This window comes from Amblyraja radiata, chromosome 19, assembly GCF_010909765.2.
Source record: "Amblyraja radiata isolate CabotCenter1 chromosome 19, sAmbRad1.1.pri, whole genome shotgun sequence".
In the NCBI taxonomy this organism is placed as follows: domain Eukaryota; kingdom Metazoa; phylum Chordata; class Chondrichthyes; order Rajiformes; family Rajidae; genus Amblyraja; species Amblyraja radiata.
This window is the reverse complement of record NC_045974.1, coordinates 42,330,610-42,474,788: the sequence shown is the minus strand read 5'-3', so window position 1 is coordinate 42,474,788 and position 144,179 is coordinate 42,330,610. Positions and strand designations below refer to the sequence as shown.

General features: G+C 43.9%; 1 protein-coding gene across 1 annotated transcript; it reads left to right on the top strand.

Annotated features, from left to right (window-relative positions):
• Positions 1-75,975: 75,975 nt before the first annotated feature.
• Positions 75,976-137,969, top strand: tes (testin LIM domain protein). Its single transcript, XM_033038327.1, has 7 exons — positions 75,976-76,158; positions 86,535-86,620; positions 113,067-113,319; positions 113,910-114,233; positions 122,582-122,797; positions 134,061-134,219; positions 137,415-137,969. The coding sequence occupies exons 1-7, from the start codon at positions 76,132-76,134 to the stop codon at positions 137,604-137,606; spliced, it is 1,257 nt and encodes a 418-aa protein (XP_032894218.1). The 5' UTR covers positions 75,976-76,131; the 3' UTR covers positions 137,607-137,969.
• Positions 137,970-144,179: the final 6,210 nt, after the last annotated feature.

The window sequence follows — 144,179 nt, the reverse complement described above, 5'->3', positions numbered from 1 at the left end:
AGAACCAATAGACATTGTTTTGCAAGCTTTAGAACCAATAGACATTTTTTTGCAAGCTTTAGAACCAATAGACATTTTTTTGCAAGCTTTAGAACCAAGACACTTTTTGCAAGCTTTAGAACCAATAGAGATATTTTTGCCAGATTTAGAACCAATAGACATATTTTTGCCAGCTTTAGAACTAATAGACATATTTTTGCCAGCTTTAGAACCAATAGAGACATTTTTTGCCAGCTTTAGAACTAATAGACATATTTTTGCCAGCTTTAGAACCAATAGAGACATTTTTTGCCAGCTTTAGAACCAATAGACATTTTTTTGCAAGCTTTAGAACCAATAGGCATGTTTTTGCAAGCTTTAGAACCAATAGGCATGTTTTTGCAAGCTTTAGAACCAATAGACATTTTTTTGCAAGCTTTAGAACCAATAGACATTTTTTTGCAAACTTTAGAACCAATAGACATATTTTTGCAAGATTTAGAACAAATAGACATTTTTTTTTGCAATCTTTAGAACCGATAGACACTTTTTTTGCAAGCTATAAAACCAATAGACATATTTTTTGCAAGCTTTAGAACCAATAGACATTTTTTACAAGCTTTAGAACCAATAGACACTTTTTTGCAAGCTTTAGAACCAATAGATACATTCTGCAAGCATTTTAGAACCACTAAGGGCACTTACATTTGAGTGGACATGTGTTCAGTGTTATTCACAGCTCAGAGAAACGTGGCCCTCTGCTTTCCTCCAGCTTGCAGACACTGATTGAGGCACACCACTTCCTGGTTTTATAGTCCCTCCCCCCCTGCCGCCAGCGGGGGCAGCAGAGAGAATGGGGAATTTTGTAAAAACATTAATATCTCTGTCATTTTTAATCGATGGGAAAATCCTCGGCACACATGCGACGGAGGGGGGCTCTGAGCAAGGTGGCCAAAAATGACGTAGGTGGCGGCGTTCTCTCGGAAATCGCAGCACAGATGGCCAAAACCGGTCAAGAACAGACTTTTAGTAATATAGAAGATAGATAGATTGGAAAATGATCACCAATTCCAAGACCCAGAATAAAGCATGCAGCATAAAGTCTCCCTGCACTCTCATAGTCTTCATTTTAAAGATGATTTTCAATATTCACTTGCACTTTCTAGTTACAATAATTTGAAACTGTCACACTGTGTTTTTGATTTTCTGTTTTTGGATTGAATTCTGTTTTTAATTTGTGTCATTGTGATGTCTTTAATTACTTGTTTTACTCCGATTATATGTTTTTATTCCGATTACTATGTAAGGTGTCCTTGAGATTTTGTATGAAAGGCGCCCATTAAATATAAAATTTATTATTATTATTATAGTGTACACCACTCTTTAAAACTGACAGTAGCTCCTCTTGTTTTCACGGACAGAGATTGAGAGATTCCTATCAATAATACTCCATTACTCCACTGGTTACAATGTTGCATTTTGGACATCCAACACAGTGATTTTGGATTTGGATTTGGATTTGGATTCAATTTATTTTAATCTTCAATTAAGAGACAACGAAATACTATTTTCCTTGCAGTCATACAAATAAAAAAACACAAACACAGAACACAATATTCCACAACACAAACATCCTCACAGCGGCACCAAAGCTCCCCACTGTGTGGAAGGAACCAAAGTCCAGTCAACCTCCTCACTGATGTTCTCCAATGTTCACCCGTGGTCGTGGCCTCCCGAGCCCCCCGCAGTCGCCGCTACGGGTGGCCCGATGTTCAGGCCCTCTCGCCGGGAACGATGGAACCCCGAGGTCGAGCAGAAGAACATCCTCAGCTGCCTGGACCTCTGAATCGGCCACCTCCCACCGGAGTCCACGGCTCCCGAAGTCCACAGGCCGAGCTGGGTGGAGATTCAACACTGGCGACCCCTGACAAAGGGTCCCAGGACTCCACGATATTAGTCAGTGCAGCCCGTGTTGGGAGCTCCACGAACCACAGCTCCGCGATGTTGATGCAGCAGGTCCAACACTCCGGAGCTCCAAACGGCGATCCCAGGTGAGGCATCGCCCGCTCTATCCAGTGCTGCGCCACTGCTGCTGAAGCTGTGGTCAGTCCCGGTAGGAAAGGCCACGCCAATCCAGTTGGTAGGCTGCGAGGAGGGGTCGAGGGCGCGACTCGGATAATAGTCGCATCCTCGCCAGGAAGTGACTGAAGGACAGTTTCCCCCTTACCATACCCTCTTCCCCCCACATAAAACATACAAAAAAACTAAAGAACATACTTTAAACATAATAAAAAGATACCAGACTGAAGGCTGAGGCAGCCAGTAACAGCACCACCGGATTTGAAATGCTTCAGCTTTTTATGTATTTTTCTAACCACTGAAAATGTGGTTTAATGGTGAAACTAATTTTTAACTGTGTAGTAAGGGGTAGTTAATTGTGAACGATCTTTCTGGCACAGAAATCTGGTTGTACAACGATTCCTTCCTGAGAAGCTGCATGGAGCAACTACCGGGAGTATTCATTCACAGACATCTTTAATCTTACCCTACTCCAATCTGAGCTGCCCACCTGCTTAAAGAAGACCACTATCATCCCAGTGCCGGAGAAAAGCAAGATCGCATGCCTCAACGACTACCGTCAAGTGACCTTGCCATCCACCATCATGAAGTGCTTTGAGAAGCTCATAAGGGAAAGCATTAAATCTACCGAGTTCACCTACCGACACAACAGGTCCACAAGCTGAAGCCATCTCCCTGGCCCTACACTCATCCCTGGCACACCTGGATAAGAGAGACACCTACGGCAGACTAAATGTGTAGGAAGGAACTGCAGATGCTGGTTTACACCGAAGATAGACACAACATGCTGGAGTAGCTCAGCGGGTCAGGCAGCATCTCTGGATAGAAGGAATGGGTGACGTATCGGGCAAGAAGTGTCTTAACTGAGCGTCAGGGGAGAGGGAGTTACAGAGATAAGGAAATGTAAGAGATCAAAAGAGATGAATATCAAGGAAAATGTAGAAGAGACCATTATCTATTCGGGAGATCAAGAATGTTTTGATTGCGAGACCAAGCGCAGGCTCAGCGATTGGTAGTTTACACCCCAGCGGTATGAGCATTGACTTCTCTAATTTCAAGTAACCGTTGCTTTTCCTCTCTCTCCATCCCTCCCCCTTCCCAGTTCTCCAACCAGTCTGACTGTTCCCCCAATTACATTTAATATGTTTGTTTTGTTGTCATCTTCTCCCAGCTAACAATGGTCTATTCTCCATTTTCCTTGAACTTTGTCTCTTTTGATCTCTTACACTTCCTTTTCACTGTAATTCCCTCTCCCCTGACACTCAGTCTGCAGAAGAGTCTCAACCCGAAACGTCTCCCATTCCTTCTATCCAATGATGCTGCCTGACCCACTGGGTTACTCCAGCATTTTGTGTCTACCTACAGCAGACTTCTATTCATACACGACTGCTCTGCTTTTAAAATCATTATCCCATCCAAGCTCATCACCAAACCTGTGGAACTTGGTGTCAGCACTCACCTATGCAATGCGGTCCACAACATCATGACCAATAGACCCGAATCATTGAGGGTAGGGGACGAACCATCCTCTACAATAATGCTCAACACTGCTGCCCCACAAGGATGCGTTCTCAGCCCCTTTCTTTACTTCTTGTGCACTCACGATTATGCAACCATGTACAAAATCCAACTTAATTTACAAATTCACAGACAATGCCACCATTATGGGCTGGATATCAAATAATGATGAGACGGAGTACAGGAAGGAGATTGAGAACCATTGTGACCTGGTGTCAAGACAGCAATCTTTCTCGCAAGACAAAGGAGATAGTGATCGCGTTCAGGAAGTGAGGCAGTACATGTATTGTGTTGATGGTGCCGAAGTAGAGATGGTTGGAAGGTTCAAGTTCCTTGGAGTAAATGTCACCAATAACATGTCCTGGACCACCCAAATCAAAGCAAAGGTCAAGAAAGCACACCAACGCCTCTACTTCCCTAGAAGATTTAGAACGTTTGGCATGTGGACACAGCCCAGACAATCACACAAACCAACCTCGCTTCCATTGACTCCACGTACCTCATGCTGCCTCGGCAAGACCAGCAGCATAATCAAGGATGAGTCTCACCCTGGCCATTCCCTCTTCTCCCCTCGCCCATCAGGCAAGAAGTACAGAAGTGTGAAAACGCACACCTCCAGATTCAGGGACAGTTTCTTCCCAGGTGTTAACAGGCAACTGAACCATCCTACAAACAACTAGAGAGCAGTCCTGAGCTACTATCTACCGCATTGGAGGTCCTCAGACTATCTTTAATCAGGCTTTACTGGACTTTATATTGCACTTAACATTATTTTCTTTAACATGTATCTGTACACTGTGGATGACTCAATTGTAATCATGTATAATTTTTCCACTGACTGGTTAGCACACAATAAATGCTTTTCACTGTACCTCAGTACATGTGACAATAAACTAAACTAAACTAAAATTATGCCTTAAAAAAATTCAATTTGCCTTTAACACAAAAATATATATTTCAGGATGGTTTGGTTAAGATAAACAATAGACAATAGGTGCAGGAGTAGGCCATTCAGCCCTTCGAGACAGCACCTTTCAGCTTCATCCCATGTTTATATTTCAAACTTTAGTTTGCTTCCTAGAAATTTTTAAAAGTTGAATGAAATTATCATTTTATATTTTCTGATATGCTGTGTAAGAATTCTTTCGTGTAGGAATGAACTGCAGATGCTGGGTTCAAACAGAAGATAGACACAAACTGCTTGAGTAACTCAGCGGGTCAGACAGCATCCCTGGAGAAAAGGAGTAGGTGACGTTTCGGAACAATACCCTTCTTCAGACTGAGAGTCAGGGGAAACCTGTAAGAATTCTTTTGATTGGGACCATCTAACTGAAGGCCTATCTGCCTTTCAATGCCACAATAACCTGTAGGTGGTGCTGGATTGCAACTGCATAAAATAAATTGAACCTTTTTGAGTAAAGCATGAATGAATCGGCTGATGAGAAAATAAAACCTTAAATATAACTGCTCATTGACCTGAATCATTAATTTTGTTTCTCTCTACACAGACACTACCAATGATTGTGTATCTCCAGCATGTTCTGCTTTTTATCCCCACATTCGCAGCATATGCAGTTTGTAGCTTTTCAATCGGTGCATAATCCTGAGTTTGAGAGAGATGACAGAATTTAAGGAATTGTGAATCTATTGAAAGAAATAGCTGCACTTGATGAATTTTGCAACAAATGTTCTCAATGCAAATATTTTCTCTCAAGCCAGATCTGCAACTCTCCCACCAAGAGCAAAAAGATAAATCAGCCCTGCTCACAGTGGTCTGAGGAGGGGCCCCGAAACAAAACATCATCTATCATGAGATGCTGCCTGACCCGCTGAGTTACTCCAGCATCTTGTGCTACTTTTCTGCTCACAGTGGTGGTGCACTCCAACGTGGGGAAACCATGAGGCAAAATTAGTCTCTGATCAAGTACAATCTCCATTAAACCAGAGGCACACATCGGTCTGGTTTACATTGTTAAGTATAGGCTGTGATTATGACATAGTCAGCAATCTACTGAAGTATCAGTGGGCAGAGAGTACAGTATTACTAGGCATAATAATCATTTGAATGAAAAGTTAAAATGTATTTCTGGCTAGTTTTAAGGATACCAGGGAATTAAAAAATCTCTTATGTCTTGGCCACTATTACTTCTTTAAGAAACGGTACCGATTATTATGATCCCTTATGTAGGAAGGAACAGCAGATGCTGGTTTAAACTGAAGATAGACACAAAATGGTGGAGTATCTCAGCGGGACAGGCAGCATCTCTGGACAGAAGGAATGGGTGAAGTTTCAGTCTGAAGAAGGGTCTCGACCAGAAACGTCACCCATTCCTTCTCTCCAGAGATGCTGCCTGTCCCTCTGTGTTCATCATCATCGTTGAAAACATCAACGGGCACAGTGCCTTACAATGCCATGTACGACAGTGATCGCAACTTCTACTGAAGTGTGGATGGCCGTTGGCTCGCTAGAAGCTCATCCGCTCTTTGACAGGTCTTGTTTTTGGTCCTGCTGGGGGTCCACAGCCCCCTCCTCACCTGGCAAACCAGGAGGGGGAGACGGTTTAATCACCGACTACGGAGCAGGTAGCTCGGAATTACATGGTACCCGTGGTGGGGGGATCTACCCCCGACCTGACATTTTTGTGTCTATTATGATTCCTTAATCAACTTTTGCAAAAGTCCCACAGGAATCCTAGTAAATGAACACAAAGAAAATCAATGGAAATTTAAAAAAATCAGTGTTTGTAAAATGTACTACTGATTTGCTTCCTCCATTTTAAAATAGCCTATTAGAGTCATAGGCATAGAGTGATACAGTGTGGAAACAGGCCCTTCGGCCCAACTTGCCCACACTGGCCAACATGTCCCAGCTACACGTCCCACCTGCCTGTGCTTGGTCCATATCCCTCCAAACCTGTCCTATCCATGTACCTGTCAATTGAATCAAAAATTACCTCCCTCAGTATGAATAATCATATTCCCGTCAAGAGACAGCTCCTTTTAACTTTATCAATGTTGCTTTTATTTTGTTTGGCCACTGCATAATTATGTGGTGTCTAATCACTATTAATTACATTCCCAAGGTTTAATTTCCTAATTAAGTTAAACTAAGCTTCCAGAGCTACAGGGTTGTGTGAAGTCATTAATATAACAGTAGCTATGAATTACAGCTCTGCATGCTGCATTTGTTTCATAGGATGGAAGGAAGATATTTATGTCAATTTGGGACCTGACCCTGCCTGATTACAGCATGATAGAATTTAATCAGAGTATTTAAATTTAAACTGTGAATGCAATAAAACAAATTACAATTAAGTCATTACACAGATAAAACGCACAAGAGACTGCAGATGCTGGGAAAAAGAGAGCAGCTTGTGGAACAGGTAACAACACCTGTGGAGGCAAATGCATCATCAACATCTTGGTTCAGGACTTTCACCGGGACGGAATTGGTAGAGGGGAAGTAGCCAGTATAAAGAGGTGTGGAGGGGGTAGCGGGAAAAGGACATGAACTGCAGGACAAGAACCTCTGAAGAAGGGTCGTGAACTGAAACGTCACCCATTCCCTCTCTCCAGAGATGCTGCCTGTCCTGCTGCGTTACTCCAGCATTGTAGAGTCATAGAGTGCTACAGTGTGGAAACAGGCCATTCGACCCAACTCACCCACACCGGCCAACAATGTCCCAGCTACACTAGTTTCACTTGCCTGCGCTTGGTCCACATGCCTCCAAACCTGTCCTATCCACGTACCTGTCTAACTTTCAGTGGGAGACACAGATGGACTGAGCACAGTACCTCGGTCTTACTGTGTGTGGGAGGGGGAGAAAGAGACGTACACTCACAGAGGCAGAGTCTCTCAGCCTGTGTAAGAGGGAGGGAGAGAGAGAGAGAGGCACACACAAGGTGGATGTGAAATCTCACCTGCCTGTTTCAGTGACAGACACCCGCCGCCAGTAAATGAAGACACCCCCATCTGTCTCCCCCTCCTCTCCCTCGACTATAATCTTTAAAAGGGACTTTAAAAGGGACTTTACTGAAAGGTTACGCATTTATCGACCACAGGCAGCATATCAGAAGGGTCTCGATATCTCTGGAGAAAAAGAATAGGTGGCGATTCGAATCGGAACCCTTCTTCAGACATCCTAATCGGAATTGAGTCTGAAGATGTGTCTCGTCCCGAAACATCAGCTATTTTTCTCCAGAGATGCTGCTTGACTCGCTGAGTTACTCCAGCGTTTTGTGTCTGTCTTCGGTTTAAACCAGCATGTGCAGTTCACTCCTTACACGGGTCTCTGGAGAACATTGATTGGTAGCGTTCCGGACCCTGCTTCGGAAAGGCATCGATCGCTAGTCGGCGAGGACTCCGAGCTGTATCTCTCAAAGAAGTACATGTGAAAAATTTCTCACGGACCATAAAAATGCGTAACCTTTCAGTAAAGTCCCTTTTAAAGTCCCTTTTAAAGATTAGTTATTTTCTTGAATCTCATTAACATAACTCATGAATAAGTTGATGTCCATATTTTAAATTCAATCCCACTGAAGACAATTTTTACTCACCTTCTGTCCCCTCTGTCCAGCTTCCGGGTTCACCGTTCGCAGGAGTTCTCACGGTACCCGCAAGAGTTATTACGGATATCGCACTGGCCACTATGTTCATACAATGTTGCAATGCTCAACCACAAGTGTACAAGTCACTCTTGGAGAAATTCAAACTTTCTTGAATTTTCTCCCGAGTGACCAAGATACACGATTACCTGCCGTTAGCGCTACGGTGGTCCACGGTGGTCCACGAATGCCGTACTGTTATCGCACGAGGTTCCCACGATGTTAAACTCTGGTTAACTCTTGCGTCAAGTCGCCCCGTGAAAAGGCCGCTTAATACTGACTGCTCTCAAGCCACTTCCATTGACTGCCGCAAGTTCCTCCATGCTACTGTCTTTCACCTCGGTAAATGCAGAGTAGAAATGCTCATTGAGAACCTTGCCCATCTCCTGTGGCTCCACACAGAGGTGACCGCTTTGATTCCTGAGAGGACCCACTCTCTCTCTAGTTACCTTTTCCCCCTTATGGATTAATAAAATCTTTTGGGAATGTCCTTAATGCTACCCGCCAGAGCTATCTCCTGGCCCCTTTTTGCGGGCAGATGGAGTAGGTGAGGGGAGGGGGAGAAACAATACTACATAATGTACTAAGGAGGGGGGCATGTTGTGGGACATTATTGCGTGGGAGGACCATGGTGGATAGGAAGAGAGTGGAAGGAACAAAGAGGGTGCAGGTTACATGAAATTGGAGAATTCAACTCTCCAATTAGGTGATAAATTATGCAATGGAATGTGAGGTGCTGTTCTGCTGTTCCGTTAGCTTGCGTTTGGCCAGGCAGTGGAGCAGAGTCCTAATGTAGAGTTTCAACCTGAAGCAGCAAATATTCCCTTTCCCCATAGATGCTTCTTGACCTGCTGAGTTCCTACTGCAGGTAGACACAAAATACTGGAGTAACTCAGCGGGATGGCAGCATCTCTGGACAGAAGGAATCCCATTTCTTCTCTCCATAGATGTGTTACTCCACCATTTTGTGTCTATCTTTGGTATAAACCAGCATCTGCAGTTCCTTCCGACACGAGTTCCTACTGCAGATTGTTTGTTATTAAATATACGTTATTTAAATGGATTGCATTATATACACGTTCTTGATCTGTCTTAGAATGTGTTTCATCCAAGTTGATAACTTATTTTCCTCTTTCAAGCAGACTAATTTGAATGTCTTAAGGGCCTGTCCCACTTTCACGACCTAATTCACGACCATTTTACTCGTGGACATTTTTCATCATGTTGAAAATACGCCCCGACCCACTTGATGCCACGAGTACCTACGACTAGCATCACAACCTACCTACAACCTACCTACGACCTCCTGACAACCATGCTGCGAGTATGTCAAGGGCAAACTCGGCAGAGGTCGTGAATTAGGTCGTGAAAGTGGGACAGGCCCTTACAAGATCACTACAGCTTTTTGACCAGCTGCATGAGATTGAAATTAAAGTGACACATTTAAGTACTCTATATTTAATATGTCAGCACAGTTGGCTATTTTGAATTGTATCTATTGTATCGTTGATCTATTGTACATCATATGCATGTTAAAGTTCCAGACCATGCATGGGGACTATTGTCCATGTACTGCAATAACTTGGGACAATACATCCGTGGAATCATACAGCATTAGAGCAATAGATTCCTTACGCTCATAGGCCAGAGATTCCACTGATCTTTCATAATATTACAATGAATATTTGGGAAAATCCCACAGAAGTTATGGCACCTTTGCTAAATGCAGACTAATACTTCAATAACATCTTCTAAAATCTATTGGCTATTGTCTAAAATGTAGATTTTCAAACTGTAGTTTTGGATTCTAGTGGTCTAAAGCAACCTCGATTCAAAAACAAATGTTTTTTCATCGTCTTCACTTCAGGTTATACACTTGTTGATATGTTGTTTATAAAATCATGAGAGGAATAGATCAGGTTGATGCACAGAACCTCCTGCTTTGGAGTGTTGGAGGAAACTGAAGATCTCGGAGAAAACCCACACAGGTCACGGGGAGAATGTACATGCTCCACACAGACAGCACCCGTAGTCAGGATTGAACCCGGGTCTTTGGCACTGTAACGCAACAACTCTACCGCTGTGCTGCCGTGCCATTAGCTCTATCCTACACACCAGGGGCAATTTACAGAAGCCAATTAACCTACAAACCTGTACCTCTTGGGAGTAGATTCGGCAGGTTTCAGACATCTACTGGTTGACAGGTATCGCTCCCATTACAGTTTTGAGCGGCAATGTGTGACGTTCAATGTTAGAAACATCCATTCTGTGCTGGGAAGTTTTGCTTGTTGTTTGTCTCATTCGTGTTCTTTGTGCTCGCATATTATATCAATGCGACAACATTGTTGGTTGGTGATAGGGTGGTGGAGAAGGAAGGTTTAAAAAAGCTTTTGTTGTGTGCTAAGCAGTCAGCAGAAAGACAATACATGATTACAATTGAGCCATTCACAGTGTACAGATACATGATAAGGGAATAACGTTTAGTGCAAGGTAAAGCCAGCAGAGTCTCTGGTTCACAATATACTGTATGAGTAAAATGTTTTGGGTTCTCCATAAACCTAAATGTCAAGAACATTTCACATCCTGGTTTAGCTCTCCTAACTCTTAATGTAAGTTCTTTCCCATGACCTTCATATTCCTTAGGGTCATAGAATGATACAGTATGAAACAGGCCCTTCAGTCCAACTTGCCCACACCGGCCAACATGTCCCAGCTACACTAGTTCCACCTGCCTGCATTTGGTCCATATCCCTCCAAACCTGTCCTATCCATATGGTAGGTGCTTGTAACATGCTGCTGGATAGAAGCAGATACAACAGCAACATTTAAGATGCATTATTATAGATACACAAACAAGCAGGGAGGGAATAAGGGGATAAAGACGGTACACAAGCAGGTGGGATTAGTTACATTTTCATCAAGACTGGTGCAGATATAGTCTTCTATGTTCTGTCTTTATCCTACACTAGAAAATTCAGCATTGAAACAGGTCCTTCGGCCCAACTTACACACATCGGTCAACATGTCCCAGCTACACTAGTCCCACCTGCCCACATTTGGCCCCTATCCCTCCAAAGCTGTCCTATCCATGTACCTGTCTAACAGTTTTTTATATGTTGGAATAGTCCCTGCCTCAACTACCTCCTCTGGCAGCTTGTTCCAGACAGAGCTGGAGCTGGAGCTGGACCTGGAGATGGAGTTCGAGATGGAGCTCTAGATGGAGCTGGAGATGGAGCGGAAGATGGAGATGGCGCTAGAGCAGGAGATGGAGCTGGGGATGTTCCAGACAAGCACCACCCTTTGTGTGAAAATGTTACCCCTCGGATTCCTATTAAATCTTTTCCTCTTCACATTACACCTTTGTCCTCTTGTCCTCGATTGACTTACATTGGGCAAGAGACTCTATAATCGATTATTCCTCTCATGATTTCATACACCTCTATAAGACCACTCTTCATCCTCCTGTGTTCCAAGGAATATAAAGTCCCAGCCTAAGCAACCTCTCCCAATAGCCTAGACCCTCCAGTCCTGGCAACATCCTTGTAAAGGGGCTGTCCCACTTTCATGACCTAATTCACGACCTTTTTTACTCGTGGACATTTTTCATCATGTTGAAAAAACGCCCCGACCTACTTGATGCCACGAGTACCTACGTCTAGCATCACGGCCTGCTACGACCAACCTACGACCCCCTATGACCTCCTATGACCTTGTGACGACCATGCTGAGAATATGAGTCAAGGGCAAACTCGGCAGAGGTCGTGAATTAGGTCGTGAAAGTGGGACAGGCCCTTTAATCTTCTCCGTAGCCTTTCCAGCTTGACAACATCTTTCATATGAAAGTAAACATATGAAACCATTGTACCTGAATATGTACTTTGTGCATCTTGTTTTAATGCCACTTACAAGGGCACAGCAACATGATATCACCATTGCCCCTTGTATCTCAGTAATTACCTGATAAGGTTTCGGCCCGAAACGTTGCCTATCTCCTTCGTTCCATAAATGCTGCTGCACCCCCTGAGTTTCTCCAGCATTTTTGTGTACCTTCGATTTTCCAGCATCTGCAGTTCCTTCTTAAACAATATATCTGCTCTGAGTGATTCAAGGCTTTTCAGTGTCTGTTGTTGATCTTTCAAAATAAACGGAAGTAGCACATGTGTAGTGACATAATAAATTCACATGCTATCATGGGAATGTGTTTTTTACCATTGACACCTGACCAAACTTTTTTGTTTTTAAGAAGCATGTGCAAAGTTACCTAAAAGGATTTCCCTTCATTGGTCTTGTGAATAATTTGTGGTTAGCACTGGAACGGGATTGTGCGTGCATTTCTTTCTGTTGCGGATCCAATAGCAATCAACTTAAATACTTTCTCGCTCCATGTGTCACACTGCCAAACCTAAAATAGAGTGAATATTGTACACATTAATCACTGTGATTAATGGCCAGATTATCAGGCAGCATTATTTGGGGGTTTTTGATAACCTTTTATGATAATATCTGTCCTTTATTCTCATGTTGGCACAAAGTAAACTTTGCAGAGCTACTTGGTATGGCGTGGCACTTTATTTGTCACATGTACTGAGGTACAGTGAAATGCATTTTTATATACAGTTCAGCACGTATCATTATACATAAGCACTTAGATACATCTTAGATAAGCATCTCAGATACAGCACAAGTGTGTAGCAGCAGTACACTGAGACACTATACAATCGCCAGTTTGGCACCATTTTCAAGTCCCAGTTGTTGTAATGCAGGGTTCTTGACCTGACCATGCAGGTCCGTTGTCCTGGCGGCGTTGCAGGGTCGACCTGGTCGAGCGTGAGCGTGGTGTCATCCGCCGCTGCTCCATCGCTGGAGGCCACGTCCGATCCACGTGCTGGACCTCTTGGAGCGGTACCCGGTCTAGCCGGGCAAAACAATAGCCTGTACGTAGAGGATCTTTCATATAGGTATAACTATACAAACATTGATGCAATACATGAACATGTAGAAGGTGGGTGGGATGGCTGGGGAGGGAAGGAATTTAAAAATTGGGAAGATAGGCAAAGTGATTCACGGACAGAATTCTGGAACAGAGATCTGGAGCAGAAAGACCTAGTGCCAGAAAAACAGAATGCCCAAGGCTCCCACGTAGGATCATGGAAGGATATGGATTACGTGTAGGCAAATGAGATTGGTTTATCTTAGCGACATGTTCTGCACAGACATTGTGGCCAAATAACCTGTTCCTGTGCTCTCCCATGTTATCTTTTATGTTCCACAAATGTTTTAGTTATAGTTTTCGTTTTAGAGATACAGCACGGAAACAGACCCTTCAGCCCACCGTGTTCACTCCGAACAGCGATCCCCACACATTAACACTACCCTATACACACTAGAGACTATTTTACATTTACACCAAGCCAATTAACCTGCAAACCTGTATGTCTTTGGAGTGTGGGAGGAGACAGAAGATCTCAGAGAAAACCCACGCAGGTCACGGGGAGAATGTACAAGCTCCGTACAGAGAAGCACCCATAGTCAGAATCCAACCCGGGTCTCTGGCGCTGTAAGGCAGTCGCTCAACCGCTGCGCCACCATGATGTGTCATGATCTGTTGAGCAGTTACCGAACGTTGCGTTTATTTCCGATTTCCTGTAACTGCAGTTTTTTAAATCTAAGTTTAAGTTCTAGTTGTCAAAATGAAATATCTCTGGAAGTGATCAGAGAAATTGAAAGGCATAAAATCAAGATGACAACAAAATACCAACGGTAAACTTTTAAGTCTGAGATATTTAAAAACTGAAAGTCAAATATCGAACAACAAAATAATTGAATGAAAATACCAACTATACATCATAGCATTGGTGAACAATGAAAGCTCATATCAACGCAATGTGCCATCAAATGATGGCAGATGGTATATGGTCATTATTCCTCAATAGTGAAATCAAACCTAACAACACTGTTCACAGAAGTTTCTAAGCAAAGGCAAGGACTTTTTTATTTATAATTCTAGTATAATCCTTGGTATAATTTCTGCAAAGACCATGTAACTTTATGCATGATACCCAAAACCACTTATTTAATTATGTTTCATTCCTAATATATCTAAGATGGACACAAAATGCAGGAGTAACTGCGGAGAAAAGAAATGGGTCATATTTCGGGCCGAAACCCTACTTCAGACATAGTTGAGCTTATAGGACTTGATATTACAAATCCCATTATAATTGGCACCTTCTTACTATCTTGAGTGGGGGTAGGGGTAAAGACTTCATTGGGGTCATCAGGTGGGCACCATCCTTCTTTGGTGTTTCGGTGATAGGCCCACGACACCTCCAGAGGGCTCAACAGCAACGCCTGGCGTCCCAGGTGCGCTCCCCTGTGTTTTACCCCTCTTGCTGGTCATTTTGCAGCCCAGTTGGAGTCCTTCTTCTTCAACCACAGCCAATCGCTGCTTCGCTCGGCAGCCTGGATCTAACTTGTTCCAACATTATTTCTCCAGAGGGTTTGGGTGAATCGGTGTTATTATTTGTACCTATAAATCTTGTATTATTAGCCAATATGGAAGGATAATGGAATATTTGAAAATGACTTCCATCTCATTTGATCTGACTTGCTCGTGTTGACATGACATTGCACATTTTTAAAGAGTTTTTTCCCAGGCTGGGATCAAACAAATAAACACAGCTGGATGGTTATGTAAGTGGATGTGTCTTTTCCTGTCATTTGGATGAAATGTGAGAATGAGTCACACACTCATGTGCTTTTGCCCTGCATTAGATTAATAAATGTCCCATATTGAAGATTTTTTATTTTTTGCCTGTGTAGTCCTAAATGTGAAAGCAACCTGTATTTCATGAGACAAGGAGACCATCTCAGCTTCCTGAAAACAAACCTTTTAAATACAAGTTAAACTCTGATATACTCTTCAGAAACAATTCTATTTGTAATTAAATCACACACAAAAAAAACCAACAAATTGAAATAATCTATTTTATATTCACATTGCATTGACACTTTAAAAGAGGAAGTGAAATTTCCATGGGAAACTCATGCCGTGCTATGTCTTCAATGGGTGCTCTATTCAATAAAGTGTTCTTTATTTTTAATAACCCTACTGAAACTGGCAAGTCACGCTCCAATTCTTTTAGGTAATGCCTGGTGTACTCATTAAGAATTATTTTCATTGTAAACAGTCGTTATACTTATACACTGAACAATGTTTTGTCTATTTATTCAGACAGATTGTACTTCAAACAAAGTAGCTATTTATGAAGAATACTCAACGGTATTAAATGCTGATTGCTGAATGAAGGCTGGTCTGCACAGATGCTGCCTTTTTAAACATTTGCCTTTTTAATGTTCTCTTTCTTCCCACCTGTGGTGTATCTTCCACTCTGGTAGACAAAAAAATATCCCCAAAACATCCAGAATAACCAAACTGTTATTTAGATACACATTGTACCTTGCTTAACAGAGACCATTACATTCTCAGTATTCCAGTCAAGTATTTATCACTGTTGGTTATTGTTTTTTTTATAGCCTAACAAAGCCTGATTCTGTCATGAATGCCTCTCACTGTTTTGCAGCTACATAATAAATCTTACAAGGATATTTCACAGACCCTATGCAGTTTCGTACATATCAACTCCTCTTTAAGCGATTGAAAAAACAATGTCTTTACAGAGAAAAAAAAATTGGCATGATGAAAATGTTATGAAAATGACCAGATTGCAAGTATGAATAAAGTTGAGTAAAAATAAGACTAGACCTTGGATCACATAGCATCTATTTCATCTGATGATAGACACAAATAACTGGAGTAACTCAGCGGGCCAGACAACATCTCCGGAGAAAAGGATTAGGTGACATTTCGGGTCGAGACCCTTCTTAAGACTGAAGAAACGCCACCTGTTCCTTTTCTTCCCAGAGATGCTGTCTGACCCGCTGAGTTCCTTCAGCTTTTTGTGTCTATCTTCAGTTTAAACCGGCATCTGCAGTTTCTTCCAATCCATTTCTTCTGCATTTACACACCCTGCTTCCACCAGATAGAGCACTGAAATGTGAAGGTGTTTGAGGCAGGTTTCTTGAGCACCCCTCGACATGACTGGTATTATTCATGGCAGGCAACACCACTTCATCTGGATTCAGGGATACCGGCTTCAGGGAAAGCCTCCAATTTAAAAACGTCATTTTTCTGAGGGTGGATCACAGAGGAGGCGTTCTAGTCTTCACCTGAATTTAAAGCCTTCTCCTAATCCATAAACATCTGATCTTCCTGGAATAAGTCATGAAGAATTCAAAGGCAATCATCACGCAAACAGCAATTCTAAAACATTACCCTTGCAATATTTTCCACTTTTAAACCACTAAGCTATTGCAAGTTGTTTCCTGATGCAAGACAATCGCAGAAATTGTGGACGCAGCCCAGACCATCACACGAACAACATCCCTTCCATTAACTCCATTTAATATTTCACGCTGCCTCTGCAAGGGCCAGCAGCATAATCAAGGGACGAGTTACACCCTGGCCCATCCCTATTTTCCCCTCTCCCATCAGGCAAAAGGTATATGTGTGAAAACGCACACCTCCAAATTCAGGGACAAGTTCTTCCCAACTGTTGTCAGGCAACTGAACCATCCTACCACAAAACCAGAGAACTGCTATCTACCTCATCGGGGACCCTAGGAATATCTTTGATCAGACTTTACTGACTTTACCTTGCACTAAACGTTATTCCTTTATCATGGGTACACAAAAATGCTGGAGAAACTCAGCTGGTGCAGCAGCAGCTATGGAGCAAAGGAAATAGGCAACGTTTCGGGCCGAAACCCTTCTTCAGACTGTATCCATTATCATGTATCTGTACACTGTGAATGGCTCGATTGAAATCATGTATTGTCTTACCACTGGTGGGTTAGCATGCAACAAATGCTTTTCACTGTACCTCGGTAATGATAATGAACTAAACTAAACTAACCAGTTGATTAAGAATTCACACTGATATGATGCTCACCACTAAATCCAGGATATTCTACGCCCTATGCAAACTTTCATGTATTCTCGAAACCTAAAGAGTAGTCACTGGCTCCTTATGCCTTGCCCACCATTAAATATTATCTATGTTGGCTTCACCGGTTCTTCTATGCCAGTTGCCCATAACCCTCACTTCCTCAAGGGCCTGTCCCACTTGGCGATTTTTTCGGCGACTGCCAGCGTCATTGACTGACTTATCAGGGTCGCCGAAAGATTTTGAACATTTAAAAATCCAGCGGTGACAAAAAAAATGTTGTGACACTTGAGGAAACAGCACACGTCAATACGTCATCACGCCGCGTCACGCCGCGACTTTTTCGGTGACCTGATACGTCAGTCAATGATGCCGGCAGTCGCCGAAAAAATTGCCAAGTGGGACAGTAAACCCATCCTTTGGTCTACCTCGTCCAAGCCCACCAACAGTAAACCCATTTGCCTGCCATAGGCCTGGAACCTCTATGCCTTTCCTATCCATGCACTATTCAATGCCTCTGAAACATTGCAGTCATGTCTGCTTCTTCCACCTCTCGTGGCAGAGTGTTCCATGCTTCTACATATCTTTAAACTTTCTCCCCATCACTTTAAACCCACGTCTTCTAATAGTTAACATTACCACCTTGGATAAAAAAGACTCTACCCATGTGGACGGCTTGATTGTAACCATATATAGACTGGATAGCATGCAATAAACATTGTACCTCAGTACATGTGACAGTAATAACTAAAATAAATCTCGATAAAGTCACCCTTCAGACGTGCACCAGTAAACAATAAACACAACCTTTACAATTAATATTTGGTGGTGGGGGGGGGGGGATAAGTTATAGCATTTGAAAATATTTTGAGTAACCTTGGAGATAGAAATAATTGCAAGTTTAAGCTTAAGTTCTAGGTGTCAACATGTGATTGGAAGTGATTGGAGAAATTGAAAGGCGTAAAATCAAGATGACAACAAAATACCAAGGTCAACTTTTAAGCTTGAGATATTTAAGAACCAAAAATCAAATGTAGAACAAAATAATTGAATGGAAATACCAAATATTCATCATAGCATTGTTGAACAATGAAAGCTCATATCAATGCAATGTGCCGTCAAATGATGGCAGCTGGTCTATGGCCATTATTCCTCAATACTTTCCCAACTCTAAGGACACTATTCACAGAATGTTCCGAGCAAAAGCAAAGGCATTTTTATTTATAATTTCAGATGCTGGAATCTCATGTAGAACGCAAAATGCTGGAGTAAGTCAAGGGGTCAGCATGCGGCATGGTGGCGCAGCGGTAGAGTTGCTGCCTTACAGCGAATGCAGCGCCGGAGACTCGGGTTCGATCCTGACTACGGGTGCTGTCTGTATGGAATTTGTACGTTCTCTCCGTCACCTGCGTGGGTTTTCTCCGAGATCTTCGGTTTCCTCCCACACTCTAAAGACGTACAGGTTTGTAGGTTAATTGGCTTGATGAGTGTAAAAATTGTCCCTAGTGGGTATAGGATAGTGTTAATGTGTGGGGATTACTGGTCGGCACGGACGCGGTGGGCCGAAATGGCCTGTTTCGGCGCTGTATCTCTAAACTAAAAAGGTAGCATCTCTGGAGGACAAGGGTAGATGATGTTTCGGACTGGGAAAGACTTCTTCAACTGACCAACCTTGAACACTCTATGATGTCGCTAAACTACACAGAGCATTGCATCCTCAGGAGTTAACTCTTGACATTGACTACCACAGCTACTTGATCCCATGTGCCATAGTCTTCTGGCTTCTTGTGGATTCAGGATACCTCTCCTATTTTTCATCTCTTCTGACAAGACTACCACAAAAACATGGAGCTCATTTCCTCCAAACTCAGAGTTCACTCTTGGCCACATTGTACACTTCTTCACCATTTTCCACTGCAGATACATTGTTATGCCCCTGTCCCACTTAGGAAACCTGAACGGAAACCTCTGGAGAATTTGTGCCCCACCCAAGGTTTCCGTGCGGTTCCTGGAGGTTGCAGGTGGTTGCCGGAGGTTGCAGGTAGTGGAAGCAGGTAGGGAGACTGACAAAAACCTCTGGGAACCGCACGGAAACCTTGGGTGGGGCGCAAAGTCTCCAGAGGTTTCCGTTCAGGTTTCCTAAGTGGGACAGGGGCATAAGAATGTGTGCCAACACCTCCGCTTTAAGAGTTGCAGGCTAGCTTTAAACAATTCACATTAGCCTTAACAAGTGCCAGCCAATGACAACATTGACTCCTCGATACTCTGTCCAAGTGGCTTCTCCACAGTGTGATTAGCATTGGCTAGAATCTAAAGTAACTGACAGGAACAGGTGGCAGGAACATGCCTGCATTAGCGTCAAGAGATTTAATTCAATCACTCATTATGATATTTCTGCAGTTTATTTTACAGGTGCTGTGAAATTCAAATTTAGCCCCGAATAATGTCACACGTGAAGTGTAATATTGGAATCAATCGTACCAGATAAAAAACATTCCTGTACCCTCATTCTTCCAATCTTCTATATCAATACATAAATAAAACTCTTATCTTGTTATCTTCCGGTTTGGCAGTCATTCTATTTGCGCAAAAACAGTTCATGATAGCGCTACGATTTTCGCCAGTTCACCCACCGTTCTCCTGTGCTGCGAGTCCACCAAGTTTCGTTCCGAACGGTTGAATGTCGTAAAAGTCAGTGAGGTTTAAAAATCTTATAAACCGCGAGTGCGTGGATTGATCTCTTCTCCTGCCAGTCGGCGCCGCGCGGATGAGTCTCTTCCCCTGTCACTCCCCGGGACGGTCCGCCATCTCGTCTTTACTGGAGCTGAGGAAAGCCGGCGGAGGTTTCCAACCGGACTTTCGGAAGGACCCAAGGCAACCCAGCCCAACGGAAAGTGGAGAGTCTGATCCCAGCGGAGGAGAGCGTCCGGCTCCCGCTGTGATTCCCAAATGCACCGCCATCACAACGACCCGCAGCACCAGCCCCTTCCCCTCTGGTCCCCCGAGCTGGCTCCTGCCCCCTCCCTCGTGATACCCCCCTCTCCCCCATGGCTCTTCCCCATCTTTTCTCCGAGCTCTCCCCCTCCCACACGCTGGCGCGGCTGTAGCTGCTGGTGCTTCCGGGCTGAGCCAAGCCGAGGATCTGTGCCGACAGCTGATGCTCCTCCGGGGCACCCAAGAAGGGAGAGGAGTGGCAACCTCAAGATCCTGGGGAGGGGGGGGGGGGTGGGGGGGGGATAGAGGAGAGAACGGAGAGGGTATGATGGATGGAAGGATGACGGAGGGTAGGGGGAGAGAGAGTTGAGGGCGGTGAGGGAGGGATTTGGGGAGTGGAAGAGGAGAGTGGGAAGAATGAGGGAGGGTGAAGAGAGGGGGAGAGAGGTGCTAGGGATGAGGGGAAATGAGCTGCGCCTGTGCAGTTGGGGCCCTTATGGGTAGTGTGGACATATTGCTTTGGGGACCAAGCCTCCTGGTGTGACAGGGACCCATGGGTCCCATTAGTCTCGTATTTAAAACAGACATGGATGATATCATCCCATGTTTCCTTCTCTCCCTTTTCCCTGTGCCCCACCTGGCCTACTCTCACCTTTTCCACCCTCTGTATACCTACAGTATATTCCTTCCACTGGTCTCATAATTCACATCCCTACTATCCTTGTCTCACTCCTCTGTCCTTTTCATCTCGGCTTTTGTCCAGTACATCTGCCTATCAAACATAACCCGTCTGACCATTTACTCTCCTATCACTTGCCAGGCTTTGTTTTGTACCTCCTCTCTTCCATCTTTCTTCTTTCCTTCCCACCCCTCCCCTCTCCCCACCCCTCCCTTCTCTCCCCCCCTCCCCTCTCTCCCCCTCCCCTCTCCCCACTCGCCTCTCCCCCCCCTCCCCTCCACCCCTCCCATCTCTCCCCCCATCCCTTCTCACCACCCCCCCTCCCCAGCACCACTATCAGTGTGAAGATGGATCCCAACCAGACATGTCACATATCCACGTGCCTAGAGATGCTGCCTGAACCGCCAAGTTGCTCTAGCACTTTATTTCTCAAGTCTAGTCAATTTTATTTCTATAGCACATTTAAAAACAACTCTCGTTGACAAAAGTGCTTTACATCAGTGCAGGTACTAACATGCTACATAGATCTAACAATACATATATTAAGACATACATACAGCGCTCCCTCAGAGGGCCTCAAGAAAGGCTTGTGAGTAGAAATAAGTCTTAAAGGAGTCAATGGAGGGGGCAGTTCTGATGAGAAGAGGGATGCTGTTCCACAGTCTAGGTGCCGCAACTGCAAAAACGCGGACGCCCCTGAGCTTAAACCTGGACCGCGGGATAGTCAGTAGCCCGAAGTCGGCCGACCTGAGGCACCTGGAGGTAGAATGGTGGGTTAACAGATTTTGGATGTAGGTGGGGGCAAGCCCGTTAAGGGCTTTGTATACATAAAGGAGGAGCTTGAAATTGATTTTGAACCACATTGGGAGTCAGTGGAGAGAGGCCAGGATCGGGGTGATGTGGTCCCTTGTTCGGGTGCCCATCAGAAGTCTCGCCACGGTGTTTTGGACCAATTGCAGGCGAGACAGGGATGATTGGCTGATGTCAGTGTAAAGGGAGTTGCAGTCATCAAGGCGGGAGGAGATAAATGCGTGGATGATCTTTTCAAGTCGTCGAATTGGAGGAATGGTTTGATTTTAGCTATTGTTCGAAGCTGGAAGAAGCTAGCTTTTAAAGCAGCATCTGCAGTTCCTTGTCATTGTTCCACGTGGAATCTGGCAACCACTAATTTCCCCCCAAATCTCCAGTGCAAACAAAACATTTCTCAATCAGCAGCTATATTATCAATTCAAATTAAAGAAAATTACAATTACAAGAAATCAGATCTGTTGTGAATATTTACTCAAGCAAAAATCCAAAAAGGCTATGTTATTGGCTCTAAATAACTCAAACCTTATGTTACCTTTTACTCCTATGTTACCTATGTTGCCTGACCCGCTGAGTTACTCCAGCACTTTGTGTCTAGTTTTAGTACAAACCAGCATCTACAGTTCCTTGTTTCTACATTTTACCTCAAGTTATGTTATATCTCATTGATTTACAATAATTTATATCATGTTACACAGGCATACCATTAATACAGAAATTGCATGTCACCTATTGTATTTTCAAGCCTCCACCACTTTTGCATATAACCCTATTAACATATACCTTTATCCCTCATGTATTTATTCTCAAAACTACTTGTCTCAAATTTGATTTTAAACCCCATTTCATATTTTTAATTTTAATTTAGTGACTAAGTATCCCCATAATATATTTCCTGTTAGATTTATTAATGATGATCTTTGCCATACGGCTTTGGAAAACCAAAGTTGAAATATTTTCATCAAACTTTTTTAATTATCATGTACTTTCATCAGATCACCCTCAGACTTCCCCTTTTCAAGATAATTATTCTCAGCAGTTCAGCATTCTATGGTCATTATAGTCTTCCTGTTCAAGTAATCTTTTAGCAAATGTTTCCTCAGCCCCCTGTACAGCTGTGAATATTACTCCATGTAGTCAACTAATGTTCCACAAGTTTCACATAACTTCCGCACTTCACAATTCCATCTTCTTAAAAATGAACCTCAATGCTTGATTTGCTTTAGTAATCAACATTAACTTTTAGTAAATTGTGTATCTGTGCCTCTCAATTCAATTGATACTCTACCCCATTTAATGGTTCCCAGTTAATCTTCCAAGCAACATGTAATCTCCATTTTTAAACATTTTTTTTAGTTTATAGAGGCCCTTCAGTTCACCCAGTCCACTCCGACCATTGATCACCCACCCACTGACGAGTTCTATGTTACCCCATTTTCACATCCTATACACCAGGGGCAATTTACAGAAGCCAATTAACCTACAGACATACGTGTCTTTGGAATGTGGGAAGCAAACAGAGCATCCGGAGAAAACCAATGTGGTCACGGGGAGAACATATAAACTCCACACAGACACCACCCGTAGTCAGGATCGAACCTGGGTCTCTGGTGCTGTGAGTCATCAGATCTCCTGCTCCACCACTCTGCCACCCAATGTTATTAGTCCTAGCAAATAGCTACATTTCAATGTTATTATATTTTCACATGCACGTGAGCATTATTTTCTTGCATTCAGTTGAATGACAATCCTGCTCTTCATTAGGCACAATCATACCATATACAAGAATGTAAGATGATAGAACACACTGAATAGATGGTAGACCACTGGTAGACTACACTTCATATAAACTAAGATTAATTTGAAAATTGGAACCCCATGCTCTCATTTGACTATGCCTTACTGTATTTTGCTATATTCTTCCTTTGTACAAATTATTTCTCCCAATTTGGCATTGCCTGCAAGTATTGAAATTATAATTCTGATTTACAAACCCAAATTGGTACTTAAAATTGTGAATAAAATATGCTTGCACTCATTCCCCATGGAATACCACTTCCCAACGTTTGCCTGTCTGGGACGTTATTCTTCAATGCCAAATGCCTGTTGTCTGAATGTTGGCCAGTGTATTATCCATTCAGTTGTTTATCCGTTCAAGTTTGGTAATGTCCCTTAGGTGTACAAACTATTGAGAGCCTTTAGAAAATTCCAGTGTATCACATAACTATTTTTGTAGCAAAGAACTGCAGATGTTGGTTTAAATCGAAGGTAGACACAAAATGCTGGAGTAACTCAGCGGGACAGGCAGCATCTCTGGAGAGAAGGAATGGGTAACTTTTCGGGTCGAGGTCTGAAGAAGGGTCTCGAACCGAAACGTCACTCATTCCATCATGAGTTACTCCTGAATTTTGTGTCTACATAACTATTTTTATTGAACATTACATTTATTAATTATAATTTTACAACAGTTATATTTTGTTTAAACAATTCACACGTATGCTCTAATAATGATGTCTGAGCAACATTCTATATGAATGAAGTACACTATTTAGGGAAAGGAAAATCATCCTACCTGAATATAATTTTCTGATGTGCTTCCACTCTGAGTGCTGTAATTGTGACCTTTACTGAGATATCCAGTCCCCTTTCCAGTAAACATTGTGGACTGCAAGTCAGGCTGTCACATAAGTATACTACTACAATTCTACTTCCTCTTTCTTAAATCTATGGAGTTTCCTATTTCCTACAGATTTGAAAAGCAAGATGTCAATATTTCCGTAACTATTGTATTTTATCAGATGTATCCAGAAAATCTAAATTTTACTCCATAATGGTTTTCCCAATGAAACCCATAATCACATTGTCATGGGAATTTTTTAAATGATATTCTTAGAAGTTTTCTTTTTGTTCCAACTTGGACAATTTCATACATAAAATATATTGTAAAATGACAATGAAAAATGTATCGGAACACTAAATAATACAGTAAAGCCCGATCACTTATTAAATAATGTTTGAAAATTGAGCAGTTATCTGGACTTCTTTTAACATGTGATTGCCATTGCACAATAATTTCAACGTGGACTTAAAGATATGGCTGTCTTGATCCAAAGGAAGGGGACTCCACGATAACTGGAGAGCAGGTTCTGTTGTGTGGAAATTAATAGTAAGAAGACATGCAGAGGAAAGTTCCACTTCATATGGACATTCCCAACAGTGACAGACTTAATCGTTGCTTCATAGCCTGAGAACTTAGATGCTTTGAAAATCAGCAGTTAAAATATTGTCAGAGAGATGTGGAACCAATTAGGGACCAATTTTATGATACTTTAAAAGAGACAGAGCACAAAACAAAGAATATTATATTATTCCTGGACTGATACCATGGCAGGCAAGGCCAACATTTACCATTGACTCCAAATTACCTCAAATTGAGTGACTAACTGCAGAGTTATTATTACTCATATTTCTGTGGGTCAGGATCTCATATGGGGCTGACCGGGTTAAAGGGCCTGTCCCACTTACCTGATTTTTTTTGGCGACTTGCCGACACCCGTCATTGTCGCAGCAGGTCTCCGAAAATGTTCAACATGTTGAAAATCCAGCAGCGACCAGTAAAAGGGATGACTCTTTAGGCGACTACTCACGACCATACAGACTTCACCCTGCTCCCTGGATTTTCAACATGTTTAAATTTTTTGGAGACCTGATGCGACTATGACGGGTGCTGGCAAGTCACCGAAAAAATCGCGTAAAGCCCCTGTCCCACTGCGGCGACCTAATTGGCGAGTTTAGAAGAGTTTGCCCTCGACTCATACTCGCAGCATGATCTAGGAGGTCTTCGTAACTCTCCTTCATGCTCGAGAGTAGTCCCCGCGTACTCGAGGCCTCAGCTAGGTCGCGGCATAATTTTCAACATGCTGAAAAATGCCCGCGAGTAAAAAAAGGTCGCCATGGATAAAAAACTATATTTTTTTTACTCGTAGGTTTAGTCGAAGTAGGTAATTGAGGGAAGTCAAAGGTAATCGAAGGTAGTCGTAGATAATTTTCAACATAGTCGAATGGAGGTCTATGGGAGGTCTTCAACATGACACTTTTTCAAACTCTCCTAAACTCTTCTAAACTCGCTAATTAGATCGCCGCAGTGGGACAGGCCCTTTAGATTTTCTTCCCCAAAGAGCAAAAAACATGTGCATTTTTACCATAATCCAGTAATTTCACGATCATAATTACTGTGTTTAGGTTTGTATTCTTTTTTTTTTGTCTAACTGTAGTCCTGTAGGTCTGTGTCCAAGATGGCTGCCGTGAAGAGAGAGTGGACGCTGACACGATTTGGTTGCCGCTGCTCTCTCTTCACACTGTGTTTTTGATTTTCTGTTTTTGGATTGAATTCTGTTTTTAATTTGTGTCATTGTGATGTCTTTAATTACTTGTTTTACTCCGATTATATGTTTTTATTCCGATTACTATGTAAGGTGTCCTTGAGATGTATGAAAGGCGCCCATTAAATAAAATTTATTATTATTATTATTATTCTAGATTCATGGACTGAATTTTTTAAATTCATTCTCATATGAATTTGTGCCACTGGCCCTCTTGACCTGTTACTTCAATTGTGCTGCTGTTTGCTGTTCCACCATCAGTAAACAAATGAAGTTTGCAAAATTATCGTAAGAAGAATGTTGGGAGACTTATAATGAGATTAAAAATTGATAAGGAAGAAGTATAAAGAAAACTGTTAATTTTTAAAAAGAATAAGTCACCTAATGTACTGAGGTCGTCGCTATCACAGAATCCAATTTGCAACCAATTCTATTCCCTTAACATGACATTAAGAAGTACAGTATATGAACATTTTGGATATTTTAAAGGTAATGAAACATGACAATTTTGGATATTATAAAGGCAATGCACTCTTACATGTTCCAGTTAAAGTAGTGGGGTCACCACCACGCACAAGACGCCATTGTATGCAGAAGTCGAGAAGTGTGTTCAGCTCTGGCTGAACAAATTCTAATCTTGTGATGCTGACTCAATAAGAAGTTAAAACAATGGAGGGCTGTAAATCAGAATTTGATATGTCGCTAACCAATTGTATTCTGTACAGTTAGAACAGTGGCATCCCAACCCTCCTGCTGATAAGGATCAGGACAAATCCTCTTTGATTATTTATTGCCATATAACCTTTTACAGTTGGCACCGGGTTTGATCCTGTCTGCGGGTGCTTGTTTGTACGTTCTCCCCGTGACCTTCCTGAGTTTTCTCCAGGATCACCAGTTTCCTCCCACACTCCAAAGACCTACAGGTTTGCAGGTTAATTGGCTTGCTGGTTGGTGCCGACTCGGTGGGCCGGATGGCCCGTTTCCGGGGCTGTATATCTTAACTAAACTCCGTTTCAATGCTGAGATTGTGTTCTGCCAAAACCCGTTAATGCCTTGATCCAAATATTTAAGAAAACTGATATCTGTCAGTGAAGTGAGAGTGACAGTTTTTATATTGTCGCAATTGGCCGAGTTAAGTCCCTGTAAAATATAAATGTTTCTGCCATTCCTCTTAGCTTATGGAAATAGTGTATGGAAAGGTTAAGACATTATTTAGTTATCCAGTTATTGGGAGATTTTGGTTTTCGTTTTAGAGATGCAGCACTGAAACAGGCCCTGCAGCCCACCAAGTCCCTGCCGACCAGCGATCCCCATGCACTAACACTATCCTACACACACCAGGGGAAATTTACTATTTTACCAAGCCAATTAACCTACAAACCTTTGGAGTGTGGGAGGAAACCGGAGCTCCCAGAATAAATGGGGAGAATGTGTAACTTCATTCGGACAGCACCCGTAGTCAGAATCGAACCCGGGTGTCTGGTGCTGTAAGGCAGCAACTCCACTACTGTGCTGTTCTGTTTTGTTCTTCAACTGCACCCAGTGGCTTGCACCATGGTTTTCACAGGCATATGATGTTTGTGAAAAACTACAGTTCAAAGATGTCAATCCTTCTACATTTCCAAAATTCCTTGCAGGAAAATCTCCAGGGAGGATTACCTTGGAAGCCCAAGGCACCCATTACAAGTGTGGTGTCTTCCAAGTACTCATGCAGCCAAATGTGAAGATAGCATTCACTGTGTGTGTTGTACTCCAAAAGCAGCGTGTTCTTGAAAGAACCCATCTCTTTTGTCTACTGCTCCAATGCCATCTTCAAATTCTCCAGTGATACCACATCCAGAACACCAATCATGCTCTCGTTGTTAGCACATTGAGCAAGCAGCTGGCTGTTGACCTGAAAGGGAAAGCCCAGGATCCATGTCTTCATTGATGGGACAACAGTGGCGAGAGTCAACAGCTTCAAGTTCCTGGACATGCCCAAGATCTGTCCTGGGCCCAGCACATCAATGCATTGATGCAGAGTGAATCTCGGCATTACGATCAGCACAGACATTGTGGGCCAAAGAGTCTGTTCTTGTGCTGTACGTGATCCATGTTCTAATCACAAAGAAAGCTCACGGTGGCGCAGATGTAGAGTTGCTGCCTTACAGCGAATGCAATGCCGGAGACCCGGGTTCGATCCCGATTAAGGGTGCTGTCTATCCGGAGTTTGTACGTTCTCCCCGCGACCTGCGTTGGTTTTCTCCGAGATCTTCGGTTTCCTCCCACACTCCAAAGTTGTACAGGTTTGTAGGTAAATGTCTGCAGAAAGTGGTAGACATTGTCCAGTCCATCAAAGGTACTGACCTCCCCACCATCAACAATATCATTAAAGTCCGACACCTTGCGGCCCGCGCTCTCATCATGCTAATACATCGGGAAGAAGGACTAGAAGTCTGAGCACTGAATTTATTTGTGCGTTATTGTGCTAAATGGTCCTGCAAAGCTGCAGCAAGGTCTCGACCCAAAACCCCACCCTTCCTTCTCCCTAGTGATGCTGCCTGTCCCGCTGAGTTACTCCAGCATTTTGTGTCTATCTTCAGTTTGAACCAACATCTACAGTTCCTTCCTACACATTGCAGCAATTTATTGTTCCGCTGCCATGTGCTCAGGACAAATAAACACTCTTGACTCGGTTTTAGGTCTCTAAGCTCTGAGAGATATGGTTATAACATCAAGTACTACTTCAGGGTATGACTGCATCATCCTGGCTAATGTTTCACTCCAGTTCTGACACAGGCTTTAACTGTCAAGAGGACTGGCTTTGGAATGAGATGTGAGGCTAAGGTCCATTGGCCTTTCAGGAGCGGCACGGTGGTGTAGCGGTAGAGTTTCTGCCTTGCAGCGCCAGAAACCTGGGTTCAATCCCCACTACGGTTACTGCCTGTACGGAGTTTGTACGTTCTCCCCGTGAGATTTCTCCGAGAATTTTGGTTCCCTCTCACACTCCAAAGACATACAGGTTTGTGGGTTAATTGGCTTGGTATAGATGTAAATTGCCCCTAGTCTGTGTAAGATAGTGTCAGTGTGCGGGGATTGCTCGTCGGTGCAGACTTGGTGCGCTGAAAGGCCTGTTTCTGCGCTGTAACTAAAACAACTTATTGCACTAGTTGCAAAGCAGGAGAGTTCTCTCACTGTCATGGATAATTTTTATTCACCAACCAATATAATTCAAACAATCTAATAAAAAGATAGAATGCTGGAAGTGAAATTAACTTAGAGAGTAGCAGAACAGTAAATGTGGATTTCAAGATTCAACATTCCATAATCATATAAATGTTGATATATTTTAATGACCTTTTGAGAACATACACTGGAAATATCATCATGAATCATTAGAAATGCTGTTTTAAACTAAAAATAACAAGTCAAGTCAAGAGTGTTTATTTCCAGCCTGAAATAATCCACTTGTAATGCCTGATGTCGACACTAGATGTCCTATTTAGTATTGCAAGCCAAAGGCCACTCAAGATTTTTTGCAAAATCAACCTAGCACTAAATGAAGTGAAGTGAAGTCACGTCAGATTTTTTGTCATGTGAAGTGCAGATACAATGAAGAATCTTCATGGCAGCAGCATCACAGACATCGACTCAGGCAAACATGCAAGTACAAATTATACAGAAATTATACACACAGTTTCTAAAAGAAATACAACTGTGCAAAAATCAAATCATTTGTGTAAAAACATAATGAGATAAATGAAACATTGTTAGACACACACAAGGTGGCAGAAGACAAGAAGGTGGCTCATATTATTTAAGAGGAAGGAAAAACCTAGGAATGTAGGCCATGTGTCACTGGGGAAGAGGCTGGGCTCAGTAGTGGCCACACCGACCCTCCCTGAGGGGTCAACCCACACCATATATTTTATTTACAGTGGTAAAAAAGTCCAGGACCACATGGGGGCGCTGCCCCTCACCGTCAGGACACATGAAAGATGCTCTTTGGTCTGCCCGAGCGTTGTTCACCACCCAGCAGAGCGAGATGTCTGTCGGGGAATGTTGCCGACTGGCCCGCTGCAGACTGCAGGAGTACGTGCTGAGGGACGCACTGAAGCTCGGTGCAGCCAACGCCAAGGCTCTGTGGGGGAGGACCACAGTCTAGGGTCCTTCTGCTGCTGGACATGGGGGGCACGGTATGGTGGAGACGCCCCTCAAAATAAGGGAAGGTACCCCACGCCAGGGGGCCACATGAGTGGCAAGGATGGGGGACAGATTCATGAAATTTAAGCAATGTATAGACTGTATTGAACAATTTGAATTTTTGTACTGTATTACATTTTTTGCACGGTTCACATATTGTATATATTTATTACCCGAATAAAGTCTATTTTGAATTTTTTTTTAAAATGTGGGGTGACGCTGGTGATCTCAGGCTTGTCCCGGCAGCTCAGTCGTGGCCTTTGAAGAAGTAGGCGTGGCGATCTGAGGCTTCTCGCTGACAGCTGACAGCTCAGCTTTGGGCTTGAAGAGTTGGCAGTGTCTGGATTATCCCAGCGGCTCAGTCTTTGCCTCAGTGTTTTGGTGTGGGCACAGTCCCTCGTTGTCTGAGGGCAGGAAGATGATCTGGCATCTCAGGCTTGTACCAGCCACACTCTTAGCCTCAGTAGAGGCACTGGGGGGTCTAGAGTTTCTTACAAGCAACCGAGACATCACCACACGGTAGCACTGATGGTCTTGGGTTTGTCCCAGTGACTCAGTCTTCCTCAAAGCGGCAACAGAGGAACACAATTAGCAGCAAGGTGTCCACTTTGTCCTTCCCTCCTTTCCCTCATTCCCCTCTGGCTAGAACGCCTGGGTTTTACAGGGAGTCGGCTGACAAAGTTTAAGTTGCCAACTACATTGGATCCGGAGGTTTTTGTCAGTCTCCCTAATGGTTGAAAGTGGTTTCCGTTTCTTCTATGTTCCGGCGATTATTTCAAAAAATTCAAAACCGGCCACGACTAAAAATAGGTTACTGTTTTAAAAATCGGTAATTTTTTATTCGAAGCCGGTTGCGATGTTAGTTGAAGGTGGTTGCCGGAGGTTGCAGGTAGTGGAAGGTAAGACCTTTTTTTCACCCAGTTTTATTCCACCAGGGAGGTCTTGCCTTCCACTACCTGCAACCTCTGGCAACCACCTTCAACTAGCATCGCAACCGGCTACGAATAAAAAATTACCGATTTTTAAAACGGCAACCTATTTTTAGCCGTGGCCGGTTTTGAATTTTTTGAAATAATTGCCGGAACATAGAAGAAACGGAAACCACTTTCAACCATTAGGGAGACTGACAAAAACCTCCGGAAACCGCACGGAAACCTTGGGTGGGGCGCAAAGTCTACAGAGGTTTACGTTCAGGTTTCCTAAGTGGGACAGGGGCATTACTGGAGAGAACTCTGAGGAGGAATATGTGTGTAAGATACACGGTGTATAAAAGGAATGTAGACACTAGTGGACCAGCCATTTGGGAGAGGCCATATTCGCTGTGATGGCATTTCAGTCTCAGTCACAGAGGCCGGTGTCAGGAAATCCTTCAGAGGGGTGAACCCCCGAAAAGCACCTGGACCTGATGGTATACCCGGCCGTGTTCTAAAAACCTGTGCGGACCAACTGGCGGGAGTTTTTACGGACATTTTCAACCTCTCACTTCTGAGGTCTGAGGTCCCCAACTGCTTTAAAAGGGCATCAATTATACCGGTGCCCAAGAAGAGTAAGGTGACGTGCCTCAATGACTATCGACCAGTGGCACTAACGCCGGTGGTGATGAAGTGCTTTGAGAGGTTGATCATGGAGCAAATCAACTCCTACATCGACAAAAACCTGGACCCACTGCAGTTCGCGTACCGCCACAACAGATCAACGGTGGATGCGATCTCGCTGGCCCTCCACTCCGCACTGGACCACTTGGACAACAAAAACTCATATGTCAGGCTGTTATTCATTGATTACAGCTCGGCATTTAACATAATCATCCCCTCCAAACTGGTTACCAAACTCGCAGAACTGGGTCTCTGCGCATCCCTCTGCAACTGGATCCTCGACTTCCTCGTCCACAGACCACAGTCTGTTCGTATTGGTGGAAATGTGTTAGCCTCAATAACAATCAGCACGGGAGCACCTCAAGGCTGCGTGCTCAGCCCCCTGCTGTACTCACTCTATACCCATGACTGCGTAGCGAACCACAGTGCGAACTCCATCATCAAGTTCGCTGACGACACCACTATTGTGGGGCGTATCACTGATGGGGATGAGTCAGAGTACAGAAGAGAGATCGAGCAACTGTCCATATGGTGCCAGCGCAATAACCTGGCCCTAAACACCAGCAAAACCAAGGAACTGATTGTGGACTTTGGAAGGAGTAGGAGGGGGACCCACAGCTCCATTTATATCAACGGGTCGATGGTTGAAAGGGTCAAGAACTTCAAATTCCTGGGCGTGCACATCTCTGAAGATCTTTCCTGGTCTGAGAACACTAACGCAATTATCAAAAAAGCTCATCAGCGCCTCTACTTCCTGAGAAGATTACGAAGAGTCGGATTGTCAAGGAAGACTCTTTCTAACTTCTACAGGTGCACAGTCGAGAGCATGCTGACCGGTTGCATCGTGGCTTGGTTCGGCAATTTGAGCGCCCTGGAGAGGAAAAGACTACAAAAAGTAGTAAACACTGCCCAGTCCATCATCGGCTCTGACCTTCCTTCCATCGAGGGGATTTATCGCAGTCGCTGCCTCAAAAAGGCTGGCAGTATCATCAAAGACCCACACCATCCTGGCCACACACTCATCTCCCTGCTACCTTCAGGTAGAAGGTACAGGAGCCTGAAGACTGCAACAACCAGGTTCAGGAATAGCTACTTCCCCTCAGCCATCAGGCTATTAAACCTGGCTCGGACAAAACTCTGATTATTAGCAACCACTTTCTGTTATTTGCACTACCAGTTTATTTATTCATGTGTGTATATATTTATATCATGGTATATGGACACATTTATCTGTTTTGTAGTAAATGCCTACTATTTTCTGTGTGCTTAAGCAAAGCAAGAATTTCATTGTCCTATACAGGGACACATGACAATAAACTCACTTGAACTTGAACTTGAGGAGAGGCTGGCTGTTGAGGTGAAGTGGATAGAAAGGAACTGCAGTGGTTTACACTGAAGATAGAAATAAAATGCTGGAGGCAACATCTCTGGAAAGAAGGATATGGGTGATGACCCAGAAGAAGGGTCTCGACCCGAAACGTCACCTATTCCTTCTCTCCAGACATGCTGCCTGTCCTGCTGAGTTACTAGAGCATTTTGTTTCTATCTTTGTTGAGGAGAAGTATTGTGTTTGTGGGTAAGTGTTGAGGCTTTGGCTCGAGAAGCTTCAGTGAGGTTGTGGAGTGGACGGTGAGGGCAGGTTAAGGTTAGGTCTCTTGTTTTCCGTAAGTCTTCTTTGGTCTTACTGCAGTCTGTGGGGCTGGCAGGTAGGGCACTGGTCCGCTCACACTGCAGGATGTGGGAAGTCAGGGAAACTACCAGTGTTCCTGCTCCTGAGGAAATGCATCTAACTCCTGACTCACCACGTGAGGGAAACAAGGGCTGCAGCTGCACGACCGCAGACTGAACACTTTAAAGTAAGTAAGTAAGTAAGTAAACTTTATTTATATAGCGCATTTTAAGACAATTTGCATTGACCCCAAAGCGTTTCACATAATTTAAATAATAATAAGTTCCATAGAAAAAGGTTTAAAAAAAAAAATGAATAAAAATGGACACAACATATTAAAGAGTTCAACACAAACATCCCCCCACAGCAGAATCAAAACATTTCCACTGCGGGGGAAAGGCACCAGAAAGTTAAGTCCTCTTCCTCTGTGAAACATCCCGAGGTCAGGGCCCATCTGTGGCCGTGCAGCCAGTCCGATGATTTTCAGGGCCCTCTTGCCGTAAAGATGAAACATCGGCGTCGGGTGAAACATTCCTCAGCGGCTTGGAAAAGTCTGGAGCGGCTGTCCCCTCCCCGGAGACCGGAGACCGCGGCACTCATAGTCCTCCGGCCGCGCCGGCTGGAGCTCCGACCCCGGCGAACTCGATCTCTGGCTCTGCGGCGCTCCAAATCCAAATCCAGCGCCACCCGCGGCCGAACGCCCGCAGCCACAGCACCGCGATGTTGAAAGTCGGCGACCAAAGCGCTCCGGAGCTTACCGCACGGCGACCCGGTAGGCATCGCCCGCTCCTTGTTGGTATCCCAGCGCTGCGCCACCGCCGCCGAAGCTGTAGTCCCAGCCGGTCCCGACAGGAAAACGCCGCTCCCCTTTCGGTGGTAGGCCGTGAGGACGGGGCGAAGAAACAGCACGGAGGGATGCTGCCTCTCCGACCAGGTAGGGGACTAAGAATAAAGTTTCCCCCTTCCCCACCCCCACCCCCCACATAGAAGACCTCCACTAACATAAAATAAAATAAAGAAAGGTGTAGAGGCGGACTGCGGGCAGGCTGCCATACACAGACGGCGCCCACTCCCGCACATCCGCCATCTTTAAACACAATAGTTACAGTGGAGTGGTCACTCTGAAGGTACAGGCGGAAAGTAGATGCGTGAATACCAGGAAGGGATGTGAGACTGGAAAAAACTATGTTATTTCCACCAGGAATGGGGCACAGAGTGCAGGAATCCCCTGTGGTTATTCCCCCTGAAAACAATACATCCCTTTAGATACAGATAGTCAGAGAGTCATAGACTGATGCAGTGTGGAAACAGACCCTTCGGCTCAACTTGCCCACATCGGCCAACATGTCCCAGCTACACTAGTCCCACCAGCCCGTGTTTGGTCCATATTTCACCAAACCTGTCCTATCCATGTACCTGTCTAACTGTTTCTTAAATGTTGGTATAGTCACAGCCTCAACTACCTCCTCCGGCAGCTTGTTCCATACACCCACCACCCTTTGTGTGAAAAAGTTACCCCTCAGATTTATATTAAATCTTTTCCCCTCCACCTTGAACCTTTGTCCCCTGGTCCTCGGTTCCCCTACTCTTGGCAAGAGACTCTGTGCATCTACCCGATCTATTCCTCTCGTAATTTTATACGTAGAAACATAGAAACATAGAAAATAGGTGCAGGAGGAGGCCATTCGGCCCTTCGAGCCAGCACCGCCATTCATTGTGATCATGGCTGATCGTCCCCAATCAATAACCCGTGCCTGCCTTCTCCCCATATCCCTTGATTCCACTAGCCCATAGAGCTCTATCTAACTCTCTCTTAAATCCAATCAGTGATTTGGCCTCCACTGCCCTCTGTGGCAGGGAATTCCACAAATTCACAACTCACTGGGTGAAAAAGTTTTTTCTCACTTCAGTCTTTAATGACCTCCCCTTTATTCTAAGACTGTGCCCCCCTGGTTCTGGACTCGCCCAACATTGGGAACATTTTTCCTGCATCTAGCTTGTCCAATCCTTTTATAATTTTATATGTTTCTATAAGATCCCCCTCATCCTTCTAAACTCCAGTGAATACAAGCCTAGTCTTTTCAATCTTTCCCATTATGACAGTCCCGCCATCCCAGGGATCAATCTCGTGAACATACGCTGCACTGCCTCAATCACAAGGATGTCCTTCCTCAAATTAGGGCAAATTACACCTCAATAAGATCGCACATCCTCCAGCACTCCAAGGAATAGACCCAGCCTACTCAACCTCTCCCTAGCAGCAGTAGTCAGGTCTGTGGCACCAGCCCTGGCTCTGAGGCACAGGGAGGGTGAAGTCAGACAGGCCTAAACTGATAGGAAACTCGTGAGGGAGACAGTCAGGAGACTCTGTGTGAAACAAGCGCAAGTCCAGGATGGGACAGTCACAAAACGCTGGAGTAACTCAGCGGGACAGGCAGCATCTCTGGAGAAAAGGAATGGGTGACGTGTCGGGTTGAGACCCTTCTTCAGACTGAGAGTCAGGGGAGAGGGAGACACAGAGATAAGGAAGTGTAACGAGACATGAACGGGTCATTGTTAGCTGGACTAAGGTTATACAACAAAGCATACTGAGATAACAGTTAATCAGGGGGACAATGCAAAACTCCTATACGACCCAAAGGAGCCACGCACTTTCTACTCTGCACGCTGGAACAGCACCACCAACCCGGACCTGGCCTTCGCAAAATGTCGCAACAAGAACCGCTCCCAGTAAGATGCATCCTGGACAGGTTTCCCCGGTCACACCATCGACCATCGCTCATAACCATTCCATCTCTGGTCCAGCCCGTGGAAGGGAAAGACGTCAAGAGGTGGAACTTCCTGAAAGCAAACTGGGTAGGCTTCACACAACAAGTGAATATAGGGCCTGTCCCACGAGCATGCAACTCCATGCGGCAAGCGCGAACTAACGTGGTCGCTTGAGCCGTACGGCCTCGCGGGGCCGGTCCCACTTCGATCGCCAGAGCCGTATGGAGTTGTGCGGAACTGGTCCCGACATCGCGCGGGGCTCCGAAAAACTGACCGTGTTCAAAAATTCTGCACGGCAACAGCCTACCGGCCCGCAGCCGCCTCGACACCGTGCACAGCGTCTCGACGCCGTCCGCCACGCGCGAACTTCCCGCGGACTTCGCTCGAACTTCACGTCACTCACTCGACATCCGCGCATCCCCCGCTTCCGGTTTGGTAGCGCTTGCCGCATGCAGGTCGCATGCTTGTTGGCCGTTAGCCTCCCACACCCACGCCCCTCCAACCTGAATAATGCCTACAACTCATACTGCAAGATGCTGCTGGCCGCCGCCAAGAAGAACATCCCCCGCCCGCGGTGTACGTAAAGCCTATGTTCCCTGCTGGGATGACAAATGCGAAGACCCACTTCGCGCCCACACAGAATCACAAACTAGTGAAGACAGGGACAAAGCAGCGAATGACCTAATCTGCAGACTAAATGAGAAACGCAGGCAAAGATGGATGGAGACAGTGGAATCAATTGATTTCACACACTCCAGCCATCAGGCGTGGCAGACCATGAATAAGCTGATGGGCAGGTGGACAACTCCAGCACAGTGTCCCATCACAGCAAATTCCATCGCGTCGCTACTGCTGAGCAACAGCCGCTTCCCCAACGCAGACAAGGACTTCACCAGAACAACATCGGCGAGAGTCCACGAGCTACACAGGGCCCCGAGCTGCGACTCCAACCTATCCCATGATTTCACAACACAGGAAATTGAGCAAACCATCCGACGGCTGAAAACCGGCAAGGCACCAGGCACTGACGGCATCCGCCCAGAATACATAAAACACCAAGGCAAGAAGGCAACTGACTGGCTGTGCTCCTTCCTCTCCATGTGTTTCCACTGCCTGAAGCAGCCAAATATCTGGCACCGTGCCAAGGTGATCGCTCTGCCGAAGCCAAACAAGCCTAGCGATGACCCCAAGGGATGCCGACCCCTCACTGCTGTGTGTTCCATACAAGCTCCTGGAACGTCTCCTCTACACACATCTCAATCCAGTGATCGACCACCAGCTGCCTAAAGAACAGGCTGGCTTCTGAAGCGGTAGGTCAACGGCGGACTTGGTGACCCTCCTGTGCCAAGACATAGAGGACAGCTTCCAGGCAGGGGAGAAGGCTGGCGCTGTCTTCTTGGACCTGACAGCTGCATATGATATTGTCTGGCTGCGAGGACTACACAAGCAGCTTCTGGAAACCATCCCAGACAAGCACATGGTGAGCTTCATCATGGAGGTGCTGAGCAACCACAGCTCCAGGCTACACACCAGCAACGCGCAATGCAGCAGGGTGAGGAAACTTAAGAACAGCGTCCCACAGGGCTCAGTACTGGCACCAATGCTGTTCAACATCTACATCCATGACCTACCTGCAACCCAGTCAAGGAAGTACGGCTATGCTGATGACCTGGCCATCCTACTCAGTAAGCCATCCTGGGAAGCAGCAGAACATCCTGTCTTCATACCTGAAGAACTGGCACCTTAAGCTCAGCATGGGTAAGACAACATCTTCAATGTTCCACCTCAACAACAGAGAAGTGACCCGCGAGATGAACGTCATGGTGGATAACGCCCGGTTACAGTCCCAGCCCGTCCCCACGTACCTCGGTGTGAAGCTCGACAGAACGTTGTCATTCAAACAACACCTGGAAGGTGCCAAGGCAAAGACAAGCGCCCGTGCCGCCCTGATACGCCGCCTAGCCGGCACCACATGGGGAGCCACGACGAAGACACTGCACATGTCCACAGTGGCCCTGGTGTTGTCAGCCGCCGAGTACTGCACCCCGGTCTGGTGCCGTAGCCCTCATGCCAAGAAGCTGGATGCTGCTCTCAACAGCGTCCTGCGGACTGTCTCCGGATGCCTACGAGCCACCCCAGTAAACCAACTGCCCGTCCTCACTGGCATCGCCCCAGCCAACATCAGACGGGAAGCAGCCACGCTGGCCCTCTCTTGAAAGGCACAGACCAGTGAATCCCACCTCCTCTATCAGATCGTCATAGAGACACCACGACGAGTGTGCCTCAAGACACAGCTTGAGCCACGCAAGCCCAAGAGCTGCTCTGCACAACACCGGCTGACGCTCCTAAGGCCGCCTGGGTCAAGACGAGATGGAGAGACCAGTGGAAGTCAGCGGAACCATCTAGGCTACACCATTACATCGACGACCCCATGGACGTCCCTGGCCAGGACTTGCCCCAAAAGCAGTGGACATCTCTCAACCGCTTGAGGACAGGCATTGGACGCTATGGAGTAGCGATGAAGAGGTGGGGCCTCGTGGACAGCGAGCGCCTCCTGCGAGTGTGGGGACCCAACACAGACAGTGGAGCACATAGTCACCAGTTGCCCCAAACACCCGCCACCGAATGGTGAATGAGGTCTGATTGACCTGGACGATGACACGTTGGGTCACAGTTTAAGGATAAGGGCAAAATCTTTTAGGACCGCGATGAGGAAAACATTTTTCACACAGAGAGTGGTGCATCTCTGGAATTCTCTGCCACAGAAGGTAGTTGAGGCCAGTTCATTGGCTATATTTAAGAGGGAGTTAGATGTGGCCCTTGTGGCTAAAGGGATCAGGGGGTATGGAGAGAAGGCAGGTACACGATACTGAGTTGGATGATCAGCCATGATCATATTGAATGGCGGTGCAGGCTCGAAGGGCCGAATGGCCTACTCCTGCACCTATTTTCTATGTTTCTATGTTGGCCTGGCTCGCCTCAACGGAGCTGCAGGTCTAAAAGACACAAGAAGAAGAAGAAGAAGAAGAAGAAGGAGAAGAAGGAGAAGAAGGAGGAGGAGGAGGAGGAGGAGGAGGAGGAGGAGGAGGAGGAGGAAGAAGGAGGAAGGAGAGGAGGAGGAGGAGGAGAGGAGGAGGAGGAAGGAGGAGAGGAGAGGAAGAGAAAAGAGAGAGAGAGAGGAGAAGAGAGTAAAAGAAGAAGAGAGAAGAAGAAGAGAAAGAAGAGAGCAGAAGAAGAAGAGGATGCGAGAGCACGAAGAAGAGAAGAGAGAAGAAGAGGACGGAGGAGGAGGAGGAGGAGGAGGAGGAGGAGGAGGAGGAGGAGGAGGAGGAGGAGGAGGAGAACTAGGGAGAGGGAAAGCAAGGGTTAACTTGAAGTTAGAGAAGTCAATGTTCATATCGATGGGGTGTCTCAACACAAAACGTCACCCATTCCTTCTCTCCAGAGATGCTGCCTGTCCCGCTGAGTTACTCCAGCATGTTGTGTCTATCTTCGGTGTAAACCAGCATTTGCAGTTCCTTCCTACACACCAGGATGGGGAGTTGCCTCCCTGGTGCCGGGGTCCAAGATGTCTCTCAGTGACTGCAGAACATTCTCAAGGGGGAGAGTGAGCAGCCAGAAATCATTGTGTACGTTGGCACAAACTAAATACGGAGGAAATAGGATGAAGTCCTGAGGAGTGAATTTAGGAAGTTGAACAAAAGGTTTAAAGGGTAGTAATCAGTCAGTTTTATTTGTCATTTGTAGGTTAACACAGGGTCAACGGCGCAATGAAATGTATTTGACAGGACAATGGGTCACCTCAGCAATGATATTACAAGGATAAAAAATAAGATAAAAATAGATAAGATAAAAGTGACATTGGTAGGTAAAAGACAATAATAAATAAAAGAATCAACATATATGTAGCAATGTTACAAAATTTTGAGATTTAAAAAATCAAGTCTGTAATTTATCCCATCAGATAAAGCATTAAAAGAAGTTTAATTTGTCACCTAATTCACTTTCATATCTCAAGTATTTAAAATGTTATGGCCATTTTCATACTCGGAAATTAGCATCTTGTTCCCTATTGATTTTCTATGGACATAACAAAAAAGCTGTGATCGTGTGCAGTCAAAAGCCCATAACCTTCTTAAAAATTAAGAGAACTGAATGAAATTTTCAGTTATCGTAGATTGAACCATTCTGAAACAAATATAAAATAATCTTACTTGGATGACCTGAAATTAAAGCATATAATTAGTTAGTTACCCAAGTGTAGCTAATTTCAAACTTCAATTACTAGATCTAAACATCTATCCATTTCTTAATAAATGATTAACATTTTTAAATAGCCTAAGTGTCCAAATAATATTCATAAATAATTCACAATAAAACATGATTTTTAAATCTCATTTACATTAATTTATAGGCCAAATGGAAGGAATTTAGTGTTCAATTGCTGTAAATTAAAGTCCATTTTAAATCAGCTTTCTAGTGGGATCCTGTGAACGCGCTGGTTTAGAACGTTCACATTGCGGTAGATTTGTGCCCTCAAATGCCCAGAAAAATACTGCGGGATATAATGGGCCCAAAATGAGCTGCTCGCAATATTAAACTTTGTATAAAGGGATCTTAAGAAGCCCTTTTTAATGTAAAAATAAGCAGCATACCTTCTAGTATTTGCTCTATGCGACCCTGACAGCTGCCGGTGGTCGCGGGTTTAGAGATTGATTTTTAAACTACTATAACTATTATACGAGGCCTTTAAAACTAATAATAGCTTTTGCGACGGGGTCTTCCAGCGATTTTTCGTTAATAATTAACTAGGCTGAACATCTTCGATTTGAACAGCCTAGAGAAAATCGCGTTTTAAACCCGCCCACCTCTAAACGGCGCCAAAATCGCGCACACCCGCAGCGACAGATTTTCAGTGACGCTTCAGGTAGGCTTTGCAACATACCTAATATATGATGTGTTTATGAGTTCCGAAGCCTGATGGCCTGATGGTACAAAACTGTTCTTAAGTCTGGTAGTACTGACCTACCGGACCTACCGGACCTACCGGACGTGAGCACACAGTTAGCTGCAGACTCCGCCCAGGACAGGAAGGCTCTGCAGGAACGGAAGGGACGTCACGACCGCGGTGCCACAGGTGCTGTCGCCGAGGGAGGACGGACGGAGCCGCGGCTCGAGAGACTCGAGAGACTAACAGAGACTAACAGAGGCAAAGAGGTTTGCCACGCACTGCAAGGGAGCAGTGGACCAGATAGGAAGAGCGGAAGGAATTACCACTAGACAGCCAAACCAGTAGGTAATTTACGGCTGGGGTGAGTACTTTCCCATTTATAGGAGGTAGGATTATATAAATAAGGGGTGTATCAATACAGTAGGGGATTCTTAAATAGGACCAGTTAATTACTTATATAAGATGGGCGGTCAGGAGATGTGCCAATACTGCGAGAAGTGGGAATTTGTCGACACCATTGATGTAGAAGATCCCTACAGCTGCAGTAAGTGTTTGAGGCTAGAGGAACTCCAGCTCCGCATTGATGAGCTGGAGACCCAACTTCATACGCTGCGGTACATCAGGGAGGGGGAGTATTACCTGGATGTTTTGTGCCAGGGGATGGTCACACCGACCAGTTTAACTAATTCAGTAGGCAGTGAGCAAGGAAAGGAAGGTGTGGCCATTAGCGAGGCAGGTAGGGGGAACCAGGAGGAGATGCGGCAGGAGCCACAGCCCTTGTCCCTGACGAGCATGACCGAGGCTCTTACTCAATGTAAGGACGGGATCAGGGGCTGTGGGAGGGATGAGCAACCTGGCTGCAGCACCGTGGATCAGGAGGCCATTCAAGAGGGGGGAGTTAGAAGAAATGCCGTAGTGATAGGGGATAGTATTATTCGGGGGGTAGATAAGGTTCTCTGCGGCCAGCAGAACATGTCCCGAAGGCTGTGTTGCCTACCCGGTGCTAGGGTTAAGGATATCTCTGCGATGCTGGAGAGAAATTTGCAGTGGGAGGGGGAGGATCCAGTGGTCGTGGTCCATGTGGGGACCAATGACATAGGAAGGACGAGGAAGGAGGATCTGCTGAAGGAGTTTGAGCAGTTAGGGAATAAATTAAAAAGCAGAACCTCGAGGGTACTGATCTCCGGATTGCTACCTGAGCCACGGGCCAAATCGGCGAGGGTACGTAAAATTAAAAAGCTGAATGCGTGGCTCAAAGACTGGTGTGGGAATAATGGGTTTGGTTTCTTGGGCCACTGGCACCAGTACTGGGACAGGGGGGATCTGTTCTGTAAGGACGGACTTCACCTGAACGGTGCTGGGACTGGGGTCCTGGCAAATCATATAACTAGGGCAGTAGAGAGGTCTTTAAACTAAGTAGGGGGGGGGAGGTATCAGGGGGGGTAATAACGGCAGGGGTAGAGGAAATAGAGCAGGGTATCGGTGGGGAAGCGGTAAGTCAAAATGAGACAGGAGACAGAATGTGTGAAGATAAAGCTCTAGATGTAAAAGGGGCAAAAACGGAAAGGAAGGGTAGTAAAAATCATCTGAAAGTGCTTTATCTAAATGCACGGAGTATTCGTAATAAGATAAATGAATTAACGGTGCAATTAAGTATATATAGTTATGATATCGTGGCCATTACGGAGACATGGCTGCAAGGGGATCAGGACTGGGAGTTAAATATAGAGGGGTACTCGACAATTAGGAAAGATAGACAGGAAAGAAAGGGAGGAGGGGTGGCCCTTTTAATAAGGGAGGGAATAACGGCAATAGAGAGGAAGGATATTGCGTTGAAGGATCAGGATAGTGAAACAGCTTGGGTACAGATAGAGAATAATAAGGGGAAAAAAAACACTAGTGGGTGTAATTTATAGACCTCCAAATAGCTGTGACGCTGTTAGTCAGAACATAAATCTGCAAATAGTTGACGCATGTAAAAAGGGAACTGCTGTAATCATGGGGGACTTCAATTTTCATATTAATTGGGCAAACCAAACTGGGCAGGGTAGACTAGAGGAAGAGTTTATAGAATGTATTAGAGACGGGTTCCTAGAACAGTATGTCACAGAACCGACAAGGGGGGAGGCAATCTTGGATCTGGTCCTGTGTAATGAAGCAGGATTAATTAAAAATGTCATAGTTAGGGACTCGTTGGGAACAAGTGACCACAATATGGTCGAATTCCATATTCAAATAGAAGGGGAGCAGGTTGAAACTCAGGCTAGGGTGCTTAGTCTAAATAAGGGGGATTATGAAGGTATGAGGACTGAGCTGATCAAAGTTGACTGGGATAGCAGACTCAAGAATAAGACGGTACATGAGCAGTGGTGTACGTTTAAGGGTATACTGTATAACCTTCAAGAAAAATTTATTCCTATGAAGAAAAAAAGGGGTAAGGGTAAGAACAGTCAGCCATGGCTCAGTAAAACTATAAAGGATAGTATTCGGCTGAAGGCAAGGGCATATAAGGTAGCCAGAGATAGTGGGAGGGTAGAGGATTGGGAAGTATTTAAAGGTCAGCAAAAAATAACTAAGAGATTAATTAAGACGGGGAAAATAGACTATGAAAGGAATTTAGCGAACAACATAAAAACTAATAGTAAGAGTTTTTATAGCTATATAAAAAGAAAAAGGGTGGCTAAGGTGAACGTTGGTCCATTGGAGGGTGAGACTGGAGAGTTGTTGGTGGGGAACATGGAAATGGCAAAGGCATTAAACGAGTATTTTGTATCAGTCTTCACCATAGAAGACACAAAAAATATTCCAACGCTGGATAAACAGGGGGCGGTAGGAATGGAGGAGCTAAATACTATTAAGATCACCAAGGAGGTGGTATTAGGGAAATTAATGAGACTGAAGGAGGATAAATCCCCTGGGCCTGATGGATTACATCCAAGGGTCTTGAGGGAGATAGCGGTGGGGATTGTGGATGCATTGGTGATAATTTTCCAAAACTCCCTGGAGGCAGGAACGGTCCCAGTGGATTGGAAAATGGCCAATGTAACACCTATATTTAAAAAAGGAAGTAAACAGAAGGCGGGTAACTATAGACCGGTTAGTCTAACATCGGTGGTGGGTAAAATGTTAGAGACAATTATTAAAGAAACACTAACGGGGCACTTGGATAAACATGACTTCATCGGACAGAACCAGCATGGTTTTGTGAAGGGGAAGTCCTGTTTAACGAATCTGCTCGAATTCTTTGAGGAAGTAACAACCCGGGTGGATAAAGGGGAACCGGTGGATGTGGTATACTTGGACTTCCAAAAGGCTTTTGACAAGGTGCCACATAAGAGACTATTGCTAAAAATAAAAATTATGGGATTGGGGGTAATATATTAGCATGGGTAGAGGATTGGCTAACAAATAGGAAGCAGAGAGTGGGGATAAATGGTTCATACTCAGGATGGCAACCGGTAACTAGCGGGGTTCCGCAAGGGTCGGTGCTGGGACCCCAGTTGTTCACAATTTATATAAATGATTTGGAGGAGGGAACCAAGTGTAATATATCAAAATTTGCGGACGATACAAAAATGGGAGGAAAAGTAGGGGATGAGGAGGATAGGAAGAGTCTGCAAAAGGATATAGATAAGCTAGGTGAGTGGGCAACAACTTGGCAGATGAAATTTAATACTAATAAATGTGAAGTCATTCACTTTGGGAAAAAAAATGATAGGGCAAGTTATTTTATAAATGAGGAGGAGCTGCGTTGTAATGCAACGCAAAGGGATCTAGGGGTATTAGTACATGAATCACTAAAAGTTAGTATGCAGGTGCAGCAAGCAATCAGGAAGGCCAATGGAGTTTTGGCCTTTATTGCTAGGGGGATTGAGTATAAAAACACGGAGGTCTTGCTGCAGCTGTACACAGTATTAGTGAGACCACATTTGGAATACTGTGTACAGTTCTGGGGTCCATACTTAAGAAAGGATGTACTAGCCCTGGAGGCAGTGCAGCGAAGGTTTACAAGATTAATTCCTGCAATGAGGGGATTGACATATGAGGAAAGGTTAAGTAGGCTGGAACTCTACTCTTTGGAGTTTAGAAGAATGAGAGGCGATCTCATTGAAACATATAAGATCGTGAGGGGCCTTGATCGGGTGGATGCACCGAGGATGTTCCCAATGATCGGGGAAACTAGAACTAGAGGACATAGTTGCAGAATAAGGGGGGGCTCTTTTAAAACTGAGACGAGGAAGAACTTCTTCACCCAGAGGGTGGTTAATTTATGGAATTCACTGCCCCAGGGAGCAGTGGAAGCAGAAACTTTAAATATATTTAAGACTAAAATAGATGTTTTTTTAGCTGCCAAGGGGATAAGGGGCTACGGGGAGAGGGCAGGGATATGGACCTAGGTATGGTTAGTATAGTAAGACCTGAGTGATCTCCTGGACAAGTGTCGATCGCCTGGATTGGGGTCGGAGAGGAATTTCCCGGATTTTTTTCCCGAATTGGACCTGGGTTTTTATCCGTTTTTTTGCCTCCCCCAGGAGATCACGAGGTTCTTGGGGTGGAGAGGGGTGATAGCGGTATAAAGGGGAGGGTAGTGTCTTGTGTTCTGTGTCTTGTGTCTACTGTTTGTGGGTAAGTGTGTCTGTTTAGTGTTCAGCCATGAGCGAATGGCGGTGCGGGCTCGACGGACCTGGTGGTCTACTCTCGCACCTACTTTCTATGTTTCTATGTTTCTATGTTTAGTACGTGCAGCCATGCTCCTGAATCGTCTGCCTGACGGCAACAAGGTGACCAGTCTGCGTGCTGGGTGGCTGTGGTCCTTGATGATGCTGTGTGCCTTCCGCAGGCACCGCCAGTGGAAAATGTCCTGAATGGCCGGGAGAGAGTTGCCAGTGATGTGCTGTGCCACCTTCACCACTCTCTGTAGTGATTTGCGGCTGTGGGCAGAACAGTTCCCGTACCAGACTGTGATGCAGCCCGTCAGCAGACTATCGATGGTGCATCTGTAGAGGTTTGTGAGGATGCTGGTGTTCATGCCAAACTTCCTCAGACTTCTCAGGAAAAAGAGCCGCTGGCGGGCTTTATAGTTACTGTGTCCGTGTGCAGTGTCCAAGAGAGGTCCTCAGTGATGTGCACACTGAGGAACTTGAAGCTGCTGACCCTTTCAACCTCAGCATCACTGATGTGGATGGGGAGGTGTCCACTCCCCTGCTGTCTTAGGATTACTCCTAGTGCCCTGTTTACTGTCAGGTCTGGGTTGGTTCCCCTCGCCACGGGTACCATGTAATCATCTCCCCTACCTGGTTTGCCAGGTGAGGAGGGGGCTGTGGACCCCCAGCAGGACCAAAAACAAGTCAAAAGGTGGATGAGCTTCTAGCGAGCCAACGGCCATTCACACTTCAGTAGAAATTGCGATCACTGTTGTACATCGCATTGTAAGGAATGATGATAAAACACACACACCAAAATCCTATACTTCCAGCGGCGCAGGAACTGGAGGACAGAGATGTGTGATGCGTCCGTCACCGTTCCCGATGGAAACCAGCACCACTGCGTCACTAATGTTTTCAACGATGATGTTGATGATGCCCCCCTGATCTAGTGAGGGCAGGAATAAGAAAGATTAATGTGTGGCTGAGGAGTTGGTGCAGGTGGTCCAGATTTTTGGACCACTGAGACCACAGAGATAACCTGCACTAGAGGACGATGAATATCCTGGTGGGAAGGTTTTCTATTCAGGAGGTTATGAACTAACCTGGCAGAGGGACGGGATCCATAGCGGGAGTGAGGCGGGTGGGAGGCCGGAAGTCAGTGACAGTAAAATAGACACAAAATGCTGGAGAGGCAGCATCTCTGGAGAGAAGGAATGGGTGACATTTCGGGTTGAGACCCTACTTCAGACTGAATCAGGGGAGAGGGAGATTCAGAGACAATAAGTGACAGTACATTTTGGTGTGATATTTTTTGATATATTCACAAAGCTATTAAAGATAAAATTGGAACCTAATACTGAAAAGATTCTATTTGGAGTAATGGGAGACGGGAACAAATTAAACACATCCCAAAACTCATTTTTTAATTATGGGTTAATAACAGCAAAAAATCTCATACTTAAATTTTGGAAAAATGCTACTATACCAACGCTTAAAATGTGGATTAGTAATATGTTGGACACAGCCCACCTGGAAGAAATGAGACTCCTCCTAATAGATAAACAAGACCAATTCTTAACGAGTTGGTCTCCATTTATTGATTTCTTGGATTCATGTGGTGCAACAGTATTGTAAAAATTAAATGCTTCAGGTATGGGTGAAAGATGATCGACAATATAAAAACGCATCTCCTTGCGTCTATTTGATAATCTCTCTCCCGCTCTCTTTTCTCGCTTATCTCTTTTCCTCCCTATCTCATATCCTTTTTTATCTACACACACTACACTTTTCCTAATTCTTTACTATATCCCCCTTTTTTTTTTCTTATTTCTCTCTTTAAAAAATAAAAAATGAAGTTGTACAGAGAATGTATTCTGTTAACATATATTAGGCACCTGTAAAAAGGTACCACTGTATTGTAATTACTTCTAATAAAATATTAAAAAAAAAAAAAGTGACAGTACAATGAGAGATACAATAGCAGTACATACAGTCCACAGTATAAGCAGGAGCGCACAAGGTGTATGGGAAGATGGTTGGATTAAATTACATTTCTTTCAATGCTAGAGGCCTGATGGGTTAGGCGGGTAAACCAACAGATGGACAGGTACATGAGATTAGGACGTCATAGCCATTATTGGAACCTTACCAAAGGAGGGATGGGACTGGCAGTTTAATGTTCCAGGGTATAGAGTCTACCGGTGATATGGAGGTGATATGGACATCTCTCTGAGCACCGGCTCCCCTCAGGGCTGTGTCCTGAATCCACTGCTGTTTACCCTGATGACCCACGACTGTTGTGCCAGGTTTAGTACAAACCACATCATGAAGTACGCAGATGACACAACAATGGTGGGCCTTATCCGGGACGACAATGAACTGGCTTACAGGGAGGAGGTGAAACAACTGGTGGACTGGTGCAACACGAACAATCTGATCCTGAATGTTCACAAAACAAAGGAGGTCATCGTTGACTTCAGGAGATACCGGCACAGTCACACACCACTTCACATTAATGACATCGATGTGGAGTTGGTCAGTAGCACTAAGTTCCTGGGGGTGCAGATCACGAACAGTCTGACCTGGTCACTAAACATCACATCACTAGTTAAGAGTGTGCAGCAGCGTTTGCACTTTCTGCGCCGGATGAGAAGAGCTCAACTCCCCCATCCTGCCCACATTCTACAGGGGCACCATAGAGAGTATTCTGACCAGCTGCATCTCTGTCTGGTTTGGGGACTGTAAAGCCTCCGACTGGAAGTTCGTGCAGAGAGTGGTGAGGACGGCTGAAAAAATCGTCGGGACTTCTCTCCCCTCAATCGGGGACATTGCGAGAAAACGTTGCTTGTCTAAAACCAGCAGGATTATAAAGGACCCCACACATCTCCATCATGGACTGTTTACTCTGCTGCCCTCAGGCAAAATATATCGTAGCATCCCACGTGCCATCAGACTCTTGAATGCCATGTAATGGGCCGCCACCATTATCTATTTTATCTTTTTATCCATTTTATCTTTTTATCCATTTTACCCATTTTATCCTGTTTATTTTTGTGTTGCACGGGGAGTCAAATGCAACAGGATTTCATTTAGAATTGCATATATCGATGTATTTCGAAATGACAATAAAGTTTGATTGATTGATTGATTGGGGGCAAAAGAGGAGGTAGAGCTGCTTGATTGATTACGGAGAACATCATGGCAGTTAGACACACAAATCTGGAGTAACTAAGGCAGCATCTCTGGAGAAGAGGAATAGGTGACATTTTGGATCAAGACCCCTCTTCAGACTTGAGAATTTTCTCAACCCGAAATGTCACCTATTCCTTTTTTCCAGACATGCTGCCTGACCTGCGGAGTTGCTCCAGCTTTTTGTGTCTATCTTCGACTCAGACCGGCATCTGCAGTTCCTTCCTACACATCAGGACAGTTGTCTGAGATCTGATTACTAAAGGAGTCTACACAGGTGGAGCTGAGAAATAAAAAGGGATGATCATCTTGTTTGAATTGTCCTAGCAGTGCCCAAATATTTAATGGGGATGAGAGGAATTAATATGTAAGGATATTGCACAAAGCTGCAATGTTTGCAGATAAGATTAAGGAGAATCCATAGGGATTTTTTAAAGTATGTTAAGGGGAAAAGAGTAACAGGAGAGAGAACAGGCCCTTTAGAATGAAAGTCGTCATCTCTGTGTGGATCAGCAGGAGATGGGCAAGGTCCTCTATGAATACTTTTCCTCTGTTTTACTGCAGAGAAAGACATGAAGATTAGGGAACTTTCTCAAGTTAATGGATACGTCCTGAGGACAGTTTATATTTTTGTCCAGTAGGTGCTGAATGTCCTAAGATGTTTGAAGATAGACAAATCTCCCGGGCCTGATAAGATATATCCAAGGACACTGTAGGAAGCCAGAGAAAATAAATTGAAGAAGTCTTATGGGTCTGTCACACAGGCGATTTTTTTAGGCGTCGCCTGTATGGTCGTGAGTAATCTCCTCAGTCGCCCAAAGAGTGGTAGCGTCTTTCTGGTCCCCGCTGTATTTTCAACATGTTGAAAAAAATTTGGCAACGGTCGACGACAATGGGTTTGACGCCAATGAGCGTAGCTTGAGTTCTCCTGACGTAGGTGCTGTCGTAGGTTGTTGCCAGGTTAACGTAGGTTTTCACCAGGTGATCGCCGGTGCTGACTTCGGTGAATTCCATTGGTGTTTTTGAAAAAGCCAAGTCCACAGCTCCACGTGGTCAGGCGAATATAGTGCGTGGATATTGGGCATTTTGTGTTGGGGACATTGGAGTGCAACATGGCTCCAAGGAGAAGGAAGGGGCAGTGCAAGGGCAAGGCCCAACCCCCATCAGCACCTACCAGGCAGGTGGAGACTGAGATGGCCCAGGAGGAGTAGGCCCAGGGGGAGGAGTTCCAGGAGGAGACCAGGCAGGTGGCCCATGTCCCCACCACCACCCCAGCCCGGACTGGCTGCCCTGCCACAACTACAGGTACCTGTACTGCTGCTGCTGCTGCTGCAGCTGATCCAGACTCACCATCAGATGATGCTCAGGACACTGATGCCTCAAGTGAGGTAAAGAAGGGCAGGAGACCCAAGGTAGTTCATTATGAGTTCAGCAGGGAACAAGTAGGAGAGCTGGTCGAGTGGTATTAGTCGAACCCAGGGTTGTATGACAAGAACTACCAAGATTATCGAAGGAAGGACAGGAAGAACTCACTACTTGACTCCAAGGCCAAGGAGTTCCCTGACTGCACCTGTAAGTACCTACTTTGTTTGTCTGTATTTCTGGTCCAGAAATTTGCAACTTCATGCTGTGTGTTTCCTGATCCAGAATCAATGTCATGAAAATACAAATCTGTTTCTCATCTTGTTTCCCATGACATGAGATTGTGGACAGATACTCGTGCCTCAAGCCACCAGCAAGTTTGCATGTACATTTTGCCTACCAGTTGCATTTTGTATTTTTGGGGTTATTTATTTTCTTGGTATTTTATTTTGCCATATGTGGTAACATGTACAGTCTGTTAAAACTTGCAAGTTTCAAGCAGTAGCTCTTCCATTCTTTTGCAGGCAGGCAATTCACACTGGCCTTTATTTAATTATTTTTTTACAGATGCCCAACTCTGTCAGTGGTTCAAAAGCCAAGGAACAAGATATGGCAAGCTGTCTCACAGTGTGAACAAGTCAGGGTCTGGTGGCAAAAACTTTACCCCGAGGCAGCAGTGGATCATCGACAAATGGGGCTTTATCAACTCACATGTAGTACGAGTGGACAGAGCACCGAGAAGGTAATTGTTATAAAATAGTAAATGTGAAATTGATCATTTGATTGTCATCTTGCCATGTCCTGATGGTCTTGAAAGTTTGTAAAACATATTTACTTTCTTCCAGTTTGACAAGAAGAAGCCACTGCCCTTTATGTCCAGTGGACAGGAGTTTTATCCACTTGAGGGAACCTCTGGATCCACCCCCTCCACCAGCCAGCAGCACAGCAAGAGGAGCAGAACCACTCACAGCTCCTTTGCAGGCTCCACCCCAAATGCAACTGAGGTAGAGGAGAGAGAGGCAAGTCAGCAGGAGCTGATCAAGGTAGTAAGTACTTTTGGGGACATTTTTGGCAGATATCCATCCATCTATCCATCCATCCCATCCATCCATCCGTCCGTCCGTCCGTCCGTCCGTCCGTCCATCCATCCATCCATCCATCCATCCATCCATCCATCCATGTATCCATCCATCCATCCACCCACCCATCCACCCATCCACCCACCCACCCACCCATCCATCCATCCATCCATCCATCCATCCATCCATCCATCCATCCATCCATCCATCCCTCCATCCATCCATCCATCCATCCACTCCTTTTTTTCCCTAACTTACCTGTATCATAGTCATTTACGTTACAGCTCATGCAACAGGCAACAGAGGCCAGGGAGGCAAGACAGGCCATGACCAGGCCCAAGACACCACATGAGAGGGCTGTTGACACCTTCCAGAGATTCTTAAAGACTGAGATGCTCAAGATACCAGAGAACATATGAGTCAACCACACCCTGGCTGCCATCACGATGACCCATAACTTCTCCCGGCCGGTAAATATTTAAAGCAATTTTTGTGGAATTTTGGGAACATTTTACTTTAATATTTGACCTTAAAATGTATGTTTTTGTGTGAAATATTCACAATGAATTCATGTGTGTTGCAGACTCAGCAGCAGATGGGGCACATGGGACAGCCACAGATGAGACTGATGGGACCACCACAACAGATGCCATTGATGGGACCACCACATCAGCAGGCTCACCAGGTATCTCCTTCTATAATACTTTTTGTGACTTGGACTTGAAATACGTACTCTGAAACGATATCATGTTTAAATTTAGAAACAATTAGGAGTGACATTGTTGAACCCTTGGTTAAATTTGATAGGACTTGGGGAAAATTTATGCAACATTTTCACACGACATAAATTGTCCCCTCTCCAACTGTTATAATATTTTTTTTACCGTTATACGGTGGAACGGACTTGATGACAAACAGGGACTTAAATTGTTCAATCTTTGCAGCCCAGATTCTGTTTTGCTTTTTTTTCTTTAGTTTAGGGGGTTTTGTTTTTTTGTTTTTTCTCTTTTTTTCTCTTTTTTTCAACTTTTTATCTTTTTGTTTTTATACATACATACAAGTTCTCTTTAAAACACTTAATTATATTTACATAGAGACCAGTAGGTCCATATTCAATGTGTATTTTGACACTAGACTCATATTTAGGTTATACCTGTTATTAATGTAATCCTGATCTCTATGTATCAATATCAATTATGTTTATCATTACTTTTTTGTTTTGTTTTTGCTTTCGAAAAAAACCTAACAAAAAGATTTTAAAATAAATTTTTTTTTTTGTCACACACAGATTGTGAAAAGTTTTAATTTATTTGCCTTCCACTTAATATTGATATGTCTCTGTGTTGCAGCCACAGTCACTGATGCTGCCACCAGTGATGTCATGCTCACCGATGGCCACCTCACCCATGGGCAGACAAAAATGCTGGAGAAACTCAGCGGGTGAGGCAGCATCTATGGAGCGAAGGAAATAGGCGACGTTTCATGTCAAGACCCTTCTTCAGACTGATGTGGGGGTGGGGGGGAGGGGGCGGGAAGAAGAAAGGAAGTGGTGGAGATGGTGGGCTGTGGGAGAGCTGGGAAGGGGAGGGGAAAGAGGGAGGCCATGGGCAGGTCACCCAGTTCCACAGGACAGCAGCAGCCCTACTCACAGCAGCAGTCTACATCAACACAATCACAGTAGTTAGCCACTACTTCCACAGACACTGCCGTGCAGCCTGCAAGATCTAGTAGTTTCTCTGCACTCTCAGCTGCATATACATACTACCCCAGATATGACACTCCCAGACCTGCACCAGTTACACCAGGGGGTACCCCAAGAACAGACACCCAGGGCACAAGTGGGGACTTGAGTTTGGGTTTGTCAGGATTAATGGACACAGATCACCCATCAGTGATATGTGTCCATAAATGATGTTAAGTCATGTATGTTTTTGTACTTGTATTAAGTTTGAAGTTTGAAGTTTATTGAAACTGAACAACCCTCCTTGGGGTTATGTGAGCGCACTGTAGTATGTTATTTCTAATCTAATAATAAATCAAACTTTTTGTGTTGTCGTAGGTGGATGTCTTAAGTCGCGACGATTGTGTCGCCGGTTGTCGGGAGCTTGCCATAGCTTGACGTCGACTAGGTGGTAGGTTGTCGTAGACATTGTCGTGGGGGGGGGTTCAGTTGCCGGTTTTTCGCCGACCTGCTACGGCTCTGACAGTCGTCGTCAGTCGTCGAAAAAGTCGCATGAGTGGGACAGGCCCTTTACTGTAAAAACGTAAATCATCACTGGTCACCGATGAGATGCTAAAAGACTGGAGAGTGGTTACAATTGTGTATTTCATTTTCTTTGTGGGGCGGGAGATTGCAATCTTCACGTGGTCCACCCTGTTTCAACAAATGCAATCAACCTGGCGTGCACAATCAAATAAGATCAAATAGAACAAGTTGTCCTACAACTTTAGGCCATACGCAAGAAGAAGAAGCTTTCCTTTGTGCTCTTATTTCACTCCTAGCTTCAGGAAGAAGGTACAGGAACCTGAAAACCCGTGACTACCAAGTTCAAGAACAGCTTCTTGCCAGCAACCATCTAGCCCTTAAACACTACATAATATGAATCTCATCCACTATGAACTTCTATGAACTGTCTTTGGACTTGGGTTTTTACACCTTTATGCCTGCGTAGCGTTACGGTTATTCGTTTATTTAATTTATTATATATTTTTATCGTTGTCGATTGCATTTATGGGCCATAAATAATAATTTAATTGTTCCATAGTCGGTACATGTGACAATTCCTTGACCGTACACTAAAATTTTGACAGCAGTTGGGAAACCTCGTGAAATCCACCCAAAATTCCTGTAGTTCATGCTCTTAAATGCAAGAATCTATTAGTGAAATGAAGACAAAAGGCATTAAATTTCCTTATTTGACTGTAACTTTAACTCTGAAAAAAGTCTGCAATTATTCAGTTCTATGGGAGTTTTCAGGATTATCTTTCCTTCTCGTAACTAAAATCCACAAACAGAAATGATTTCTATTACGAGGAGTTTGTAAAAGGAAGCAAAAAAAATCCACAAATTTAGAAATGTATAGCTTTATAAATACAGGATAATCAGTGGATTATAAATATTACAAAATTGAACAGGGAAAAACTGAGACAAAGAGATGGTAAGCTGTGGACTCGCTTAAAAATGAACACATGCGGTTGTTTTTTTACATGCAGTGAAGTAGAAGCCAGAGAAGTGTTGGGCCAAGTTAGATCGATTAACTTTAATTGCCAAATGCAAAATGCATGTTCATCAAACCTGAGCACCAGTCAGCACCATAAGCACAAGATCGACCATGAAACATGCTGCACCCACTGAGTTTCTCCAGCATTTTTGTGTACCTTCGATCTTCCAGCATCTGCAGTTCCATCTTAAGCACCATAATGCTGCCAGTTTGAATTAATTTGAAGGCACTTCAATGATTCTAGGATAGGAAAGAAAGTTCTAGATGTTATTTTTGAAGACATTGTGCCTGTCTTTACATTGGAATATATTTTTCAAACTTTGAATACGTTTGTTGTAATGAAAGTAAATGTAATTGTTTTCTGAAGAACTGATTATTTATTTTTGCCTAAAATGCTATTGCTAGTGAGCAACTGGGCATATTGCATTCTCAAATGTTTGGTTGACGTAACCATTAAGTATTAATTTAAGATGAAGATAGATCCAAAAAGCTGGAGTAACTCAGCGGGACAGGCAGCATCTCTGGAGAGAAGGAATGGGTGACGTTTCGGATCGAGACCCTTCTTCAGGCTGTTGATGTTTCGGGTGAAGACCCTTCTTTAACTTCCTTGCTTTAGCAGTGAGTAAGCAACTTGCTCTGGTAAATAGGAAAAATATGGAGAAAATGGTTCAGATTACCCTTGTGCTGATTATTGCATATATTTTGCAAAGTAAAATTCCAATTTCATTAAATAACAAGTATATATTTATTATAATGAATTTTGCAATCTCAGAAATTAACTTTATTCTATGAAAAATCCTCTCCAGAGGGGACATTAAACCACTGAACCATTGATTTTTTAGAGTCCAGATAATATGTTTCAAATAAATTTCATAAAGCATGGAGTAACTTATTTCTATTATCTTATTTCAATGGGCAGCACGGTGGCGTAGATGTAGAGTTGCAGCCTTACAGCGCTTGCAGCGCCAGAGACCCAGGTTCAATCACGACTATGGGTGCTGTCTGTACAGAGTTTATACGTTCACCCCGTGACCACGTGGGATTTCTCCAAGATCTTCACTTTCCTCACAAACTCCAAAGACGTACAGGTTTGCAGGTTAATTGTCTTGGGTTTGTATACATGGTATAAGTGTAAATTGTCCCTAGTGTGTATAGGCTTGTGTTAGTGTGCAGAGATCGCTGGTCAGTGCGGACTCGGTGGGCCGAAGGGCCTGTTTCCGTACTGTATCTCGGAACTAAAAAAACAAAACTTAGAGACAGTGCACAAAGGTTGGTTTTATTCCAATGCTTTTGGTATCTGGCCCTTACAGACAGAGAGGAAGGAAGGATAATACGTTGATTGGGGTTGCCAAGTGGAAGGAGTGGTTGATGAAATCCCTGGAACCTATTTGTGCTGCTATCAAAATAAAAGTTGGCACCACCATCAGAAAAGTTGTCATGATATGATGATCGACCATGAAGATAAGATTTAAAAGTATCTCTCTACTCAGAAGTATTCTTGATCACATTGTGGGAAGCTGGGGAAGAAGGGGCTGGAGTCCTGGCAGAGACTTGCATCAAGTTTATCCTCAGGTAAGGTAATAAAAGACTCGAGGGTGGTTCATTTCTTTTTTAATTTAGAGTTACAGGGCAAAAACAGGCCCTTCAGCCCACCAAGTCCACACCGAGCAGTGATCCCCGCACATTAACACTATCCTACATGCACTCGGGACACTTTACATTTATACCAAGCCAATTAACCTACAAACCTGTACGTCTTTGGAGTGTGAGAGGTAACCAAAGATCTCGGAGAAATCTCACGGGGAAAATGTACAAACTACGTACAGTCAGTGCCAGTAGTCGGGATCGAACCCGGGTCTCTGACGCTGCAAGCACTGTAAGGCAGCAACTCGACCATCATGCCGCCTAATGTTGTACCTTTATTTAAGAAGGGAAAGACAGGGAACTGAGTCTAACATCAATGGTGGAAAGGTTACTGGAGGTGGTCCTGAGGGCAGGACCTAGCAGTATTTAGAAAGGTATTGAATGAAAAGGGTTAGTCACCATGGTTTTGTGTGTGGGAAATAGTGTATCATCAATCTGATTGGATTTTTTGAAGAAGGGATCCACAGTGGCACAGCGGTAGAGTTGCTGCCTGACAGCACTTGCAGCGCCAGTGACCTGGGTTCAATCTGGCTACGGGTGCTGTCTGTACAGAGTTTGTACTTTCCCCGCATGATCTGCGTGAGGTTTCTCTGAGAACTTTGGTTTCCTCCCACACTCCAAAGACTTGCAGGTTTGGCTTGGTATTAATTAAAAAATCCTCTCTAATGTAGGAAAGTGTAATGCGTGCAGTTGGCTGGTCAGTGCAGACTCAGTGGGCCGAAGGGCCTATTTTCATGCTGTATCCCTAAACTAAACTAAAGCCCCTGTCCCACTTAGGAAACCTGAACGGAAACCTCTGGAGACTTTGCGCCCCACCCAAGGTTTCCGTGCGGTTCCCGGAGGTTGCAGGTGGTTGCCGGAGGTTGCAGGTAGTGGAAGCAGGTAGGGAGACTGACAAAAACCTCCGGGAACCGCACGGAAACCTTGGGTGGGGTGCAAAGTCTCCAGAGGTTTCCGTTCAGGTTTCCTAAGTGGGACAGGGGCATTAGCTAAAAGTGCAAAGAGGATTGATGAGGGCAGAGGGGCAAGGTTTCACCTGGTAGGCATGTCTAGAATAGTAGATCAAGGGAAAGCTAGCCAATTAGATAGAAAATTGGCTTGGTGAAGGGAGTCAGGTGGTAGTGGTGGGTTGTTATTCTCATTGGAAGCCTGCGACCAGTGGTGTACCAGAGCCTGATCTTTTGTTGTTTAGCACATGGTTAGTAAGTTTGCGGATGACAAGAAATTGTTGGGACAATGGACAGTGAAGAAAATTATTTAAGATTGTAACAGGATCTGGATGAATTGGGGAAGTGGACAAAGGAATGGCAGGTGGAATTTAACTGAAAAAGTGCAAGGTACTACATTTTGGTAAATGGATCCAGGGCAGGATTTCCACAGTAAATGCTGGGACCCTGGGAGTATTATAGAACTGAGCGGCCCAAGGGTACAGATATATGAAACCAGCTAGCAGGAAGCGCTGTGGAGGTATGTAAAATTACAACATTTAAAAGAGAATTTATCACCATCATCATCATTATCATCAACCTTTATTGTCATCTTGCAAAGCAACAATTGTACAGTGCAAAATGAGAAGACGTTTCCCAGGGAATACCGGAGCATCGCACATAAAACTTAAACATTTGACACATAATAACAGTAAAAACAATCCAGTCCCTGATGAAACAGTATAAATAGTGATAAATATTATAAATAGTGATAAATAGTATAAATAATGAGTCACAGTACAGAAGGGGGGTGGATAATCTGGATTAGTGCTAGAACAACAATCTTGCAATTCACATGGGCAAGAGTAAGGAGCTAATTGTTGACAAGAGGAAGGAAAAGCTGATGGTTCATGAACCTGTCTTTCATCAGTGGGAGGGAACACAAAATGATGGAGTAACTCAGCAGCTCCGGCAGCATCCCTGGAGAACATGGAGACCAAAGATCCTATAGCGGAGCAAGATAGACCACTCCTGCTAAATGTAATAGGCTGACGTGTAGTACGCAACGGAGCGGAACGTGGGCCTTTTTTTCATCCATTTCAGTAACCCGATCCGACCCGACCCGACTCGCAGTGTAATCAACGTTGCGGGGGAACAGTTTGTTTAACAAATTATAATTCTGAAAATGAGGAGAAGATTTTTATCAAAGAACTTTTATTTTTACGAGGATGATTCCGTAACCGTCTTCCGTCTCCGCACTAGTATCTTTGCTCCACTATGGGATCTTTGGTGCAGAGATGGAAGCCGGCTACGGAAATGTGGCAGAAAATTACCCATGAATCTGCCCATGACCGTACCACATCTTTTTTGTCAAGTGATCTATCTTGCTTGCTATAGGATCTTTGATGGATACGTGACATTTTGGGTTGGGATCTTTCTTCAGAGTGATTGAAAGGTGGGGTGGGGGAGAAAGCTGGAAAAGGGAAGATGCAGGGCAGAGTGTGGCAGGTACACAAAAATGCTGGAGAAACTCAGCGGGTGCAGCAGCATCTATGGAGTGAAGGAAATAGGTAACGTTTCGGGCCGAAACCCTTCTTCAGACTGATAGGGGGTGGCGGGGAGAAGGAAGGAAAAAGGAGGAGGAAGAGCCCGAGGGCTGGGGGGTGGGAGGAGACAGCTCGAGGGCTAAGGAAGGGGAGGAGACAGCAAGGGCTAACAAAATTGGGAGAATTCACATTGAATTCTCCCAATTTTGTTAGCCCTTGCTGTCTGAACATTGAATTCTCCCAGTTTTGTTCTAAGCATCTGCCTATCAACCCCCCCTCCCCCTTGCCATGTCAACCTATCACCTGCCGCACTCTGTGTGGCAGGTGATAGGGGTGGGGGGGGGGGATGAAAGGAGGGGAGAAATAGGTGGGAGTTCAGGTGGGGCACAGGGGAGGGGAAATCGGGATGGGGTAGGGGGAGAAAGGGGGGGGGGGGGTTGTTGTGAGAGGTCATCAAAAAATTGAGAACTCAATGATCATACCAGTGTTGTAATATGATGTGCTGTTCGTCCAGTTTGTGTGTGGCCTCATGGTGGCAATGATGGAGGCCCAGGACAGAGAGGTCAGTGTGGAAATGGGCAGGGGATTTAAAATGATGAACAACTAGGAGATCCAGTAGGTGTTGGCAGACCAGGTCAATAGCTCAAGTTCCTGGGAGTGCGCATCTCTGAAGATCAGTCCTAGGCTCACAATTAGGATACAATTACAAAGAAAGCTCATCAATGTGTGTACTTCCTTAGACGTTTATCATGTCACCGGTTACTCTACCTGACATCTCACAGGCATGATAGAGACCATACTAACTGACTGCATCATGTTTTGTTTGGTAACTTGAACCTCCAAGAACAGAAGAGGTTGCAGAAAGTGTATTGTCCTCCCCACCATCACAGGTAGTGTTGCCTCAAGGAGGCAGCTCAAACCATCAAAGACCCACAACACTCTAACCATGTTCTCAATTCTCCCTCGCCAGAAAGAAGGTGGAGGAGCCTGAGAACCATTACTTCCAGGTTCTAAAGTCTACAATCAATTCCACTGTCTTAAGAGCATTGAGCTCCAGGTTGTTGCGAAGGCATCAGGACGCCAGCTGTGTCACTTCCTGTCTGTAGGCAGATTCCTCCCCATTCTGGATCAGTCCAATCAGGGTTGTGTCGTCCGCAAACTTGAGAAGCTTGACAGAGGAGCATGTGGAGGTGCAGTCGTTGGTATAGAGAGAGTATAGGAGTGGGGTGAGTGCGCAGCCTTGCGGTGCTCCTATGCTGAGGGTCAGTGAGTCCGAGATGTACTTTCCCAGCCTCACATGCAGCTCCCTGTCTGTCAGGAAGTTGGTGATCCACAGACAGAGGGGTTCAGGCACAGTCAACTGGGAGAGTTTGGAGTGTAGTAGCTCGGGCACAATGGTGTTGAATGCAGAGCTAAAATCCACAAACAAAATCCTTGCATAGGTCACCTGATGGTCTCAGTGATGGAGGATGAAGTGCAGGCCTAGGTTGACTGCGTCATCCACTGATCTATTTGCCCGGTATGCAAACTGCAGGCAGTCCAGCAGGGTACAGGGACAATAGTGGAGACTTTGAAGCAGGCAGGGACAGTACAGGTTTGCAGGGACTGGTTAAAAATGTCTGTGTAGACTGGTGCCAGTTGTTCGGCACAGAGCTTGAGGGTAGAGGGGGAAACATTGTCCAGTCCTGGAGATTTCCGGCTTTTCTGTCTCCTGAATAGCTTCTCCACCTACTCAATTTCTATTGTTAGTGATGGAGAAGTGGCCAGACTGATGTTGGGCAGCAAGGAGGGGGTGGGTAGTGGACGAGGGCCCAGTCTTTGCAGACTGGAGTCAAGCTGTAAGTGGGTGTGAAGTGGTGATTGGGGAGGAGTGTGTGAGGGAGGGGGTACTGTCTATCGAACCTGCAGTAGAACCGGTCGTTGGTCAGCTGACGATTGTCCAAGGAGCGGGGATTTTCCTTGTAGCTGGTGATTTCTTGCAAGCCCTTCCACACTGAAGAAGAGTCATTGGCTGAGAACTTGCTCCTCAACTTCTCAGAGTACCTTTCCTTGGCAGCTCAGATTCCTTTTCTCAGCTTGTACTTGGCCTGCCTGTAGAGGTCTGCATCCCCGCTCCTGTAGGCTTCATCTTTAGACTGGCGGAGCTGTCTGAGCTTGTTGTTGTTGAACCTGATCCGGGTCCAAGTGGGAATGCAACTGTCCTCACAAAAGCTGACATATGATATCACAGTGTCTATACACTCATCGAGGCCTGTGGTTGCTTCCCTGAACACATTCCAATCAGTGCAGTCAAAGCAGGACTGTAGGTTTTCAATGCCTTCGCTTGTTGTCTTTTTCATTGTTCTGACCACAGGTTTAGCAGATTTTAGTTTCTGCCTGTAACTCAAGTCCCAGTATCTTTCACAGTAATTCAAGAGAGACTGAAATCTGAGCTGGAGGATCAATATTCCAAAAATGTAGCAAGCTTGTAGCAGTGGGATCACAAGAGTAATTACTTCTCCCCAGAGATGCTGCCTGTCCCACTGAGTTACTCCAGCATTTTGTGTCTACCTTCGATTTAAACCAACATCTGCAGTTCTTTCCTACACAAGCTTGTAGCATAAGTAAGTATGAGGCCATCAGAATAAAACATACCTCCACAAAATTGAATAGTTTTAGCTTTTGCTCGAGGCATGGATAAATGTATGTCTGCTTTTATTATTGTTTAACTGAACAGTTGCATTGTGAGTGGGGCTACCAGAGGAATGGCTTGAAATACGTCTGTGCAAAAAATTAATCAGTGAAAGATCATTCACAAGCTCTGACTGTGGGAGATATTCATTTGTTTATCCATGCAGTGAAAGGTCAGAAAGTCCACATTCGATAGATACCATTCCACATATTTACCAAGTTAATCTTTTGCTCAGATGACAGAATGTAATAAACACAATGTCAGGTCTCAGCTATTTATAATTTTAGTGGCTTTGGTAAAGGAACTATCTTTGATCAGACTTTACTGACTTTACCTTGCACTGAATGTTATTCCCTTGTTGTGTATCTCTCTATACACTGTAGATCAAAGATCCAATAGATCACTCCTGCTAAATGCAATGGGCTGACGTGTAGTAAGCAATGGAGCGAAACGTGGGCCTTTTTTTCATCCATTTCAGTAACCGGACCCGACCCGACCCGACCCGACTCGCAGTGTAATCAACATAGCGGGGGAACAGTTTGTGTTAATAAATTAAGATTCTGAAAATGAGGAGAAGGTTTTTACCAAATAACTTTTATTTTTACGAGGATGTTTCCGTAACCGGCTTCCGTCTCCGCACTAGTTATCTTTGCTCCGCTGTGGGATCTTTGGTGAGGGGACTGGAAGCCGGTTACGGAAATGGGGCCTAAAATTACCCATGAATCTGCCCATGCCTGTACTACGTCTTTTTCGTTGAGTGATCTATCTTGTTCACTATAGGATCTTTGATGTAGATGGCTCGATTGTAATCATGTATTGTCTTTCCTCTGGCTGGTTAGCACGCAACAAAAGCTTTTCACTGTATCACGGTACACGTGACAATAAACTGAACTGAAACTGGAACTGAACTGAAATGAACAGAATATACTCTGGTTTAAGGTGATTCAGCGTTGATCAAAAGAATCAGATGCAAGAAGGAGGCAGACTACAAAGGCACAGTGTTAAGTGACTGGTGACAGATATAAATCGCAGAATATAGATTAAAATTACAAAGCAAAATGATGGGGCAGATCATCTGCCCTGTGGTTCCAGGACTTACCCTGACATCTTTGTTGACAAGTGCAGGAAGGAACTGCAGATGCTGGTTTAATGCAAAAATAGACAGAAAATGCTCGAGTAACTCAACGGGACAGGCAGCATCTCTGGAGAGAAGGAATGGGTGGCGTTTCAGGTCGAGGCCCTTCTTCAGTCTGATCTTTGGTTTTCTTCCACACTCCAAAGACGTCCAGGTTTGTAGGTTAATTGGCTTGGTATAAATGAAAATTGTCCCTAGTGTGTGTAGGATAGCGTTAATGTGTGGGGATCGCTGGTCGGTGTGGACTCGTTGGGCCAAAGTGTCTGTTTCTGCGCTGTATCTCTAAAAAACATTTTTTTTAAAGCTAATTACTGACATGCTGTTTCTTCTCAAGCTTGTCCCAAATTAGGTCAATAATTTAGGACTGAATAGAAGAAGAAAGTTTTATTGTTTACATTAGTTTTAGAGTTACAGTATGGAAACAGGCCTTTCGCCCACTGGTCATTGGTCAGCCATTCACGCTAGTTCTATGTCACCCACTTTGTCATTCTCTCCCTGCACAGTAGGGGATTATATGGAAACATAGAAACATAGAAAATAGGTGCAGGAGTAGGCCATTCGGCCCTTCGAGCCTGCACCGCCATTCAATATGATCATGGCTGATCATCCAACTCAGTATCCTGTACCTGCCTTCTCTCCATACCCCCTGATCCCTTTAGCCACAAGGGCCACATCTAACTCCCTCTTAAATATAGCCAATGAACTGGCCTCAACTACCTTCTGTGGCAGAGAATTCCAGAGATGCACCACTCTCTGTGTGAAAAATGTTTTCCTCATCTCGGTCCTAAAGGATTTCCCCTTTATCCTTAAACTGTGACCCCTTGTTCGGGACTTCCCCAACATGGAGGCCAATTAACCTACAAATCCACAAATCTTTAGGATGTGGGAGCAATTCGGAGCTACTGTAGTTACATTTTACTGTAGTTAGTTATATTCTACAGGAGTTACATTTACGGAGAGTCGGTTTGTCAAGGATGACTTTCTCTAATTTCTACAGGTGCACAGTAGAGAACATGCTGACCGGTTGCATCGTGGTTTGGTTCGGCAACTTGAGCGCCCAGGGGCGAAAAAAACTACAAAAAGTAATAAACACGGCCCAGTCCATCATCGGCTCTGACCTCCCTACCATCGAGGGGATCTATCGCAGTCGCTGCCTCAAAAAGGCTGGCCGCATCATCAAGGACCCACATCATCCTGGCCACACCCTCATCTCCCCGCTACCTTCAGGTAGAAGGTACAGGAGCCTGAAGACTGCAACGACCAGGTTCAGAAATAGCTACTTCCCCACAGCCATCAGGCTATTGAACTCAACTCAAACAAAACTCTGAACATTAATAGCCCATTATCAGTTTATTTGCACTTTATCTGTATTATTTATTCATTTGTGTATATATTTATAAAATGGTATATGGACACACTGATCTGTTCTGTATTCATGCCTTCTATATTCTGTTGTGCTGAAGCAAAGCAAGAATTTCATTGTCCTATCTGGGACACATGACAATAAACTCTCTTGAATCTTGAATCTTGGGTGAAACCCACTTGATCATAGGGAGAACGTGCAAACTCCACACAGTCAAGATCGAATTTTTTGTATTTTTTAAGGAGGCTGAGGTCATTTAACATCTGCCAACCCCTACTGTGCAGTGTCTACCATTCAGTGGTGGCCAGTGCTCTGTTTTTTGCTGTGGCCTGTTGGGGAGATGGCGCCCGCATAGCGGACAAAAACAGACTGGACAAGCTAATCAGGAAGGCCGGCTCAGTGGTCGGGGCTGAGCAACGAACGGTCCAGCAGGTGGCAGAGGCCAGAACTCTGAACAAACTGGGTTCAATAATGACCAACCCCACTCACCCACTCCATGCCCTGAAGGTGATAAAGAGCAGCATCTTCAGTCAGAGGCTGATTGCACCAATGTGCAAAACTGAGAGACATAGGAAGTCCTGTTTACCAGCTGCTATAAGGTTATATAATGCGCATAAATAACTGCACTTTTTTTAAATTAATTGTATTTTAACTTGTATTTTAACTTGTATTTTAACTTGTTAAGTATGGAAGCCATTTGAGGAAATGTGTGGTGTTATGTCTGTCTTGAAGCTGTCGTGGCACTGTAATTTCCTGTAAAGGATTATTAAAGGTATAATCAAAAAAAAAAATCGAACCCGGGTCTCTGGCGCTGTGAGGCAGAGGCTCCACAACCTGTGCTACTGTGCTGCCCCACTTCATTGGGAATGTTACAAATCTTTGGAATTCTCTATACAAGAGGGCTGTGGATCAGTTATTCGAGGTTAAGAGCAAAGGATTTTGGCCAATTTGGAAGCAAAGGATACGATGGGAGAGTGAATTGGTGTTTTGGATCTGTATACTTTCTCCAGCTTTGTTATCTTCCATCTTCATAGTATGATATGGACAAAATGCATCAACATCTCGCAACGTAGCAACTTTATCCGTTTCACCTTTTGTTAGGTCACTATTACTGGCCACCCTGCAGCATCTTCACAGATCCTCATTATTAATGAGTATCATTGAATCAAAGTCCTGGGATTCTTCTGATCCAATCATTTAACCATTGAAGTCAGTAAAAGGGTTTATTTTAGGTTTGAGACAGGAACATCGTAAAGCGGCCTTTTCACGGGGCGACTTGACGCAAGAGTTAACCGGAGTTTAACATCGTGGGAACCTCGTGCGATAACAGTACGGCATTCATGGACCACCGTGGACCACCGTAGCGCTATCGGCAGGTAGTCGTGTAACTTGGTCACTCGGGAGAAAATTCAAGAAAGTTTGAATTTCTCCAAGATTGACTTGTACACTTGTGGTTGAGTATTGCAACATTATATGAACGTAGTGGCCAGTGCGATATCCGTAATAACTCTTGCGGGTACCGTGGGAACTCCTGCGAACGGTGAACCCGGAAGCTGGACTGAGGGGACAGAAGGTGAGTAAAAATTATCTTCTGTGGGATTGAATTTAAAAAATAAATAAAAATAAAGATTTGCATCCGCATATGGACATCAACTTATTCATGAGTTATGTTAATGAGATTCAAGAAAATAACTATAATCTTTAAAAGGGACTTTAAAAGGGACTTTACTGAAAGGTTACGCATTTTTATGGTCCGTGAGAAATTTTTCACATGTACTTCTTTGAGAGATACAGGTCGGAGTCCTCGGGTCCAGGGGTCCGGAACGCTACCAATCAATGTTGTACAGAGACCCGTGTAAGGAGTGAACTGCACATGCTGGTTTAAACCGAAGACAGACACAAAAAGCTGGAGTAACTCAGCGAGTCAAGCAGCATCTCTGGAGAAAAAAAAGCTGATGTTTCGGGACGAGACACATCTTCAGACTCAATTCCGATTAGGCTGTCTGAAGAAGGGCTCCGATTCGAATCGTCACCTATTCTTTTTCTCCAGAGATGCTGCCTGACCCGCTGACTTACTCCAGCTTTTTATGTTTTTCTTCCCAGATCTGACTTACCTGCTGAGTTACATCAACATTTTGTGTCCTTCTGTGCGTATTAACCAGCATTAACCAGCGTCTGCAGTTCCTTTAGACATAACCTAACTTCAGATTTTAGAGATATAGCGCGTGGGAACTCCTGCGAACGGTAAACCCGGAAGCTGGACAGAGGGGACAGAAGGTGAGTAAAAATATCGACAAGGGAACATGTGTCCTTCGAGGACGTCCCACCTAATTGTCATTGTTGGATAATCGTTTTAACAGGAACACTTGCAGAGATGGCTCCCAGAAAATCTCAAAGAAAGGGGGTAAAGCGTGTCAGAGATGTTTTTGCCATGTTGCGCTATTCAGTTTCTATATTGTTTCAGTTTCTATATCTATATTGTTGCTCTATTCAGTTTCCCAGGGGGTCGGGACGGGACTGGAGTTGGGAGGGAAAGGTGGGGGAGTCGAGGGAGAGGAGGGGGAGACAGATGGGGGTGTCTTCATTTACTGGCGGCGGGTGTCTGTCACTGAAACAGGCAGGTGAGATTTCACATCCACCTTGTGTGTGCCTCTCTCTCTCTCTCCCTCCCTCTTACACAGGCTGAGAGACTCTGCCTCTGTGAGTGTACGTCTCTTTCTCCCCCTCTCCCACACACAGTAAGACCGAGGTACTGTGCTCAGTCCATCTGTGTCTCCCACATACACAGTAAAACATGTCTCCAAATGAGCAAATTCAACCAAGGGAGGATATATATAGTGTGTGAAAAAAAAAGTTACATCATTTGTGTCACGTGTAGTTCACGATGTTCATTCAAGATTTAACGCGAAAGCTCGGGAAACGGACAAGACAGTCGCACAAATAACAGAAATGCCGAGTACCGTGGGAACTCTTTATCTACCCCCGTTATATCGTGCGAGACTCGTGCTGGACCACGACCTTTTCACTCTGGTGACATCTTGCGTCAACTCGCCCCGTGAAAAGGCCCCATAACAATGTCTCAGCAACAATTGGCATTTCCTAAAAATTCTCACTGCACATGAGGCCTCAGCCACACAGAATATATCCAAGAGTCACACTTACACTTACACTTTCCACATCCACACATCATCCTTTGTCATTTCCGCCAGCTGCAACAGAATCCCACGCCCCATCTCCCCATCCCCACATCTCCTGTACATAACTTCTTGGTTTGCTCATCCCCCCCCAACCCACACCTTCCTGATTCACTAGCACTTACCCCTGCAACCACAAGAGGTGCAACACTTATGCCTACATCTCCTTCCCCACCACCATCCAGAGACCTAAAGAGACCCTTGTCTCGACCCGAAATGTCACCCATTCCTTCTCTCCAGAGATGGTTCAATGGTTCTTTATGTCCCGGGTACCATTTAAGGTACAGTGAAATGTGATTTACCAGTCCTACCAGAAAAAAGCAACAAGACACTCAACTACATAAAAGTTAACATAAACATCCACCACAGCGTCTCCCCCACATTCCTCACTGTGATGGAAGGCAATAAAGTCTTATCTTCATTCCTCCTCATTCACCCGTGGACGGGGCAGTCGAACCATCCGCAGTTGGGGTGATCGAAGCTCCCGCGTCGGGGCGATCGAAGCTCCCGCAACCGGGGCAGTGGAGTCTCCAGCGGCTTGGAGCTCACATAGTCGATCCCCAGCAAGAGGCTGCCAGCTCCTCGATATTAAGCCGCAGTGCGGCCGGAGATACGATATATGGAAAGAAAATCGCATCTCCGTCAAGAAAAAAATATATTAAAAAAAGTTTCCCCCTCCCCCACCACTCCCCACATAATACAAAGTGAAAGATACACCAAAACATACATTAAAACATACTAAAAACAACAAATAAAGAAAAGGATGACAGACTGTTGGTGAGGCTGCCATTGTACAGCGCCACCCGGTGCTTCTATGCTGCTTGTCCCGCTGAGTTACTCCAGAATTTTGTTTCTATCTTCGGTTAAAACTGCAGTTCCTCCGTTCACCTAAAGAGACTTCCAGGTAAAGCAAAGAATCACGTGCACCACCTCCAACATTGTCTACATCATTTAGTCCTCCCTTGTTTGCAATGTCTGTCCTGAGCTCACATGTCATTTCAATCCCATTCCACGTCCATGCTTGTCCATCTCCACTGCCAGGATAAGGACAAATCCAACAACACCTCATATTCCACTTGAGTTGTCCACAAACCAATGGAACGAAAATTGAAAATGTTTCCAATTTCAGGTAACCCTCCTCTCCAGTGTTCCCCTCTCTCTTGCCTTCTAATCCATCTCTGAGTTTCCTATCTTTGTTCCCCTTCTCTTTCTGGGCCTCCAGCCCCCAGTCGCCTATTTTCTTTACCCTTCCATCTACCTACTACCCATACACTTTACCCACTCGATCGGCTCCCCATCTTGTTCCATCTGCTCTTCATCTGCTCTTTATTGCCCCCTAATGGTTCCCTTTAGCACCTTCCTCACTTATCAGTTACCAGTACATAGCCGTTGTGGCCCATTTATCGCCCTCTACCCTGTCTCCACCTTCACCATCCCATCCCTTCCCTTCCCCTCGATGGGTTCCTTCTGCATTACATCTGCTTCCACCCAGTACTTGCCTGGAGGTGGAGTCTTCCAACTCCACTTCTCACCCTCTGGCCCATTTCTCATCCCTCCCCAATTCCTCGTTATACCAGCTACTGTAAGTCGAAGAGCAGAACTTCAGCTGTGTGAGGCAGACATCACTTGTGGCAGACAGCAGAAAGACCCCTCGGTAGTTACCACATTGAATTCCTTTCTTGAAGGTGGTCTCAATTGCGGCATCTCTTTTATTTGCGGGCCTGATGGTCTGCATCCCAGGGTCCTCAGGAAGGTGGCTCTAGAAATAGAGGACGCATTGGTGATCATTTTCCAATGTTCTATACATTCAGGATCAGTTCCTGTGGATTGGAGGATAGCTAATGTTATCCCACTTTTCAAGAAAGGAACGAGAGAGAAAACGGGGAATTACAGACCAGTCAGCCTGACTTCGGTGGTGGGAAATATGCTGGAGTCAATTATTAAAGAGGTAATAATGGGCCAATTGCATAGCAGTAAAAGGATTAGTCCAAGTCAACATGGATTTATGAAAGGGAAATCATGCTTGACTAATCTTCTGGAATTTTTTGAGGATGTAACAAGTAAAATGGATGAAGGGGTGCCAGTGGATGTAGTGTATCTAGACTTTCAGAATGCTTTTGATAAGGTCCTGCACGGGAGACTGGTGACTAAAATTAGAGCACATGGTATTGGGGGTAGGGTGTTGACATGGATAGAAAATTGGTTGACAGACAGGAAGCAAAGAGTAGGAGTGAACGGGTCCTTTTCAGAATGGCAGGCAGTGGCGAGTGGAGTGCCGCAAGGCTCGGTGTTGGGGCCGCAACTGTTTGCCATATGCATTAATGATTTGGAAGAGGGAATTAGGAGCAACACTAGCAAGTTTGCGGATGACACAAAGCTGGGTGGCAGTGTGAACTGTGAAGAGGATGTTAGGAGGTTGCAGTGTGACTTGGACAGGTTGAGTGAGTGGGCAGATGCGTGGCAGATGCAGTATAATATAGATAAATGTGAGGTTATCCACTTTGGCGGCAAAAACAAGGGGGCAGATTATTTTCTCAACGGGGTTAGGTTAGGTAAGGGGGAGGTGCAGCGAGACCTGGGCATCCTTGTACACCGGTCACTGAAAGTTGGCTTACAGGTACAGCAGGCAGTGAAGAAAGCTAATGGAATGTTGGCCTTCATAACAAGAGGATTTCAGTATAGGAGTAAAGAGGTTCTTCTGCAGTTGTATAGGGCTCTGGTGAGACCACATCTGGAGTATTGTGTATAGTTTTGGTCTCCTAATTTGAGGAAGGACATCCATGTGATTGAGGCAGTGCAGCGTAGGTTCACGAGATTGATCCCTGGGATGGCGGGTCTGTCATATGAGGAAAGATTGAAAAGACTAGGCTTGTATTCACTGGAGTTCAGAAGGATGAGGGGGTATCTTATAGAAACATATAAAATTATAAAAGGACTGGACAAGCTAGATGCAGGAAAAATGTTCCCAATGTTGAGCGAGTCCAGAGCCAGGGGCCACAGTCTTAGAATAAAGGTGAGGTCATTTAAGACTGAGGTGGGAAAAAACCTTTTCATCCAGAGTTGTGAATTTATGGAATTCCCTGCCACAGAGGGCAGTGGAGGCCAAATCACTGGATGGATTTAAGAGAGAGTTAGAGTGGAGTCAAGGGATATGGGGAGAAGGCAGGCACGGGTTATTGATAGGGGAATATCAGCCATGATCACAATGAATGGCGGTGCTGGCTTGAAGGGCCGAATGGCCTCCTCCTGCACCTATTTTCTATGTTTCTATGTTTCTATCTCCAACGTTCTTCCTCTTCTCAGATGTGGATGTTGAGATTGTGGGTTTATGACGACAGGTCTTCACCACTTAAGAGCACCAACTGGAATATCATCCACCCCAAGACATTTCTCTAATTGGGATATGACCTTTCTAATTCCTTGTTGACCATGATTGGTACCAAGGCTGGGCTGGGCAGAATGGAGGGATGGAGTCAAAGGTACATGTCACAGTTGAGTATTCTTTCAAAATAGTTTCTCCAATGGATATTGACCGCCTCTCTGCCCTTGACAAGTTGACCTCCATTCTTTGGCTTAGGCCAGTAAAGTGGGTTATTGCATATATCAATTGCAAATCTCCTCAACAATGCTGCAGAATGCTGAACGCCACTGCTGAGAGTGAATTGCTTAGCTTACAGTACTCTCTACATCCATCATCTCTTCCTTAGGGCAGGAATTTCATGATAGACATCTGTCTCGGGAATTCTTTATTTTCCCTTGAGGAATGCTGGAGTTTCCAACGAACACCTTCCTTAGCTCCTCAATTACTCAGACATTCTTGTGAAACCAGCCCTGGTTCTTTTTGGTGACTTATCCAAGAGTGTGTTCATCTGTGGTGATTTTGGAGGGCTTCATCCATAAGCTGTAGACACTCTGCATCTTCTGCTGGTTGGGATCTGCAGGTTATTGGAGAAGAGGCACTTTTGCATGTGAGGGTTTCCACATTTATTTACAGGCGACAATGCTTCTGATGTTTTGGTTGATGGAAATGACAGAATGGATTAAATAATAAACAGTCCATCAGTCATCAGACCTTTCTTGGCGCTTATGATATTTGTGATTCCTTGCTTGGGTGATGACAGGTGCCCATTCCTGACCCAAAGCACACCTTCAGCACTCCCACTCCTGTTCTCGAGGGAGTTGCAGAGTAACCTCTAAAGATAAAGGAGGATCACTTTTTTAGTGGGGAGGGCAGAGAGGTGCATTACATGGGGACATTTGGGCTGGCACAGTGGTGCAACGGTAGAGTTGCTGCCTTACAGCGTCAGAGACCCAGGTTCAATCTTGACTATGGTTGCTGTCTGTATGGTGTTTGTACATTCTTCCTGTGACCACGTGGGTTTTCTCCGGGTGCTCCGGTTTCCTCCCACACTCCAAAGATGTACAGGTTTGTTGGTTAATTAGTTTGGTATAAGTGTAAATTGTCCCTGGTGTGTAGGATGCTGCTTGTGTGTGGGGTGATTGCTGGTCACCATAGGTTCGATGGGCCTAAGGTCCTGTTTCCACGCTGTCTAAAGTCTAAATCTGCTTCAACCAAGAATCGAGTTCAGAAAAGATCTATGAGGATTGTTATATTCTGGATGGCAGAATGAATAACAACTTACAGGCAGGTTGCCTGGATCATGTAAAAGAGATTTATTACACAACATTTTTCCCTACTTATATACAACACCAACTCATTAACATATACATGAATATGCATGAATACATTACACTGCTCTCCTTTTTTTAAGTATTAAATCTAAGTACACAGTTACAATTTTGTTGTTGTGATACCTGATTTAAACCAGTATTTATGAAATATTAAATGATAAACATAATATATTTATTTTACATATCTACACATTTTTGTTTTACTTATACAGTGAGTTACTTAACTTACAAACCTAACCTGCAAACCTAACTTAACTTACAAACCTAACTAACTTGCAAACCAAACCTAACCTAAAAGGTTTACGGACCTGCCTGATCATCTAACAGTAACAGGTGTAACAGGTTTAGGTGTTGACTCAACTGTAGGCTTGTTTGGCTCTGTTTTAGTACCCTGACTTTGACCAGAGCAATCTGTTTCTTTGTCTGTACTAACTGAACGTTGTGTTTTAACCACTGTGGTCTCTTCCAGCTCACTTTCAGATAAAGACTCAGGGATTAGAACTTCATGCTCAGTTTTTGGTTCATCTTTGGCTGGGGATCATTTGATCAACATGAACACTTTTGATCCTATCTCCAACTTCAACTAAGAATCTTTTTGTTCCACACACTTCCACTATTTTCCCAATATCCCATTTATCTCAACTAGACTTGTTGGGAGGACTGAGAACACGAATCTGCTCATCTGGCTTGAAGTACCTCTCCTTTTTGTGGGAATCAAAATGGCGTTTTTGACTTAACTGTTTTTGCTCAACTCTCAAGGCCAAATTGGGTTGAACAAGACTTAGGCGTAATCTTAGCCTTCTCTTCAACAACAGTTCTGCAGGTGAGTAACCTGTTGTTGTGTGTTGTGTGGTTCTGTACTTCAGCAAGAAACTAGCCAAACGATGTTTCATGCTGAGCTTTGAACTACCCTGCAAAACCTGTTTCTTGAGAGCATTTTTGACAACTCTAACAGACCTTTCTGCCGCCCCGTTGGAGGCTGGATGGTATGGGGGAACAAGTGTGTGTTTTACACCATTCCGCTGCATGAACTCTTTGAACCGTTCTGAACGAAACTGAGGCCCGTTATCAGAAACAAGTTCTTCCGGTAAACCATGGCATGCAAAAATGGATCTCAACTCATCTATGGTACGTTCAGTAGTAGTGCTTGACCCCATATGCTTAACCTCATTTGGAATGATTATCTATTAGTACCTGAAAGTGATCATTAGCCTTTTCACAAAAATCTACTTGAACTCTCTGAAAAGGTCTACTGGGCCATGACCAGGGTTGCAGTGGTGTTTTTGGTGGTTTACTCCGGCAATTTTGGCTGACACTACATTTGCTCACCAGTGACTCATTGTCACTGTCAATACCAGGCCAATACACAAAACTTCTGCCATGCTTACTATGCCAGGATGTTCGGCATGAAGTTCATTCATAATTTTGTTTCTCAAAGACTCTGGTACCACCATTCTGTAACCCCACTTAATGCATCCCTGCTCACATGATAATTCATGGCGTCGATTATGGAAAGGCTTCAGCTCTGAGTTCAGAACTGAGTTCAATCCACTATCAATTTCAGTCCATCTGGTCAATGTCTGTTCATAGACCTACTTCAGCACAGTGTCTTTCTCTGTTTCTGCTGCAATTTCTGTTGCAGTCACTGGAAAGTCTTCATCTACAACTTGCAGTGTGTAGATTGAGTTCTCACTTCCCACGTGAGAGTTCTCATGCGGCAACCGGGACAACGCCTCTGCAACTGCGTTGCACTTGGAGCTTCTGTACTACACCTTGTAGTCATACTGGGACAGCAAAATTGCAGGGTACTCTGCACACATTCGACTTAAGCAAGATGTGAGACCTGTGTATTGTCGACCAAGACCTGTACCATATGCTCTAAAGCAACAAGTGGAGGAAGTACTCAACAGGTTAGAGCGGAATGGAGTACTCATGAAGACAGACCAGAGTAACTGGCCAACGCCCAAGGTACGGACCCAAGGCCGACAAAACTGTTCGACTATGTGGTGATTACAAAGTCACAATCAACCAAGCCATTGATCCGTTACAATATCCGTTACTATATCCGTTACCAACCTCGTAAGATCTGTACGCAGAACGTAGCGAAGTGTCCAGCTCACAAACAACTGCGACACAACTCCATTTTTACTGTTTAAAATGTTAAACGATACTGTATGTTGCAAAACAGTCCTGCACTGTATTTAAAGGATGAGTTCACAAACTCTATCCCATCCTCGTCGCCAATTTTGTTATATTCCAACGGCAGAATGAATAACAACTTACACGCAGGTTGCCTAGAAAAAGAGATTTATTACCCAACATTCCCTACTTATATACAACACCAACTCATTAACATATACATGAATATGCATGAATCCATTACGAAGAATGTCAGAAACGTTGCCAGAACCCGATGGGCAGAGCTGTAGGGAGAGGTTAGGAGTTTATTCCTAGGAGCGCAGGTGGCTGATGTGTAATCTTAATAAAATCATGATGGGATTGGGCAAAGACAGTTTTGTACCCAGGGTATGGGGAAATCAAAAACCAGAGGACATACGTTTAAGGGAAGAGGGGCAACATTTAACATGAAGCTGACGAGCAGCTTTTTCACTCAAAGATTGGGGAGTACACAGAATAAACTATAAGGGGAGGTAGTTGAGGCAGGTACTATAACAATATTTGGACAGGTACCTGGACAGAAGATATTTAGAGTGATATCGGACAAATGCAGGCAAAGTGGACTAGCTTAGGTGTTGCATCTTGGTTTGCCTGAACAAGGTGGGCTGAAAGGCCTGTTTCTGTGCAGTATAACTCTAGTCATTAAAACAGTTCATGTATATATACACACACTGAATTTAATTTTCTCGTTTATTACATTGTTTACAGTGTATTATCTTTACATATTCTGTTGTGCTGCTGCAAGTAAGAATGTCATTGTTCTAACTGGGACATATGACAATAAAACACTTTTGACATGTCCGTAATGATATCAGAAAATGTGTGGATCTGCATCTAAATCATAACTTTTTAAAACAAATACCAAGTGGCAGTTGCGTCCCTCCTAACCGCTCTCCACCTAAAAGGATGTGGTTTTCTCCCCCGATTAACTTCCAGCCTTCATCTTGCTCACTGACAGTTTCTTCCAGCTGTTATCAGGCAACGGAATTATCCTTCCACAACCAGAGTGTAGTGCTGATCTACTATCTACCTCTATGGTGACCGTCAGACTATCCTTGATTAGACTTTGCCGGCTTTACCTTGCACTAAGCGTTATTCCCTTATTATGTATCTCTACACTGTAATTGGCTCGATTGTAATCATGCATTGTCTTTCTGCTGACTGGTTAGCACGCAACAAAAGTTTTTCACCAATTCAAGACCGATTATTTCTGCCTGCTCCTGTCCCACTGAATTGATTTCCACGTACCCCGACTCCATCCTATCCCCCTCCCCACCCTCCCCCCCCCCCCAATCTCTCCCGACCTATGTCCAAGATACCTCACTCTTTAATGAGTCTGTCTCTTTAATGACTTCCGCTTTCCATGCCCCCACTCCCTCATCTTTACTGAGTCTGGAGAAAGGTCTCGACCTGCAATGTCACCCATTCCTTCTCCCCAGAGATGCTGCCTGACCCGCTGAGTTACTCCAGCTTTTTGTGTCTATCCAGTTTAAACCAGCATCTGCAGTTCCTTTTTTCACACGTCTAAACAGATCATATATATATATATATACTGTATACATGTACATACACATAAAAAACAAGCAAATAATAATAGTGCAATAATAACAATAATAGCCTATGTAGTTCAGAGCTTATTTGAGGTTTAGTGTTTAATAGCCTAATGGCTATTGTCCAAATGGCCTAATGTGCAAAAAATTCCGACCCCCCGACAGAATGTAGTGAAGCTCCAACAGCCGTGAAGCAGCCACTGTTAGTGCACAGGATTAGGTACTTGCAGCCACTGTTAGTGCACAGGGTTAGGTGCTTGTAGCCAGTGAAGCACTCTCTGTCAATGCACAGGGTTAGGTACTTGTAGCAGCTCCGCGGCTGCTGGGTGTATTGAGTGGAGTACAATTGGCCTGACGTTAGTCTGTATTGAAGTGATTGGCGAGTGTGTGCAAGCAGCAAGCCTTGTGATTTGCTAAAGTTGCGGAATGCGGACGGTAGCGGAAGTGCTTTGAAAGCTTGTAGGACAAGGAGTCGACTGAGTAAAGTAACTGCTGGCTCAGTGGTATCACGACCACCCTTCCCCCTAACTTTCTTCGTTTACAACAGCAGCGTACTGACTGATCCACTCGTTGGAAAGAAATGGATTTAGAAAAAGAAGTAAAAAAGGTAAGACGAATAAGCATTTAGCTTCACTTCTGAGCCCATGCCTTATCTCATCAGTGGGACTGCGCCCAGTTGATCGCTGCCTCTTGTGAGCTTTTCCTACCTAATGAATTATGCACCATCTTTGTTGAAAGATTTATAAGACTAAATGCTGACGATAAATTGTACTTGAGAATCCGGCAACGACTGAGGTGATGGAAAGGTCATGTCTGGCATTGAATTGTGTAGGAAGGAACTGCAGATGCTGGTTTACACCGAAGATAGACACAAAAATGCTGGAGTAACTCAGCGGGACAGGCAGCATCTCTGGAGAGAAGGAATGGGTGACGTTTCGGGTCGAGACCCTTCTTCAGAAAGGACATTAGCAGATTTGAAGTGTGTAAACTACAGCAGGTTAAAAACCTAACGCATCTACTGTAAAAGGGGAAATGGCTGAACTGTGACACCGACATAACTGTAATTAGACAGATGGAGCTGGACCTATTTCTTCTGGATCAAAGTGACCACTCCTTCAATTTCCGAGTAACTCATGTAGCGTCTGTGTGAGTAACAGGCATCAAATGGCCGAGTTGAATGTTGGGTCCAGCGGTGAATCACATCACCCAGCCTTGTGCTTAAACGTTCCCAAATGTAGCTTGAATGGGAACAATGAGAAATCTTTGTTCACAGCCATGGGCCTTTCAGAAGTAGTTTACAGCTAAATGGTTAGTGAAGTGTGGTGCCCGTTGTGATGTGGGAATGTTGCAGTTAATGAATACAGAGCAAAATGTCAAACTACACTCTGACACCACCCAGATAATGTGCTTTTAAATGTTACTTGAGGTGTTAATGACAATCAGCACAGGAGAGGAAATTTGCATATTTTACTTGAAAGCAGCTCCGTGGAATGATTTACATCCATCTTGGAGTTTGTGCACGGTCTGACAAAGTTAATGTGTAGGAAAGAACTGCAGATGCTGGTTTACACCGAAGATAGATACAAAATGCTGTAGTAACTCAGCGGGACAGGCAGCATCTCTGGAGAGAAGGAATGGGCTTTGACCCGAAACGTCACCCTTCTCTCCAGAGATGCTGCCTGTCCCACTGAGTTACTCCAGCATTTTGTGTCCATCTTCAGACAAAGTCAGCTTCTCTGGTAGTGCTTCACAATCTCAGTGTTAAATTAGGCTCTTGGGTTTTTGCTGAAAGTTGCTGATTTGGATTTCACTAACTTTCCGATCATTGAAGATTGTGTGTTCTAATCCTGATCCACAGATGTGACATTGGGTGGAGGTGTAAGATCCCCTGAGCAGCAGGAAAATTCCCCTGAACTTCTGGCCCACTTGTATTGTCCACAACATTGACAAAATGGACCTGCTGATAAAGTATCGCAGTGTAGCTCAGTGGCCGCACTAGCCACGCGTATCTGCAACTGCGTAGACTACAGCAGTTTGGGTTATTCTGAGTACCGAATAAAAAGGTGTGTAAAAACAAGCGGGATTTAGTTTCACATTTCAATCCCAGTTTTCTGAATGTTCAGAGTATCTGCACTCCATTGTAATTTAAAGAATTTTAATCAGAACATAAAGGTCCAAATAAACAGTGAAGGGTTAATCCATATTTGAGTGCAACTCATTAGTTATACTTTTGCAGAATTATCATCATGCCATCTGTGTCTTGCCTTTTAATGTTATATTTAAACATTCAGCAAAAACAGCAAATGAAAGATGTGCTTTTTCATTTTGATTCTTATCGTGTATTTTTTAATGTTATACATATCTTCACTCAGCTTAATCATATTTCCTGTCAAGTGTTTATTACAGAAGAGAGGACATTGCTATCTTAACAACAACTAAGTTACAGAGATAGGTTGAATAAGTTAGGTCTTTATCCTCTGGAGCGCAGAAGGTTAAGGGGGGACTTGATAGAGGTCTTTAAAATGATGAGGGATAGACAGAGTTGATGTGATCAAGCTTTTCCCTTTGAGAATAGGGAAGATTCAAACAAGAGGACATGACTTCAGAATTAAGGGACAGAAGTTTAGGGGTAACATGAGGGGGAACTTCTTTACTCAGAGAGTGGTAGCGGTGTGGAATGAGCTTCCAGTGGAAGTGGTGGCGGCAGGTTCGTTGGTATCATTTAAAAATAAATTGGATAGGCATATGGATGAGAAGGGAATGGAGGGTTATGGTATGAGTGCAGGCAGGTGGGACTAAGGGAAAAAAGTTGTTCGGCACGGACTTGTAGGGCCGAGATGGCCTGTTTCCGTGCTGTAATTGTTATATGGTTATATGGTTATATTTTACTTTATTTTCTAAATTAGGATACATTACTAGAATACTGTAGATCTGGATGTGAATGTAAAAGGCATGTTTAGTAAGTTTGCTTACTGAAATAAGTAACGTTAAATGGGTGGTATTGTAAACGTCAAGATGGTTATCCAAGATTAAAGTAGGATCTTGATCAAGTGGGCTGAGGAATGGTCAATGGAAATAAGTGTGAGATGGTGCATTTTGGCTGCAACTGGCCTTTATGGCCAGCTGCATTTGGGACTGAAATGGCACCAAAACCTGGTGGCACTTACTCAGTGGGTTGATTTTATGCATAACTGGGGATTGTATTCATGTATAGCAATAATCTTATTGATCTGCGTGTATAAAGAGGACCTCTTGTACATCGGTACACATGGTACCAAAGAAACCATTGGCAAGCTAAACAGAGGCCTGAGGAATGTTGTAGAGGAGAGGGATCTAGGAGTTTAGGTACATAGTTCTTTGAAAATGGTGTCACAAGTAGATAGGATAGTCAACAAGACTTTTTGTACATGGCCTTCATCAGTAAGAGGATTGAGTGTTGAAGTTTGGATGTTATCAACAGTTGTACAAGATGTTGGTGAGGCCACAGTTGGATAGTTTTAGTCACTCTGCTGTAGGAAGGATGCTGTTAAACTGGAAACGTGCAGAGAAGATTTACAAGGATGTTGCCAGGATTTGTGGACCTGAGCAATATGGAGAGGTTGTGTAGGCTAGGAATGTATTCCTTGTTGAAGGGTGGATGAGGGATGATCTTGTAGAGGTGGATAAGATCACGAGGGGAAGAGAGAGAATAAATGCTCAGTCTTTTACCCAGAATAGAGGAATCATGAAACAGGGTACATGGGTTTAATATATATTTGGATGGGTTAGGGTTAGGATATGAGCCTAACATTGGCAGGTGGGATCAGTGTAGGTGGAGCATCCTGATCAACATTGGTAAGTTGGACTGAGGGGCCAGTTTTCATGCTGCTCTGACTCTGAGAGTACACCACTTACAAATAAGAACATGGTTATGTGGATGATTTGGGACATGCTAAATATTTGCCAATCAAAATGGCATATGCATTTCAATCCCCTTTCCCTTCCTTAACATGCTGAGAAAAAACAAGTTTAATCATTGCCTAATGTTGGATATCAAAGGCTCCTCAACTATTTTCCAAAGCCCGCACACTTTGTGTGCCACAATTATTCAGAAAGAATGATCAGTTACTTTGTTTCAATTAAGTGCATTGAGAAAGAAGTGAAATTGAGAGTCTAGAGCTACTGTCCTAGATGTGTTGCAATGGGAGGTTTTGTATTCAGGTAACAGGAGAAAGTTACATGTTGATAATGTAGAGCTCCTCGAGTATTCAGTGCCACTGTGAGAGCTAAAACGGGAGAGATATTGCTGCAATAGACTACTGAATGTGGAAAATGCTGCACTAGGGCTGAGATTTGGGGTCTTTCTATTATATCTAGTTCGGAAACGCAGGTCTGCCAGATATTCTCGTTGCAGCAGGCCTCGGTCATAGAACACTGATCAGCAGTAGTATGGGTGTAACTTCACCAGAAGGGCAGCAGTATTTCAAGGGTGCGGCTCATCACCATTTCAAGATTGTTCAGCAATCAGGCAGTGTTTTTTCTTTTTGAAGAAGTGATTCATATTCGACTTTAAATATTGACTTTGTGCACAGTGGCGCAGCGGTAGAGTTGCTGCCTTACAGCACTTGCAGCGCCGGAGACCCGGTTTCAATCCCGACTATGGGTGCTGTGTGTACAGAGGTTGTACACTCTCCCTGTGACTGTGTGGGTTTTCTCCGACATCTTCGGTTTCCTCTCACATTCCAAAGGCGTACAGGTTTGTAGGTTAATTAGCTTGGTGTATGTGTAAATTGCCCCTAGTGCGTGTCAGATAGTGTTAATGTATGGGGATCGCTGCTCGGTGTGGACTCGATGGGCCGAAGGGCCTGTTTCCACACTGTATCTCTAAACTTAACTAAACACAATATACCTTTTAACAGGTGAATGAATGACATGACACAATGAGATTCTTTGTTTTGCATGAACAAGTATGCAAGGAGTCGCTACATACAGGGTGCCAACAAAGTTATAAAGTAAACCAGCTTCAATGTTTTCATCTCTGCTAATTCTTTAGTCACAGATTTAATGGCATTGCCATCACCAAGTCCCTTATCATCAATGTCCAGAAACTCAAACGGACCAACATTCTGATAGTGTTCACAAGAACGGGTCAGAATCTGGACATTGTTGGGGAAATGACAGATCTTCTGACATCCCAAAATCCGGCCATCATCAGCAAAGCACAATTCAGGAATGGAATTCCATTGGATAGTGCCGTCAGCTATGGCAGCCTCGACTACTGTCTGTTTATCTTTGTATTTTTGTTATTTTTAGTGTGTTTTAAAAAGTATGTGTTAATGTTCTCTGGTTTGTTTTATGGGGTCAGGGGAAACTTTTTTCAATCTCTTACATTGCCGGAGAAGTTTATTTTTGGTTTTTTTCCGGATCCTATCTCTGGTCGCTCTGCGGCCTAACATCATGGAGCTGGCGGCATTGCTCGGGACTGACTTTGAGCCCCACCGCGGGGACGTGGACTTGCCATCGGAGCCTGCGATCCCTTGCCTGGGATTGATGCTCCAACAGCGGCCTGCGGATTTCAACTGATGTCGGGAAGCTCCAAGCCGCAGGAGGTTTGACCAGCCCCGACCCGGGAGTCGGATCGCCCGGCATGGGGAGCTGAGATCCCTCTGATGCAGGAGCTTGATCCCCGCTGATGCGGGCTTAACCACCGGATGCGTGAGCCAAGATCGCCCCGACGGCGGAAGGTTTGAGTGCCCCGACCGTGGGAGAGCAAAGAAGGGAAGAAGATTTGTTTGCCTTCCATCACAGTGAAGAATGTTGGGGAGTCGCTGTGGTGGATGTTTATGTTAAAAATGTACTTGGCTGTCTTGTTGCTCTTTATTGGTATGACTGTATGCAATCTGAATGTCACTGTTCTTCTTAATTGGTATGTGTGACAATAGACAAACTTTGAACCTTGAAACTTGAAACCTTGAATGGGATGGAATCCCCCCCAGCAATTGGATGAGTGCAGCTCCAACATTACTCAAGAAGCTTAATAATGAGAAAAACATAATACTCAATTGAAAATAGACACAAAAAGCTGGACTAACTCAGCGGGTCAGACAGCTGAATATAACGTTATTGTTTTTTTTAATTGTATTTATTGCATTTGGCTCGGAAATGAATTTGTATGCTGTGCCTTTCTGTATTTTTGATGGGGTTTATATCATTTTTTGTTTTGTTCTTTATGGTCACCCCCAATTCTTGCCGCTTTTCTGATACAGCGATGAAGGATTTCTAATGTAGGATTAGCTTTTGACGTTGACGGGTGGGGAAAGAGGGATCACCAGTGGTGATGTTTCTTGCACCTAATGCCCTTGTCGTTCATTGTGGTTGAAATTATGGATTTGCAAGATGCTGTTGGATTGATGCATGCCATGGCCTCGGTAAGCTACTGATGATGAGGGTGATGGTGTGGGATGTTGATCTGTCCTGCTTGATGTCATGCGGCATGATAATGTTGGTCATAGAGTGATATTGTGTGGAAACAGGCCCTTCGGCCCAACTTGCCAAAACTGGCCAACATGTCCCAGCTACACTAGTGCCACTTGCCTTCTTTGGTCCATATCCCTCCAAACCTGTCCTGTCCATGTACCTGTCTAAAATCCCTGTCCCACGGTACGAGTTCATTCAAAGAGCTCGCCCGAGTTTGCCCTGATACGAACTCGGAGATTTACGGTAATGGCCGCTCGTCGGTACTCGGGGCTCTCGTGGGACATATTTCAACATGTTGAAAAATCTTTACGAGTCTTCCCGAGCTTACCTGCTGTTAGCGAGTCTTCCCGAGTACCTGCCGTTAGCGCAACGAGCCGCTAAGAGACGTCCCCAAGCTCCAACATTCCCGCTACGTTCATTCTCCGTGCTTACCACGAGTTTGATTTATTGTTAAACGAGAGAGAGCTCTTGAATGAACTCGTACAGTGGGACAAGGCTTTAACTGTTTCTTAAAGGATAGTATAGTTCCAGTCCCAACCACCTCCTCTGGCAGCTTGTTCCATACACCCACCACCCTTTGTGTGAAAAGGTTACCCCTCATATTCCTATTAAATCTTCTCCTCTTCACCTTGGTGTTGCACTCATCCAGTTCTGCGGCAAGAAATACATTGCACTCCTGATTTGTGCCTTGCTGATGGTAGCAATGGGGCGTCAGGACATGAGGATATGGACGATGCGTGGACGATGATCTGATCTTGTAATCGGCATATTTAGAAACACGGAATTGCAGATGCTGGTTTAGTTTAGAGATACAGCATGGCAACAGGCCATTCGGCACACCGAGTCCATGCCGATCAATGATCACCCTTACGCTAACTGTACAGTACACACTAGGGACGATTTACAGAAGCCAATTAGCCTACGAACCTACATGTCTGGGTAGGAAACTGGAGCACCAGGTGAAAACCCACAGGTCACATGGAGAACGTACAAACTCTGTACAGACTGCACCCGCAGTCAGGATTGAACCCGGGTCCCTGGCATTGTAAGGCAGCTACTCAACCGGTGCTCCACTGAGTTTGGTTATTACAAAAGAAGGACACAAAGTGCTGAAGTAACTCAGCGTGCCAGGCAGCATCTCTGGAAAACATGGACTGCAAAAAATTTTAGTCCCTAACTGAACCGTCACCTGTCCATGTTATCCAGGAATGCTTCCTGACCCGCTGAGTTACTCCAACAGTTTGTGCCTTTTTTTTGTAAGCACCGTATTTATGCTGGTCCAGACAAATTTCGGATCAATGGTAACTTCAAACAGGTTGATGGCTGTGGTAATGCATTGAAGAGCATTAGCAGTTGGATTCTTGCTAATGATTAGTCAGTGCCGATAGCAATGCCATACTCTTTATCTGGGTGTAGTCAGTCGTGTTGCCTGTGTTCCAAAAGATGCTGCATTCTGTACATTACAACACTTCCCAAACTTTAATTGACCATGTAATCATGAAGTGAGACATTTAACTTGAAGGCCATCTATTTTTCTTTAAGCTAGTTTAGAACATGTTCTAATTCTGTATTTACCTATTTTAAAATGTCATTTTTCCCTCCGTTTGGAGGATTAAAACATTATTTGGTAAACTTGTCTTTGCCAGTATAAACATGCATTGGCAGCACTCTAAGGATAGTTGTAATTTGAGCTAGGCTGCATAAACTAGTTGGTTTTGGGGGAAAGGTTCTGTTGCTATTCATTTGATTGATGGTCTGTATAAAATGTGCGTTTAACTCTGTAACATCCTGTGTAATCTGACAGTTGAGAGTGACTTTAGACCAGCTATTTTGCATATATGACTGCTGTTAACAATTGGCGGATGTAGATAATCGCATCATTTTATTTTGGTCATCATTAATGCACAGGGCCTTTCACTTTGGCATGCATCCAGATGTACTTTAATGATCAAGTTAGTATTCCAAAACCTGACGTCAAGCAGTTTGTATAAAGTAAAGCTTTTTGTCAAATGAGCAACAGCTTTGGCTGTGTTCCAATGTGTCTGTGTCAAATACTTCCTTCAATCTGATAACGTATTTGCAGTCTATATTGAAAAGGGTACTAACATGACTGAAATGTGAATCATTTTGGTGCTGTGTTTAAAAATACATCCAGCTCAAAAGCAAATGTTTGGATTAAATTGGAGATTTTTATTTTGGTTTGGCTTCAGATTAAAATGACCCTAAAAGGGTAAAATTTCATTGCATTTGCAGTCGCTCTGACTATTTGGAGTGTTCAGCAAACGTTGTTCATCAGATAAACCATTTGTGGGCAAAAAGCTGAAAACATTGTCTGCTTAATCTCATATACGGAACTACCGGTCACAGATGTCTTTTTTTTAACATGCAAAACTAAACAGCTTAATTGTTGAGAAATAACACAATTGTAGATGAAACTGCTGTAGAAAAGTTCTGCAGCAACATTTAATTTAGTAGATTTGTAGAGATTGGGAATACAAATCCTCATTTAAAATAAACCAGATCGTAAATTACTAATTGAAACAATACAATACAATTCAATTTATTGTCATTTGGACCCCTTGAGGTCCAAATGAAATGTCGTTTCTGCAGCCATACATTACAAACAAATAGACCCAAGACACAACATAATTTACATAAACATCCATCACATTGCTGTGATGGAAGGCCAAAAAAACTTATCTCTCCACTGCACTCTCCCCCCCGATGTCAGAGTCAAAGTCAAAGCCCCCGGCGGGCGATGGCGATTGTCCCGCGGCCATTAAAGCCACGCCGGGTGATGCAAGGTCGCGCACCGGGTTCTTGATGTTAGAGCCCCCGGCGCGCGCTCGCAAAGTCCCGCAGCCATTCCAAGCCGCGCGGGGCGATGGTGTAAGGCCCGGCTCCAGGAGCTCTTCAACCCCGCAACTCGGGCGGGAGAAGTCGCCGTTGCGGGAGCCCTGAAAAGCGGTCTCCCTCCAGGGACCCGCGGGCTCCTGGTGCCGCCGTCCGCCAGACCCGCAGTTGCAGCCACCGAATCTCCGGGGGTCGGGTCGCAGCAGCGTCCACCACAGCTCCACCCGCTCCGGACTCGGCCAGCTCCGCGACGGTGAGGTGAGTAGTCGGCACCACAGCCCCCGGTCTTCCTGTTGGAGGCCGCTCCACGTTGCAGCCCCAACGACAACGGAGACCCGACAAAGAAAAGGTCGGGTCTCCCGTGCAGGGAGATATTTAATAGTTACCCCCACCCCCCCCCACACACATACCCCAACAAAAAATAACAAAAACTACATAAAAACATAGACATAAAATAATAAAAACGCAGACGGACTGCAGAGGCCGCTGCTGACGAAAGTCGCGCCGCCCACCGAATATATCAATGATCTGATTGCATTAAGTGGATGCCATGTTGGTGTTAGATTCAACAACTGAATTCATTATATGTAAAACGTGTTTCCTATCATGGAGGTATGGCATTGGGTTCATCAGGCAATCTACAATTAACCTAAAGCCTTGACTTTGCACATGTATCCTGGGCGGCCCACTTCTACATTTCTGTGTAGAAACCTAATCTAAGTGTGTAGCAAAGAACATGCTGGTTTTAGTTCCATTTGCACTACTTCTGAGTCTTTATTGTTCTACCCCATTGCTTTGAGATTATGAAATGATCATTAACTACCATTTTTCCTGCTAATATTATAATTTCAGGATCCTAGAAAAGTCCTAACGGCAGGAAGGAAGGAACAGCTGATGCTGGTTTAAACCGAAGATAGACACAAAATACCAGAGTAACTCTGCGGGAAAGGCAGCATCGCTATAGAAGGAACGGGTGACGTTTCGCGTCGAGGCCCTTCAGACTGAGAGTCAGGCGAGAGAGAGAGATACAGATAAGGAAGTATAGGGTGTGAAAACAAGACAAAGGAGATGGAGATCAAGGAACATGTAGAATACATCATTGTTAGCTAGGTCCAGCAGTATGAGTATTGACTTCAACTTCAAGTATCCATTGCTTTCCCTCTCTATCCCTCCCCCCTTCCCAGTTCTCCAACCAGTCTGACTGTCCTCGATTACATTTTTATCTCTTGTTTCCCTTGTTGCCGTATCTTAGCTAACAATCCCTTTTGTCTCATTTTCAAACCTTCACACTTCCTTATCTCTGTATCTCCCTCTCCTCTGACATTCAGTCTGAAGAAGGATCTCGACCCGAAATGCCACCCATTTCATCTCTGCAGAGATGCTGCCTGTCCCGCTGAGTTACTCCAGCTTTTGGTGTCTGTCAAACGGCAGCACTACTTGTGGTCAATGAACAAATGTGGTTCGGCTGCTTTGCTTACGTTTCCTTTTAACTGAACTACGTAGAAACCATTGTTGGTTTTCCGACAGGCATCTTCTTTCCCAGTGGAAGCCATGGTGATTTGTTATATGAATAATCTTTTTTTCTGATAAATAGTTACATCAGTTTATTGTGTAATTATGTGGTCCAAAACATTATTTTTCTTGGTCAACTACAGTTTTCTTTTTCCCCTATAGATGACCCTGGGACATGAACAAGGTGCAGGAGCCCCTTGCCTGAAGTGCAAGGATAAATGTGAAGGATTTGAGCTCCATTTTTGGAGGTAATGTATGTTTAGTAAATAAAAAAACCCTCCCCTTTCCTGTGCTTTCAAATCCAGTGCTTTTCCTATATTAAACCTCTCTTGTTTCATCTCCTCCATAGGTAACTCTTATTTCCCACTCTGCTCCCTCCTTTCATCACCTATCAGTACAAGTTGCTTGGTCTACAGATTTCTTTGTAGGATTTTAAAGAAATTATTCTGTAGCTTCAGGAAAGGGCTTGTTTTAAAGAAATTTCTCTGCATTTTTTAGTTGCATTTTATGAAAAGAAATTATCAATTGATGTGATAACATTGTCCTGTCTCATTGTGATGTACGAAAGAACTGCAGATGCTGGTTTAAATCGAAGGTAGACACAAAATGCTGGAGTAACTCAGAGGAACAGGCAGCATTCTCTCCAGAGATGCTGCCTGTCCTGCTGAGTTACTCCAGCATTTTGTGTCTACCTTCATAATGGTGGACTATAAGCCAGTTGAAAATGAATAACTATTTCTTTGACCTCTGTGCATTTCCATCTGAACCCTTTTTAAAAAGAGAATAACAACTATTCTAATTAAGTACAATGGGATTTAATTGTACTGAAATGAGAATTGTTATTTAATTAGGTATTTTATTGAATAATTTGGATTAATTTTTCCATGGTGGGTTGTGTGGTTCCTTACTAACAAACCAATAGGCATTTACCAGGAAGCATCAGAATGCCTGGTTTTTATCTTGTATCTATAGATTTAAATGTTATAAATTCAGTGAGTCGATTGTGCTTCTAGTTTGCAATTATAATTTTTGTAGTGCCTCAGCCATGATCACAATGAATGGTGGTGCTGGCTTGAAGGGCCAAATGGCCTCCTCCTGCACCTATTTTCTATGTTTCTAACTACAACGTTTGCATCAAATGTTCACGACAGTATGTAAGAAAAGCAAACTTTATTGTGGAACAATTTCAGTCTGAAACCTTTGAATTATCCTGAACTTAGGGCGGCAGGGTGGCATAGCAGTAGAACTATAGTGGCCTTACTGCCCGAGACCAGGGTTCGATCCTGACGACGGGTGCATGTCTGTTCAGAGTTTGTACGTTCTCCCCGTGACCTGTGTGGGATTTCTCCAAGTTCTTTGGTTTCCTTCCACACTCCAAAATGTACTGGTTTCTAGGTTAATTGGCTTGGTATAAAGTTTAAAAAAATTGTAGGGTATGGCAGTGTGTAAGATAGTATTAATGTGCGGCGATCGCTGGTTGGCTTGGACTCGGTGGGCTATCTCTAAAGGTTCAATGTTTGCAAAACTGTTTTTAAATGGCTTTACGGTCAATTTATGGAGTAAAAACTGATGAGACTATTCATTGTCACAAGGGATTGGCAATATATCCAGTACTTTTCTAAGCAATTGAACCCTAACTTAAGGGCTTGTCCCACTAGGCGACTCTTTGGGCGACTGCCCGGGACTAGTTTTAATGGAATTCACCTACGACACATTGGCGACAACCTACGACAACACCTACGACAACCTATGACAGCAAAAATTGTTAACATTGTCGCCGATAAATTTTTCAACATATTGAAAATTTTGCGGTAGTCTCCTGTAGTCCCCAAAAAAATTGTCTAAGTGGGACCGACCCTTAAGCAGACCCTCTGAAAGGAAGAAATTACATGAATAATTCCAACAGAGACAATGTTTAGTTTAGAGATACAGTGTGGAAACAGGCCCTTCGGCCCACCGGGTCCGCCCCGACCAGCGATCCCCGCACATTAACATTATCCTACACCCACAAGGGACAATTTTTACATTTACCAAGCCAATTAACCGACAAACCTGTAGGTCTTTGGAGTGTGGGAGGAAACCTACGCAAGTCACGGGAGGGAACGTACAAACTCCGTACAGACGGCACCCGTAGCCGGGATCGAACCCGGGTCTCCGGCGCTGCGTTCGCTGTAAGGCAGCAACTCTACTGCTGTGCCACCGTGACCGCCCTGAAAACTGGTATAATTCACTTTCTGTTTGAAAGTCGGTCTGAGCCTATTGAAAACTTTTGATGATTTTGCAGCATTTCTGAAGCTCAGTCTGAAACCACTTTGCTGTCTTTGTTCGAGGCGTACCATTGCCCGATCCCTGAACTCTACCTCCGCTACATCGACGACTGCATTGGTGCCACCTCCTGCAGCCACAAACAACTCACTGACTTCATCCATTTCACCACTAACTTCCATCTGGCACTCAAATACACCTGGACCATTTCCAACACTTCCCTACCATTTCTAGACTTCACTATCTCCATCGCAGGTAACAGACTACTGACCAACATCTACTATAAGCCCACTGACTCCCATGGCTATCTGGACTACACTTCTTCCCACCCTGTTTCCTGTAAGGACTCCATCGCCTATTCCCAATTCCTCTGTCTACGCCGCATCTGCACCCAAGATGGGGCGTTCCACACCAGGGCATTAGAGATGTCCTCATTCTTCAGGGAACAGGGATGAGGCTCTCACCGGGGTCTCTTCTATACCCCGTAACTCTGCTCTCACTCCCCATCCCCCCACTCGTAACAAGGGCAGAGTCCCCCTTGTCCTCACCTTCCTCCCTACCAGCCGTCACATACAACAAATAATCCTCCAACATTTTCGCTACCTCCAATGTGACCCCACCACTTGCCACATCTTCCCATCTCCTCCCCTGTCTGCTTTCCACAAAGACCGCTCCCTCCGTAACTCCCTGGTCCATTCATCCCTTCCCACCGAAACCACCCTCTCTCCTGGCACTTTCCCTTGCAACCGCAGGAAATGCTACACTTGTCACTTTACCTCCCCCCTTGACTCCATTCAAGGACCCAAGCAGTATTTCCAGATGGGGCAGAGGTTCACCTGCACCTCCTCCAACCTCATCTATTGCATCCAATGCTCTAGGTGTCAGCTGCTCTACATCGGTGAGGCCAAGCGTAGGCTTGGCGATCGCTTCGCCCAACACCTCTGCTCGGTTCTAAATAATCAACCTGATCTCCCGGTGGCTCAGCACTTCAACTCCCCCTCCCATTCCGAATCCGACCTTTCTGTCCTGGGCCTCCTCCATGGCCAGAGTGAGGCCCACCGTAAATTGGAGGAGCAGCACCTCCTATTTAGCTTGGGCAGTTTGCACCCCAGCGGTATGAACATTGACTTCTCCAATTTCAGGTAATCCCTGCTTTCTCCTCCCCTTCTCAGCTCACCCTCAGTCCACTGTCTGCCTCCTCCTTTCTTCTTCTCTCTCCCCCCCCCCCCCCCCCACCCCCCTCAAAGTCTGTCTGAAGAAGGGTCGCGGCCTGAAACGTCACCTAATTCCTTTCCTTCCATTTGATGAGTTATCTTTGAATTGATGAGCAGTCATTCAAGGCCGGGCTAAACATTTCCATTTAACTGTCTTGGAAATATTGTGCGGATGGTACTAGGTTTGTTTAGCATTCAATGGGATACTTTTGGGGGGGAAGGGAGGGGAGTTAGTCTCAGTTTACCCCACAACAGAAGGGGGAGGAGTTGTAAAGTCTGATAGCCACAGGGAAGAAGGATCTCCTGTGGCATTCTGTCCACAGTTCTAACTAAGATAAGCATTATGATTCCTAGTCCTAAATGTTGCTGAACTCTGCACTTCTTGCTTCCCTGCTTCTGTTGGGTGTGCAGACTGTGCCCATAATGATGGCAGGCCATGGTACTTCTTTTCCATAGTGATGAATTGCTTCTGATTTGGACCACTCTAGATGGGGTGCAATAGGCTGAACATACTCAAATGAAATTGCTTATAACCCTCCTTTATATTGAAAACAATTGATGACAAACCAGCCCAACTACTCTTTTAAACAAAACATGTCTTTGGTTGTCACTGAACTAATCTAGCAGAAACCTATCCAAAAGTTCCTATATATCTTTTAAATAGGTTTCTGAACCAAGGAATTCCTACTGGAATCCACTGAAGTGGTTCTTTTGTTAATGTGACAAGCAGTGGGAAGAGACATGCAAACTGGTTTAATTTTAAATTCAAGTGAAAACATGCGTTTATACTCAAGTCATATGTTTGTGTGTCTGTATGTGTGTGTGATATAACATGACTTGAGCATATGACCTCTGGTCCTAGACTCTCACACCAGTGGAAACATCCTCTCCACATCCATTCTATCCAGGCCTTTCACTATTCAGTAAGTTTCAATGAGCTCCCCATCATCATTCTGACCTCCAATGAGTACAGGTCCAGTGCCTACAAGCGCTCATCATATGTTAACCCACTCATTCATGGAATAATTCTCGTAAATCTCCTCTGTACGCTCTCCAACGCCAGCACATCCTTCCATAGATATGGTGCCCACAACTGTTCACAAGACTCCAAATGCGGTCTGACTAGTGCCTTGTAAAGCCTCAGCATTACATTCCTGTTTTTGTATTGTAGCCCTCTTGAAATAGATGCCAGCATTGCATTTGCCTTCCTTACTACCGATTCAACTTGCAAATTAACTTTTTATGAATCCTGCACTCCCAAGTCCCTTTTAATCTCCAATTTCCAAAACTTCTCCCCATTTAGAAAATAGTCTTATTGCCTATATTGCTTCTACAAAAATGCATGATTCCACACTTTGCTACGTTGTATTCTATCTACCACTTCTCTGCCCACTCTCCCAACTTGTCCAAGTCCTTCTGTAGAGTCCCTGCTTTCTCTACACTGCCTGCCCATCCACCTACAGTGCCCTCCAGAATGTTTGGGTCAAAGACCCATCATTTATTTATTTGCATCTGTACTCCACAATTTGAGATTTGCAATAGAAAAAATCACGTGTGGTTAAAGTGCACTTTGTCAGATTTTAATAAAGGCCATTTTTATACATTTTGGTTTCACCATGTAGAAATGACAGCAGTGTTTATACATAGCCCCCCCCCCCCCCCCCCCCCCCCCCCCCCCCCCCCCCCATTTCACGGCACCATAATGTTTGGGACACAGCAATGTCATGTCAATTAAAGTAGTCGTGTTTAGTATTTTGTTGCATATCCTTTGCTTGAAGTCTGCGATACATGGACATCACCAGTTGCTGGGTGTCTTCTCTGGTGATGCCCATGATGCACAGACACATCTGCACTTTAGTCTGTTTGAACTGTTTTGACTATTTTACTGTTGTAATGTTCTTTTTACAAACCATGTTCTCGGGGTATCTAAATCTAAATCTAAATTTTATTAGTTATTTAAGTTATGACATCGGATGGAAGCTGCATACCAAATCTCGTTGCGCTTATGTGCAATGACAATAAAAGATATTATTATTATTATTGTCATGCTGTAGAATGAACCGCTGGCCAATGAGTTTTGAGGCATTTGTTTGAACTTGAGCAGATAAGATAAGTCTATACACTTCAGAGTTCATTATGCTACTGCCATCAGCAGTTGTATTATCATTGAAGATAAGTGAGCCAGTACCTTCAGCGGCCATACATGCCCAGGCCACAACACCCCCACCACCGTGTTTCACAGATGAGGTGGTATGCTTTGGATCTTGGGCAGTTCCTTCTCTCCCTCATACTTTGCTCTTCCCATCACTCTGATAAAAGTTAATCTTCATCTCATCTGTCCACAAGACCTTTTTGCAGAACTGTATTTGCTCTTTTAAGTACTTCTTGGCAAACTATAACCCGGCCATCATATTTTTGCAGCTAACCAGTGGTTTGCATCTTGCAGTGTACCCTCTGTATTTCTGCTCATGATTTCGTCTGCGGACAGTGGTCATTGACAAATCCACACCTGACTCCTGAAGAGTGTTTCTGATCTGTTCAAAAGGGAACTGCAGATGCTGGAATATCGAAGGTACACAAAATTGCTGGGGAAACTCAGCGGGTGCAGCAGCATCTATGTTGTTGATCTGTCAGGTTGTAATGTATTCATGCATATTCATTATATGCTAATGAGTTGGTCTTGTATATAAGTAGGGAATGTTGGGTAATAAATCTCTCTTGTGATCCAGCCAGCCTGCGTGTAAGTTATTGTTCATTCTACTGTCCGGAATATAACAAAATTGGCGACGAGGATGGGATAGAGTTTGTGAACTCATCCTTTAAATACAGTGCAGGACTGTTTTACAACACGCAGGATTGTTTAACAGTTTAAACAGTCAATACGGAGTTGTGTCGCAGTTGTTTGCAAGCTGGACACGAGAGGCCTGCAAATCCTTCTAGGCAGGGGGCTGTAGTAAAACAGCAGCTGGATAAATTGGCAAGAGTTTGTCAGGCTTATCTCTATGTTGTGTCTACGTGGCAAGATGTCGTCCTTGGGAGTGTACAAGATTATTGACTGAGTTTGCTTTGTCGAATTCCTCAAGCTGAATAGTCTATGTACAGCTAAGTTTTAGTGAATTGTTACACCAGAACAGACAGGAATTTGGGTTTTGAACGGACCTTTTATTTAATAATAAAAAAATGTAAAAAAAGAGAACGACACGATGGCAGCGTCCACAGGCTACATTGGGAACTTTTGACAAGAGTAGAGAGCCATTCAGCTCCTACATGGAGAGAGCAAACATGTTTTTCACGGCAAACAATATATTAGAGATTAGTGGTGAAGGAGAGATAGTGGCTGAAACAAATAAGGCTGTTTGCGAACGCATGAAAGCAATTCTGCTAACGGAGATCGGTCCTGAAGTGTACGGCACACTCGTGAATCTCCTTGCACCCTTAAAGGCAAAAGACGTGCCATTCAATGACATTATAAATAGGTTGGAGGAGCACTTCAACCCAAAGCCTCTGGAAATTGCAGAAAGCTATAAATTTGGCACTAGAAACCAGAAGCAGAATGAGACAATCAATGAGTACATTGTTGCCTTGAAAAACTTAAGATTACACTGTAACTTTGGAACATTTCTTGGACGAGCACTACGAGACAGATTTGTTTGTGGTCTAGTGGATGAACGAATTCAGTCCAAACTGATGAACACTCCAAATCTCACATTCGAGAAAGCATGCAAGATTGCTACCACAATAGAGATGGCATCAAAGAATGCTCGCGGGTTTCGTCCACCACGGACTGCAGTGGCCGCTTAGAGTCACTATGGCCAAACCCAGAGACGCTAAACCAAAACCAAAGTATGGCGGGAGCTCCAAGTGCAATGCAGTTGCAGATGCGTTGTCCCGGTTGCCCCATGAGAACTCTGACGTGGGAAGCGAGAACTCAATCTACACAATGCAAGTGGTAGATGAAGACTTTCCAGTGACTGCAACAGAAATTGCAGCAGAAACAAAGAAAGACAATGTGCTGGTGGGTTTATGAACAGACATTGAATGGTTGGACTGAAATCGATAGTGGATTGAACTCAGTTCTGAACTCAGAGCTGAAGCCTTTCCATAATCGACGCCATGAATTATCATGTGGGCAGGGATGCGTTAAATGGGGTTACAGAGTGGTTGTACCAGAGTCTTTGAGAAACAAAATTATGAACGAACTTCATGCCGAACATCCTGGCATAGTAAGCATGAAATCAATTGCCAGAAGTTTTGTGTATTGGCCTGGTATTGTCAGTGACATTAAGTCATTGGTGAGCAAATGTAGCGTCTGCCAAAATTGCCGGAGTAAACCACCAAAAACACCACTGCAACCCTGGTCATGGCCAAGTAGACCTTTTCAGAGAGTTCATGTAGATTTTTGCGAAAAGGGTAATGATCACTTTCTGGTGCTGGTAGATAGTCATTTCAAATGGATTGAGGTTAAACATATGGGGTCAAGCACTACTACTGAGCGTACCATAGATGAGTTGAGATCAATTTTTGCATGCCATGGTTTACCGGAAAATCTTGTTTCTGATAACGGGCCTCAGTTTCGTTCAGAACAGTTCAAAGAGTTCATGCAGCGGAATGGTGTAAAACACACACTTGTTCCCCCATACCATCCAGCCTCTAACGGGGCGGCAGAAAGGTCTGTTAGAGTTGTCAAAGACGCTCTCAAGAAACAGGTTTTGCAGGGTAGTTCAAAGTTCAGCATGAAACATCGTTTGGCTAGTTTCTTGCTGAAGTACAGAACCACACAACACACAACAACGGGTTACTCACCTGCAGAACTGTTGATGAAGAGAAGGCTAAGAATACGCCTAAGTCTAGTTCAACCCAATTTGGCTTTGAGAATTGAACAAAAACAATTAAGTCAAAAACGTCACTTCGACTCCCACAAAAAGGAGAGGTACTTCAAGCCAGATGAGCAGGTTCGTGTTCTCAGTCCTCCCAACAAGTCCAGTAGAAACAAATGGGACGTTGGGAAAATAGTGGAAGTGTGTGGAACAAAAAGATACTTAGTTGAAGTTGGAGATAGGATCAAAAGTGTTCATGTTGATCAAATGATTCCAGCCAAAGATGAACCAAAAACTGAACATGAAGTCCTAATCTCTGAGTCTTTATCAGAAAGTGAGTTGGAAGAGCCAACTGTGATTGAAACACAAAGTTCAGTTAGTACAGACAAAGAAACAGATTCCTCTGGTCAAAGTCAGGGTACTAAAACAGAGCCAAACAAGTCTACAGTTGAGTCAACACCTAAACCTGTTACACCTGTTACTGTTAGACGATCAGGCAGGATCCGTAAACCAGTAGTCAGATTAGGTTTTTAAATTAAGTAACTCACTGTCTAGGTAGAATGAAAATGTGTAAATATGTAAAATAAATATATTGTGTTATCATTTAAAATTGAATGAAAACTGGTTTAAATCAAATATCATAACAAGAAAATTGTAACTGTGTACTTAGATTTAATACTTAAAAAAGGAGAGCAGTGTAATGTATTCATGCATATTCATTATATGCTAATGAGTTGGTCTTGTATGTAAGTAGGGAATGTTGGGTAATAAATCTCTCTTGTGATCCAGCCAGCCTGCGTGTAAGTTATTGTTCATTCTACTGTCCGGAATATAACACAGGTGTTTGAGAATTTTTCTTTATTATAGAGATAATTCTTCTGTCATCAGCTGTGGAGGTCTTCCTTGGCCTGCCAGTACCTTTGCGATTAGTAAGCTCACCAGTACTCTCTTTCTTCTTAATGATGTTCCAAACAGTTGATTTTGGTAAGCCTAAGGTTTAGCTGATGTCTCTAACGGTTTTATTTGTGTTTCTCAGTTTCATAATGGCTAATTTGACTTTCATTGGCACAACTTTGGTCCTCGTGTTGATAAACAGCAATACAAGTTTTCAAATGTGATGGAAAGACTGGAGGAAAGACCAGGTGCTGGGAGCTCTCTTATGCCTGCTTTAAAGAGGCAATTAAACACACCTGAGCAATTACAAATGCCTGTGAAGCCACGTGTCCTAAACATTATGGTGCCCTGAAATGGGGGGACCATGTATAAACACTGCTGTCATTTCTACATGGTGAAACCAAAATGTATAAAAATGACCTTTATTAAAGGGAGAGTTAGATAGAGCTCTAGGGGCTAGTGGAATCAAGGGATATGGGGAGAAGGCAGGCACGGGTTATTGATTGGCGGCGATCAGCCATGATCACAATGAATAGCTCAAAGGGCCGAATGGCCTCTTCCTGCACCTATTTTCTATGTTTCTATGTAAAATCTGACAATGTGCACTTTAACCACATGTGATATTTTTTCTATTACAAATCTCAAATTGTGGAATATAGAGGCAAATAAATAAATGATGGGTCTTCGTCCCAAACATTATGCAGGGCAATGTATCTTTGTATCATTTGCAAACTTGGCCACAGAGCCTTCAATTCCCTAGTCCAAATCATTTATATACACGGTGAAGAGCAGTGGCCCCAGCACTAACCCCTGAGTCACTGGCAGCCAACCAGAAAATGCTGCCTTTATTGCCAGTCTTTATTGCCACATAATTCCCTGGATTCTCTCTACTTCTTAATGAAAGGAACAACACTAGCTACTTTCCAGTCCTCTGGGACCTCACGTATAGTTAGAGAAGACACAAAGATCTTCGTCAAGGCTCCCACAATCTCCTCCTTAGCGTTGCTCAAGTATTTCAGATAAATCCTCTCGGGTCTTGGGGAATTATCCATCTTGCTGCTCTTCAAGACACCAATACCCCCCCCTTGGTAATCTCAAACTCCCCTTGCATTTACATATTCTTCACCCTGATCTCACTGTCCTCCAAGGTAGACACAAAATGCTGGAGTAACTCAGTGGGTGAGGCAGCATCTCTGGAGAGAAGGAATGGGCGACCTTTCAGGTCAATCTGAAGAAGTATCTCGACCCAAAACGTCGCCCATTCCCTCTCTGCCGAGATGCCGCCTCACCCGCTGAGTTACTCCAGCATTTTGGGTCTACCTTCAATTTTACCAGCATCTGCAGTTCTTTCCTCCACTCGCTGTCCTCCATGTCCTTCTTGATAAAAACATATACAAAGTACTTGTTTAATATTTCCCCATCCATACTGCATCCCCAGACCAAGCACAAATTCCCTCCTTTATCCTTGAATTGGCCTACCTTCTCCCTGACTGACCTCGTGTTTTAATATAGGTATAAACAGCTTTGAGTCTTTCTTCAATCTCACTCACCGAAGCAATTTCCTGGCCCATTTTGGCCCCTTTAGTCATCCACTTAAGTTATTTTCTCCTTTCTTCATATTCCTCGGAGGTCCCTCCTGTAATTACATTTCCATAATGTCCACAACATCATAGTCCAAGCATCAATCCAGGCTCTAAGTTCATCTACTTTCTCCACAATACTCCTTGCATTGAAATAAACACACTTCCATCAGCATCACCTCTTTGGCTTCATCTCTCCCTGTCTGTCTTTCCTTTGAGCCTAACTGGTCCTGACCTCAACACCAGCAAAACCAAGGAACTGATTGTGGACTTTGGAAGGAGGAGGAGGGGGACCCACAGCCCCATTTATATCAACGGGTCGATGGTTGAAAGGGTCAAGAGCTTCAAATTCCTGGGCGTGCACATCTCTGAAGATCTTTCCTGGTCCGAGAACACTAATGCAATTATCAAGAAAGTTCATCAGTGCCTCTACTTCCTGAGAAGATTACGGAGAGTCGGATTGTCAAGGAAGACTCTCTCTAACTTCTACAGGTGCACAGTAGAGAGCATGCTGACCGGTAGCATCGTGGCTTGGTTCGGCAATTTGAGCGCCCTGGAGAGGAAAAGACTACAAAAAGTAGTAAACACTGCCCAGTCCATCATCGGCTCTGACCTTCCTTCCATCGAGGGGATTTATCGCAGTCGATGCCTCAAAAAGGCTGGCAGTATCATCAAAGACCCACACCATTCTGGCCACACACTCATCTCCCTGCTACCTTCAGGTAGAAGGTACAGGAGCCTGAAGACTGGAACAACCAGGTTCAGGAATAGCTACTTCCTCACTGCCATCAGGCTATTAAACCTGGCTCGGACAAAACTCTGATTATTAATAACCACTTTCTGTTATTTGCACTTTATCAGTTTATTTATTCATGTGTGTATATATTTATATTATGGTATATGGACACATTTATCTGTTTTGTAGTAAATGCCTACTATGTTCTGTGTGCTGAAGCAAAGCAAGAATTTCATTGTCCTATACAGGGACACATGACAATAAACTCACTTGCACTCTGCCTTACCACCAATCCATCCTTTTTCTGACCTACTCCCTGGGATCCCACTCGAACCTACTATACTGGTTCTCACCCCTGGTCCACGTTCACAAACTTGCCCACCTCCATCTCTGTCTAATGTTGAAATCCTATTTAACAGCTGCCTATCTCAACTCCACACTTCACTGAACCTAAACGTCACCCATTCTTTCTCTCCAGAGATGCTGCTTGTCCTGCTAAGTTGCTCCAGCATTCTGTGTCTATCTTTTAACTTTTCCCATATTTGCCTCTGGGTTCCACTCTGCTACGTATTCTGTCCTGTACCTAGCCTTGCTTTCTCTCTTGTTTCCCAGACCTGCAAGGTACGACTTTCTCTCCAACCCTTCCCCCCACCCTACTTCATTAATAGCTTCCAGACTTTTTCCCCCGTCCCGGCCCCTTGCAACTCTGTTTCTTCCTTTGTTCAACCTCTGACTATCTCAGCATTGTGTTGCCTGCGTTCTGTCTCGAGAATTTCCTCTCTAAATGTTGATGCTTTTCGTCACCTCTCAATCCTGGGATCATCAGCCTGATCGCACACCAAGGCTTGGATGTTCATATCCATCTGAATTTGTTAGTCCATGCACATTTTTTTATTACATTAAACCAAAGCATGATGGTTTTCAATTAAATGTTGGTGTGTTTTTTATATTACATTACTTATATACAATTTCTAACTAATAAGCAAAATTTTCAGTACATTTTTGACCAGTATTTTTTCTTGACGCAGCACCAGTACAACATTAAAGATGTGGTGTGACAGGCAGATAGAGTAATGAAGATGTCAAGTCAAGTTTATTCGTCACATACACATACGAGATGTGCAGTGAAATGAAAAGTGCCAATGCTTGCGGATTGTGCAAAAAAAAAAAACGAACTAACAAACTTCAAACAGAATGGAACAGAATCACATATTCACATATTGTGGGCGGAAGAAAAAGGAAAAAAACAGCAATTTAAAAAAACAGTAGAGTGGTCCAGTAAAGTTAGTCCCTGGTGAGATAGGAGTTTACAGTCCTAATGGCCTCTGGGAAGAAACTCTTTCTCAACCTCTCCGTTTTCACAGCATGGCAACGGAGGCGTTTGCCTGACCGTAGCAGCTGGAACAGTCTGCTGCTGGGGTGGAAGGGGTCTCCCATGATCTTATTGGCTCTGGAGTTGCACCTTCTGATGTATCGTTCCTGCAGGGGGGCGAGTGTAGTTCCCATAGTGCATTTGGCCGAACGCACTACTCACTGCAGAGTCTTCTTGCCCTGGGCAGAGCAGTTCCCAAACCAGATTGTGATATTTCCGGACAAGATGCTTTCCACAGCCGCTGAGTAGAAGCACTGGAGGATCCTCGGAGACACTCTGAATTTCCTCAATTGCCTGAGGTGGTAAAGGCGCTGCCTTGCCTCACTCACGAGTGCTGCGGCGTGTGATGTCCATGTCAGATCCTCTGAGATGTGGACTCCCAGGTATTTAAAGCAGCTCACCCTATCCACAGTATCCCCATTTATCCTCAATGGTGTGTACGTCCTCGGATGATGTGCCCTCCTAAAGTCCACGATCAGCTCCTTAGTTTTTTTGACATTCAAGAGGAGGCTGTTGTCCTGACACCAGAGTGCCAGATCAGCCACCTCCTCCCGGTAGGCCTTCTCATCGTTATTGGAGATCAGGCCCACCACCACAGTATCATCAGCAAACTTGATTATCGAGTTGGGTTCTGAACCTAACCACACAGTCATGTGTGTACAGGGAGTACAGTAGGGGGCTGAGGACGCAACCCTGGGGCGATCCAGTGCTCAGGGTGAGGGACTTCGATGTATTCCCTCCCATCTTGACTACCTGGGGCCTGGCGGTGAGAAAGTCCAGGGCCCAGGCACACAGGGGGGTGTTGAGCCCTAATTCCAGCAGCTTCTCGGTGGGGACTATCGTGTTGAAGGCTGAACTATGAACAGCATCCTCACGTAGCCCCCCTTCTAGCCCCCCTTCTAGATGAGAGAGAGCGGTGTGCAAAACCTGGGAGACTGCATCGTCCGTGGATCTATTCGGACTGTATACGAACTGCAACGGGTCCATGTTGCGAGGGAGGAAGGCGCAGATGTGATTCTTGACCAGCCTCTCAAAGCATTTAATGACTACCAAGGTGAGGCCCACCGGACGGTAGTCATTCAGACAAGCTGGGGAGGCATTTTTAGGTACCGGTACATCTTTTGAAGCAGGCAGGGACCACGGACTTGTCCAGGGAGAGGTTGAATATTGTAGTGAATATTATAAGAAGGATTTTGGGACATCAGGCATCAAGCAAGGAATTGAGTATAGAAGTTGGGGTGTTATGTTACAGTTATTGAAAAAGCTACTTTTATAACTACTAAACCAGGTTCGCTTCTTAATAAACAGACACCACACAAACTGTTTGGTAGACCAGTTCAAAGCTTTACTTAACATCGGCCGATGGAAGGGAGGGAGAAATCCAGTCAAGTGACCATTACAGACACTTGACCGTCCTCCGTCCGCCTCCCTGAACAACAGAATTACATTGCCTTAAATAGGGTTTTTTTGTCCCCTTAGCATATTTCACAGACATTAGTCATGGTCAGAGGTACAGGAAAAGGTTTCCACAGAATGCATCACATCAAAGGCCTTTTGTTTACATGTTACAAGATAACATTGGCCATTTGGATAATGCCATTTTATCTTCACAGACATCACCCTAGCTCTTTCGCTGCTTCCTCTCTGTCACTTGGTCCCTCATAAACATTGGCCATTTGGTTTATGGCATCTTACTTCAAAGAGATCTAGCTCCTCTCTGCTTGTCACTTGGGAGACAATGTTATAGGATTTATTATCTCACACACAGCAACCTGAGGCAAGCCTAATTTGACAATAAATATAAGCTGTAAGCTAGCCCAGAAGCCAATTTAATATCTTCTTATATTTTTAACTAAAATTCGGCTTCATCATTATAATGACTATAGTGAGGCCAGTTTCGTGTTCTGTTTTGATCGCACTGCTTTCTGAAAGATGCTGTTAAGCTGGAGAGGGCACAGAGAATTTTCACAGGGATTTTACCAGGACCTGAGGGCCTGAACTGTAAGAGAGACAACAGCAACATGCCTGAAATTCAAGAGAGTCAGGAACAGAAGTTAGTGGAGTTGCTATTACTAAGGAGAAGGTCCTTGGGAAGCTGAAAGATCTGAAGGTGGATAAGTCACCTGGACCTGATGGACCACCATTTTAAATTCTGCTTTGGCACCTGATCCATATGCTGCCTCATAGTCAGTCTGCTTGTCCAACACCCAGGACTAGATAAACTGAAATTGCTTTCCGTTGAATGTTGGGAAGTCCAAGACCATTGTCTTCAGTCTGCATGGCAACTGCATATGTTGCCCATTGATTCCATTCCACTTTGGCAATGGTCTGAGGCAGGAGCCAAATATTTATTAAGGTGTCATTGTTGCCCATAGAATAAGTTGTTAATATTACAAATACATCCATCCAAATCCATGGCCGTGCATCTCTTGCAGTGCCTGACTGCCCCATCCAAAGCTCCTCAGCTTGTGAATCTTTCATCAAAGCCTCTAGACTATTCTCATAGAAACAAGGAACTGCAGAAGCTGGTATACGAAGAAAGAAACAAAGCACTGGAGTAACTCAGTGGGTCAGGCACCATCTCCGGAGAACATGGATAGGTGACGTTTATGGTCGAACTCTTCTGCTACATTTTATGTCCAGGACCTGAACTCGAAATGTCACCTATCCATATTCTCCAAAAATTCTGCCTGACCTGCTGAGTTATTTTGCGTCTTTTTTTTGTGGCAATTCTTGTACTGCTCTGTGTAGCTTCTCACCTTCCACTAGACACAAATGAGATCTCATCCAAATTGCAGTCATCAACACACACCAAGTCACAGTATTCTCCTCAGCACCTCAGTTTCAATATTCTTAATTATTGTTCATATCCCACCATCTCTCTTTGATGTCAGTGTTCCTCCAGTTCCTCTCTATTGCATGTATACAATTTTGTTTGCTACTCACTTGATAACCTTGGGCAAGGCCTGGACCTCTGAAACACCCTCCCTAAGCCGTCTCCCTCCTCCATGTAACTAACCTACATCTGTGTGGGCTGAATTTTTGACTGACTGAGGTTCGTAATTCCAACCAGAATTGACAGCATCTCCTATCTCTAAGACTGAGGCCAATACGTGATGTAATATGGACTCTGAAACATTCCAGTTCTGGACCCCTGACTTGCTGGAATTCTCAGCATTATCTTGGAGTTGCTCTTGCTGACCCAACTGTGCAAGAGAAAAATATCACTGCCTGTTTTCAGCCACTTTTGTATGTTTGTTGGGGACGGAGTTATAGCTATAATTAATGCTGTTATAGCGTCCAGCCTGATTCTGGGATTGGGACTTGTTCTGATGGAAATGCAGTAATACGTCCTGTCTAAGAAAGAACTGCAGATGCTGGTAAAATCGAAGGTAGACACAAAATGCTGGAGTAACACAGGCAGCATCTCTGGAGAGAAGGAATGGGTGAAGTTTCTCGGACAAAGATAGAATGTAGTCGGAGACAGTGAGACTAGTGGGAGAACTGGGAAGGGGGAGGGATGGAGAGAGAGGGAAAGCAAGGGCTATCAAGGGCTATCTGAAGTTAGAGAAGTCAATGTTCATACCGCTGGGGTGTAAACTACCCAAGCAAAATATGAGGTGCTGTTCTTCCAATTTGCGCTGGGCCTCACTCTGACAATGGAGGAGGCCCAGGACAGAAAGGTCAGATTGGGAATGGGAGGTGGAGTTAAAGTGCTGACTGAGCCACCGGGAGATCAGGTAGGTTAAGACGGACTGAGCAGAGGTGTTGTGCGAAACGATTGCTGAGCCTGCACTTGGTCTCGCGGATGTAGAGAAGTTGACACCTGGAACAGCGGATACAGTAGATGGGGTTGGAGGAGGTGCAAGTGAACCTCTGCCTCACCTGGAAAGACTGTTTGGGTCTTTGGATGGGATTGAGGGGGGAGGTAAAGGGACAGGTGTTGCATCTCCTGCGGTGTCAGGGGAAAGTACCTGGGTGGGAAGGGACGAGTTGACCAGGGAGTTACTGAGGGAATGGTCTCAGCGGCAAACAAAACAGAAAGGGGTGGAGATAGGAAGATGTGGCCAGTAGTGGGATCCCGTTGGAGGTGGCGAAAATGTTGGAGGATTATATGCTGAATGCGACGGCTGATGGGGTGGAAGGTGAGGACAAGGGGGACTCTGTCCTTGTTATGTGTGGGGGGAGGGGGAGCATGAGCGGAGCTGCGAGATATCGAGGAGACCCTAGTGAGAACCTCAACTATAATGGAAGAGGGGAACCCCCGTTCCCTAAAGAATGAGGACATCTCCAATGCACTGCTATGGAACACCTCATCCTGGGCATAGACAATAGACAATAGATGCTGGAGTAGGCCATTCGGCCCTTCGAGCCAGCACCACCATTCAATGTGATCAAGGCTGATCATCCACAATCAATACCCCATTCCTGCCTACTCCCCATATCCCTTGACATCGTTATCTTTAAGAGCCCTATCTAGCTCTCTTGAAAGCATCCAGAGAACCAGCCTCCTCTGAGGCTGAGGATTCCACAGACTCACAACTCTCTGTGAGAAAAAGTGTTTCATCATCCCCATTCTAAACGGCTTGCCCCTTATTCTTAAACTGGTGGCTCTGGTTCTGGACTCCCCCAACATCGGGAACATATTTCCTGCCTCTAGTGTTTCCAAACCCTTAATAATCTTGTATGTTTCATTAAGATATTCCTCTCATCCTTCTAAACTCCAGAGTATACAAGCCCAGCCACTCCATTCTCTCAGCATATGACAGTACCGCCATCCCGGGAATTAACCTTGTAAACCTACGCAGCACTCCCTCGATAGCAAGAATGTCCTTCCTAAAATTGGGAGACCAAAACTGCGCACAATACTCCAGGTGTGGTCTCACTAGGTCTCTGTGAAACTGCAGAAGGACCTCTTTGCTCCTATATTCGATTCCTCTTGTTATGACAGCCAACATGCCATTCGCTTTCTTCACTGCCTGCTGTACCTGCATGCTTACTTTCAGTGACTGATGAACAAGGACCCCCAGATCCCGTTGTACTTCCCCTTTTCCCAACTTGACGCCATGTAGATAGTAATCTGCCTTCCTGTTTTTGCCACCAAAGTGGATAACCTCACATTTATCGACATTAAACTGCATCTGCCATGCATCTGCCCATTCCCCCAACCTGTCCAAGTCACCCTGCATTTTCATAGCATCCTCTTCACTGCCATCCAGCTTTGTGTCATCTGCAAATTTGCTAATCACTTTTAATCCCTTCATCTAAATCATTAATGTATATTGTAAATAGCTGCGGTACCAGCACCGAGCCTTACGGTACCCCACTAGTCACTGCCTGCCATTCTGAAAGGGACCTGTTAATCCCTACTCTTTGTTTCCTGTCTGCCAAACAATTTTCTATCCATGTCAGCACTCTACCCCCAATACCATGTGCTCTAATTTTGCCACTAATCTCCTATGTGGGACCTTATCAAATCAGATTGGATCAGATCAGATTCAACTTTAATTGTCATTGTCAGTGTACAGTACTTTCTGAAATGCTTTCTGAAAGTCCAGGTACACTACATCCACTGGCTCTCCTTTGTTCATTTTCCTAGTTGCCTCCTCAAAAAATTCCAGAAGATGAGTTAAGCATGATTTCCCCTTCGTAAATCCATGCTGACTCGGATCGATCCTGTTACTGCTATCCAAATGTATGGCTATTTCATCTTTTATAATTGACTCCAGCAGCTTCCCCACCACTGACGTCAGACTAACTGGTCTATAATTCCCTGTTTTCTCCCTCCAGCCTTTCTTAAAAAGTGGGATAAGTGAGGATCTTAAATGGTCTGTGAACTCTGCTGTAGTTGTAAAAAAGGCGCAACAGAGACTTTACTTCCTCAGAACACTGAGGAAGGCCCATCTGTCTGCTAAACTGCTGGAGTCTTTCTACCGCTGTTCGGTAGAAAGCATACTGACTTACTGCATAACTGCCTGGTTTGGGAACTGTTCAGCAGCTGACAGAGCAGCTCTCCAGAGGGTGATAAAAACTGCCCAGGGTATCATTGGACTCCCCCTGCCCCCTCTGGAGGACATTTACCGCTCCAGGTGCCGCAGCAGGACCTGTAATATCGTGAAAGACATTACACATCCTTGTCACCACCTTTTCACACTGCTGCCCTCAGGAAAAAGGTACAGGTCGCTAAAGTCACGCACTGCCAGACTCAAGAACAGCTTTTACCCATCAGCAATCTTGCAACTGAACTCTGTCTCGGGAGCGGGTTATGGGGAAGGGGGGGGGGGGGGGGACAATTTATGTAAATGTGAATCCATGGGTGGGTTTGGGGAGGGAGGGAGTGTAAAAAGTATGAGTATGTGAATGTTTGAATTTCTTTTAAATGGAGAGACACAGTAATCTCGTTGTATGTGACACATGCAATGACAATAAAGCATTCTGATAACATTAGCTACCCTCCAATCCACAGGAACTGATCCTGAGTCTATAGAACATTGGAAAATGATCAATGCGTCTACGATTTCTGGAGCCACTTCCTTAAGTACCCTGGGATGCAGACCATCAGGCCCTGGGGATAATGCAGACCATCAGCCTTCAGTCCCATCAGTCTACCCAACCCCATTTCCTGACTAATGTGAATTTCCTTCAGTTCCTCCGTCACCCTAGATCCTCTGGCCACTAGTACATTAGGGAGATTGTTTGTGTCCTCCTTAGTGAAGACAGATCCAAAGTACCTGTTCAACTCGTCTGCCATTTCCTTGTTCCCCATAATAATGCAGATACGCCGTAGATGGAGGAATTGGAAGTAGGGGATAGAGTCTTTACAGGGAGCAAGGTGGGAAGAAGTGTAATGAAGGTAGCTATGGGAGTCAGTAGGTTTGTAGTAGAAGTCGGTCAATAGTCTGTTTCCTGTAATGGAGATGGTTTCTAGATCTCACCCGCTGAGTTACTCCAGCTTTTTGTGTAAACAATTCCTGTTGCTGATCCAGAGTCAAGAGTGTTTTATTGCCATATGTCCCAGATAGAAGAATGAAATTCTAACTTGCAGCAGCACAACCGAACATGTAAACAATATAATAAACAAGAAAAAAAGTTCAGTGTGCATCATATACACGCACTCGCATATGTTTGAATACTTTGCCAATGAATCCCAATGTGAATTGCTGTGAGTAAGCCAGGTGAGTGGCTGTTTTGAATACTCCTTTGGAAGGTAATACTGCATTCAGTGTTTGCAACTACAATATATATTTTAATATATCTTATTGCATTGGCCCCTTTCACAACCCATCAAGCCAGTTCTGTGGATGTTTAAATTGAGTTTTGTGAAGCCACAAAAATGGTACCTGAAATGTTGCTGAAAATTTAAACTGCAATAGTTTACTTTTCCATTGTGGGAGAAGCTATCAAAATGTGACTGTTACTATTTAGACATTGTCATCAGCTTCAGGCTACATGTTCTGCCTAACTAAAGGCAACATTCCTCAAGCTGCATTCAGCACAAGGCAATTCAATACCACTTGTGAACTGTAAATCACAGACTGCTAAAGCAAGATCAGTTGAAGAGAGCTGAAGACACTTTTCATACTAATGGCCTAGATTTATTTGCATTATTAGATGTGTGAAGTATTGAACAAAACATTGGAAAGGAAGAGGTACTTCATAAAGTGCAAGAGTAAATTTTCCATTGGTCTCATTAAATCAGCACTTATTTGTATCCTTTCTGAGTTCTGTAATATTTCTCCAATGTTAAGTTTGACAAAAAAAAATGTAGGGTACCACTTTTGGGGAAGTGGGATTACCTCAGTTAGGCAACTAGGCCGGCATGCAAAGTTTGGCTTTTAGTAAGGCATTTAATAAAGTCCCCCCATGTAGGCTGATCCAGAAGATTAACATGCCCACGTTTTATACTGACTTGTGTGCTTGAGTAACTCAGCAGGTCTGGCAACACCACTGGAAAACATAAATAAGTGATGTTTTGGTTCGAGGCCCTTCTTCACCCTTGGAGGAGAAACACTTCTTCAAAGTATGCATATCTTGAGGAGATTTTGCAGCGGAGCAGTTAAACAAACTGCCAACACAAAGAACTGTAGATGCTGATTAAAGCACAAATGGACACAAAGTGCTGGAGTTACTCAGCTGGTCAGTCAGCATCTCCGGAGTACAAAGTACTGCAGTAAGAACCTCGACCTGAAACGTCAGCCTGAAGGTCTCCGCCTGAACATCACCTCTCCTGGTTCTCCAGAGATGCAACCTGACCTGTTGAGTTTCTCTAACACTTTGTATCCTTTTGTGTGCTAACCGCAAAAGACAAAGAGTGGTTGGCTGCCAGAGACAAGCGGAGTTCCGCAGGGCTCGGTGCTGGGGCCGCTACGCTTCACGTTCCCATGATTTGGATGAGGGGATTGAAGGCTTAGTGGCCAAGTTTGTGGATGATATGAAAATAGATGGAGGGGCAGGTAGTGTAGAGGAAGCAAGGACTCTGCAGAAGGACTTGGACAGTTTGGGAGAGAAGGCAGAGAAGTTGCAGATGGAAGATAGTGTAGCAAAGTGTGGAGTAGGAATAAAGGTGTAGACTATTTTGCAAATGGGGAGAGAAACTAGAAATTGGAGGTGCAAAGGGATTTGGGAGTGCTGGTGTAGGATTCTTAAAAAGTTAATCTGCAAATCGAGTTGGTCGTAAAAAAGACAAACGCAATGCTAGCATTTATTTCAAGAGGGCTAGAATACATAAACAGGGATGTAATGCTGAGACTCTACAAGGTGCAATTTTGGGCACCATCCCTGTGGAAGGATGTGCTGGCTCTGGAGAGGGTCCAGTGGAGGTTTATACGAATGATCCCAGGTATGAGTGGGTTAACATATGATGAGTATTTGAGGGCTCACTGGAGTTTAGAAGAATGAGAGGGGACTTCATTGAAATGTACAGAATAATGAAAGGCTTGGATGGAGTGGATGTGGAGAGGATATTTCCACTAGTGGGAGAGTCTAGGACCAAAGGTCATAGCCTCAGAATTAAAGGACGTTCCCTTAGGTCGGAGATGAGGAGGAATTTGTTAGACAGAGGGTGGTGAATCTGTGGGATTCTTTGCCACAGAAGACTGTGGAGGCCAAGTCAGTGAATATTTTTAAGGCAAAGATAGATGGTTTATTGATTAGTAGGAGGGTCGGGGGTTATGGGGAGAAGGCAGGAGATTGTGATTAGATGGGAGAGATAGATCAGCCATGATTGAATGGCAGTAGACTTGATGGGCCGAATGGCCTAATTCTGCTCCTATCAATTATGACCTTAACCAGCATGCAGTTCTTTGTTTCTTAATAGTGACTTGATTGTATAGATTAGGAAATAGCTTACTGATGGAAGATAGAGGGTTGTGATGGAGGGGCAATATTCAGACTGGACGTCAGTGACCAGTTGAATCTTGCAGGGATCTGTGCTCGGACTGCTGCTGTTGTCATTTATATATAAATGACTTGGGCATAAACACACATGGGTTGGTTAGTAAGTTTACAGATCACACCAAGATTGCTGTGGTCAGGGACTGTGAGGAAGGCACAGTGGGATAATGACCAACTACCAAATGGGCAGAGAAACGGCAGATGGAGTCTAAGCCATGCAAGTGTTGGTGATGTGATGCGTTTGGTCAAATGTAAGGGGGAAATACACGATTAATGGCATGACCCTCAACAACATTGATGTACAGAGGGATCTTGTGGTCCAAGTCCATAACTCCTGCACAGTCCACAACCCTAGCAACCTTGGTGTCATCTGCAAATTTACTAAACGAACCACCAATGTTTACATCCAAGATATATATAAGTATGCCTATCTTAAGTATGCGAGTATGAGGATAGTTCCTCTCCTTGCTATTTGTTTTACTGGCTTTATGATTCATGGCTTGTTACCAGACACAATGTTGTCTGTTCTGTTAGTGCCGGTCATTAAGGACAAAGCTGGTAAAGTAGGCAGCCTAAATAATTGCAGGCCCATAGCTTTAGCCAGCAAACTGTCAAAAGTTTTAGAAAGAGTTCTGCTGGACAGAATAAATGAGTTTGTTAACTCCACAGATAACCAGTTTGGCTTCAAAGCAAAACATGACACTGTCTTATGCATATATGCCCTAAAGGAGATTGTAAACAAATATAGAGGCAACAACTCAAAATCCTTATGTGCTTTATTGATGCTTCCAAAGCCGTTGACCGTGTTAATCACAGAAAGCTGTTTGGTAAAATGAGTCAAAGAGGGGTGCCTGAAAACATTGTTAGAATTCTGGCCTACTGGTATGCCCACCAGACTATGCAAATAAAATGGGGCAATAGGGTCTCAGCCCCATTTGGGGTTAGCAATGGTGTTAGACAAGGGGGAATTTTGTCCCCAATCCTTTTGAATCTATATATTGATGATCTGTCCAAACAATTGAAAGCCTGTAATACTGGGTGCATGATTGGTAATATTTCAGTTAACCATATTATGTATGCAGATGATCTTGTGGTCTTTAGTCCATCTAGCGCTGGTCTCCAGCAGCTCCTTACTATATGTTCTGTGTATGGTGTGGAACATGATATTAAATATAATGCTAGTAAGAGTGCTGTTATGATCTGTAGAACCAAAGAGGATAAATGTCTAAAATGTCCTGATTTTAAATTGTCTGACAATAATCTTGGTGTCTGTAATAAGGTAAAATATCTAGGGCATATTATTACAGAACAAATGACAGATGGTGAGGATATTTATAGGCAACGACACATGCTGTATGTACAGGCGAATATTCTCTTGCCTAAATTTGGTGCATGTGCAGATGTAGTGAAGATGTCGCTATTTAGAGCATACTGCACACCACTCTACACTGCGCACCTGTGGTCGAACTATGGAAAGACAAGTTTGCAGAGACTAAAGGTGGCATATAACGAGGCCATGAGAACACTGCTAAGGAAACCTAGATGGTGTAGTGCTAGTAACATGTTTGTGGCTGCAGGATCAGTACTTTAGAAGCTATCCTAAGAAATCACATGTATAAATTCATTTGCAGGATAAATGACTCTAAAAATGTAATTATTGTGGCCTTGTCAAACATGAGGGCCTTGTCAAAGCACTACACGCTACGAATCCCAGCTGTGGAGACACTGGTTTCGTTGTCTCATTGTAGGACATTGATCATTCTTTTAACCTGGATTTTTAACTCGTGTATTGTGTTTTTGATTAATATAATTTATGATGCCTTTATAAGTGATATACTAAGATTTTATATGTATTTTATGATATTATTTAATATGCAATGCATTTTTAATGTAATGTTGCCCCTTGTCTGGACCTCGAGTCCGTAATAAAGTTTATTATTATTATATATTATATTATACATATATACATACATATATATATATATATATACATATATACATGTATCTTTGCCTCTGGTTGTTGATTCCCCAACCCGGAGAAAAACGCTCTGCCCAATCACCCTATTCCCTCACAAGTTGATCACTTTACTTGAAAGAGTAAAGTCCTGGCCTGCCTAATCTCTCCCTTAGCTCAGTCCCACAAGTCCTGGCAGAATCTTCGTACATCACCTCTGCACTCTTTCCAGCTTAATGGAATCTTTAAATATATAATAGCAATAAAGTAAACTTTGAAAATCCACGCTCGTGAGCATCAAGTGGTTATAGTGCTTTTTGTCATTTTAAGAATTGTTTAAATGGGCGGTAAAGCAGATTTCTCTATGAAATAAACACGGCTTGGTTTAAACTATTCTCTGACTTAAAGGATAATCAAACAAAGTGCCAGCCAACTACCCAGCTGATGCAGCTCCCAGATTAGTTGTTGCACTTCTTCCATCCCACTGTTTCCGTTCATTTGACCCATTCTTGCATTCATCTTGGATTTTCATTCCCGCATCTTTCATCCTGCCATTCTTGATGGTTCTGTTCTCGTCGTGTTCTCCAGACTCCTCTCCCATTTCTTTCATCCCCACTGGTCTGGTTTACAGCGCTAGATGTTGAAGCCATTGAGTTACAGGTTCACCAGTGTTAGTTGAGTTGCCTTTAGTTGTCTGCAGCTTGCGTAATTTCTCCATTCTTACACTGTTGAGAACCTAGTTAGGAGCCTCGTGCATTTCAAAAAACTTTCAAAGAGCAGCCTGGACCATACAGATACTTCTTATTCCTGCGAAGATAGACACAAACAGCTGGAGTAACTCAGCGGGTCAGACAGCATCTCTGGAGAGAAGGAATAGTTGGCGTTTCGGGTCAAAACCCTTCGGACATTTTCTTGCAACAGGTCTCCCTTGCCAGTGGTTGAGACATTGAACCTTCTTTGATGGTGTACCTACTGATTGGTGCTATACTGATTACGAAGGTTTAGATTTGACTGAAGTTTTTAAATTAAATTAATTGTACACAATAAAACAGAATTCTCTGAAGCTGTCCTTCCTACTTTCCTCTTTGGACAGCGAGCTGATGAGCTTGCCACTTGACAACCAACCAGCCAATGCTGAAACTGTATATAACTCAGTGAAGTAAGCGTTATCCAGGCATCTTGTTATTCTTATATCCATAAGTGGAAAATCCCAGGTAGCTGTGCAATGTCACTGAAGTGTGTGGTTTATTGAAGGCCACTTCTGCACAAATATATCTAAAGAGATCGAGTTGTGGTTTCTGTTTTTGTTTAAAATCCAACAGCAGTTTTATCTGGAAGGTCCAAGTGGCACAAATACAATTCGGACACAGTGCCATTTTTATTCAGATTAATTAAAACAATGGAACAATGATTTCCCAAAGGTCCAGCTATTAACACAGCACTATTAAGGGCCTGTCCCATTTGGGCATCATTTGCGCTGGTAGCGCGCAAAGATTTTGTGAATCCCAAAATCCTGGGGCGCCGCGCGCGACCCTGCCTACGCCACCACTCCTCACCACGCGCCATGACGCGTAAATGATGTTGCGTAAATGAGGCGCAAATGACGCCCAAGTGGGACGCCCTTAAGGAAAGTGAGATAAAGAGGAATTGTTTATGATTTTGTTAACAATTGTTGACTTTAAAGATTTCATACCTCCAGCAGTTATTTGCTGGCTGTTTGTATCAAACAGAAAGCGTTTTACTTGTCCATGTCATAATTTTGTTCCCTATCGGGGCACTAGTTGTGAATCTCATGCAGCCATCCCTGCACTCCTGGATGTGAACTAATGCCAGAATGCAATAGATTTTGAGAAAAAATATGGTTTCTAAGATGCTTTTGACCCACAGCTGAGCATCTACTAATGTGGAGACCAGGCCTTAGTCATTTATAACTGCTTATGTTTAAGTAAAAGATGTACTGGTAATGAGTGTGTAATAACTGATGTACAGATAAGTACAGCATTATTTGAATATTGATGTTTGCATCTCATAAACTTCTAAAGCATTAATTTATCTGATTTTTCATTTTTCATCTTCATTTAAAGATGCCCATTCTTTGTGTTTCCTTAATTGATTTTGTGCTGTTTAAAATTTACGCTCCGTTTGGTCATATTATATATAAAGTTTTTTCTGTTGTGTTTTATTTGCTTTTATTAATTGTAAGTCTTTTCTCTTCTCTATTGTCCTCATTTAGCTGAAGGGTCTGAAACATGGTACGTGGCTTCTGCTTTGTAATTAGTTACTAGGAAAGTTGCTGAGCAGCATTTGGAAAAGTGCTGGATATGAAGCTGCATCGGTTCTGGCATTACACTATGCTGGGCACATTTTTTCCATTAGTTTTGCAAGGTTAATTTGCTGTATTTTCATCTTTAATTTGGAATAATTAGAATCTGCACTTCACCGAACTGAGCATGGTCTTTAAATTCACAGAAAGATCTGCCGCAATTGTAAGTGTGGTCAAGAAGAACATGATGTCCTTTCCAGCACTGAAGAAGACAAGAAAGTAGGCAAACTCTTTGAAGATACCAAGTACACGAGTCTCATCGCAAAACTTAAGATTGATGGAGCCCCCGTCTACAAGCGTAACATCGTGACACTTACTAATCCAATAGCTGCCAGGAAGGATGCATCCTTTAACACCATCACCTATGAGTGGGCCCCACCTGTCCAAAATCAAGCATTGGTAAGTGAGTGATAAATATTGATCGCGTATTGCATAACTCAATTAATTCTCAAAGATGTGATTAAAAATTTGTCTTTATTCTCAAACTACTTTTAACCTGTAGAAACAAATTGTCAAGTAAATAAACTCCAGGGTTTTATGTTTGCATCCATTTTTATAGATTGTTCAACTTTGGTTAGTATATGAGGTAGTAAGATTTCAATTTATAGAATTGCACTGGTGATCACAGATACCTCAAAACAAAATGTTGGATTCAAAATGCATGAAAATGTAATCCAAGTGTCTATCTGCATTTACATACCAAAATAATGTGTCTCCATTTTTATATGGAAAACCTGCATATTTTGGCTGCTTGCCATCCCAGATGTTCTTGTATCACAACAGCTGCACTTTTATCTCATTGCTTTATCTGGTGTTTGAAAATCATTAATTAAAAACGTGCTGACTTCAGTTGGGGAAATACTTTGTCTTTGGACAGCTGTTGGATCTTCTGTGTGTTTCCTTGGAGGCAAATAAGGGAAAAAAAGTTATCTTGCCTGACTCACAAACTTGGAAAGCTTTGATAATTCAACTCATTTCTTCCTTTGAAGGCTGTGCGGTATATGGAGTTGCTACCAAAGGAGAAGCAACCAGTGGCTGGCTCGGAAGGAGCTCAGTATCGAAAGAAGCAGTTGGTTAAGCAGCTGCCTGCTCATGATCAAGACCCTGCAAAGTGCCACGAGCTGTCTGCTAATGAGGTGAAACAGATGGAACAGTTTGTGAAGAAATACAAGAATGAGGCTCTTGGGGTTGGTGATATCAAACTCCCGGATGAATTGGAGGCACAATCTAAAGAACCAAACAAAAATGATGCTGGTGGGAGGAGTACAACAGTTGCTGTTGGATCAGTGGCTGGGCAACTGGATGCAAAATATGTAAGTACGAAAACTAAGATGTAACTTTGTTGACTTTTTTCCTCTTGAACACTATATAACAGCTAAAGCATCCAGAGCAAGTTCTATATTGTATTTGTAATTATAAATGATGTGTCTAGTTTCTGAATGTTAATGCACTTCTATGAATAACACCGGAATTAAGATCTTTACATTATGTGGATTTTCAACTACTTTTGTCCACTTCAAAGGTGTACATTTTCTCAATGGGATTGGGGTTATTATTCAGGTTTTTAGAATCATATATATTTTGAAAGTATTAGCATTTATAAATGAAACATTACATTTTATGTTCCTTGTATTTTTAGCATTAGGGTATAAATGATATGCTCTGATACCATCTAGTTTGCAAAGTTGCTTTATTTTTAACTTTCCTCATTGTCTTAAAAGGAATGACAGAAAATCTTTGTCTAATGTAGACTGATTTTATTTTAACTAGTTAATGTCAAGAATTGATTTGCAAATGTGAACAGTAGGTTTCATGCTTAAAATCTGAAACAAATTTAACATTCCTTATAATTACCACTTTGATGCTCCTTAAATTTGTGCTTGTTCTTTAGTTTAGAGATACAGCATGGAAACAGGCCCTTTGGCCCACTGAGTCCACACTAACCATTGATCACCCTTTCACTAGTTATGTAATCCCACATTCGCATCCACCTCCTACACACTCGGGGCAATTTTCAGAGGATAATTAACCTAAAAACTCACGTACCTTCCATATACCAAAGGTAACGGGGGCACCTGGAGGAGAAGGGAGAATGTACAAACTCCACACTGCGGCACCCGAGGTCAGTATTGAACCCAGGTCGAGGATGCAGTGGAGGCAGCAGCTCTAGCAGCTGCGCAATAGTGGCATCATAGTAAAGTATAACTGACATTCCAATTTGAGACGAGAGAGGGAGAGAGAATCAACCTTCATGCTGCTGGGTTGTAAGATGCCCAAGTGAAATATGAGGTGCTGTTCGTCCTATTTGTGTTGGGCCTCACTCTGACAGCGGAGGAGGCCCTGGACAGAAAGGTCAGTGTGGAATGGGAGGGGGAGTTAGTGCTTGGCAACCGGGAGATCACGAGTAGGCCAAGGTGTGCTGAGCAAAGGTGTTCAGTGAAACGATCGCCCAGTCTGCTCTTAGTCTCGCCGATATATAGGAGGCCACACCTAGAACAGTGGATACAGTAGATGAGGTTGGAGGAGGTGCAAGTGAACCTCTGACTCGTCTGAAAGAACTGTCTAGGTCCGTGGACGGAGTCGAGGGGGGAGGTAAAGGGACAGGTGTTGCATCTCCTGCGGTTGCAGGGGAAGGTACCTCGGGAGGGGATGGTTTGGGTGAGAAAGGATGAGTGAAGCAGGGAGTTGTGGAGGGAACGGTCTCGGCAGACACTGAATATAGAGGTTGGTATGTTATGTTACAGTCGTACAACATGTTGGTGAGTTTGTATTCGGAGCGTGTTCAGTTTTGGTCAGTTTTAGGAAGAATGTCATTAAACATTATGCAAACGGTGCAGAGAAAATATGAGGGTGTTGCCAGAACTCAAGGGCCTGAGCTATAGGGGGAGTTTGGGCAGGCTAGGACTTTATTCCTTGGAGCGCAAGAGGATGAGGGGTGATCATATCGAGGTGTAAAAAATCATGAGGGGAATAGATAGAGTAAACGCAGTCTTTTACCCCAGGTAGAGGAATCAAGAACCAGATGACAGATTTATGGCAAAAGGGGAAAAATTTAATAGGAACCTGAGGGCAACTTGTTCACACAAAGGGTGATGTGTATATGGAATGGGCTGCAGTGGAGGTACTATAACAACATTTTAAAGACATTTGGACAGGTACATGGATAGGAAAGGCTAATGGGATTATGGGCCAAATGCAGGCAGGTGGGACTAGCAACCATGGTTGGCATGGGCGAGTTGGGCCAAAAGGCCATTTTCTGTGTGGTATGACTCTCAATGATGTTCCTGTGAGTTGTATCTTGTTGGTTTAAAAGACTCTTGAGATGAAGAGAATGCAGCAGCTGACATGATAGAACAAGGATATATGTGTGTATCTGTTTTAGTGCACTTGCCTTTGTACGTTGAATATCTAGCCCCTGGATCTTTTCATTTGGAAAGTGCACATTAGGCCTCTTTCGAGTTCTGATCTTGGTTTAAATCCAGTAAAGCATTTTTCTGTTGTTTATAGAACTAAATTTAATAATGGCAGATGCAAAAACTGTTCTTGCCCTGCTCATTTTAAGCAGGGCCTGAAATACCCAGAGATTTCTATCATGTTGTTTGTGCAATAGTGTCAGTTAACCCTCTCTACTATAATCTCTCCACTGTACTCTGCTATCAATAGCCGAGAGGCAGAGCTCCCCAGAGCCTGGATATTGTATAAAGAGGAGCTACAGGTGCTGGTTTCAACCAATGATAGACACAAACAGTTGGAATAACTCAGCGGGTCAGACAGCATCTCTGGAGAAAAGGAATTGGTGATGTTTTGGGTTACTCAGCGGGACAGGTAGACTGAGTATATCCCTCTATCTGTCTCAAACGTAGACTGAGTGTTAATGGCTAAATATTGTATTTTCGTTAAATTCTTGAATGCACTACAAATGCTCGTGGATTTCCCAAGTCCTGCCATGGTGTTACTATCAGCTCAAAGAGATTCTAATAACTCAGTACAGGTAATCCCTAGATACAATTAAAAGTTCTCTCTCTCTCCTGCGCTTCTCCCACTCACGTATTTCCCTGTGCCTTGCACTGATATTTTGCTTGATTGAAATTCATTTTTTTGGGTGGGCTCCAGAGAGCTAGAGCCGGGTGCAGAATTGGCTTCACAGAAGGAAGGAGAGGATGGTGGTGAAAGGTGTGTTTCGGACGGGAGGCCTGTAACGATGAGTGGTGTGCCTTAAGAATCGTTGGTGGGCCCATTACCATCTTGTGGTTCATATCAATTATTGGGACGAGAATGTACAAGGCATGATTAGTAAGTTTGCAGATGACACTAAAAGTGAGTATCATAGGCCATGAAGATGGTTATCTAAAATTACCACAGGCTCTTGATCAGCTGGGCAAGTGGGCTGAGGAATGGCAAATGAAGTTGAATGCAAATATGTGATGTGCTCCAGTTTGGGAAGTAAAAACAGGGCAGGAGTTTCACAGTGAATGGCAGGACCTTGGAGTGCATTTAGATTTTACACTTTAGACTTCAGAGACACAGGGCAGAAACGAGTCCTTCGGTCCACCGAGTATGCGCTGACCAGCAATCACCCCATAAAAACTAGCACTATCTTACACACTAGGGTCAATTTACAATTTTACCGAAGTGACTTAACGTACATCTTTGGAGTGTGGGAGAAAACCGGAGCATCCGGAGAAAACCCCTGCGGTCACAGGGAGAACGTATGAACTCCGTGCAGACAGTACCCATAGTCAGGATCGAACCTAGGACTCTGGCGCTGTAAGGCAGAAGCTCTACCTGTGCCACCCTAGTGTTGTAAACTAGGCAGCTACATAGTTCCCTGAAAGTGGTGTCACAGGTAGATAAGGTGTTCAAGAAGGCCATTTGTACATTGGCCTTCATCAGTCAGGGTATTGTGTATAGGAGTTGGGACTTTATATTACAGTAGCACAACACATTGGTGAGGCCACACTTGGAGTACTGAGTTTTGGTCACTTGCTATAGGATGGGTGACATTAATGTGGTAAATATGGGTGTAAGGACTTGAGGGCCAGAGCCAAAGGGAGAGGGTGGGCAGGCTAGGGCTTTACTCCGAGGAGTGCAGGAGACGTAATCTAATAGTGTAAAAGATCACGAGGGAAATAGTCTTTTAACCAGAGTATGGGAATCAAAAACAAGAGGACGTGTGTTTAAGGTGGGAGAGGAAAGATTTAATAAGGACCTGAGGAGCAACTTTTTCACTCGGGGTGCTGGGTGTATGGAACGAGCTATCAGAAGAGGTAGTTGTGGCAGATACTATAGTAGCATTTAATAGCGATTTGTACAGCAAAGTGTAGAGTCACGCATTTTGGTAGTAGGAATAAAGGTGTAGATTATTTTCTAAATGGGGAAAGAATTCAGAAATCGGAGGGCAAATGGACTTAAGAGAGCTGGTGCAGAATTCCCAGGGAGGTTTACAAGAATGGTCCCAGGAATGAGTAGGTTAACATACGATGAGCATTTGTCAGCACTGGGCCTGTGCTCGCTGGCGTTTAGAAGAGTGAGGGGGGACCTAATTGAAATGTACAGAATAGTGAAAGGCTTGGATAGAGTGGATGTGGGGAGGATGTTTTCACTAGTGGGAGAGTCTAGGACTGGAGGTCGGCCTCAGAATTAAAGGACATTCTTGTAGGACGGAGATGAGGAGAAATTTCTTTAGTCAGAGGGTGGTGAATCCGTGGGATTCTTTGCTACAGAAGGCTGCGGAGGCAAAGTCAGTAGATATATTTAAGGCAGAGATAGATTGTTGGTTAATACAGGTGTCGGAGATTGGTTAGTACAGGTGTCGTGATTGAATGGCAGAGTAGGATGGATGGGCCGAATGGCCTAATTGCACTCCTGTCAAGTATGAAATCTAGTCGGAGGGAGGGTCTTGACCCAAAACGTCACCCATTCCTTCTCTCCAGAGATGCTACCTGTCCCGCTGAGTTACTCCAGCATTTTGTGTCTATCTAATGTTTTTATTACTGGACTAACCTACTGTTAAACAATTAATGTACAAAACCAGATTTGTAGAAATTAGGTTTAACAGAGTGAATGTGGCCCTCCAGTATCTTTGTGTGGCATCCTGCTGCTGATGCAACTAACTGGATTTAATCGTGGCGGGCTCACTTTCACTGATCCTGTGCTCTTACTATTCTGAGCTAATGTAACATGACTCATTTCCTATCACCAGTTTTTGTATTTACAACCAGTGGCCAGCAGAGGGGGAACCTCCACCTTCTTTCTGACTACACTCATATCAATTTAATTTCAACTTTCGTACATAGCTCAGGTATTTAGTGAGGGAAATCTGAAAGTCCAAAGGTCCAAATCAGTTTCTATCCACACCCATTGTTTTTTTTTTTTAGCTATGAATTCCATGCAACATTTGGCAGCTTCATTCGGTATCTCAACAGCATTTGGTGCTCATCTAGCGAGGTGTTGCATGCTAACAATTGAAATAAATGGCCCTGCTCTCAAACCTTCCGGATTTTTAATATTGATTTAAGAACTCCACAATGTGAACATGTCAAAAGTTTTTGTGTAACTGGGGATTAGGATGTATGGCATTGTTTCCATTATTTTCATTGCAGTCAACCTTTCAACAGGGGAGAACAAATTCCACAATAGCATGTTAGAAAGCTCTTCCAGAATTAGCAAAGTGCTTTGTTCACACATTGATTGAGATCACTACATAGCTTTAAGGTGCGGACATAGTGCTCATTTCTATGCCAGACACCAGAGCGCCATTATTCATTTTTGTTGCATTTGTTTATGAAATTAATATAAAGTTGTAGAAATGTTATTTTTCCACAGTCCACAAGTTTAGAGTTTAAGACTTTAGAGTTACAGAATTGAAACATGCCCTTAGGCCGACCTAATCCGCGCCGACCTGCAATCACCCCGTACACTAATGTTACCCTACACACTAGGGACAATTAACCTACAAACCTGCACTACTTTGGAGTGTGGGAGGAAACCCACATGGTCACAGGGAGAATGTACAAACTACACACAAACAGCACCTGTAGTCAGAACCAAACCTGGGACTCTGGCGCTGTAAGACAGCAACTCTACCACTGCGCCACTCTGCCAGCCACATTTTCATTTAATCAAAATAAGCCATTCTTCAAACATAAGTGAGACATTTGGCAAAGTGCTTGCCTTGAGGTCAGCAGTTTTTGCAGTCATCCTGGGTGAGTCATGGTCCTCTAATGCTAGGCAGTTTTTAATGGGGCCGAAACAGTTTGTGACTCATAGTTTTCTGTAAAGTTGCTGCTGATTTTTTGATTTTTTTGAAGACTTTTGCATTAATCTTGTAACAGCATCTTTCTTTCTGTAAGAAAATCCCTGGTTTGCCTTGTTCAGAGATATATTAGTGGTAATAATTGTATACTTAGCACTTCATCTTCACATTTTCAATGTCATCGTTGTTTGCCTATAAATATGTCAGAACATATTATAGTTTCTTTGCTAAAGTGGAACAGTAATCAATGCTTTTATTAAACCCTTTCATTTGGCATTTGTGTTTAACTCTTGATATTTAAAGACATTTAACATGATTTTCTGTAGATTGTTAAGACTGAACACATCACTCCATGATCTACTGGTTATGCATTTGGTAGTCAAATATAGATTAATTTCCAATATCTGTAATTATATTAGAATTATTAAGGTTTTAGCTGTTGATTCTCAACCAGATCAATAAATTATTTCAGACTGGGCATCAATAGGGCGTTGCAGGGTCGGCCTGGCCAAGCATAGTCGTGGTGTCCACCGCCGCTGCTCCACCGTTGTAGGCTGCGTCTGGTCCACGTGCTTGGCCTCTTGGAGCAGCGCCTGGTCCAGCTACTGCAGGGCCTCCAGCGGCCCACTACACCATCTAGGCTGTGCACTCCCTCCCGCCACCGGTCGGCTCACTGGCCCTCCGGGTGGGTTTCCGTGGGTCCTCGATCCGCAGTGGATTCCAGGCGGATTCTGGTTCAAGGATGACGTTGTCTTTTCCGATTCCCAAACTAAAGAAAGATTGAATTTCTTTGATTTGGTGCCTTATTGATGTCCCCAATTGACCCAAAGCATTTAAAAACCACGTATATTTTGCTAAGTATTCAGGGTCAACATATTAGTAACTGTGGCAACTTATTTATGAGCAATAATGTTCCATGAAATGTAAAGTTATTCATGTTTGATAATGGATAAGTGTTGCCCAGAATACTGGGAGAACTCCTTCGCAGATTATTGACAATTGAGGTGCGGTCACATATTTCACACAGATAAGGCTGACCGTAATGTCACCTATCCATGTGTAGGAAAGAACTGCAGATGCTAGTTTAAATCGAAGGTAGACACAAAATGCTGGAGTAACTCAGCGGAATGGGCAGCATCTCTGGAGAGAAGGAATGGGTGACATTTCGGGTCAAGACCCTTCTTCGGACCTATCCATCTCGCCTGTCTCACCTACCCACGTTCTCCAGAGATGTTTGCTGGCCTGCTAGGTTACTTCAGCGTTTTGTGACTTTTTTTGATTTAATGTCAGTTGTTATGGTAGAGAAAATAAATACTTTATGTTCGAATTGGGCAATGCATTATGGGTTGTGCCCTAAACCATATTGTTTGATGCAATCTTGAGTTCATTTCCAGCTCTTGTTAACTAGCTCAGCTGGGAGGCAATGTGTAGAGAATCTGAAACTGGCCTTGATGGCTTGCAAATGGAAGGTGGGGACACCAGGATTCCTACTTGTGAGCTCTGGCCAGTCATCGTTACTTCAACATATCTGCTGTGAACTAATTTAGTCTATAATGTAATTTGGCTATAATTTTCCGCTGTTTTCCCACTGTGATTCAATGACATAGGTGCTGCCATCTAGGCTTGTATAGGGGCAAGAAACTACACAGTATAATTTTAAAAGGACACCCAAAGGAAAATCAAGTAGCCTGCAGATGTTTAAAATCCAAAATAACACAGAAAATGCTGGAAGTTTTCAGCAGACCACAGACCAACAGTGTAAAGAGAAACAGAGTTACCATTTCAGGTTAAATCCTTCATAATTTTTTATCTCTCCAGTTATTTTTGTTTGAGCTTGTGTATATGTCTAGTGAAGACAAAATTTGTCACCGCTATAGTTTTCCCGTGGTCTCTCTTGTGATTCAATAGCACTTCAATGAAGCATTTTGACCTGAAACATAACGTTGTTTCTCTTTCCACAGCTGTTGCCTAACCCTCTGTGTCTTTAGGCACTTTTTTTTTTTAATTAGTCACGAAATGCTGTAGTAACTCAGCAGGACAGGCAGCATCTCTGGAGAGAAGGAATGGGTGACTTCTTCAGACTCCAAATGTGAAGAAGGGTTTCGACCCGAAACGTCATCCATTCCTTCTCTCAAGAGATGCTGTCTGACTCGCTGAGTTACTCCAGCATTCTGTGTCTATCTTCAGTTCAAACCAGCATCTGCAGTTCCTTCCTACACATTCTGTTTTTATTACTTCTGTATTCAGTCTAGTAACTCTCTCTATGTGGAATGTAATAAATTAAGTAGCCCCATCGCACTTGGTCTTGGTACTTTAACCTGAGAGCCTTATTTTTATTTCTCGACTTAGTAACAGATTTTTGTCTATTTTCTGGTCTCTGATGATTGAATGTTGTTCTTGTTCTAGGCGTGCTTCCGATGCAAGTTGAACATGAAGAAGGGAGACCCAGCAGTGTATGCAGAGCGTGCTGGCTTCGACAAGCTGTGGCACCCTGCTTGCTTTGTCTGCTGCATCTGTAGCGAGCTGCTCGTGGATATGATCTACTTTTGGAAGAAGGGCAAACTGTACTGCGGTCGTCACTATTGTGACACTGAAAAACCACGGTGTTCTGGCTGTGATGAGGTATGTGGTTTGGAATTTTGAAATTTGTAAGGAAGATGAGTAATTAATAATCTGGTTAACCCTAGAGCTCACTTACTGGGACAGCATGATGGGGAAAATGGCCAACATAGGATGTTAGAATGGTAATAAATAGATGTGTCAATGTATTTAGCTTTCACAGCACAGCTTAATTAAAACAGCTCAAATTAATACACTCTGATGAAAAGCAGGTTTACTCATCTATTGAGGGGGGGATAGTTGTTTGCTGTTCTGTCTAGGTTCTTATCTGTCGCAACCTTGAGATTACAACTGCTCTTTGTCACTATGTTCAGCAGGCAAGTCTGCCAGAAGTTAATGATTGCCCTTTTTTAATAAGTAGACCCCATCAATTCTCCCTACAGGGATATTGACATCAATGGATCTATTTGTTCGATATATGGGAGAGATTTTCAAAACAGGAAGTGTAAGGCTAAAGTCAACTCTGGGGTAAGACAAAGATGAAAGGTTCCAGACAGTGATCATTTATTTCAACTCTACAAGTAACCATTGGGTCATGAGAATATAAAATGCTGCAACTACTTTGAATCTTGGAAACACTTTGGGTTTGCTCAGTGTGTTTCCTCAGTGTGCTTCAATAAACCAACTTGTACGATAGGCTCACCACTGATCTACAAGCTGTTTTATTTTGTGTTTGTGCCTAGATGCATGATACGGGTATAGCACAAAAACAGCATAATATTCCCTCCTACAAGGTAGAAGGAAATGTGCAATTTCAACATATCCTTGTAATATTCTCTGTCATAGAAATCCAGGTATACATTTAGGCTTTTTTTTTAGTGAGAAATAACAATACATCCTGCAGCTATTCTTCCATATAAAACTATGTGATTTCTAAATTCCACTTTTTAATTTTCTCCAACTCCCAGCAGTCAGTGATGTCTAGTGAAACCATTGATATAATGTAATATGTATATATTGAAAGTTGAAATAACTGCCCCCTTTTACCTAAAATCTTGCTCTTACATTCAACTTGAGATTAATTGAGGGTGCAACATTTCTCTGGAGCTTGAAACTTGTCCTTTCCTTTCTATTACAAAATCAATGGCCAGAAGGTACACTTTGCTGGGGGCTTTTACTGAAACTGGCCTATAGTTCGCCTGTAATTGAACAACTGTGATGGCCTTCACGAGTGGTATTCCACAGTTAAATTGATTGTACACAGGCACAGCTGCCAAAATACTACTAAAATCCTTTGAAGCATAAAACTGGAATGTGAAGAAAATGTTAAAAAATGCCTTCCAGCATGAATAGATGGAGCAGTCACCTCCTTAAGCTACAGATCACTGGCTAGGTGTGAGGCTGCAGACCCACTGTGTATGTTGAATGAACTTCAGCAAACAATAGTTCATGTTAAGTAACTTCTTCAAGTGTCCTTGCAAAGGAATAATGCATTTGAAGTGAGATTTTGCAAACAGGAAGGCCATGCACAATCATGTGAGGAAAAGTGCCCTGCAGGAGCTAAATATAAAAGAACAAGCTCATTCAGAAGTGTCAACAGTCAAAAAGCTGAAATTCTTTTTTTTTTTTTTCTTTTTTTTAAATTATTTTATTAGAAGTACGGTAAATTACAATAATACACAACACATATATCTTAATACATTTTTTTGTACCGCTTCATTTTTTTTGAGCTTTAAGAAAAAGATAGAAGTAAGGAGAGTAAAGAAAGTGCGCAAGAGTCGTGAAGTGCAAGAGAGTGTTGGGAAAAGAAAGCCCCTTAGAAAAGAAGTTAGAGAAGGAAGTGAAGTAAGAAAGTAGACCCTAGAAAAGAAAGAAAAATAAAGTAAGGACAGTCGCTCTATTATAACATTGAACTCCGCAGAAAGACTACCAACCAAGAGAAGAAGCTGAAATTCTAACAGTGTGTTCCTATTTTCCATAAAGTATAAAGGACGCAGACTGCATACTTCCACTTTCTTGGGGGAAATGTTTTGCAGCCTTTCTGTGCTCTTTAATAGAAAGGATTTCACATGAGAATGGCAGCATATTTTTCTATTTGGAAAGCGATTGTTTAACTTGGCAACAAAGCGTTTGCAAGGGCCTGCTTCATCACGTATATAAAATTTCTTACACAGGTACTTGTGATATACAGTACACTTACTGTAAGGCTTCTGGGGAAAGCTGTTAGATAGCAGGTTCTGGCTTAATCCCTTGAAAATCTGGCTATTCACATAGCGTGCAAGAACCTGCTGACTGAAAGACCTGACCTTCCTAAACTCTTCTCAGTGGAAAATTACTCATGGTGAAAATCCACAGGGAAGCCATTGTTAGAAACTGTTTAGATCAATTGTCCTTTTTTTAAAAAAAAATTAAAAAAAATTCAAACAGCAGGAGCAAGTTAAGAATACACATGTTAACTTTATTGCTGAGGTAATCTTGAAATAAAAACTAATATCCGATGAACAATTGCAATATATTCTAACTAATCCAACTTCCTGCAATTATGGTATATTATACACTATTCGTTCTTAGAGTGAAGTTAACCATGGACCAAGGAAGCAAATTTTTATTAAAATCTATTTTCATTTTTAATGGCCACCCAATTATTTTTTTTTAACTGGGAGCTCAAAATAATTATAGTTCATGAACACAATAGGAAATGTAGATATATGTAACGCTCTTGTTTTGTGGAAAACAAAGTCTTTATTCAATGGACTTTTGAGCGGAACTCCTTAACAATAAAAGCATTTATGGAATGAAAAACAATGGATTTCAATGTTTTGTGTTTTACTGACAATGGAAAAGACTAATTTAAACAGATGGGCAAAAAGGTAACCAGCCGTTCTATTATATAGCCAGATTTATTTACTCAGATCAGCAGAGCAATATGAAAAACATATTACATGTGTGTAAAAAAAAAAAGGCAAAGTGCTGGAGCAACTCAGCAGGTCGGGCAGCATGTCTTGAACTTACCTGTGTACCCCATGCCCACACTCTAATGAGTTTCAAGCCAGACGTGATGTTGAGCTCTTCTTCTGTCGCTCCTGCCTTTGGGCCTTTGTCTGTTCGTCTCCCAGTCAGACCAGCAGTGCAGCGTCTCGCTATTGAGGGAGTGCAGCGGAGGTTTACAAGGTTAATTCCAGGAATGGCGGGACTGTCATATGCTGATAGAATGGAGCAGCTGGGCTTGTACACTCTGGAGTTCAGAAGGATGAGAGGGCATCTTATTGAAACATCTAAGATTGTTAAGGGTTTGGACACGCTAGAGGCTGGAAACATGTTCCCGATGTTGGGGGAGTCCAGAACCAGGGGCCACAGTTTAAGAATAAGGTGTAAGCCATTTAGAACGGAGACGAGGAAACACTTTTTCTCACAGAGAGTTTGTGAGTCTGTGGAATTCTCTGCCTCAGGGTGGTGGAGGCCAGTTCTCTGGATACTTTCAAGAGCGAGCTAGATAGGGCTCTTAAAGATAGCGGAGTCAGGGGATACGGGGAGTCAAGTCAAGTCACTTTATTTCTATAGCACATTTAAAAAACAACTCTCGTTGGCCAAAGTGCTTTACATTGGTGGAGGTACTAACGTTAAACAACATTGGTTCATAGATTACGTACATACATAAATACATATGTATAGCCCTCACTCCGAGGACGTCAAGAGAGGTTTGAGAGTAAAGATGAGTTTTAAGTCTCGACTTAAAGGAGTCGATGGAGGGGGCAGTTCTGATGGGAAGAGAGAATGCAGGAACGGGGTACTGATTGGGGATGATCAGCCATGATCACATTGAATGGCGGTGCTGGCTCGAAGGACCAAATAGCCTACTCCTGCACCTATTGTCTATTGACCCCTTCTCCCGTCTCCAACATTCCTCCTCCTCCTCCTCCTCCTCATGGACTCTCTCTGTCGGCCTCCTACGCTCTCTGGATCTTTCTTTTCCCAACAACTGGCATGACTGTCTTGACTTCAGTACTCCTCTTACGCACACCAATGATGCCCTCTGTGAACCCACAGCCCTCCACTCACTCAACAACAATCCCAACAGCGCAGTCTAGGGAGCTGCCATTGTAGTCTAGCAGGCTGGCATCTACCATGCTGAGGCCAGGCACCAGCTCCTGAAACCTCTCAGACCAACCCTTGACCATGACCCCACAGATGAACACCAGGCCATCCTCACCCAGACTGTTACCAATCACCTCATTTCAGATGATCTTCCGTCCACAGCCTCCAAACCAAAATCCACAAACAGAACTGTCCTGGCAGACCCATTGTTTCTGCTTGTTCATGTCCCACAAAATTAATTTCCACATACCTCGACTCTATCCTATCTCTTCCCCCCCCCCCCGGTCCAATCCCTCCCTACCCATCTCCAAGACACCTCACATGCTCTTCGTCTCTTCAATGACTTCCGTTTTCCAAGCCCCCACTACCTCATCTTCACTATGAATGCCCAGTCACTCTACACCTCCACCCCCCCCACCAGAAGGGTCTTAAAGCCCTCCGTTTCCTCAACCGCAGAACCAGCCAATTTCCCTCTACCAATACTCTCCTCTGCCTAGCTGAGCTGGTCCTTGCCCTCAACAACTTCTTTGACCCCTCCCACTTCCTCCAAATCCAAGGCATAGCTATGGGCACTCGCATGCACCCTAGCTATGCCTGCCTCTCTGTAGGGTACGTCGAACAATCACTGTTTCAGGCATACACTAGCCCTATCCCCGAACTCTACCTCCGCTATATTGACAACTGCATTGGTGCTACCTCCTGCACCCATGCAGAACTCACTGACTTCATCAACTTCATGACTAATTTCCATCCTGCACTCAAATTCACTTGGATCATCTCCGACATCTCCCTACCATTTCTAGATCTCACCGTCTCCATCACAGGAAACAAATTATTGACCGACATCTACTACAAACCTACTGACTCCCATAGCTATCTTGATGACACTTCTTCCCACCCTGCTTCCTGTAAACACTATCCCCTACTCCCAATTCCTCCGTCTATGCTGCATCTGCACCCAGGATGAGGTGTTCCATACCAGAGAAAGCCTCATTCTTTAGGAAACGGGGGTTCTCCTCTTCCATTATAGATGAGGCTCTCACTAGTGTCTCCTCGATATCCTGCAGCTCCGCTCTTGCTCCCCCTCCCCCCATTCATAACAAGGACAGAGTCCCCCTTGTCCTCACCTTCCACCCCATCAGCCGTCGCATACAGCAAATAATCCTCCAACACTTTCGCCACCTCCAATGGGATCCCACTACTGGCCACATCTTCCCATCTCCAACCCTTTCTGCTTTGTGCAGAGACCGTTCCATCCGTTAGTCCCTGGTCAACTCATCCCTTCCAACCCAAACCACCCCCTCCCTGCAACCGCAGGAGATGCAACACCTGTCCCTTTACCCTCCCCCCTCGATCCATCCAAGGACCCCAACAGTCGTTCCAGGTGAGGCAGAGGTTCACTTGCACCTCCTCCAACCTCATCTACTGTATCCGCTGTTCCAGGTGTCAACTTCTCTACATTGGCGAGACCAAGCACAGGCTCGGTGATTGTTTCGCACAACACCTCCGCTCAGTCTGACTTAACCTACCTGATATCTTGATGGCACAGCACTTCAACTCCCCCTCCCATTCCCAATCTGACCTTTCTGTCCTGGGCCTCCTCCATTGTCAGAGTGAGGCCCAGCGCAAATTGGAGGAACAGCACCTCATATTTCGCTTGGGTTGTTTACACCCCAGCGGTATGAACATTGACTTCTCTAACTTCAGGTAGTCCTTGCTTTCCCTCTCCATCCCCTCCCCCTTCCCAGTTCTCCCACTAGTCTTACTGTCTCCGACTACATTCTATCTCTGTCCCGCCCCCTCCCCTGACATCAGTCTGAAGAAGGGTCTCAACCCGAAACGTCACCCATTCCTTCTCTCCAGAGATGCTGCCTGGGCCGCTCAGTTACTCCAGCATTTTGTGTCTACCTCCAAATGTATTGTTCCCCAGTCCCACACTGCTTGCTTCAACCAAAATCTTCAATCAAGACTGCACTGGCATTGCTGCCCGCTCCTGCCTCTCTGAGCTCATCTCCAATTACTTTGATCCCATCGTATGGCCCCCTTGTCCAGTATCTTCCAACCTACATATGAAACACCTCGCATGTCCTTCAACTCTTCAATAACTTTCAATTTCTAGGCTCTCAATGCCCATCTTTACCATGGACTTTTTGCATCTCCATCCCCCGCAAGAAAGGTTTTAAGGTCCTCCAGTTCGTCCTTGAACAGAAACCGAATCAATTTTTCTGTACTAACACTCTCCTCCACCTGGCCAAACATGTCCTCGCCCTCAACAACTTCTCTTTTGACTCGTCTCACTTTATTAAAGTGAAAAGTGTAGCCGTGGGCACTCACATGGGCCCCAAGTATGCCTGCCTTTTTGTTTGTTGTTGAACAGACCTTGTTCTAAACTTACACTGACACCATCACCTAACTCTTTCCCCACTACAATGTTGACTGCATCAGGGCTGCCTCCTGCACCCATGCAGAACTCATGGATTGCATTAACTTTACCACCAACTTCCACCCTGCCTTCAAATTCACTTGGACCATCTCTGACGCCTCTCTCCACTTTCTTGATCTCACTGTCTCCATCAGGAGACAGACTATCGACTGCCCTTTACTACAAACCTACTAACTCCCACAGTTATGTGGTCTCCACCTCTGCCCAGTCTGCAATGATGTTATCCGCTACTCTCAATTTCTTTGTGTAGGAAGGAACTGCAGATGCTGGTTTAAATCGAAGATAGACAGTCTGAAGAACGGTGTCGACCCGAAACGTCAGCCATCCCTTCTCTCTAGAGATGCTACCTGTCCTGCTGAGTTACTCCACCATTTAGTGTTTACTCTCAATTTCTCTGTCCATGCCGCATCTGCTCCTAAGATGAGGCTTTCCATTCTAGGACATCCGAGATGTCCTCGTTCTTAAGTAAATGTGATTTTCCCCCTCCCTGCAGGTATCTCTTATGATCTTATGTTCCTTCCTCTGGCTTCACAACCCGCACTTCTTCTATTCTTATCTCATACTTTTTGTCATTTAATCTCTGGCCTTTGTCCAACCACCTGTCTATTAAAAACGTGTAATTTCTATCTACCAGTAACTTGCCAGACTTTGTCCTTTCCAGCTTTTTCCAACCCAAAACCTATCCATGTTCTCCAGAGATGCTACACGACCAGCTGAGTTACTCCAGCAGTTTCTCTTTTTGAAAACTTCCTTGTTTATCCATATTAACTATTTTTCCAAAGATTGACACAAAAAGCTGGAGTAACTCAGCAGGACAAGCAGCATCTCTGGAGAGAAGGAGATGCTGCCTGTCCCACTGCATTATTCCAGCTTTTTTTGTGTCTGTCTATGGTTTAAACCCGAATCTGCAGTTCCTTCCTACTATTTTTCCAAACTCCCACTCTAAAGATATTTTATCCCTACCGAATGGCATGTTTGCTTTCCTATTCTCCTTGTAGTCTGCAAAGCAATAAAAGATGCAGGTTCATAGCTCGTTATTTTCTGCAACACCTCAAGTTTACAGGTAAAACCCACGCATCCTGTCTCTTGTGTACCCCAGATGCTTATTCCATTTTTCTTCTGGCTTTTAGTTCGAGCTTTGCCCTGTAGATGGCACTGTGGTACATTTTTTGTTGGTATGCCCATTAGCCTGATGTCCTGTCCAAGTCATTGAAGCATGTTCTCAGCTTACTGACTTTACCATGCGCAATCCACTCAATCTTGCCACATCACTGGCTAGAAATTAAAAGCTGAGAGATGTCTGAAATTCCACAAAGAATCTCTCATGCAATATATGTTTGAAAGTGAAGATAACGTCTCTGTTTATCAGGCACCCCCCCCCCCCCCCCCCCCCTTTCACTTTATACTCCTAAATTTCTTGTAAATGATTACAACTGATCAAAGTTCAACTGGAAGACCAATGTTTGTTTCTTAACTTGTCTTCTACATAATTATGCTTGGCCAAAGTGCAGGTTCCTTCAACAAAACAATTGTTGTCATCATTACTTTGCTTGTGCTTTTAATGCTCATAACCCTGCCATACTCCTTTTCCAGAACTTGGCAATAGACAATAGATGCAGGAGTAGGCCATTCGGCCCTTCGAGCCAGCACCGTCATTCAATGTGATCATGGCTGATCATCCCCAATCTACCCCATTCCTGCCTTCTCCCCATACCCCCTGCCTCTGCTATTTTTAAGTCATATCTAGCTCTCTCTTGAAAGCATCCAGAGAACCGGCCTCTGAGGCAGAGAATTCCACTTGCTTCTAATCTTATTAGTAGAGTTGATATTCAGTTTAGTAATGACAATTTCAGAACCAACCTCTTGATACCGAATGTACCCTGTTGGTTATTTGTGAATCGGTATGTAATGTCCAGTGTGGACACAATAAGAGGCACTAACATCCTGTGATCGAGTCTACACCCTTCTTACTGTGATTCCCACAGTTTATTGGGGTTGCCCTTTGTAAAGAGCAGTTTTGTTTCTTCGATCCTCTCCCCTTTTCCGAAATATTCCCAGTTATTTTGTTTTTAAGACATCTTGTTTGGTTGGTATAGGGTTATTAAGATTCAGTGAAAATATTAGTTTACAATCTATCCAGTCAAATCATACAATCCATGAGTACAATCAAGTCATACGACAGTACAATGGATAGTGAAAAGAAAAGGATATCAGAGTGCAGAATAAATGTTATTGCATTAAGGGCCTGTCCCACTTATACGATTTTTTTCAGCGACTTGCCGGCACCCGTCATAGTCGCAGCAGGTCACCGAAAATGTTCAACGTTGATAATCCAGCGGCGACCAGATAAAGGTACAACTCTTTGGGCGACTACTCACAACCAAACGGGCGTCACCACGACCATACAGGCGACATGTCGCGCGCGGGGTGACGCCTGTATGGTCGTGAGTAGTCGCCCAAAGAGTCGTACCTTTTTCTGGTCGCCGCTGGATTTTCAACATTTTGCACATTTTCGGCGAATTGCTGCAACCATGACAGGTGCCGGCAAGTCGCCGGAAAAAATGGTGTAAGTGAGACAGGCCCTTTCGCTACAGAGCAAATTCCAAGATCTACGATGAAATAGATTGACAGATCGAGACCAATGCGAGGATCGTTCCGTTGTCTGATAACAGCAGGGAAGAAGCTGTTCCTAAATCTGCTGCTATGAGCTTTCAAATTTTTGGATCTTCATGATAGGTGGGGGGAGAAGATGACATAAGCAGAGTGAAAGAAAATATCTATAATTATGTTGGATGCTTTCCTGAGACAGCATAAAGTGTAGATTGAGTCGATGGTGGGGAAGCCATTTTGTCTGATGGATTGGCCTACATCCACAACTTTCTCCTTCTTCTTCTTATTCTTGCGTACGGCATGCACGGCCTAAAGTTGTAGATTAACTTGTTCTATTTGATCTTATTTGATTGTGCACGCCGGGTTGATTGAATTCGTCGATACAGGGTGGACCACGTGAAGGTTGCAATCTCCCACCCCACAACTTGTCCAATCCCTTAATAATCTTATATGTTTCAATAAGATATCCTCTCATCCTTCTAAATTCCAGTGCATACAAATCCATTTGCTCCATTCTTTCAACATATGACAGTCCCGCCATCCCGGGAATTAATCTTGTGAACCTACGCTGCACTCCCTCAATAGCAAGAATGTTCTTCCTCAAATTTGCTGACCAAAACTGCACACAATACTCCAGGTGCGGTCTCACTAGGGCCCTATACAACTGCAGAAGGTATTTGCCGCTATACTCAACTCTTTTTATGAAGGGCAACATGCCATTCGCTTTCTTCACTGCCTGCTGTACCTGCATGCTTACTTTCAGTGACTGATGAACAAGGACCCCCCGATCACATTGTACTTCCCCCTTTCCTAACTTTATACCATTCAGATAATAATCTGCCTTCCTGTTTTTGCCACCAAAGTGGATAACCTCATATTTATTTGCATTAAACTGCAACTGCCCACTCACCCAGCCTGTCCAAGTCACCTTGCATCCTCATAGCATCCTCCTCACAGTTCACACTGCCACCCAGCTTTGAGTCATCTGCAAATTTGCTAATGTTACTTTTAATCCCTTCATCTAAATCATTAATATATATTGTAAATAGCTGCGGTCCCAGCACCAAGCCTTGCGGTACCTCACTAGTCACTGCCTGCCATTCTGAAAGGGACCCGTTAATCCCTACTCTTTGTTTCCTGTCTGTCAACCAGTTTTCTATTCATTTCAGTACCCTACCCCCAATACCATGTGTCCTAATTTTGCCCACTAATCTCCTATGCTGGACCTTATCAAAGGCTTTCAGAAAGTCCAGGTACACACTAGGTACAAGGCTCTCCCTTGTCCATTTTCCTAGTTACATCCTCAAAAAATTCCAGAAGATTAGTGAAGCATGATTTCCCCTTCGTAAATCCATGCTGACTCGGACCGATCCTGTTACTGCTATCCAAATGTGCTACTATTTCATCTTTTATAATTGACTCCAGCATCTTCCCCACCACCGATGTCAGGCGGTCTATAATTCCCTGTTTTCTCTCTCCCTGCCTTTCTTAAAAAGTGGGATAACATTAGCTACCCTCCAATCCACAGGAACTGACCAGCCAAGGATCCAGTTGGAGAGGGGTGCTGACTTCTAGGTCCAGGCGTATGGTGACGAGTTTGATTGGGATTGTAGTGTTGAAGACAGGGTTATCATAAATAGGAGTCAGGCGTAGGTGTCCTTGTTATCTAGATGTTCCAGCGATAAATGTTGGGCAAGAGATATTGCATCCACCAGGAACCTCCTGTGACAATAGACAACCTGCACAAAAGGCTGCAAAATAAACCATGCTTTGGATTATATGTAGGAAGGAACTGCAGATGCTGGTTTAAACTAAAGATAGACACAAAATGCTGGAGTTACTCAGCGGGTCAGACAGCATCTCTGGAGAAAAGGAATAACTGACATATCGGATCGAGAAGAAGGGTCTCGACCCAAAACGTCACCTATTCCATTTCTCCAGAGATGCTGTCTGACCCGCTGAGTTACTCCAGCTTTTTGTGTCTATCTATGTTTTGGATTATGTTCTTTATCCCTCGGGCACTAGAGGATGTGAATTAATCAAATTTCTTTTGTGAGATTTTTCATTCTGGAATGTAATCACAATTCTATTTTCTATTACTATGACGTATTGTAATTAATTAATGTAGACCTGAATTTGCTGTTCTTATCATTGCCGTGTCTCTTTCTCACTCCCCAGATGATATTCAGCAATGAATATACCCAGGCTGAAGGCCAAAACTGGCACTTGAAGCACTTCTGCTGCTTTGAATGTGACTGTGTCCTTGCAGGAGAGATTTATGTGATGGTGAACACCAAACCTGTCTGCAAACCTTGCTACGTGAAGTTTCATGCCGTGGTAATGTATCTCTCTACAATAACTGAGCACAGTGTTACTAAGCTAAATGGCCATATCGAAGATTGATCCTGCCCTTGTGAATTGAGTGATTTTCAGTTAACATTTCAGCTGCGATTGTTACTAAAATGCTGCAGCTAGACTATTTGGAAACAGCGAATTTTGGCTTTGGTGTCAAGTAAATCTCTTTTTGTTTGGGAACATTCAGTTTGTTTTACGAATCCAGTCTTAATTTTGAAGGTGAAAATTGCAACAGCAAAACACAATATATACCTTTGACTAATTAACTATTCTCAAACGATATGGACCGATCATTGTCAATACAATTGTGAATAAAGTGATGCACTGAGTCATAGACTAATACAGCACAACGGCTGATTCTGTTTCGACAAATGAGCCAGTTCTCCCAAATTATTCAGTTTGTTCCACTCAACAGTTCTTCTCAATATTTTATTTCCTTTTATGTATTTGTCCAATTTTTTTGTTGAAAATCAGCATTGAATCTGCTCCTCCTGCCCCTGCACCCAGTGTATTCAACATGCTGACCTATTTATTCATTTTTAAAAATCCATCCTGTCCCCTCTTATTCTATGGTTAATTACATCAAATTCAGATGAACAATGTAATGCATGATTTTTTTCAAATTCATTATTTAATAAGTATCATTAGATAATTTTGTGTGGGATTTAATTTTTTTCAGTTCATGGAAAATAAATATAGAAACATTTATGGCGTCATTTTATCACAAAACTGGTAAAGAGCTAAAATACTTACCTACCCTCCACATGTCTGTTCTGCTGACTTTGTAATTGAATGGATAGAGGTGAGTGTAACCTACAGCACAGAACACCACGGGAGATCCTTTTTCCCTGTGGCCATCGAACTGTACAACTCCTCCCTCTTCCCCTTCTGTCGTGGGGTAGACTGACAGTAGTAAAGAAAACAAACTCAATGCTAGCATTTATTTCAAGAGGGCTTGTATACAAAAAGAGGGATGTTATGTTGAGGCTCTATAAGGCGCTGGTAAGGCCGCATTTGGGATATTGTGAACAATTTTAGATACCATTTCTGAGGAAAGATGTGCTGGCTCTAGAGTGGGTCCAGAGGAGGTTTACAGGAACGAGTAGGTTAACATATGATGAGCGTTTGTCAGCACAGGGCCTGTACTCGCTGGAGTTTAGAAGAATGAGGGAGGACCTCATTGAAACATACAGAATAGTGAAAGGCTTGGATAGAGTGGATGTGGAGAGGATGTTTCCACTAGCGGGAGAGTCTAGGACTAGAGGTCATAGCCTTAGAATTAAAGGACGTTCTTTTAGGAAGAATTCTAATGAGGAGGAATTCCTCCTAATGAGGAGGAATTTCTGTAATCAGAGGGTGGTGAATCTGTGGAATTCTTTGCCACAGAAGGTTATGGAGGCCAAGTCAGAGGATATTTTTAATAGATTCTTGATTAGCACAGGTGTCAGAGTTTATGGGGAGAAGGCAGGAGAATGGGGTTAGGGGAGAGAGATAGATCAACCATGATTGAATGGCGGAGTTGACGTTGGGTCGAATGGCCTAATTCTACTCCTATTCCTTATAACCTCCCCCCTCCCCATCCCAATCTTTGCACATCCCCAATCCTGGACTTTTCACTCACCAGTAATGAATTTCTCCACCTGCAGTTTTGAATCTCTGAGATGGGGCAAAGATAGGTTGAAGTAGAGATTTCCACAATAAGCAAAGCTTTGAAGCCATTAGTTGCCTCCATTTGATCAGACAGACATCTATTCATATTTATTATAGAAGGATCATTCATAGCTCAGCAAGAGATATTCAATGTGACATGCTTTGAGAAGGCAACTAATCAGTTTGCTTGAGATCTTGCATGGGAAAGAGTTAGAGGCATTGTTCCTTCTGAACGCAGGAGTGAGAAAAGTAAAGCAGTCAGATCTGAAGTGGGACATTGAATTTAGAAGGCATGCAGAGATTCATTTTTGCATTAGATATTGTGTCTGCAAAAAGGCCAAAGCATGACAGTTGATATGTGAGGGAAGTGAACCAGTGCTAAATAACAGTTTCATTGCTGATCCAAGCTTTGTAACAGGTACAGGGTTAACTTTGTAACAGGGACGGCAGGCACGGTGGCGTAGCGGTGGAGTTGCTACCTTACAGCATTTGAGACCCGGGTTTGATCCTGACTACGGGTGCTGTCTGTACAGAGTTTGTACGTTCTCCCCGTGAGCGTGTGGGTTTTCTCCGAGTTCTTCGGTTTCCTCCCACATTCCAAAGACGTACAGATTTGTAGGTTAATTGGCTTGGTGAAATTGTAAAAATTGTCCCTAGTGTGTGTAGGGTGGTGGATAGTATTAGGGTGCCGGGATCGCTGGTCAGTGAGGACAGTGGGCCGAAGGGCCTGTTTCCGCGATGTAATAATAATAATAAGCCGTAATTGTACTAAGAAATACAATGAAATTAGGGGAGCTACTCCTAATCAGTGCAACCAAAACAAGTTAAAACAAGATAAAAACACAACCAATACATCCAATATGTTATCTCTAATCTAATCTAAAGGTACAATCTGATCTGTGATTCTATATTTTAGAATGCCACTTTTTTCTGGCCACAGCTATGAAATCGCTATCTGGTGAATCTGGTATTTTATTGCAATTGTGTTTTTCAAAAACAAAAGTAGCTAGTTTTGTAGTATTTGAGGTAGTCAGAAAATGTGTGCATTTGGAACGTGAGCTAATCGGCAACATGGTGTAAGGTTGCAAATGAGAACTAGATGCTCAAAATGTGCACGTTACTGCTTACCATATTTTGCATCTTTAAGGGGCTGCCACTGTACGAGCTAATTCAAGAGTTCTCCCGAGTTTCCCCTGATTCGAACTCGGGGAATTACGGTAATAGCCGCTTGTAGCTACTCGGGGCTCTCATGGACATTTTTCAACATGTTGAAAAATGTTCACGAGTCTTCACGAGCTTACCACGTTTCCCGAGTACCTACCGTTAGCGTTACGAGCTGCTAAGAGACGTCCCGAGCTCCGACGTACCCGCTACGTACATTCTACGTGCTTACCACGAGTTTGATTTTTTTATAAACTCGGGAGAGCTCTTGAATTAACTCGTACAGTGGGACAGGCCCTTCAGAAAGAAGCCAACAGAAGGGGTGCAACCACAATTTAATTCCCTGTATCAATGTCTGATTTTTAGGTGTGCCAGGGCTGTCATAATGTCATTGATCCAGAGGCTCAGCGTGTTACATATGGGAACTACAACTGGCACGCCACCTCCGAATGTTTCCTGTGCTCCTGCTGTGGTAAATGCCTGATCGGCGAGAAATTCATGCCAGTGGAAGGAATGTTGCTCTGTTCAGTGGAGTGCAAGAAGAAGTTGATGTCTTAAAAGAAGAGGCAAGATTAACGGCAGCTAAATTAAATGTTGGGTGCATGGTTAGTTTGTATACTCTACATTCTACTAACGATGGATTGTGTATTGAGCAATTACTCTCTGATTGCAAATAATAATAATGTGTTAGTGAATAGAGCATGTTGCATGATTGTGACCAAGGAACTTGTTACTGTACGCGTATGTTAGTGAAGCTGCCTCTTACCGATAACGCATTTATACTTCATATAAAGCATCTGCATGTTCTGAAGATCTGTTTGAAATCTCATTTATAAAAATGTAGATGTTTCTTTTTGATACAGATTTCAATCAATGTAAACATTTGTGTACTTTTGTTCAAATAAAATTTTGATTAATCTATTTTATGAATATCCTGAAATTTGGACATGAACCTCTATATTGCACATAGGCGTTCACCTTTAAAACATACCTGCTACCAACGGTCTTTCCTCCAAGGTTGAAGTTTTCCAGTTCAAATCTCACTGCTGTGAAATGAGCAGAAGAATCTACATTGAATATCACGTCGGGCACTAGCTGGCTGGCTGCGCTGATTTTTCAATAAGACTAGACTAAGTGAGACCCGTTGGGTCCCATGTTCACACGGGAGGGCTGGTCCCCCAATGCAATATTCCACCTCTCCATCAATTCCAATATTGGTGGCCAGTGGGGGGGGGCTTTCTGGAGTGCTGATATGGGTTCTTGGGGTGGTAGCTCAGTCCCTCAAGCCTGATCTGCTGGCAGCTCACTCACGGCTGGTAGGCTGGCTGTTGACTCATGACTATTCCTTGAAATTCCGTTTCAAGTAGGGTGCAAGGCCACCAAATTCAAATCCATGTTCCTACCATTTCAAGCAGAGTGCAAGGCCACCAAATTCAAGTGCAGTTTCTTACCACTATGAGCAGGGTGCAAGGCCACCGAATTCAAGTGCCGTTTCCAACCACTTCAAGCAGGATGCAAGGCCGCCAAATTCAAGTGCAGTTTCATTCCACTTCAAGCAGGGTCGAAGGCCACCAAATTCAAATGCAGCTTCATACCATTTCATGCAGGGCGAACCACCATAAAACCACACAAAACACCAAACTCACAGTTCAGTAGACATTCAGTGTGTTCAGTTGATTCACAGCTCAGCCAGAGTCATGACCTCTCCCTCCCCCATCATGCAGAGACTGAGCCATACCCACACTTCTGGGCTTTGTAACCCCTCCCCCTCCCACCGGAAAAGGTGTGGCTTTCAGGGCGTGATTGACAGGACAGAGATTCTCAACATTTTTTAAACACTAATAACACTTTTCATTGATGGGAAGAATTCTCTGCACCTGCTCAGGGGGGGGAGTGAGTAAGATGGCCAAAAATCACAGCCGTAAGTGGTAGCGTTTTATCTAAAATGAATATACAGCGCAAACAGGAAGTAAGTGCATTTGCAGTAGTGCCTTTTAACTTCAAGCCAAAGCACCCAAGCCGCCATTTGCAGTAAGTAGTGCCTTTCAACTTCAAGCCAAAGCACCCAAGCCACCATTTGCAGTAAGTAGTGCCTTTCAACTTCAAGCCAAAGGACCCAAGCCACCATTTGCAGTAAGTAGTGCCTTTCAACTTCATGCCACCATTTGCAGTAAATAGTGCCTTTCAACTTCAAGCCAATGCACTCAAGCCACCATTTGCAGTAAATAGTGCCTTTCAACTTCAAACCAAAGCACCCAAGCTACCATTTGCAGTAAGTAGGGCCTTTCAACTTCAAGCCAAAGGACCCAAGCCACCATTTGCAGTAAGAAGTGCCTTTCAACTTCAAGCCAAATCACCCAAGCCATCATTTGCAGTAAGTAGGGCCTTTCAACTTCAAGCCAAATCACCCAAGCCACCATTTGCAGTAAGTAGTGCATTTCAACCTCAAGCCAAAGCACCCAAGCCACCATTTGCAGTAAGTAGTGCCTTTCAACTTCAAGCCAAAGCACCCAAGCCAGTATGTACAGTAAGTAGTGCCTTTCAACTTCAAGCCGAAGCACCCAAACCACCATTTGCAGTAAATAGTGCCTTTCAACCTCAAGCCAAAGCACCCAAGCCAGTATGTACAGTAAGTAGTGCCTTTCAACTTAAAGCCGAAGCACCCAAACCACCATTTGCAGTAAGTAGTGCCTTTCAACTTCAAGCCAAAGCACCCAATCCACCATTTGCAGTAAGTAGTGCAATTCATCTTCAAGCCAAAGCATCCAAGCCACCATTTGCAGTAAGAAGTGCCTTTCAATTTCGAGCCAAATCACCCAAGCCATCATTTGCAGTAAGTAGTGCCTTTCAACTTCAAGCAAAGCACCCAAGCCACAATTTGCTGTAAGCAGTGCCTTTCAACCTCAAGCCAAAGCACCCAAGCCACCATTTGCAGTAAGTGTCTTTCAACTTCAAACAAAGCACCCGCCACCATTTGCAGTAAGTAGTGCCCGTTCAACTTCAAGCCAAAGCACCCAAACAACCATTTGCAGGCAGTGCCTTTTTACTTCAAACAAACCATATTATTATTTTCAAACCACATTAAGTAGACATCTGTTCAGTGTTATTCAGAGCTCAGAGAGACGTGACCCTTGGCTTCATCCATCTTGCAGAGAATGAGTGAGGCATACCACTTCCTGGTTTTATAGTCCCTCCCCCCCTCCCTCCAGCAGGGGCAGCAAAGAGAATGGTGAATTTTTTAAAAACATTAATAGCTCTCTGATTTGTCATTGATAGGAAAAATCCTCCACACCCGTAATGCGGAGGGGGGCTCTGAGCGAGGTGGCCAAAAATAACGGCCGTAGGTGGCGGTGTTCTGTCGGAAATCGCAGCACAGTGGTCCAAAAGCGGTCAAGATCAGAGATTTAATAATATAGAGATGTTAAACAGGCTTAAAACTCCTGTTCCACGGTACGAATCTATTCCACAAGTTCTCCCGAGTTTGCCCTGATTAGAACTCGGAGATTTACGGTAATGGCCACTCGTCGGTACTCGGGGCTTCCGTGGACATTTTTCATCATGTTGAAAAATCTTCACGATTCTTCGCGTGCTTACCTGCCGTTAGCGAGTCTTCCCAAGTACCTGCCGTTGGCGCTATGAGACGTCCCCGAGCTCCGACGTACCCGCTACGTTCATTCTCTGTGCTTACCACAAGTTTGATTTTTTTTTTAACTCGGGAGAGCTCTTGGAATGAACTCGCATCGTGGGACATGGCTATTACTCTCTCAGAGTGTTAAGGATCCTATGGGCAAAGTAGTGGGGGTTTATCTCCAGTGCCCTGACAAATGTTTATATCACACAACATTTCCATGTACTGACAATCTATTCATATTGTCGTTTGCTGGAGCTTTTTGTGTATAAATTGCTTGCTGAAATTTGTATTTACAACAGCGAATACAGTTCCAAAGTACTTAATCACTGTGAAGTATTAAGGGATGAAAGGTATAAAGTTAGTGTGCATCCTTTTTCTCTTTGCACCCCTGCTGAGCTGAGGCGTACAGATTATGTATCGGGCACGCAGCCAGCATGTGTTTTGGCTGTATGCCTGTTTGGCGGTTGGGAAATCAGGCTTGACTGACAATACTTGAAGATACCAAGTGCCCTTTGCTACATGGCAAGGAATCAGGGGATATGGGGAGAAAGCAGGAATGGGATACTGATTCTGGATGATCAGCCATGATCGTTTTGAATGGCGGTGCTGGCTCGAAGAGGTGAATGGCCTACTGCTGCACCTATTGTCTATGTTTCTAAGTGTTAACAGTGGGGACGTCATGGTGTTGAGTTTTTCCATTTACCCCCAGGCTGTGTACCTTTAACAAACTGTCGCTGCTTTTGCATCTCTCGTTCTCATACTCTCCTCTTGCCCAGTTTTCCTGAGGATATTGTTTCTCTTAATCAAACACCAGCAGGTTATTGGGTTAGGCAATGACGCAGCCTTGCTTATCACAAGTCTTCATTAACATTGGGTGTCATGGTGCTGTTGGTTTAAACCAAGGCTTGCATGTCATCATATTGTAGACACAGGACAGAGGTCCACTTCCACGGACATCCAAATTTAGGAAGCATGCTCCACGGTTCCAATGTCAATGGAGTCAGAGATCAAAGGCAGCCATGTAGAATGGTTCATGCTGCTCCCTGCATTTCTCTTGGAGGTGTTGGGCGGTGAACATACACATCCAACACCTCTATAAGATCTCCCCTCATCGTCCTGTGCTCCAAGGATGAAAGTCCTAGCCTGCTCAACCTCCTCACACCTATGGTAGTCCAATGGTTATTTGTAACTGTCGCAGCATAGATCGACACAAAACGCTTGGCTGGACAGGCTGCACCTCTGGAGACGAGGAATGGGTGACGTTTCAGGTCAAGACCCTTCTTCAGACCAGAGTCTTTATTTCTTTTTATTTCTATCTTTGTTTTATTCTTTCTTTATTTTGTGTCTATCTTCGGTTTAAACCAGCATCTGCAGTTCCTTCATGCACTGTTACAGCATGGATGCTTCAGGCCCTCTTTCAGTCTCTCACTTGGGCAATGCCATGATCTAACCAGCTGTGTAGCTAAAGGCCTGAGCAGTCTTGCCCTGTTTTACTCCATCCACATAGTGTGGCGAGTTCTTGGTTTGCCTTACAGAGCCCGAGCTGCAGTTTATATACACCTCAAACAGTGGCTTTTACATGATGCCTCACTCTGCCCAAACTGTGTCACTAGAACTTTCTGTTGTTAAACCGAGACAGCCAACACCATCTCGATCCTATGTGTTTTCTTTACACTTTATGTTTGGTGTCCACCGTAACAACCGTTACATGAAATTTAGAGTCATTTTTTTCTAAAGCATGAGAGCTGATTTCTTCACTTTTGCTGTTTTTCAACATACAAATGTTTATTGCTAAAAACATGGAGTATGTGACCAAATGAGCGATATTCCTGTTATCTACTGAAACGTGCGCTATGCGCGTTACGGTGTCTAAGGGTGAACACCAAAATGAAAGTAGCTCCTGTTTCTTCCAGAAATTTTTATTTTTTATTTCTTTCTCATGTTTTGAATAAACTTTATGGAAGTAATTGTCCATACATAATAAAAGACTGCATGTACATAATTGGATGGAAATATAACTACTGCAAAGTGCTGGTGTTACGTGTGTGATGGTGGACACCAAATATATTCACTAATTTTGGCATGCAGCAGCTTTTACAGAATCTTGATATTAAGGTTACCTTCTTCTCATAAATTTAATTATCTATTGAGTTCTTCAAACTGGAACATTTTCAACCTCCTTGGGAAGTTCTTTAGTCTTATTTTACTATTGTGGTATAACGGTGGTTACTCTAAAATAGGGTGGACACCAAGAGTAACCACTACACTCTTTGAAATATGGCCATTCAGAGCACCTAATGCCAAATTCATCAAAAGGTTTGCTTATTACTGTGAAACATGCATCTCTGCAAAGCAACAAACTTGTTTGGAATTATAATTAAAATAATGCAGAAATTGCTTTTTTATTTCATTGTCAAAGCATGTCACATTATTGTGTCCCAAAAAATAATATTTTTGAGGTATAAACTGGTTGTCATAAGTGATAGGAACAGAATTAGGCCATTCGGCCCATCAATTCTCCTCCGCCATTCAATCATGGCTGATCTATCTCTCCCGCCTAATCCCAATTTCCTGCCTTCGCCCCATAATCAGGGAATTAATTGAATTCCTAACTTCATTTTATCTCTACTATCTCTTGCACATTTGAGTAACAATCCCTGGAAAAATTAACACCATACTACTTGAAACAGTGAAGATATGACATGTTTAATGCTCTGTGCTAAAATCTTTCCAGTATTGTAAAAATACACATATGGCCTGGGAGGAGTCTGGATGGTGCTGGGAGGAAGGAGAGGGCAAGGGACGACTGAAGGAGTGATCATGGCCATGCACTGGCTGGTTTAGACTCTGGGCTGGATTCACTTGGTTGGAAGTGGGCCTCAATCTAAGTTTGTTGCGCACTCACCAACTTCAGCCACTGCTCCCAGGGGAAAAAATGAGGCTCTGAAGACAGAAGCAACAGGAATCTGTTTTAAAATACAGATGACATAGAACTCTCCTCTCTCTCTCCTCCAACTCTTTTCCCTCCCTCCCTCCCTCCCTCCCTCCTTGATCACCCCGCTCCTCTGCTCTCCCTCTATTAACCACACTTCCTCCACCTTCCCCTCAAACGATTAGTCATTATGACATTTATGGTCAAAGGCATTATCGTTCAAATACTGGTTTGTGGCTCAGATCCAAAACCTGCCTACTCTTAGATGGAAACAAAGGATCTCGAAATGACATTTGAAGTGAAGCAGGGCTATTCTCACCACTGGGATTTGAAGGTCTGAGTGAGATTACTAAAATGCTAGTGTGCAGATGCAGAATAAGGAAATCTAATACAATGTTATTGTTTAAGGCTATGGGAACATTAAAAAAAAAAGTAGTAAAAGTATGCTTTGATTATATATAATCACCAGTCTGTTTTTTCGTCTTTTTTTAATTTTTAGTGCGTTTTAAATGTCTGCATAAATGTTCTCCGGTTTGTTTTATGTGGAGGGGAGGGAGAAACTTTTTTA

Bases quoted from the DNA above. Each gene is read 5' to 3' on its own strand.
- tes (XM_033038327.1), top strand. From the start codon at position 76,132: ATGGATTTAGAAAAAGAAGTAAAAAAG. The intron at 86,621-113,066 runs GTAATGTATGTT...TTAAATTCACAG, and splicing joins TTTGAGCTCCATTTTTGGAG to AAAGATCTGCCGCAATTGTA. The intron at 134,220-137,414 runs GTAATGTATCTC...TCTGATTTTTAG, and splicing joins ACGTGAAGTTTCATGCCGTG to GTGTGCCAGGGCTGTCATAA.